Source organism: Carassius auratus, chromosome 42 (assembly GCF_003368295.1).
Source record: "Carassius auratus strain Wakin chromosome 42, ASM336829v1, whole genome shotgun sequence".
NCBI classification, from domain to species: domain Eukaryota; kingdom Metazoa; phylum Chordata; class Actinopteri; order Cypriniformes; family Cyprinidae; genus Carassius; species Carassius auratus.
The window spans coordinates 13,920,906-14,061,243 of NC_039284.1; the positions used below are offsets into that span (position 1 = coordinate 13,920,906).

The 140,338-nt window shown below is 37.2% G+C and overlaps 6 protein-coding genes, 1 long non-coding RNA gene and 1 pseudogene across 17 annotated transcripts; 4 read left to right on the forward strand and 4 right to left on the reverse strand.

Annotated features, from left to right (window-relative positions):
• Positions 1 to 1,610: 1,610 nt before the first annotated feature.
• On the reverse strand, positions 1,611 to 7,159 carry LOC113060757 (prostaglandin E2 receptor EP2 subtype-like). The gene is made up of 2 exons (XM_026229920.1): positions 5,941 to 7,159; positions 1,611 to 3,476 (listed from the first exon to the last, which is right to left on the reverse strand). The coding sequence occupies exons 1-2, from the start codon at positions 6,745 to 6,747 to the stop codon at positions 3,135 to 3,137; spliced, it is 1,149 nt and encodes a 382-aa protein (XP_026085705.1). The 5' UTR covers positions 6,748 to 7,159; the 3' UTR covers positions 1,611 to 3,134.
• Positions 7,160 to 10,173: 3,014 nt separating this feature from the next.
• On the forward strand, positions 10,174 to 34,794 carry LOC113060745 (nidogen-2-like). Of its 2 annotated transcripts, none has more exons than XM_026229901.1 (20): positions 10,174 to 10,414; positions 11,112 to 11,414; positions 15,196 to 15,437; positions 16,182 to 16,669; positions 17,664 to 17,813; positions 18,695 to 18,940; positions 19,324 to 19,524; positions 19,907 to 20,134; positions 24,365 to 24,511; positions 26,828 to 26,956; positions 27,607 to 27,732; positions 27,819 to 28,046; positions 28,736 to 28,951; positions 29,109 to 29,278; positions 29,370 to 29,499; positions 29,587 to 29,758; positions 31,758 to 31,915; positions 32,091 to 32,214; positions 32,577 to 32,686; positions 33,973 to 34,794. In XM_026229901.1, exons 1-19 carry the CDS (start codon positions 10,211 to 10,213, stop codon positions 32,683 to 32,685), a joined length of 3,771 nt encoding a protein of 1,256 aa, XP_026085686.1. In that variant the 5' UTR covers positions 10,174 to 10,210; the 3' UTR covers position 32,686; positions 33,973 to 34,794. The 2 variants fall into 2 exon arrangements, with proteins under 2 accessions (XP_026085686.1, XP_026085685.1); XM_026229900.1 differs by having other exon boundaries at positions 10,175 to 10,414; positions 28,727 to 28,951.
• Positions 34,588 to 38,220, reverse strand: LOC113060762 (RNA transcription, translation and transport factor protein). The gene is made up of 8 exons (XM_026229929.1): positions 38,031 to 38,220; positions 37,641 to 37,765; positions 37,417 to 37,516; positions 36,508 to 36,588; positions 35,633 to 35,721; positions 35,476 to 35,544; positions 35,202 to 35,250; positions 34,588 to 35,071 (listed from the first exon to the last, which is right to left on the reverse strand). Exons 1-8 carry the CDS (start codon positions 38,089 to 38,091, stop codon positions 34,917 to 34,919), a joined length of 729 nt encoding a protein of 242 aa, XP_026085714.1. The 5' UTR covers positions 38,092 to 38,220; the 3' UTR covers positions 34,588 to 34,916.
• Positions 38,221 to 38,946: 726 nt separating this feature from the next.
• Positions 38,947 to 65,124, forward strand: LOC113060744 (zinc finger MYM-type protein 4-like). Of its 5 annotated transcripts, none has more exons than XR_003278289.1 (29): positions 38,947 to 39,125; positions 47,189 to 47,228; positions 47,368 to 47,580; positions 48,031 to 48,132; positions 48,296 to 48,351; positions 49,338 to 49,502; positions 49,582 to 49,660; positions 50,136 to 50,553; positions 51,546 to 51,708; positions 53,579 to 53,785; positions 54,030 to 54,192; positions 54,351 to 54,466; positions 54,637 to 54,978; positions 55,185 to 55,335; positions 56,277 to 56,449; positions 56,573 to 56,717; positions 56,940 to 57,056; positions 57,134 to 57,177; positions 58,038 to 58,185; positions 58,291 to 58,421; positions 58,507 to 58,639; positions 58,739 to 58,930; positions 59,232 to 59,326; positions 62,561 to 62,705; positions 62,862 to 63,013; positions 63,185 to 63,299; positions 63,966 to 64,212; positions 64,317 to 64,443; positions 64,889 to 65,046. XR_003278289.1 is itself a non-coding variant. In XM_026229898.1 (29 exons), the coding sequence occupies exons 2-29, from the start codon at positions 47,213 to 47,215 to the stop codon at positions 65,097 to 65,099; spliced, it is 4,362 nt and encodes a 1,453-aa protein (XP_026085683.1). In that variant the 5' UTR covers positions 38,947 to 39,125; positions 47,189 to 47,212; the 3' UTR covers positions 65,100 to 65,124. The 5 variants fall into 5 exon arrangements, 4 of the variants coding, with proteins under 4 accessions (XP_026085683.1, XP_026085681.1, XP_026085684.1 ...); XM_026229898.1 differs by having other exon boundaries at positions 62,865 to 63,013; positions 63,966 to 64,214; positions 64,320 to 64,443; positions 64,889 to 65,124; XM_026229896.1 differs by having other exon boundaries at positions 38,949 to 39,125; positions 63,966 to 64,214; positions 64,320 to 64,443; positions 64,889 to 65,124.
• Positions 65,125 to 73,505: 8,381 nt separating this feature from the next.
• Positions 73,506 to 76,569, reverse strand: LOC113060760 (gap junction beta-4 protein-like). 2 transcript variants are annotated; one of them, XM_026229927.1, is made up of 2 exons: positions 76,484 to 76,569; positions 73,506 to 75,097 (listed from the first exon to the last, which is right to left on the reverse strand). In XM_026229927.1, the coding sequence occupies exon 2, from the start codon at positions 75,075 to 75,077 to the stop codon at positions 74,316 to 74,318; it is 762 nt and encodes a 253-aa protein (XP_026085712.1). In that variant the 5' UTR covers positions 75,078 to 75,097; positions 76,484 to 76,569; the 3' UTR covers positions 73,506 to 74,315. The 2 variants fall into 2 exon arrangements, with proteins under 2 accessions (XP_026085712.1, XP_026085711.1); XM_026229926.1 differs by lacking the exon at positions 76,484 to 76,569 and adding an exon at positions 76,309 to 76,473.
• A 678-nt stretch (positions 76,570 to 77,247) lies between these two features.
• LOC113060765 (protein tyrosine phosphatase type IVA 2-like) lies at positions 77,248 to 81,057 on the forward strand. Of its 5 annotated transcripts, none has more exons than XM_026229938.1 (9): positions 77,248 to 77,399; positions 78,127 to 78,163; positions 78,525 to 78,601; positions 78,880 to 79,145; positions 79,328 to 79,480; positions 79,566 to 79,658; positions 79,789 to 79,919; positions 80,178 to 80,248; positions 80,354 to 81,057. In XM_026229938.1, exons 5-9 carry the CDS (start codon positions 79,385 to 79,387, stop codon positions 80,467 to 80,469), a joined length of 507 nt encoding a protein of 168 aa, XP_026085723.1. In that variant the 5' UTR covers positions 77,248 to 77,399; positions 78,127 to 78,163; positions 78,525 to 78,601; positions 78,880 to 79,145; positions 79,328 to 79,384; the 3' UTR covers positions 80,470 to 81,057. The 5 variants fall into 5 exon arrangements, with proteins under 5 accessions (XP_026085723.1, XP_026085721.1, XP_026085720.1 ...); XM_026229935.1 differs by having other exon boundaries at positions 77,251 to 77,399; positions 79,320 to 79,480; positions 80,178 to 80,252; XM_026229934.1 differs by having other exon boundaries at positions 77,251 to 77,399; positions 80,178 to 80,252.
• A 2,561-nt stretch (positions 81,058 to 83,618) lies between these two features.
• LOC113060768 (uncharacterized) lies at positions 83,619 to 85,709 on the reverse strand. Its single transcript, XR_003278291.1, has 3 exons — positions 85,651 to 85,709; positions 85,451 to 85,551; positions 83,619 to 83,678 (listed from the first exon to the last, which is right to left on the reverse strand). It is a non-coding gene; the product is annotated as an uncharacterized LOC113060768 (long non-coding RNA).
• A 6,066-nt stretch (positions 85,710 to 91,775) lies between these two features.
• Positions 91,776 to 118,798, forward strand: LOC113060767 (apoptosis-stimulating of p53 protein 1-like; annotated as a pseudogene).
• The last annotated feature ends 21,540 nt before the right edge of the window (positions 118,799 to 140,338 follow it).

A 140,338-nucleotide genomic window follows, 5' to 3' on the forward strand; every position in this document is an offset into this window, starting at 1 on the left:
TTGTCAAACCCGAGAAAGCAGGGTAAGTCAAGCCCGTTTCTGAAAGAGAGGTAACTTATTCTCAGAGTTAGTTACCGTATACTTACTCTATGAACCTAACCTGGTCAGGAGCAGGTTTTCTTTGAGAAACCCAGAGTTTCTTTCGGTCTCCTCCCCGTTTTTAAACACTTCATTAATGCAGGCCAGAAAAATGCTCTTCTTACTAAGTTTTTTTTTCTGATTTTTTCACCCCGCCAAGTACAAATATAAAAAAAAGAAATAAAATAAAGATTGATTTTCTATATAAGATACTTTTTCTTGTTTCCTGGGGGGAACTTAATTAAGTGCATTTTACTTGAGTAAAATTATATGCCAGTGTGGTAATAAAAATTATCTTAATGCAAATGGAAACAAAATTATTCTAAGTGTCTATTACTAAGCGCAAATCTACTGTAGCTCCGCCCTCCATTGACTCCATAAGGTTATATATAACACATGTGAATAACGGGTTCAATGGTGTATAGTAATGTTTTGGGCACAAAAAACTAGCTTGTAACGCGATTGATTGGTAGTCCTTTGCCGGCTTTTCCTTTCCCATCACATGTCACATTAGAAATTATTTTCAATAAAAATGAACAAAATGTTCTAAAAGTGGAAGTAATGTGCTTAACGAGTGTTTAATAATGATGCAACTATTTATAATTGTAATAAATATAATCATTTACAATCTGTTACTACTGAATCCTGTTAATGTATAACAATAGTTCCGTGCAAATGTATCTGTCAGTATAAAGTATAACAAGTATAACAATTATTATTTACACTTAGCCTGTTGCAAAGAACTGCTACTTTTACATGGTAAATAGAATATATCACGGTTTTCACTGTAAATTTTTTCTGTAAATAGCATCTAGAGCTACTTGCACTTAGCCTATAAAATACTATAAAAAGATTTTAGCATATGGACATGATTTATGTGGATCACTTGTGGATTATTGTGATGTTTTTATCAGCTCTTTGGACTCTCTTTCTAACAGCACCTATTCACTTCAGAGCATCCATTAGTGAGCAAGTGATGTAACACTGAATTTCTTTAAACTTGTCCAGATGAAGAAACAAACTTGTGTACACTTTGAATAGCCAGAGGATGGCTATTTAGGAGATTAAAAAAAAAAAAACATTTGGGGTGACCTATTCCTTTAATCTTTTTTGCATGTGTTTAATTTTATTTAAAAAAAAAAATTAAGTATTTTAATTTGACATTTTTATGGTTTAATTAATTATTCATTTTTCACTCACTGCAGTTCCTACAGTTCCAGTTTACAAACTCGAGTTAGGGAAAACCCTTCTTATGCACCAAATGTTGAGAAATGTGTTGCAGCAACATATACAGATGTATGTAGGTATCTGTACAAACACGTTAGAAATTCCTGTCCATCAGTGATTACTCCAGCGTGTATAAGGTTAGTTTAGGTCAATTGCTGTCATGGTGGAGCAGCAGTTTGAAGAAAGTCTTGCTAAGCAAAGCAAGTTAGTTAAAGTTTGCTAACTGTCAACATATTTAGGAACTAGTAAACTGAACAAAAACACACGAAAAGGAAACTTCCTATGGTTTATCATAGCACTGTAATGCAAGAATATTAAATATATACAAGTTGTGCAAGCAATGCATTAGACAAGCATTTGAGTGTTTGCATATTTATTTATTTATAGCCTCAGGGAGTGTATGTATTCTTTATTTCTTTCTATATAAAGACACATAAGTCCGGGCAAAATTCAGAATTGCAGATTTGGCTCCCTTTGAGTTCATAAATTGGAATATATATATTTTTCAAACCTGTCAAGTAAATTCTCAGAGTTTTTTTGTTAAAAATATAGCTTTTCTAGTTAAAAATATTCAGTCATGGGAATGCTTTTTTGTATTCATTTTAATTCTACTTCCTTAAATTCAACTCCTAAACGCATTCTGCGTTCTGTTAGCTTTCTTCATTCAAATTCAAGAACTGAATTAGAATTTAAAATCACACACAATCCTACTTCAGATTCTGATCCTTCTCGCAGTGCATCAGGACAGATACGATGTGATTAGAATGTTACATTTAACAGATCATTTCATGACACTTCAACATAAATTACATGCATAGACAGCACAAGTAAAAATGAGTCACATTATTTCACAACTACATTCAAGAACCTCTAAGGCACAGAAAAACAAGTAACTTGACACAAAGAATAGGTCTGTAACTACTAAACGGCACCACGCATGTCGTCATGCTTATATGCTTATACTAATTATGTACAATTATGTACAATCGGAATCTCTCACATGAAAGAAATGACTGATTACCACTGAATCATGTTAGTCGGCATACATATGAAGACACATATATGGCATTGACTTACTGTTGTATCAACATAAATTAAAGCACAATAAATATGTTGATAATATAAATACAAGCAGACAGCTTTCATTTGTAACATTTGAAGAACTGTTTGACTAGAAATGCAGGAAACCAACAAAGTGTCCAAAGTGACATACTGTGTGGACACGCCATTTGACCTGTTTGAAAGCACAACCGCCTTAAAAAAGAAACCTGGATGAGCAATGACTGTGGAACAGTAGCTTCAGGACGGTTCCTCTGTCTTCAGACACTCCAAACACAGAATATCATCTTCCGAACTGGACTATGCTCCTTGACTGAACGCCCACTCAACATGCCTTGAACATTTTTCAAGTTCTTGGCAATCGCAGTTGACAGGGCCCTCGGTCTCAAAACAATTAATGTTGTAGTTTAGGGAACAGAACTTATCCCTTTGACCTCGCAGTTGGCTTTATCTAACTCAGTTAAACGACCTAAGGGGGTTTCTAAATCCATCTTTAGATCAACAAACAAATATGACGGATTACTTATGGCAGACAAATCACTTCAGATGTTTTAAGACAGACAGACAGACAGACAGACAGACAGACAGACAGACAGACAGACAGACAGACAGACAGACAGACAGACAGACAGATAGATAGATAGATAGATAGATAGATAGATAGATAGATAGATAGATAGATAGATAGATAGATAGATAGATAGATAGATAGATAGATAGATAGATAGATAGGGAATGCTATCAAAGAACCTTCCAAAGCATATTGATTTTTAGATGTATCTGTCTAGTCCATAAATACTGTCCACATCAGGTCTTAACATCTGAACGGTTGACTTGTTGAGGTGTGTGGTCTCCACAGAGGTGGAAGTGGGTTGGTACAGCTCGATTTGGCCGGCTGGGTTTTTGGAAATGGATGTTTTGAACAGGGAGTTTCTGGTGGGCATGAAGCCGGTCTTGCACAGCGCCCCCCACATGAAGCGCAGAACCGAGGGGCTGAGGATGATGAACACCCAGGGGTCGATGATGGAGTTGACCGAGAGGAACCGCAGCGCTATGAGATCAGTGTTATTGCTGCCTTGTGGCTTTCCCATGGAGTTGATGTACACACGGATCTAGAGAGAAGAAGAAGGTATTCAGAAGAGTCATCCATCCTTAACCACAAATGGCACTTTCTTTAAAGATGTTGTCATAGGCAATGATTATTCCGAGCACAACACTGTGAGATTTGCCAAAGAAACCAGAGAATTATGAAGAAACTTATCTGGTTTCAATAAATCATATCAAATGTCAAGCAGGAAAAAATTGATAGATAGATAGATAGATAGATAGAAGCAGCATGTAAAATGATAATTTAAACGTTGTGTAGAGCTGCTAGCACTAACTGTAATGAAAGCATTGTGGTGAGATATGTGCAGCATCTGTACACTCTCTGGACCAAAGTATAGTTTTGCATTTATGAATTTAATAATTCATGTCATTTTCCACATCCCACAAATCATATGTAATCTGTTAAGTGAGAAACCATTATAATAGTTGGCATGCTTATAAGCTCATTTATCAATATTAATGACAGCATCGTGGCTGTGCAAGAGACTTATCAGTCATTTTTCGCATTGATTCCAATTTAAGGAGATTTTGCTTATACTAAGATTTCAGATATAACTGAATGAGACAATCATGTGGGCACATATGATTTTGGGGGTGTAGAGCAACTCAAAAACATAAATAAGAGTAACCACAGCACAGTCTGACAAAACCTGGGTTCTCTCTTTCTGTCACCCATGCAAGCGGTAATATATAACCCACTCTCTGTCTTCATCTTGGACTTCCCATCAATGAGTCATAAGGTCATTTTAAAAACTTTGGATCATTTCAGTTTATTCTCATAAAAATAACAGATGAATAACAGAGCAGGAATGATTCATATTATTCCGATTTTCCTAAGTGTGTTTACTTCTGCGCATAGTCTTTTATCACAAAAGCCTTTTGTTTTATTTCTCTACCACACACAAAAATGCAATTTTACTCATTTTGACATTAAAACAAAAAAATTATAGTGTTGTTTGGTCAGGAGAACTGTTTTGCAGACTGTCAAGTATGATCAATATATTACAAAATTCTCATGCACTGCATTTCATCAAACTGGAAAGCTAATGTGTGTTTATCTGTAGACCACAATCAAACACTTGTAATTTGATTTGTGTAAGCGAAGTAATTGAAACAAACAAACATATATATATATTTTAAGTTTAGTCAAGTTTATCAATGCCAATATACATAATAAATAAAAATATTAATATTTTCTCACATAACCTTTCACCAGACTGGAGCCATCCATCATTGCATTTACCTACTAACCCGTACCACAAATTTAGTCAATGGGCTTCTGGGATGTGAAATTATGTCACTTTATTATTGTCCTTAATAAACTCAATTCAAACCAGTGAATCAGCTATACGTTTGCAAAGGGCTCTGAGTCACAGGGAGCCGCAAATAATAAACTGTAATACTTTAATATCTTTTCACCTATTGTTAATTGTCGTTTGTAAATAATTAATGTAGGTAGCATTGTTCCAGATCACTGAAGGGTGAGTGAGGGGTGTCTGAGTCTGGTTTCAGCGAGACTATATAAAACAAGATCAGTCTGTGACTCAGCACCTAGAGTGTTTGTGTGTGACATCCACAGCCTTGCTTTACACAAGAACTGAATAAAACACTCAAAGAAAAACACACTCCAGCTATCTAAATCTCACACTGAAACATATTGTTCCAGAAACTGGGAGATGAAATGATTATGGAAAAATGTCATGTGTCACCAAGATCTTGGCTTTGTTCCATAGAAACACTAGATCTAAGTGAGCTGTAGTGTCATTTTCAAAATGCTAAATGCTTTCATGCACTGATAATGTTTTTTTTTATTATTATACCAGCCTCTCTAAGATGGGTCTAATCCTTTAAATTTTTGTAACCGTTCCACTCGGTCAGTGAACATGCAACTAAATATGTGGTTACTTAGAAACCATAACATCCCCATGCCCAGTGACACGAACTGTAATATAGAAGCACCGTGATGTTGTTTTGATTTACTTTTCTAGATAGATATCATGATCGTGCAATTTATCACAGTTATTATAAATTATATATTAACTGGTTTTAGTCAAGTCAACCTAAATACGTTAATTTATACCAACAAAACAACTTTTTATGGGTTAAATAAAGTAGAAGTAGCTCTAGATAAGCAAGGTTTACAGTTTAAACAATATGTTATATTAATATAATTTATGGTTATGATTGTAATAAAGATATTATATTAAAGTTAAGAAGTGAAATATTAAGTAGTTTAGTGAAAATCTGGTTTAAAATGTTTACCTTTACTTTTTTATATTTAGTATATTTTAACTATACATACTGTATATATATATATATATATATATATATATATATATATATATATATATATATATATATATATATATATATATATATATATATATACACTTATCTTTCTACATGCAACTTATCCAATTTACTGCAGATCACTTTCATTCATCCTAAATAAGATGCTTTAAGTCTTACCATTAATGGCAGGGAACAAATGACAAATATGACTGTCATGAAGACCAGGAGAATGAGATGTTCCACCTCCTCTGTCCATGAGAAGTACCTCCTGTCCCTTTTACTCCGGGTCTGCACTGACCCTCTGTTCACTTTGCGCCTCCGGTACATTAACACCAGATGGTAAACTACAAAACAGTTGCATGCCACTGTAACTGTAACAATGAACAGCATCACAGTGGCATAAACGTTGGCATAAACCCGATCCTCCATCCCCTCTGGATTCATGGCAATAAAGCACCATGTCCCGGGACAGTATTGCACATATCTCCCAAAGCCTGCAAATGGCATTAAGCAAAATAAAAAGCAGACTAGATAAATGCAAGGGATGGTGATGTATCCGCAGCGTTTGGTGACGTGCCTCCCGTAGTGGTATGGGTAACCGATGGAGAGGCACCGCTCCAGTGCCATTGCGAGGAGTATGGAGAGCGTCGCCAGACTGAAGAAAGTCATGGCAAATCCGAAATATTCACACACCGCACGTGTCTCACTCATCCCAACTAGTGTGGTGTTGGTTAAGTATGCAGTCTGCACCAGGGGACTGATCAAGCAGGTTCCTATTAGATCTGTAATGACCAAAGTTGTCACCAGCAAGTGGAACAGAGACTGTCGCTGCCGGTTCTTCTCTTTCCTCCTGCGGAACTCCAGGAGAACCAATGCAACCAGATTCCCGAGAACTCCAGCTGCAAACATCATCGCGCTGATGGCCGGGCCACCGTTCTGCTCCACGCTCAGACTTTCAGTACAGGTTTGGTTTTCTGTGCCCATTACTGCCAGAGATATACCCAAACTCCTCTTGTAGATCTTCTTGGAAATTCTCCAGGCTTCCTTGAATTAGCTTAGGTTGGCATGTTTAAAAGCAAACTCTATATTAGAAAGACTGCATTCAGTTAGTCTGTTCTTCTTGCTGGGAGTAGAATCTACAACACTGAAAGGTGGTTCACCAAGGTAAAGGAATGGAGCTCATCAGTGTAACCATGGTGTGTTCCAAAATACAGATCCGTACAAGTATTTCAACGCCTCCAGAGTCAGACAGACTTGCCTCTTAGCCTGCCCCATGCTCTTGAAGGCAAAGAGGCAGTGGGAGAACGTAGTGTGAGCCATGAGTTCCTCTGTTGAATGAGCTGTTGGCTGGTGAAACAACGTCATTGTCTTGACCCCACCCTCCACACACACACACACACACACACTGATCCAGACACAGCAATGAGAAATTCGAGCTTCCTTTAAACCTCATGTGCCGTTGAGACTTTACTTCCTGACTGTTTGGGGTCCTGCACTGTATAAAAATAATAATCATCAAATAGCTTTTATAATGCTAAAACTTACTAAATAGTAAGCTTGAATGAGTCTCTTAAGGGTCACATGTGCTATAACCAGTTGAATGTGCCTTTAAAAAAGACTGATCTTTAAAATGACCACTATTTTAAAATGACCATCATGCAACCAAAGACTATATGGATCCCAAATAATCGGTGACTTAAAATTATTGTTTTTAAATGTTATAATTAAATTGCATATTATTTTTTATAGAATTATTAGACCTTATAATTAGATTTAATTAAATCAATAGATTTAACGAATAGTTCTAATAAGAGCTTATGAATAAATAAATAAATTTGTTTGACAAAATTTTGTTCACTAATTGCTTTTGAGCAACTTTTTTTTTTTTAAGAAACTCGTACTTGTATTAAGCGATGGTTTGATCAAAATTGGCAGTAAAGACATTTATAAGGATAAAATCAAATGATTAATGCTTTTCTCTTTAACTTTCTGTACAAAACTGTATTCAACATGGTTAATCATAAGAAATATTTCTTAAGCACCAAATCAGCATATAAGAATTATTTATATTTCGGAACCTTATGAAAGTTTATCTTAGTTGGCATATATTTTCCAAAAGTTATCATTTCTGTGGTCCTCTTTTTTTATATTCACATATTTAAGCCTACTTCCTCTAGCTGTCACAGACGTTTATGAATGCTGAAAAATGTTAGAGTTTTCCATGGTTTATAAAGTTGGGCATGTACAGATCTGAGATCCCAACATGCTGCTACGCGTTAAAGTCTGGCCAGAAAGGGATTTTTGTGCTCTTTTGGTCTATTCTGTGCAATCCAGTTGTGTTAGGCTTACTATGATGGCTGTATTGTGAGGAATAAATGAACCAGACAAGTCACTTAAAATAATAATAGATCATATCATAAAAAACTTTAACTTGCAGCCCATTACTGGCATCTATGGTGGTCAAGTTAGGTTTGGTGTTATTTGTTTACATCTTGCACCCTCTACATGCCGAATAAGGTACTGATCTATTTCTATATTTACTTTTATTCAACAATAATGCATGGAACTGGTCACAAATGGCAGCAAATAAATTTATAATGTTACAAATGATTTCATTTTATAAGTACATGCTGTTCTTCTGACCTTTCTGATTCATGAAAACAAAAATATTAAACAGCACAAATGTTTTCTGAAAATAATAAGAAATTATTTCTGAAGGATCATGTGACACTGATGACTGGAGGAATAATGCTGAGATTTCACAGGAATCATTAAATGGCTTTAAATGGCTTATTAAAATAGAAAACAGTTGTTTGAAATTGTTATGATATGTTACAATGTTACAGTTTTTACTGTTTTTTTTTTTTATTAAATAAAACTCACCAACCCAATTTTTTTAACATTAGTGGGTATAAAATCAAATGTCTTTAAATTGAATATTTTCTCATAATTGCATTGTGTGTGTGTGTGTGTGTTAATTAATTACTTATAAAAGAAAAACATACAATTTTATATTTATTTATTTTTACTCTTCGTAAGACTGATTTACAAAAATAAAATAATTAACTGATAAAAATAAATAGTTAAAAGTTTTTTAAATGTTCCAATATTTCAAAGGTTTCATTAACATTGTTCTGAGTCTGACTTACAAAACTTTGCCCTGTGCTCTACAGTCCATGTTTCCAACGAGTGATCATTTCTCTTAGCAGCAAATGCTTTAACTCACTCAAGATCAGATTATATTCCAACCAGAGATTGATTGCTTCGTTTTTCTTGTAAAACACATTTTGTTTTCAGAAGAATTTATTAGAAGAGAAGTTTAAGCAAGGCCACAACTCGGAAAATCCTCTTAGTCTATCTTACTTTATGGTTTATGCCTTATTCCTGCATACGTTATTTTATTGTTGTTTTATTTTTTATTTAATTTTATTTAATTTCCAGCTTCGTTATGATCCTATTCCAAACAGTGTCCAATATTCATATAGGAATGGCCACTAGATGGCATCACAAACACGACCGACATGTGATCGGTTCTCAAGATGAATGCACAACGACGAAATAAAAGAAAACATGAAATATATGAATATTTGTGTATAGGCCTACTTGTCAAAAATAATAAATAATTTATACAATATAACAATCATACACAAAGGAAAGAAAGTATGTATTGTGCAGTATTCACAATGCAAATGTAATAGTAATTTAACTAAAAAACGAGCACTGTGTAGCCATAATGAGACTTTGATGAGCTTCAGCAGTGATTTGTGACAATAATCCATTTGTCATCTAGTATTTACACTCCTAAAATGAATTAAAGTGGATCTAAAATAGCCTGGTTCTCTTTCAGATTGAATAATTCGATTAATAATTGAATTAAATCTATCCTAAAGCAATTATCCCTAAACTGCAAGGTAAAACAGGAAAACAACAGCGATTATCCAGAAAAGCTGAATATTTACCAGATTAAAATATATTATTGTATAATTCTAATAATTTTGTAAAATAATGTATTAATAATTTAATAAAATAAAACTTAAAAGAATAATATATTTCCCTTAATAGCTATATTTTATTATATTATTATTATTATTACATAATATTTAATTATATTTATATATATTTATATTATATTTTCAAATTATATGAGACATAGCCTACACAGAAATGTATTAATATAAATATTATAAAAAGTATTAGATATTCATTTAACATTATAAATTATTACAAAAACAAATAAATTATTAAAACATGTTTTGGTGTCCCGTGTGTCACCCGTCAGCCAATCGTCGTCCGCGTGACGTCCCACAGTTCCTCCCGTTTAGTGCCTGGATCACAAACTTCCAGCTTCATGTCCATCATCACCAACATCACCGCGCGCTCCAACTCATTCAAAGTTACGGAGTGTGCCGCGTGAATAAGAGCTGCGTGTGTACAGCTGTTCATTACAATGGCGTGGGACAAAATAGCGCTCTTCTTTTTACAACTTTCATGGACAGTTCAGCATATCACAGCCATTCACAGACATGACATCTATCCACATGGGATGTTATACGGCGATGTAACTCTGCAAGAAGGGGACGATGAGACTTCTGAAGTGACCATGCTCACCAAACCCATGTTCTTCTATGATACGTCCTTCACTAACTTATACGTGAGTACATAAACGTCTGATAATGTTTTATCTATCTATCTGTCTGTCTGTCTGTCTGTCTGTCTGTCTGTCTGTCTGTCTATCTATCTAACATGTGTGTATGTATATATATATATTTTTTTTATATTTATATAATTAAATTAAAAGACACTTTGTGTGTGTGTGTGTGTGTGTGTGTGTGTGTGTGTGTATATATATATATATATATATATATATATATATATATATATATATATATATATATATATAAACACAGTATATTACAACCGATCAGACTTTATTTTAAAATTGATTTCTGAAAATTCATTGTTTTGTTAATTACCAAGTTTTGTTTTGTTTAATTAAAAGCCAAATCTAAGTTTTCCAAAAATTTAAAAACATTTATATTGTAAATTAAAAAGCATTTCTTGTTTGTTTTGTGATAAGCATGTCCCTATGGGAATATGAATAAACTAAAAATGTTTGCCTTATTATGTTATGTAAAATTTGTATTAAATGCCTGTATAACTTGTGTCAATAATCTCTGTAATTCCTTTATTTATTTTTATTTAGTTATTTTTTTTGTTATTAATTAAATTCAGAGTGGTCAATGCAATGAGCTTATTGCTGTAAATTGTAAATCTGATTTTATTCTAAAATAAAATATTAGAATATGATCATTATAAATGTCTCTCTTCTATTTTGTGTCTCGTTCCAGGTGGCCACCAATGGAATCATCTCAACTCAGGATCTTCCCATGGAGAAGCAGTATGTAGATGACGGCTTCCCCACTGACTTCCCCGTCATCGCCCCCTTCCTGGCTGACATTGACACCAGTAACGGAAAAGGATCCATCTTCTATCGGCAGACAGAGTCTCCTACTGTGCTGAAGCGGGTGGAAGCGGATGTCAAGAGAGGCTTTCCAGATGCCACGTTCACCCCAACTCATGCCTTTATCGCCACCTGGGAGAATGTGTCCGCTTACGAGGAGGTCACCCGCAGATCTAGCCCATCCAATCGGGTAAGAGAACTGCTAATAGTGCCACTAAATCTGACCCTGATGGTCTGACTTTACCCAAGCTCCTTTTAGGCCAGGGTTATCAAAGCTGGTCTACTGTTTTCTATCTTAATCTCAGACCCAGAGGGTGTCTGAACATACAGTGGCATCTCCCACTTACCTGCTAATCTATCCCCGAGTTTATCATTTAACCTACAATTCACAGGAACAATTGGTGTGTCTGAATTGCTACTAACTGTCCCTGTCACCACCGCGATTAGATCTTCTTCTTAACACCTCACATACCACAGAAATGCTTGGGAAGGTTTTAGGTGATTGTTTCTCAGTGGTCTGATGGGCTTCTTAAATCCAATATAGCCTAGTATTTTCATTCAGTGTTGTCAAGTCAATCTTTATTACTATCAAATATTACACTGGACATTAAGCACATTACCTGAATGGTTAATTGAACAAAGTCAATCAAAATGCCCTAAAATCAAACATTTATTTCTAATTATATTATCTTTTAATATAATACAATATTGTAATATAATAAAGACTATATTTTATAATTCAATAACATATAATAATTTTTTTGGTGCTATGGTTTATAATTATACACAATTGGAGGTTGCATTTTATATGCATTTAGCATTGATTGGTTGGAGTGCATAAAAGTGCACTAGTGCATGTAAGAGTTTTCTTTTCTTCAAGCGTTTTTGTCTAAAAAAAGAGATGAAAACATTCTTTTATATATCGTTATTGATATAAAATACAGTGCGTCCATCAAACCAAGACATTTTGACCCAAATGAATTTGTTACTTAGAAGCTAAACAAATGGTAGATCAGTTGAGACTTATTAAAGAGATACTCTACCCCAAAATGAAAATTTAGTCATTAATCACTTACTGCCATGTCGTTCCAAACCCATAAAAGCTTTGTTCGTCTTCAGAACACAATTTAAGATATTTTGGATGAAAACCGGGAGGCTTGAGACTGTCAAGTATCTTACACTGTCAAGGTCCAGAAAGGTATGAAAGATGTCGTCAGAGTAGTTTATCTGTATATTCTGACGACATCTTTCATACTTTTCGGTAACACTTTAGAATAAGGTTCCATTAGTTAATGTTAGTTAATGTATTAATTAACATGAACAAACAATGAACAATACATTTATTACTGTATTTATTCATCTTCGTTAATGTTAGTTAATGAAAATACAGTTATTCATTGTTAGTTCATGGTAATTCACAGTGCATTAAATAATGTTAACAAGCACAACTTTTGATTTAAATAATGCATTAGTAAATGTTGAAACTAACATGAACAAAGATTTATAAATGCTGTAGAAGGATTGTTGTTGCTTAGTTCATGTTAACGAAAGTAGTTAACTAACATTAACTAATGGAACCTTATTCTAAAGTGTTTACCTACTTTTCTGTACCTTGACAGTGTAAGTTACTTGGCAGTCTATGAGACAGTCTCAAGCCTCTCAGTTTTCATCCAGAATATTTTCAGTTGTGTTCCGAAGATGAACGCAGCTTTTAAGGGTTGGGAATGACATGAGGGTAAGCGATTAATGAAGCCACTGTTATGAGGTATATCATCACAGTCAAAGCTAAAATTGGCACAAAGCAAATACTAAATACTAGTATGGTATTTAGGCTGTTAAAAAATAGATATCATATTCCACATTTAGATGCCTAATACTTGTTTGAAGAAAGCATATCCTTGAGTTGATATTCTATGTTTACACTTAGTCTCTCTGCTGAGAGTTTGCTGAAGCTCGGTCAGGGGGTCAAAATGATGGAAATCTCTGGATGATATCTTATGTTAGCCTTTGGGATGTAAACCGCTTTATCTAATCTTGTGTCCCCTTCAGTCCCCAGATGTCTGTTTGTCTGCAGGCTTTGAAGGTGATAATCCATGAATGGAAGACACATAGTACCAATTCAGTTTTCAGTATTCAGTAGCTTTCTAAGTATTCAGAAAAACAAAATAATTTGTCTGTTAGGCATGGATGCATTAAATTGATTTTTTTAAAAAGTTACAGTAAAGATATGTAAAGATATGTAAATTATTTATATTTAAACATAACAATTCGGTTCTTTCTGAAGAATCCTGAAAGAAAATTATATAACCGTTTTCACAAAATATTAAGTAGCAAAAAGCAGTTTTCAACACTGATAGTAATATGAACTATTTTTAATAATTGAGCACCTTTTTACAATGATTTCTGAAGGATTATGTGACACTGAAGACTGAAGTAAAGGCTGCAGAAAATGAAGCTTTTACTACATTTTTTATCTAATAAATGCAGGCTTGGTGAGCATATGACAATTCTTTCAAAAGCATAAAAAAATATTTATTGTTCTAAACTTTCAACCGGTAGTTTACATAAAATATACATTTATCAAACGTTATGAAGAAAGAAAATACTGTAATATTGTTGTGATGATGATGATGCTTACTTTAATAGCACTGATGTAGTACCATCTCCAGTACATAAACCTCTTCATTGTGGGTTCCTAATTTTTCTTTTGGCACTATAACATCTTTAAACAATCTTGTTTATGGGTGTATTTCTGTACTGCTTCGAGGCAGTGTGGTCCTTCAATTAGGAGTTTGAAGCTGAAGGCAGCAGGGTTGGGTGGGGGGATCCGGGAGAGATGCATGCTGGGGAATGAGGCAGCCCGAGGCTCTCTGAAAGCCAGATGCAGCATTGTCTCTCTTGTATTGGGGGGTTGTTTTGTGGAGGTGATGGCTCCAGTCGGGGACAGCTTGGATTACTAAACAGAGGAGAGGAATTTCACACACATTCTCTGCATGTGTACATGAGAGACTGGAAAGGGGGAAGGCATCTTAATATCCGTGTTGAAATGTCATTCAGATATCTTGCTAGAAAAGTTTACTTAAAGGAATAGTCCACCCAAAAATTTAAATTATGTCGTCATTTATTCACCCTCATGTCATGTCCGAACCTGTAAGCACTTCAGTCTTCTGCGGAACACGAGAAGATGTTTTGAAGAACGTGAGAAACAAACGGTTTCGGTTCCCATTGACTTCCATTCTATTTTGTCCATGCAATGGTCAATCGAAAGTCAAATTTGGTTCCCAACATACTTTAAAATATCTTATTTTGTGTTCATTTTTGGGTGGTCTATCCCTTTAAGTCAACATGAAATCAAAATAGACCAAATTTGTTAATAATAATAGACATTTATTGTCTTATTGGGAACAGTTCATCATTACTCTGAAAATAATTTTTGTAGAATCATTTCCAATCAAAATGTAATGTAACTTTCCCCATTCTTACAGCAACTGGATCAAGCCTCCTTATTTATATATTAAATATTTTTCAAGTTTTGCAGTTGCAAAAAGGATAGTAGGGCAGTGAACTTTAGCTAGAATCAGTGTTGTAATCGTTTATTAAAACTATGAAATTTTTTTTTATTGAAACAAAGCAGAAATAAAAAAAACAGAGATGGTACTGATGTGGGGAACTCCTTGTAGGAGCACATTCTTTGCACTTTTGCACAAGTTGTTAGAAACATCATATTTGGATTTCTCCGATGTTGTAGTTGGTCCAGGTTTCCAGTACTGATTGATGCACACAAAGGAAACAAATCTCTTGGAAACCACTTTGTCCAAAACTAAGGAGAAGGAAGTTCTTAAGTAAGCTTTTTTAGATAGATTTACAGTATATGATGGAATATTTACAGGTGATATGTCTTGAAAGTTTTATTACCTTCTAAAGTGCTGCACAGATTCGGGAGCCCTGAGTAATGCTCTTCTTTCTTCTAGGTAAACACATTCCAAGTGGTGCTTGCATACAACGAGAGGGATACTTATGCGCTCTTCCTATATCCTGAGGATGGCCTGCAGTTTTTTGGGACACGACCCAAAGAATCTTACAATGTCGAAATTGAGCTTCCAGCTCGTGTTGGCTTCACCAGAGGAGAACTGTCCTTCCTCTTCTTTTCTCGGACAGAGGGGCCATACTACAGCGTCACCAGCAATGAGCAGTCCGTCAAAAACCTTTACCAGTAAGCATCAGAGGAATTACCTTTTTTTAATTTAAAAAAGTTATAATAAAATAGCCTTTTCTTTCATAAATATTAGAGAACAAATAATCAGAAACAAATTTGTTTTATTATATTATCATTAGATTGTTACTGATTTGTGTTTTGATTTTGAAACAATTTTACAATGTGAAATAACTTTTCTCAACTTTTATATATTTTAAGATGTAATTTATTCCTGTGGTAGCAAAGCTGAATTTTCAGCAGTCATTACTTTTACCTTCAGAAATCATTCTAATATGCTGATTTGATGCTGAAATATACTATGAATATTACAAACAGTTGTGCTGCTTTATATTTTTGTGGAGACCATGTTACATTTATTGTTCAGGATTTTTGAATGAATAGAAAGTTGGAAAAAAATGCATTTATTTAAAAATACAAAATCTTTTGTAACAATGTACATGTCTTTACTGTCACATTCGATCAATTTAATGCATCTTTGCTGAAAAATTTAATTTCTTTAAAAAAAAGAGAAAATCTTGTTTCCCCAAACACTGAAAACAGAACATTTAATTATTATTTGAGATACATTTATTAATTTATATTAAAATATTTTTTATGTTTTATATTCAATTATAATTTTATATATTATATTATATTATAAAAATATTAATGTAAAACATTTCTTTGATCAATTTTAAAATATTTAAATTTTGAATGATTAAAATTTTTATGTTTATAATGTAATATTTTAATTCTCCTCAGAAAAGGAAACATTGGAGAGCCTGGAGTTTGGCTCTTCCACATTGGAAACAGATATTCCTTCCAGAATGTTATTCCTGCACAGCACGAGGCTGTCTTAACCAAAGCTCCCCCAGTCCTGGTTGCTGTGTTCCCTGATGAAGACTACACAGAAACAGATGAGGAGGAGTATGATCCCATTGATCCAGACTTCCAAGATCCCACCACAATGGACTTTCTTGAGCCAGAGAAGGACTCCTCCCTACTGGAGCGTCTCAACCAGAAGGTGCCTCTTGGTCAGTCTCCGGCTCAGCCCTCAGTGTCTGGTCCAGGCGAGTTTCCTCCACCGGATCCCCATAAACTCCCCTCGGAGGACGTGACCCAGCCTCAGCGGCCATTACCAAAGCACGCAATTCTGCAGGTGTACCCGAACCCAGTACAGGATGTCCCACCTCACGCTTCTGGTGGTCAAGTGTTCAGCATTGAGGAGAAAGTGGATTTTGACTCTGGAGGTGAGAGTTAAATGATTGTGATCCGTAACCAACCTTTGCTAAGCACCGCCCTAAAAATTTTACTGACCAATCGTACTTTAACAACTGTTGCCATACGCCATCTCAGTAATATTGTAACTTTTGCTTGTTTCTAATGTTTGTTTGTGTACAGTATGTTTTATGTGTTTAGTGTTGTAATTGTTAATTAATTTAGACAAATTTTTATAAAAAAATATTTTCTAAAATTAAGATAAACCTGAAGTAAAACAAAATATAAATATTACATGAAAAATGTTGAAAAAAAAATAAATAAATAAATATATATATATATATAAATAAAAGCGAAAAATGATAAATGAAAAAATAAAAATAAACAATTACAACATGAACATGAATTAACAATTAAAATAAAATAAATAAAAAATGCAAAAATGCTCATTCAAAATATTAACATAGCAATTATCCAGTAATATATCTGACTAATATTAAAACCACTTTTGTCACATTTTAATAAAACATTATGCTATTTATGTTAATGGAAATTTCCAGTTTTTATCCAGTGAGATTCATTTAGTAAAAATAACTGAGGCAGTGGAGCTTAATATTTTAGTTTCACAAATTTAAATATACTTTAATGTTAGCAAATTGGCTCATAAATTACACCAGCACAGTTTAAATTACACAGTATTGTACAAAATTAATTTCAAAATTCACCAAAAATGGCCAAAAAAGAAGCTTATCATTTCAAAACAAAAATCGTAAAATGTCCATATATGGGCACGCAAGTATCATTTAAGTAGGTCTTTCATTTTTTTAAAGCACGATTACTTTGATTTATATATTATTTGATTCGGTGTTGTGACTTGGACTTCCTATTATTCAGAATAATGATCCATCTAAACAATCCAGAGAGAACTCAAGATTGTGTAGGAGTTTAACCTATGACTTATGACTGGGTTTGACTTTACTAGCCTATTTAAGAGCAATTTGTGTCTCTTTTCGCTCTCTCCTGTAGTGATTCAGTACTCAACCGATAATAAAGAGACATGTGAGCGCTTCCAGCAGCAGTGCAGTCAGAACGCACACTGCACAGACTATTCCACCGGCTTCTGCTGTCACTGCAACTCCGGATTCTACGGAAACGGCCGTCAATGCCTGCCAAACGGTAAGACTGCGGCGGCAATGTTGTAAAAATAATAACACATAACATGACCTTGTTCTGAAACATTTACAGTACATCTCTGGGGATATATTACAAGTGTTTCTCTTTCCAACACAGTATTTTTCAGAGTAAAGATGTATATTTTTGTAATGCAAAGGATAAAATTTGGATTTTTGCACACACTTTTAAGTATGCAAATTCTATACAGTTGGTCTTTTACTGACTGCTCCACTTGCGTGCTGCTGAGTGGCCGCTAGTTGTCTGTAATTGGTGAAAACTTGTGTTGTGTTAATACCCAAGACTTATGCCACAGTCTTTTTATTAAGAGTTGTGGCTGCCACACTAATTTTGTGGGAGGTTTTATGTTGGAAACACTTGATCTTTTGCAAAGCCTGAGCGGATTTCCCTAGTGAATCATCCGCCGGCCCTCATGGGGCAAGGGGAACAGGATCTTTCCAAGACAGTGACATCACATTGGCCTTGTCTGACTGTAATTTACCTGTGAACATCGACTCCATGACTAAGTGTGAACGAAATCTTGAGCCCTGTTTCAAAGTGTCACGTCTGGCTTGTGCTGAATGACAGATGTTTGTGTCTGGGAGAAAATATTCAGTGGACAAGCTTCCTCGGCTGTTGGATATGCATGTGTACACAGTAGGAGCTTTGTGTGGCCTTTGAGGGAGGTGATGGAGAGGAAAAACTATCCAAAACCACTCTGAAACAGCTGAGTAACTAGAGAAATTGTTGCTTCTGAGAGCACATTGTAAATGAAAAAAATAGTTCACCCTAAAATGAATGCTTATTGTAACCTCTTAGATTTAGTTCTCGACTCTAGATACTTGCAGAAAAATCACTGTGATTTGGTTTTTCGATCTTGTTCTCAGGTGCACCTCTTCGGGTGAATGGAAAGGTCAGAGGGACTGTACTGGTGGGGGGCACAGCAGTGCAGCTGGACAGCATCGACCTGCATGCTTACATCGTGGTGGGTGACGGACGAGCGTACACTGCCATCAGTGAGGTCCCAGAGCCGGTGGGTTGGGCCCTCATGCCCGTGGCCCCTGTTGGAGGCCTGTTTGGTTGGCTCTTTGCCCTTGAGTTGCCAAACAGCCGTAATGGCTTCAGTATCACCGGTGAGGCCATCATGTTCTCCTTTTCTACTTCTTTAATAGTGTAGAATGTTTGTTAAACATGGCCTCCTGCTGAGAGATTATAGGCTTAGATGCTTTGTTTTCACTAATAGAGTCCCACAAGGGCTTTGCTAGTCTGATATTCATCGCATCTACTCAACCCCTTCCCATAATTTGAGTCAGGTGCTCCATCATATAATAACATGTTTTCACTTTGCATAAAAAAGCCTGGTTTTTCTTTTTGAAAAACACCTAAATATTCATCAAGCACTATTATAAGGATCACAGCCCCCATCTGGATCTTGTTTTGTGGTATTTGTTTGCAGTAAAACACACCTCTTGAGCGACCTTTAAACATATTGAAAATGAACGTTTCTGTTTTTCAGGTGCCGAATTCACTCGCCGTGCCAATGTGACTTTCTATCCCGGTAACCAGCGTCTCAGCATCGTCCAGACAGCTACGGGTTTGGATAACCAGAACCACCTCAATGTGGTCACTCATTTACAGGGCAGCGTTCCCTTCATCCCTCCTGGTGCAACAGTGCAGATAGAGCCGTTTAAGGACACCTACCATTATTACCCTTCATGTAAGTTCTGGAGGAAGAAATTGGGGAATAAAAATATCTGTCCATCTTTGTTTGTTGGTGTGCATAAGAGACTTCTTTCAAAAACATATCCACCCCAAACTTCTAAATTGTATAAGAGGTTGTGTTTGAGAATGGCTTAGCTATTAAAAAAAAGAAAAAGGAAAATTCAATGTGAGCTAAAAAAAATCTCCCGTCTCCCCTATTTCCTTTCAGAGGAAGCTGTGTCTGATCTTGATGCACTCTAAATAAAAGTCATTTCTCATTTTGTTCAACATGAGGTTGCTCAACAATCAAATCCTGTGGGATTTTGGGTTTGGAATTAAAGCCCAAAGTTTGTTGTGAATTGCTTTCCTCTAAATTCATGCCTTTTTCCTGTTCTCAGTGATTACCTCCACATCCGTGCGTGAGTTCACAGTCGTCTCCGCTGAAAACGGAGCGGAGACCCATACTTACCAGGTCAAACAGAACATCACGTTCAGGGACTGCAATCATGGGCCCCGCAGTGGACTGGAGACGCAGGAGCTGAGAATGGAACGTATATTTGTTATGTATGTCAAAGAGGAGCGCATCCTTCGATACGCCATCACCAACAAGATCGGCCCTCTCGGAGGTAGGCTGCCAGCACAGTTACAGGGAATGAATACCCTGCTGAAAACACCTCGATTACCAGCCACTGTTTTGACGTGAATATGCTGATGTCCCAGTCAGGTTTAAAATGGAAGTAGCAACAGCGTATTGTGTTTTTTCAGAACCTGACTTCAGAACTAAATATTAAACCTAACTATCAACAACTAATTACTATTCCAGGGTGAACTATGTGAAGCAATTAACATGATAACCCAGGATTATGTAAACTCAGGTTTGGAGTTACACTGGCTTAACAGTTTCAAGTGTGGGGAAAGCTTTTCTATTGTTTATTTTGTCCTCTTCTCAGTTTTTGTGGAAAATCTGCATAAAACCTTCCATACTTAAGTCTCCCTGTATATGGCCCCCTGCTCATCCTTCATTTAGACTGACCCTCATTTTTGGCATACTTTTTCTATTAACATGCTGAGTGATGTGGCAATGAGATGTCTGGCTCTCACAAAAGGCCTTACATTGCCGTCCCATCATGCGAAATAGGAGGTCTAAGATACCCAATACCCCCCCAAACCACCTGCTGCATTCTACCATGGCCCGGCATTAGATTGTAGACCCAGTGGCTGGAGAGAGAGGAGGACTGCACTTAAAATGAGCTATGTCTGTGAAGTGAGCCTGTAGCATTTTATGGGGCTTTGTGTGTGCCGTTTGTAACAAATCCCTTTATCCAGCGACTTCCCTTGAGGAATAAATCAAACGTTTCTTTTTTAACCCCTCGGTTTGTGACCTTGTAAGGCTGTGTATATCCCAAAAATGGTTCTGTAGATGTTGACTTTAGGATGATAAGTGTGGTAGGGATGAGCATATCACCAGCTGTGTTGTGTCTAGTTTGTGGGCCGAATAAGATCCTAGAGTTGCGCAATCATCAACCTAAGGATCTATATTTATATATATGCAAGAGTATATTTTCAGAGGTAGGGATGTGCATTTGGGGCAGATCGTGCACTCTGAGAGTGTTTACTGTTTGCTGAGCACAATCTACTCCAGATGTTGATATATAACACCTATGAGTGTGATGAAATTCATACTGCTGTTATTATTGTGTTCACTTAGACAAAGTATCCATAATGGGGTGGTGGGTAGAGGAATAGTTGCGGAGTGATGTTGTGGAAACAGAGGGACATCCCTGAATCCCTGTACCCAAGAGAGCCATGCATGGTCTCTGGCTGAGGCTGGAAAACACAGCTGCCACCGTCTGTCCAGTGTGTTCGGCACAACTGACATATGGTAATTAGACTCAGTGCTGACACATCTAAGATATTAGATTAGACTTAGGTGGATTCACACGCTTATATGTGACCATATATCATGTCATTATGGTCTTGCTGACTGTGAATATGAAGAGTATGTAGCTGGATCTCAGTTCTCAGTCATTTCAGACCATCTGTTAGAGTTTCATATGGTTAATGATGTTCCTTTAAGGTAAGGCAGTTCACTTGGTGGCCATCTTGGCAACACCTTAGAAGCAAACACAGCTCTTATCTATTTTTTAAAGTTCTACATTTTATCAGTTCATGCATTTCCAGGGAGTCAAACCTATGACCTTGGCATTGTGCACAGCATGATCTAATGTGTGAGCTACAGGAATGCTTGAAACAATGTATTCACGTATGCTTCTTCAGCTGCAAATCAAACTGTATTTGCCATGCTGGTCAAACTAATTTCTAGCATGAAAAAGCAATATCTCTATTTGACCAGAAAGTTAAGACTTTAATTATGGAAACATTTTATTTTATTATTTTATTTGTATTTTATTTTATTTTATTGAAGAATGATGAGAAATTGCTCAACAACAAGAGCCTGATTTTATAGCTATCAAAATTTTTATTAAGCACAGTGCAGGTTAAGATAAAATATCTTTTACATTCATAAATTATCTCTTAAATTAAATTAAACATTATATACAAGACTGAAGGAAAATATTGAACTTTTCTTAACCATAGGGAACATTTTTAACTTAACTAAAGCATAGGTTTATGCTTTAGCCTACAGGGTTTTTGGTAGCATGGATGGATGTTGGTCTAGAAACATGTCCTACTTGTGTAAATCAAATTATGATGTCTTGGGTTTGTTCAATGTTTCAAACAATGATGGTCAGTGTGTTAGGACTTTCAATTGCTTTTCTGTTTCTTCTGGAGCTTTAATGGGTCTGAGCTCTAAAAGCCCCCATCTCACTCTTTGACATTGTTGTGTGAACTACAGAAGGAGTGTTTCTCTCTCGTTCGTGACAGCAGTTTCCCACCTGGTCCATCCACCCCTTCGTTTTCCTCAAAGTCTGATGTTAACCAGCACTCTGCCCCGCTGGTCTGCCGCTGTCCCTTTAATTAGCACAAAGTTGAAAAGAATCTCTGACCCATTTTGGCAACATTTGTCCTGTAGCTTCTCTCCACTTCTCCCCTCCCCTGTGGAGTCACCTTAAAGGGGACCGTCTTTCTCGTTCTCTCTTACTTCAAACAAAAGTCTTCCTGTCTGCCTTTGATAATTGGCCAAATTGGTCCCTGGGCTGGGATGAGGAAATGAAGCTGTTTTTAATGTGTGATGAGAAGGCATTGGGTGGGGGTGAAGGAAGTCTGCATGGCCCAAGGGTCCCAACAATGGGTCCCTCATGGTAGGCCGAATGGGTGAGAGTGAACACAGTGAAGTCCTGTTGTCTTGGTCTAAGAGTTTTGGTAATGTCACCTGTAGTTTTAGTAATAGTGTGTGAACCCCCCGAGTCTTAAGACCCATTTAAAGGTGTTGTGTTTTTCAGGTCAAGTACTTTGACCTCAAAGGTCAAATTTAAAGACCATTTGAAATCGTAAAGGTTTGTTGGGAAGCAACACCTGTGAATGCACGTTTATCACAAAGACTCTCATTATTCAAGGTTTGTAGTTTTATAAGACTCAGAATAGTCATGTTCGCTCTGGCTGTGATGGTGGTAGTAGTAAAGTTGCAAAGGTAAACAATGAGTCCGCACACCAGAAAATGCTCCTTAGCAATTTTAATGATTGCTCACCACGTGTAACGTTTCGGGTCCAAGCCCTTCATCAGACATGGACCCGAAACGTTACACGTGGTGAGCAATCATTAAAATTGCTAAGGAGCATTTTCTGGTGTGCGGACTCATTGTTTACCTTTGCAACTACTTGTCTGCCCAGCACCCAGTTTTAAGGTTTAGGATGTGCGTGCTGTACCTTTGAATTCTAGTGGTAGTAGTAAAGTTCCCTCAATTTTTATTTAATATTTTTTTTTTGTACGAAGCCTTCCCTCAGGATGCTGATTTTGGCTGGAGGTTTTAAAACATCTCCAGTGACTCATTCATCTGTGAGTCACATTTCCAGTGCGTGTTCCCCATTGGTGAGCTGGTGTAGAATCTTGAAAAAACAGCAATACAGTCAGTCAGTATTATAAACGGGCACTAATCACTATACACAGAGTTTCACAAAGTGGATTTTTGCAACGATGCCTTAGAAGAACCATGAGATTTCCTCAATAAGGAATAGTAAAGGAATTAAGGAATAGTTCACCCTCAGGCCATGCGAGATGGAGATGAGTTTGTTTTGCTTTGCATCTGCTAAATGATTAAATGTAAATGTAAATGTTCCTTTATAAAATCTAATTTGGAAAATATTTGCATTAAATCAGTAAATGGTGCCATCAGAATGAGTGTCCAAACAGCTGATAAAAAACATCCAAGTAATCCACCTGACTCCGGTCCATCAATCAACATCTGGTGAAGCAAAAAGCTGCTTATTTGTAATAAACTAATCCATCATTAAGACATTTTAACTTCAAGTCTTCTATCTGTAATATTGCTAAGTTTATTTGTATATCTGGTTATGGTCTTTTCCCATTTTAAATGCTCAACTTCTTTAAAGTTTGGTGGTTCCTTACTGGATGAAGTGTCTGTCTGGATTAAATTTGTTCAGAAAGTGATTCAAACAGTGTCGTTGTCACTATAGCGGTGCTGTGGACTGTCTTATTCTCACAGGATTAGAACAATAAACACAATTGTAATTGTTAATGTTATAGTCCTTGGTGTGAATGAGCTTTAACTATTAAGCTCTGTTGACCCCCTTTTATGAAAGTGTTTCACTCTGCTTTCTATGGGACTGGTCCAGTTGAGATCCATGGAGATTACATAAGAAGTTATTTGTAGTGACATAAGCTCAGTTTGTTGCATTCCTATTTCTAATTTGGTTGCCTTCACATATTTTCACAGCTGGAGACCCAGAGCCCGAAGATGTGAATCCATGTTACTCTGGTAATCATGACTGTGACACAACCGCACAGTGTGTGCCAGCCGAGGGACAGCTGTTTTTGTGCCAGTGCGCCACAGGTTACAGAGGAGATGGCCGCTACTGTTATGGTAAGTTATATATATATAAGTTATATGGAAAGCTTTAAATTCAATTCCAGGTTCTTGACACTCTGTTTAATCAGTCCAGGGTCTGGAATACTTCAGAAATAACCCCAAACGTTTGTCTTCCTTCATTAGGGCCATGCATCTGCGTAACATCAACAGTGCAGGTCACTCAGAGGTGGGGTCATCACCACTGTAGTACATTAGGGTAGCCAGATGTTTCCTATCCAATGAGTCAAACGAAAAGTAGAGGAAACCCTCCTTGAATCATTAGCGTGCCCAGTGGCTCCCCCCCCATCTGCAGTCTTTCATCTTCTTCTTCCCACTGTTACCAAGCCAAACAACAGAAAGACTAAACACTCTTTCGGTGCAATGTGGGAGATCTGTGGGGTTGTGGTGAGTCTGGGGAAGATTTGTAAGCAAAGATTTAAGCTTGTTGGGGAGGCTCAGACCACCTGATATTTCCTCATTTGAAGAACCCTTCCCCTCCGGAAAACTCACTATGTACTCATACAGATGTTCTTTTTTTCTTGAGACCTGGATTCCACATGATATTTAGCATAGAGACATAAAGGTGTCTGCTTTGAGATCAGTTTTTTTTTTTGTCGATTCCAGACCTATCAAACTGTATGCATTTTGCTTAGCAGCTAGGCATTTTGACCTCAATATTCTGGTATGATTTGTCACTCTAAACTACACAAAAGTCTAGTGATGCCTCTCTTCACGTGCAGTATTCAAAACAAGCAACGGAAAAAGATGTGAAGTGTTCAACCAATCAGAGCATTTTTTTTGGAGGTGGGGGTTGCATTTAAATTTAGTTTAATTTTCAGCATTTTATTTCTCTCCTAGTAACCTACAGTTTATAGTTTCAGTACAAAGCAACTCGCGCTTGCCACATTAGGCTGCGTGTGAGGCTGACAGAGACACGCTGTTTAATGTGTTTGTGATCGGTGAACTCTATTGTAAAATGTCGGAACTTGCGACCATAGTTGCTTTTGGGAAAAACACCCCTGGATGGGAAATTGACTGTTATGGAGTATATCAGCTGCAGCAGTGCATGTTTGCATAATATCAGGAACAAGATGAATGTTTCAAAGTCATGTCAACAATTTCTAAAATAGTTTTATAATGCTTATTTGCATTAAGTTAACTTTTCTTAGCTGTTGATTACTTGCAAGCTGGAAAGAATATTGAGGAATAATTAACACTAATACGATCAATATTAATTACTATTAATTTTGGTAGTAATTTTGTTTTTATTTTGATTTTACAAATTATCTGCTGCAACCTAATCGGAAACAGTGCTGAACACAAACAGCAAGTTTATCAGAAAAATAAAATTTTTAGATAAAATAATATTTAATAATATTTATTTTAAATAAAAAAATATTTCTAAAAAAACCTTTATGATTCATTTTATTTGATTCAATGAATGGTGTATTTTATAATAGGTTGTTTGGAACAAATTGAAACCAATAAAAAAATTTGCACATAAAAAATTACATTCTGGAGGAGAAAGCATTATGTGCTCCATATTGCATATTAATATCACAAATAAGATGAATGATTTAAAATAATGCTGACAGTTTCTAAAGAAGAAATTTTCTGTGGATAATATTTCATCATGTCAATAAGCTCATTTGCATAAAGCTAACATCAGGTGTTAAAAAAATATATATATAATATTTTCCCCTTGAAATTGAATAACTTGTTGCTTAGCTGTTTTTTTTTCCCATTTTTTCACAAATCTGTGAGAACCGCATAAGGGATGGGTTTTTTATGAGTAAAAGTTGTAAAGAATATTGCAAAACAATTCATATTTGAGAAGTGATTCTTTTGAATCATCCGAACAAAGCAATCCAGCAGAATGAATCGGATTTCCCTGTGTGACTCTGAAGGCACTGTCTACGCTTGATTATGTGTGTGTTTTAAGGCATCATGTTCCTATTAGAGGATCATTTTATCGTCACTTTAGAATAGATAATAAGGGGAAAAAGAGCAGAGAAAATTCGAGAGAGAGAGAGAGAGGGATCGTGGGTTCCTTACCCTCTCTGTAATTAACAGTGATCAAAACCAGGTCTCCTGCTGACCATCTTTTAACCCACCCAGAGCCTCAGGCCTGTTCCCACGCACTCCAACAGGGACGAAATCCCTTGCTATATTTCCATCTTATCACAAATGGCAGGATCTCAAGGCATGCCTTTTCTCTGCAGCACCTGACTGACATGTTTGACACACACCAAAATAATGAATCTTGTAGTGTTATTGGTATGAGAGTAGAGGGTTACAGGTTGTAATTGAGCAGATATTCTCTCTCTTTAGATGTGGATGAGTGTGCAGAAGGTCTGAGCTCCTGTGGTGCTCATTCTTACTGTGTGAACCTGCCTGGAAGCCATCGCTGCCAGTGCGAGAGCGGATTCCAGTTTGGATTTGATGGCCGGACATGTCAGGGTAAGAAACATCTTCATTTCCTGTGACTCTACCAAACTTGTGTTTTCCACATTGGACATTCTTATTAATCATTCAAAAACAAATGCATATTTAATGCTTTCCAGGAATTATGTTATATTAATGTTACAAATGTTTTCAAATAAATTCAGTTCTTTTGAACTTTCTATTAATCAATGCATCACGATGCCCATAAAAAAATTAATGCGGCTCAACTGTGTTCAACATTGAAAATAATAAGAAATGTTTCTCGAGAACCAAAAAGACTGGAGTAATAGCTGCAGTAATTTATTCACAGAAATTACATTTTTAAATATATATATATATAAAAAAGAATGCAGCCTTGGATGAGCAAACTGAACCAAAAACTGGATGCTGCTAGGCATCTTACGGGAAGGGAGGGTGTTTTGAAACACTGACCCAATGTCCCGCTCAGAGAATGTGCGTAGGAGACATGCAGCTGAAGAACACACAGGGGTCAGAGGACAGTTAACTCTTCTCCTTCCTGTTCAGTGCACTCTGGTCTTTGAGGAGATAGAGGGAGTTTGGAGCCATTTGGGCAACAGCTAGTATGACTCTAACATCCTGAGAAAGCGGTTAATGCGGTGCTTGTTGAGTTACAGAGTAAGCGTTGTGTTCTGTGGTATGTACAGATGTGGACGAGTGTCGTGACCAGCCGTGCCACACCCAGGCCTCGTGCTCAAACAGTCCGGGATCTTTCCAGTGCCAGTGCCAACTGGGACACCATGGAGATGGTTTTCTGTGCCACCCTCAAAATGGTAGTTGCTTGCAGATTTGGATTTGAACATTCTTTTATTCAAATAAAGTCCCAAATTCTATAATATCTGGTTCATTTGCATACAAGGTCATCCCAAGACTCAGTGTGAGCAGCACAGAGACAGTCTTCAGAGTGGAAATGGTGGTGTTCCTCTGGTAGGAGCCTTCATCCCTCAGTGTGATGAGGAGGGTCAGTACCGGCCGCAGCAGTGCCACGGCTCCACAGGTCACTGCTGGTGTGTGGACAGCAGGGGACAGGAGAGACCGGGGACCCGAACTCCACCTGGAACCCCAGGAATAAATTGTGACGAGCTTGGTAAGACAGCTGCACATGTAGTGTTGCCAGTTTCATACTAAGTTTCCAGTATGAAACCATTTTTTACTCCTAAATAAAACCAAAACCCTAACCCTAACCCAAAATACAGCTAATCCAATATATACATCTATGTGGAGTGGGATTTTGGTCTAATGTGGATGGTGCAAACTTACAAATTGGTATTGGCGAACAATGAAACTGCTAATAAAATCCCATAGACTTACCTTACAGCCATATATACAGTCCGGAAAACCACAGTAGAACACCATTTTAGCACCAACTTTCGCATAGGCTACAAGTCTAAACATGTTTGACATATTCACCATGCTGTTGTTTATCAATTATAGGCTTTCTAATTCGCTTAGTAGTTTCACATCACGTGTAAGTAATCACTCTAATTTGTAGCAGAGCTTAGAGTCCAGTCTGCCCTGTGTTTATCCAGATTACAGAGCAGGAGGAAAATATGAGCAGCAAGTTTAGTCCATTTCAACAACGCCAATGAATGTGTCCTCTTCTCACCATAGTTAGAAATGCCTCCCATTTCATCTCACTGTTTTGTAGCCAAAAATGACATGCCGGATTAGGCATTGGCAATTTTTATTGTTCACTAGATTTATCTCTTATTTGTTATGGATAAATATCCCCATATTGTGCCGTAATATGATCCTGGTGACACCCAGTTCCTCCAGCCCAGCGTCCAGAGACGGTCTGTGAGCGCTGGAGAGCCAGTCTGCTGCAGCAATATGGAGGTCAGCCGGAATCCCACCATTATCTACCTAAGTGTGACTCTTCTGGGGAGTTCAACCCAGTTCAGTGCTACGGAGACAGCAGCTACTGTTGGTGTGTGGACCAAAACGGGCGGGAAGTACCAGGAACCCGCTCACACGATGCTGTGAAACCTGCCTGTGAGTGTCGCTCACTGTGAAACCCAGAGCTTCCTCATGAAAAAACCCTGTTTACATGGTTTAACGCTTGCACATCTACATTCTCATGTTCATATTTAAAATAAGGGCCAACAAAATCATTTGTATTGCCAAGCTAAAATGATCTGCCAACTTTTAGGTATACCTACTGTGGCCCCTCCCACCATGCACCCTCTGCCACGCCCAGACGTGACCCCACCTCCATCAGGCACGTCCTTGCTCTATGCCCAGGGCCAACAGATTGGGGTTTTGCCTCTCAATGGCACACAGATGGACAAGCAGAGATCTTCAGTGCTGCTTGCTCTACATGTGAGACTTGCACACTATTGATTGAAATACTGATCGAAAAGTCTGTGGCTTTGAGAAAAGTATACTAATTCTCTCCTGTTAACTCTTTCAGGGCTCTATAGTGGTTGGCATTGATTATGACTGCAGAGAAAGGAAAGTTTATTGGACGGATCTGGCTGCACGGACAATCAATCGAGCCAGTCTGGAGCCAGGATCAGAACCTGAGATTATCATCAACACAGGTATGTTTATTTTGAATTATTATTCAAATCTGTTTAATATTTTATATAATACAATATAATATAGTATAATGTAATATTCTTTTACAGCTCTGATGAGTCCAGAAGGTCTTGCTTTAGATGCCGCCCACAGGAGACTGTTTTGGGTGGACAGCACATCCGATAAGATCGAAACAGCGAACTTTGATGGAAGTGGCAGGCGTGTTCTGTTTGACACAGACTTAGTAAATCCCAGAGCCATCATTGTGGACTCTCGTACAGGGTATGTGCTTCAGATTGCTTAAAGATATCAAATATATATATGCTATCTTGCATATTATTTTTGTACCTTATCATATTTATTTAGGTTTTAAAAAGACATTCTTAATAAATATTAATATATGTAAATATAAAATAAAAACAATGTAATAATACACTCACACACACATAACCCAAGCTGTTTTAATTATATGTATTTTGCCAAGAGGTCAATTTGTGATGTTTATAACCTGTACATATACTGTATAGTTCTATTTTATTATTTATTTTAATCAAAACATTAAATGAAATATTTTTATTTAATAAACAGAAACTCTAGAGCATAATATCATACCCTGTTGCCCATATTCATCGCAAGGTCTGAAGTAATGTTGCATGCTTAAATCTAATGCATCTTAATTTCTCAAAGAGATGCCACCAATTCTTCATTCAATGCATTTAATATTATAAAAAAAATTATATATATATATATATATATATATATATATATATATATATATATATATATATATATATATATTTATTTATTTATTTATTTTTTACATTCTGTATTTTTATTTTGAGCATATTGGATCACTCATCATTAAAACCATTAAAAAGGGCATCACTGCTTAGTTGATCCTATAAGTGGCTGCTTTAATGAACCCTCATTTCCCCTCCATCATCAGCTTCCCATGCTTCCTTTACATGAGTGTTTCAAAACAAAGCTGTTATCTGCTTTGTGAAGAGTGTGATTGAGAGGTAGCGAGAGAACAGTGTAAAGCATGCAGACCAGCGAGAGAGTGAGAAGGTCAGAATGTGTATGGGAGGCAGAGAAAATAAGAGGGCAAGGCTACAGATTTGCCAAACTCCTCAAACACAGCATCTGCAACATCTGGAGTCACTGAACTAGGGTGGAGGACAGGAGATATAACGTGAACCACACAGGCCATGAGAATAGCTGCTAAATGTTTGTTGGTGCTGTGATTTGGGCTATGTTGCTAGTTTGTTCTTACGGTCGGTCACGCATTAATCCATGCATGAGGTGATGGTTCTGATTAACAGGCCATATGGGTTGAAATCTGATGCATTTGTCAAGAATTTTATGAAACAAATGTTTAATTACACAAGGAGTTGTGTAAAACTGCATTGTCAGCTGATTTTCTGCTCAACTGAGTTGGTCTTATAAATTTATTTAACTTCAAATAGCCTGAAATTGTGATTTTGTGCTTCTAAATCCTCAGGGAGAGACCAAAGTAACATACTTTGTGGTTATATCTCTCTTTTTTTGTCTAATGAGTGATTCAGCTTAGCCATCGTGCAGGCTTGTTATATTTACCATTTCCTGAGGGACTGAGATTCTCTCATAGGCCTTTCTTTAAAACATTTTGTTTAAATGAATGCTAAATAGAGCAGAGCGGTTTTGTATGTTTCTAGATTCAGGAAAACATGTATTTCAACACTTGCATTAAATTAAACTGTGTGCCATCTTTCCACCCATCTCAAAAGCCTTTTATTTCAATGTAATGCATCAAATGCAAACTTGGATGGTCAGAAAATTTGAAAGAAGCTGCTTATTCTCATTAAGGCTGCATTTATGTGATGATTACTACAGTAAAAACAATATTGTAAAATATTATTACAATTTAACTTTTCTCTGAATATATTTATTTGAATATTCTTATAATGGCAAAGCTAAATTTTCATTTTGCATAATCTATAATTACTTTTTTATAATTATATTTGAAATGTATCAAATTCTTTATTATAATTGTAAAATTAAAATATAATTACACTCATAAAATTATATTTATATATTTTATGTATTTTGTTTTACAGTTTTATAAAAATTATTACATTTATAAAATTATATTTTTGAATTATATTTATATATTTTATAATATTTATATGAAAAAAAAATACATTCGGAATAAAGAATAATAATAATAAAGTCTATTTTATATAATTTTGAAATTGTTTATATAATAAAAATTCCTTTTTTTTTCCCTCTGATCTTTACACAGAACACTCTACTGGACTGATTGGAACCGAGAAGCTCCTAAAATCGAACGCTCCTCTGTGGATGGACAAAACCGAAGAATCCTGGTACAGGATGGCATCGGACTGCCCAATGCTTTGACCTACGACTCCAGCACACGCCAGATCTGCTGGGCCGATGCAGGTGTGCTTCGCTCAAAACTCAGACTATAAACTACCAGTTTACAAACTTACCATTTACAATATAGGCTAGTTGTTGCAACTTATTCTGACCATGTATATCTGAATTAGATAATACCAAAATATCAGACAGGCACTGAAAAAGCTTATTAATAACCTCTTTTTTTGGTATTTGACAGGAACCAAGCGCCTTGAGTGTATATCCCCTAATGGGACAGGGAGACGTGTGGTCCACAGTGACCTAAGCTACCCCTTCAGCATGGTCGCCTTCGCCAATCACTACTACTACACAGACTGGAGGAGGTAAAGCAGCACAGCACAAGCATGTGCAAGACAGAATCCGAATTAGAAATAGTGCTATTCGTGAATGCCCCTTTTTTACAAGTCCTTCACACTTGTTTCACTCCAATTTCTGTGTCACACTGCACTCTATTCACTTCCATTCATACTAAGAATACAGAACATGAAGCAGAGTAGATCATGTCATATTTTATATTTATAAAAGTTACTGTTATTGCTATGAACAACTTTATTAAGAAACAAAAGCTCTGGAGCTTACTCTTATTTCTTGTGCGGTCCAGTTAAAGTTGAATATGACTGTAACTTATCAATTAAATTGTTATCAAAATGAATGACTAATCTCATTTTCTTCTGTGGTGTTTCAGAGATGGGGTCATCTCCCTCAGTCGAGATAACCTGTCAACAGATGAGCACTTACCGGATCAGAGGTCTCATTTGTATGGTATTACAGTCGCCCCTCCACACTGTTTATAAGGTACTTATACACTGTTTATACTGTACTATAATGTACTGGTAATGTATGCAATTTTAGTCTAATACATTTTAAATGCATATATGTGACCCTGGACCACAAAACCCAGAAATTTAGATTTTTACATCATGTATAATAAGCTAATATTAATAAGCTTTCCATTGATGTATGCATGGATTATTAGGATCTGACAATATTTGGTAGAGATACAACTATTTAAAAATCTGGAATCTGAGAGTGCAAAAAAAATACGGAGAAAATCGCCTTTAAAGATATCCAAATGAAGTTCTTAGCAATGCATATTACTAATAAAAATTATATATATATAAAATTAAGTTTATATATATTTATGGTAAGAAAATTAGAAAATATCTTCATGAAACATGATCTTTACTTAATATCTTAATGATTTTTGGTATAAAAGAAAAATTTATAATTTTTACCCATACAATGTATTTTTGGTTATTGCTTTAAATATACCCCAGTGACTTAACACTGGTATTGTGGTCCAGGGTCACACACACACACACACACACACACACACACACACACACACACACACACACACACACACACATATATTGATTTATTAATCAAAAGTTTGGGGTGAGTAAGATTTTTTTAATTATTTTATTCAAATAAATTAAAATTTTAAAATATATTAAAATAGGTTTATTTGAAGTAGAAGTATTTGAAATTGTAATAATATTTTCTAGTATTACAGTTTTTACTGTATTTTTGGTCAGTTATATGCAGCCTTGGTGAGCATAAGAGATTTCTTTCAAAAACATACAAATCTTACCAACCCAAAACTTTTGAATGGTATGTGACCAATGAACTTCTCCTAATGTAGTTTAGTGAAATATATAATTATTTATGATTTAAAGATATAGCCTGAAACAGATTTTTCTAAAGTCTCTGTATTTGTCCACATACTCCTAAAAGCACATCACGTTTACAATGTAGCAAACTGTGGATGATCTCTTCTTCAGCAAATAACAGGATGATAACATTTCAGACCTGAGCTGTCAGCTTCAGGCACTTAAGAGAAAAGTACAAGGCACCTGCTGCCAAATCACTGTAGTTTAAACAGCGGCGATGAAACACTGGAGTCACGCTGGTACTTCAAAGCATGTCGGTTCTTTAGAAAACAGTCAAACACGATCGAAGTAGGTGTTTGTATATCTGTACCAGCATATGAAGCAGGCAATTTCCCCAGTTGAAAATGAAATGTTGTCGTGTTTGCCACAACATTGCTTTCTAAGGATTTCCGACGAATTGTATTATAGGGAGATGATAATGACAGAGCCAGCATTATATGGTGCTATTTTGGGCAAGAGTTTGAAAAGCTTGTGCTGTGGGAATCACGACGGACACGTGGACTCCAAAGAGAGCTGATCGCAGGAACCCGCAAAGTCTCGCCGAACGTCACTGTCAATGCTAAAGTGCAAATTTACAAACATGAAAGCGTGAATATTTTCTCAAAATAGTTTTGTAAATTTGTTTTATACCTCATTTCTTTCTACTGTAATTTTGTATGTGACTTTTTGTTAAAAAACCCCCAACAAATAAAATAAAAAATAAAATAAAAATACCCTTTTTGTCATTTCAATGTTTTTAAATACACTAAAATAAGTACTTTGGGGGGGGGGGGGGGGGGAGTACTACCCAGAGTGGTCTTTTACCAACTTTTTTTTATCTTTTGTAAGATGTTTAGATATTTATAACAATAAAAAGTGATTAACAAATGTATGCCTGCTTGCATTGTTTCATATTTTCAAATATTTTTGGTTCTGCAGTGATTATTTTCTTAAGAATACAGAATGCGCAGTTGGAGGTATAAAGTAGAACAGGTTGACTTTCTCCCTCCAGGATAAAACAAACTTAAAGTCTGGCTACAGAACTTTTCTGTGTTGCATTAAGGTTTATTATACAACAAAAACAAATAGTCCAACCTTTGATGGAAACCCATGTGGCATTTCATAAGTGCCTCCACATAAGGCTACAATGAAATTACATTTTGTAATAAATCTTTGCATTTTTTTTTATTTTTATTACAGGGCAAAGAAAATAAATGAATGATAAAGAAAAAAAAAAAAGACTCCAGTTTGGCATTCCCACAAAAATGTTTCAAATTCAAACAGAACACCTGTAGTGTGTGTGGTTAATGAAAACTGGCAGACTTCACGGAGCATGTCTTGTGGTCTCTGCGGCACGCTCCAGGCAGATGGTTTTATCTGCCCACCTTTCCGAGGCGGTGATCTGTCTTGGGGTCGGCGATGATGGCCTGAACTGCCACGATGGCCTCGTTGATTTTGGTTTGCAGCTCTCTGAGCTCCTCGATGTGAAGCAGGCGAAGAATCCTGGCAGCTTCGTTCAGAGACGCATCTGGAATGGGCAAACAATAAATTCTTTGGGTTTGCAATCCGAAAGTTAACAACAAATTAAATGCAGAATGTGAATGTGATGGTGCACTAATTGTGTCTTAAAGAAACATGAAAAACAAGTGCAAACCTACCTCCGGTATCAAATCCTAAAATATGCTTGTCAAGAGCCACTGGTAAACCCTATGAAAGAACAACCAATTTTTATTGATAATTTAATCATAATGAGTTAATAATTGAGAACTAACAATAACTGAGCACCAAATCAGAATATTATAATTTGATTTCTGAAGACAGGAGTAATTTTTTTTTCTCCAAACTTTTATATGTTTCTGTAGCTGTATATAAATCCAGTTTTAAAAAGTCTAGCAGATTGATTTCATTTCATTTTCGCCATTAAATGCTTACCTCTTTTGCTTGACTGGCCTTTGCAATAGCATCAGGAGTCAGACGTTCCTGTATCAGGATCCTAATGGCCTGTGATGAGAAATAACAATCATTTCAGTTTAAAATGCACTGGATATAGACTAATGTTTCATACTATTGGCACAAATAAGATACTTACTTTAAGCATTATCAAATAGTCTTCATGCCGCTGGATTTTGAGTAGATTAGCAAGAGCCAATACACCAGCCTTAAAATCTGGATTGTTGCCTAAAGAGAGAAATCAATGAATTTCAGTCCAACACATTATTTGAAACATTTTTTTCTAGTGCAAAACTGTTGTTGAACCAACCGATGAACTCTATACTACGCATCAACAAAAGTAACTTTTAAGGGGACGTGCCAGATATGGATGTGTGTGTTGCTTGTATCTGCCCCTACAGCACCATGGATTTAAAGAAATAAATAAAATATTTTTTTCTTGCAATTCTGAGCTTACGTCTCACAATTTAAACTTTTTTACCCCCTCACAATTCTGAGAAAACTCTGAGATATAAAGTTGCAATTCCGAGATGAAAAGTCCAAACTGTGAGGAAAAAAAGTCTGAACTGAGATGTAAAAAGTTGCAAATATCTTCTTTTTTTTTTATTCTGTGGCGGAAACAAAAATGATGCAAACACAGAATTCAGAGGGAAAAAAGTTAAAATTGCAAGCTATAAACATAATTGTGAGTGCTGAAATCCAGATTCAAATTTTCCACAGAAACCAAACACTTAGACCAAGACAGTAATCAAGAAAAACAACAACAGCAGAGCCCAATATTTCGGTTCAGTGAACCCTTCATTCAGATGACATCTGTAGTGTTCCTCCAGCTGTGGGTCACTGGCTCGATTTGGTCCACTCATTGTGAGTGAGAGAGGTGGATGTGTAATCAGTTCATTCAGACATGCTTGGAAAGCCACTTTAGTGCTCAAGGTGGTTATTTTAACTGGCCTCCTCCGTCTCATAACAACAAGCCTGGAGACTGGAAAGATGGTCAGAGGAGGGAATACTCACTGTCCAGATTAATTAATGGGTCCACAGACTTTTGAGCATCACTGGCCTCTGTTGCAGGTTTGCAGTTTTTATATTTCTCCACTGTGAAGAAGAAAAAAACATAAGTGTCAGTGAAATGCAAACAAGGGGTCTCAAGTTGTCAAAATTATTTGGTAGAAAATCTAGCTAGATCTTGCAATGCATTAAATATTTCTGAGCATAAATGGAATCAAGATTGTGCAATCAAATGTGTGGGACAGCTGCAAGTTACATGCAAATCCTGCCATCTAGTGGTGTGGGATTGATCATTATTTATTTATTTCAAATGAAAGTCTCAGCAATAAAAAGGACAGAATAAGCATGTTATAATAATAATTGGCCATTTTGTTTTAACTTAGCTAATTAATTTTTTTTCTTTCTTTTTGTCAGCAAATAGTGTGTAAGTGTTCATTAAATTTTCTTATTCATACAATACCGTTCAAAAGTTTAGGGTTAGTAAGATTTTTTCAATGTTTTTGTAATAAGTTTCTTATGCTCACCAAGATTTCAAAAACAGTTAGTTAAATGAATGAATGTTTTCCATTTGAATATATTTTAAAATGCATTTTATTCCTGTGATGAAGATGAAAGCTGAATTTTCATTTAATGTCTAATGTCTTTCTAATATGCTTATTTGATGAACAAGAAATGTCTTAATATGATCAGTGATGTTTAATATTTTGTGGAAACCATGATATAATTTTTCAGGATTTTCAGGAGTTCAAAAGATCAGTCTTTTTTAGAAACAGAAATCTTCAGTAACATTATAAATGTCACTATTATATCATGTAATTAATATGTGCTGACCTACTCTCTGAATGCTGTATCAGCCAATAAAAGAACTACAGTAGTCAACCACCAGTTATACTCTCAAATAAATAATAATCATACCATTGTCCCCGTATTCAAAACGAATAGCAAGACCCAGCAGCCAGTCGACGGTCTCCTGTCTTTCCTGAACACTGAATGGACAGTTCACATCTTGAAGGTACTGCGAACATACATGAATTTATATATAATAACAAAGTACATGATGAACTTAAAGGTATGAATTCCTTTAAGCATTCAAACAGACATCAGACATTTACAAATATATAAACATAAATCAGTCTCACCTTTTCAAAATGTTTAGGCCAGTCCGAGCTTGGAATATTCCTGAGATTTCCCCGCTCCTCGATTTTGTAGTGTCTGATTTTTTGATCTTCCAGCCAAACTATGACATTTCTGAATTCAGTTTCATCTGGGTAAGCAGCACATACGATATTAATCACACATTTTTCATATGGACGTAGCCCTCATTTCCATTATCACGATAGCAATACAGCACTAAAGCAACATGACAGACTAACTGATAAAAAGGGACTAGTTCAGACAGTCAATTTCAAACCTACAATAGTGGGATGCTTACTTATTATTATTGTTAATGCACATTAGTGGCAGCTGCCCCTGCCACGCAAAGATTTTACTCCTACTGATGAGGTGGCAACGCGTCATTCACTTCCTACCTTTACAGTCAAATCCGGTTGGGTTGTGATACTCTAAGGCTGTAAGCTTTCTACGAAACATCCCTTTCAACTGGAAAACCTATTTAAAGAAGCTAACAGATGTATGATTGATTTTGCTTGGAAAAAGCCACAAACTGCTAGAGCCTTCAAATGGCAGGGGGGACACCGGAAGTAGAATAATCTTCTTCTTGTTCTCTAGTTTTTGGCACATGACAATCTAAATTCATAGCGCCACCTTCCATGTAACGTTACTGTTGTGCAGTCATGTTAGCTATTATCCTCAAAATGACTTATGCACGTGTAAAAATAAACAAATAAAGCAATAAAAAAATAAAAACAACATAATTATATTTCTTCATAAATGTGAAACTCTTCCCTTAGTTCCCTATACCCGATTCCCAGGTGTCTCCAGCTCCTCCAGAATGCTTCCCTGTTTTCCTAAAGTCCAGATCAGGCTGCAGCATCCCTGTTTGATTTTAAATCCTTTCGCTCAACCCTGGACTATAAATCTATTTTATTAGCAGCCTATATAAGAAGTACCCCAAATCCATATTTACCTTTCCCTTTTTTTATTTCAGAATTGTAATTCCTTTCTTTCTTTGTCATATTTTTCACAGGGAGATATTACATGCTCTGTTGTTTCTTTTTCCCCACAATACTCATTTAAACCATTCTCATGTAATCCAGTAATAAACATTGATGCATTCAGTCCTGTGTGTTCAAGTCTCATCCTTGTTATAATGACTTGTGCCCTCCTGTTCATATGTTTTGTTTATTATACATATATATATATATTACCTCTTCAATCCACATCAATCCCATTATTATAGCGAGTTAATATCATACAGATAAAGTTTAAGACATCATCCATCTATGTGTTTAGTATTTTTTATCAGGTGTCTAAGTCCCTGCACTCTTCCTCCTGGACACCTGGGTGCAGCAGAACATTTGTCTGGAAGCAGCAGGAGCTTGATTCGAGTTGTTGCTTTGGCAAAAGGCTTTGTACGTCCAAAAGAACAGTGAAGATTGAAAGACTTTTAAAACATCACGAGAACGCATGAAACCCCCTGTTTGACAGCTGATATTTATCTCTTCGTAAGTATACATTTACAACCCTCACGCATATCTGTTTCAAGGGAAAGCATCATTTCCTCTCTGTTCCCTCTCATATGTAGCCCGCTAGCGTTAATGCTAATGCACAACGCGGGTCTGGGAGTACGATGCTGATGATCAGTAGTTTAGTCCTCAGTTCTCTTGGTAAAACCATAAATACGCGATCACGAGCGCACGAGATCGGCTTTAAAAAAAATATTGGATTGTATTATTAGCATGATGGAATAAAGCAATGCATGCAGGGAGTTTGCAGCAGGCAGCTCTCAATGCAGATTCATGCAGCAACTGTTGAACAACGTGTGCACGCGTGGGTTGGTTTTCGTAGCAATACTGGTGACACTGATATTGAAATAAATGTGTATATACACCAATGCGGTTCATTTTAGTTTATTTTGAGGTGTGTATGTGTTCTAGCTGCAGACCTGCACTCTCAGTCCTCTGTGACGTCACACCCGTACTTTCAAGCAGGGAACCGGAAATACGTCATTTGGTGCGTTAGGCTTGTCACTGAAGAATTTTACGTCATCATATTATTTTTGTTGACTCTTACCTTTCTTTTACTGTCTATGACTCTTACCTGGGCGATTCGGCTGATGAGACTAAACCCTGGCGCTTGTTTAGTAGTTAGAAGTGAGTCTATTCGTTTCAGCAATGTCAAGTATTGTATGTTTTTAAAAGGTGCCATAATAATTGGAAGAAAAGACGAGGGTTTTTACAGCACGAATGTTTGCACATAGTCCTCTACCACGAGCTGAATGTACCTGTGGATCCCTGTACTACCTGCATCCTCCTCCAAAGGAGAGTCAAGCTCTGAGACTCTGGTTGAACACTTTGAACCAGAAAAAAAATACCCAGTCGTCCTTTTTTTATCTTCCAACAAAAGAACCAACAAAAGAGCATCTGGTAAGATGCTAAGAGCATGTGGCTTGGTATGAGGCTCTCTTGAAGAATCGGGTACGTCAAATGATCTCTTATTAGGCTCCTCTGTTTACACTGGTTTGTTATAAAGTATGTGTAAAATTTGTAGCGATATTAACAATATTAATGGCTAAGAGCAAATCCTGTTCACCTGTTCTTACCAAGGATTCGATGCAATAAATGTTTCCATCATAATTGATAAAATCTTTACAATATTCAGAGTGTCACAATGAAACGGTTGTAGCGATATATTGTTACGTACTTCAGAGTGTAACAGATTATTGAAAAATAATAATGTCTGTCCCATTTTTTCAGCACCCTTGGTTCCGGAAGTGTTTTCTCTTGAAAGGACTTTTAAAAAGTTTTCTTTAAAGGTGCCATATGCAAAAATTGAGGTAAAAATATCCATAACATGACCTACACGCATCAAAAGAATGAGAAGAAATAAGGGTGATGATGTCATTAAAAAAATTTCAAGTTATATTGCTGCAGAGATATCAACCTTAATTAGCATTAGCATTACTAGCCCCTGCCCGAAAGGTGTCGTAATACCAGTTTCGGCCATGCGAGGCGGTATGCGGGCAACATAACCACCAGCCAACCTGCAATACACGAATAATAGGGGTGCTCCGATCACGATCGGGCCGATCGTTAATGCGCATCTGGTCAGTAAAGCCAGTTCTCTAATCAGCGGTTAATTCCATCAGGTGCGTGATTTCACATAGAGCACCTGTTACTACACAGAGCCGTTGTTAACTGAGAAGATGCGGCAATAAATGCTGAAAATTAACGTGATTTGCGCATCTTCTCTATTAACAACGGCTCTGTGTAGTAACAGGTGCTCTATGTGAAATCTCGCACCTGATGGAATTAACCACTGATTAGGCTTTACTGACGGCTTTACTGACGAGATGCACATAAGGATTGGCAAATCGTGATCGGAGCACCCCTAACGAATAACTCGCACGGCTTGTGGGCGTGCCTTAACCTGATGTCAATCATGTGGAAAGTACAGCACAGTACTTCATTTCAGTTCAGGGAAGAGAGAGAAAGGATGTCTCAAGCCCTTGGCAAGAGACCACCCGCTACAGGGAAACAACCGCGCTCGGAATCACAAATCAAATCCGATAAGAAAAGGAGCCGAACCAACATCGGCACTGCTTTTAATCGCTGGAGACAACTGATGGACCTGAAAGAAATGAGGTTTGACTCCAAACATGCAACATTTCTTTTGGATTGGTAAGTTAGATGCTGTTAGTATTTCGCTAGAAGTTTGTTTTATTTGTTTGTGTATTTGTTTTCGGGAAGTTATAACATAAAAAAATGTATCGAAGGCTGTTCGATAAACGTGCTAATGTTAGCGATGGCTAACCGTAGCTCCGTTTGATAATTAGCTAGCTATTGAGATTGAGGAGTCACGTGCCGATTTGGGTTGATTTAGGAGGGGTCTGAGCCGGTCGGCCCTGATGGCAGGATACGCTATCTGTTGCCAGGGGCAGTACCTTCAGAACTTCACAGAGGCGCGACTAAACATTTCAGAGCGCTTTCATTTTTGCGCATTTATTTTGTCGGCAGAACAGATCGAGACGTATCTATGAATACGCGAAAGAAAAGGAAGAAAGTAAAGCAATTCAAAAACATAAGGCGAAAGAAAGGGGACCTTACAGGAACAAGCTCACACCAAGCGCAAAACAGCGGTGTTTGGAGAAGTTCTCAGGCAGCTCCCTGCAGCGACACAGAGACCTGAACAATTTACCTCAGTGCACACATATGGACATTGGGAATTATATTGTTTACAATGTAAGTCACTTTGCATTCACGCTGTTAATGGCTTTAACCTAACCCGGACATTTACATCTCGCAATCACATATTTAACTACCCTAGCTAACACAGAACTGGTTTGTCCACTTTGCAGCCCCCAACAAAAAAAAAACCTGGTGCAGTATGTGTCATTGGGTTAACATCAAATTATAACTAAACATACACCGCTTTACCCTAGATCAAAACATGTTGAAAACGTTCGTATACAATGAACATCTCGTTACAATCTAGTGTTCAGTCGCAGTTAATTACTTTGTCATTTTAGTCAAGAAGTGCATTCTAAATGCAATGTAATTACAATACGCTAAAACGCATGTGAATAAACTTACTTTGGCCAGTACAACACTGTTTTCTTCACCTGCTGTAGATGTCTACCGTCAACTAACACAAAATCGCTTTCAAAATTGACAAAGAATCGCCTGCGATTTTAACATCGATTTTGTGTAGATTGTCAGTGAATTACGGCTCTGTGTAGTAAATGCCAACCAGTGTTGCCAAGTCTGTGGTGGTTGTTTTTCATGTCCGCAGGTCACAGCGACCCCAATACAAATGCCCAATGTCCATATGTGTGCATGGAGGTAAATGGTCCAGGTCTCTGTGCCGCTTGAGAGCTTCTCCAAATACCGCTGTTTTGCGCTTGGTGTAACCTAAAAAAAACTGTACTCCATTGTTCCTATGTTTTCCATATGTATTGTGTGAGGTACTGCAGCAGTTTATAACGCAGCAGTAACTTCCAGGCATGGTAAAACAGTGCAGAATTGCGAGAACCTCCTCTTAACAACACATGTAAACAATCCTGTTTCACCGCCGGTATCCTTCCAACATGACGGAGACTGTGATATCGAGGGAGGGGATTTGTGCTATGACGACAACTTCTCATTCTCAATAACTTAACGTTACCGGTTACCCATTTTATTATATAGGGCCGTGCATGTCTTTACTCATCTCATCAGTAAAGACGCTCCTGTATTTAGAAGTATATCTCCAGCACGTGTGTTCAGATCAGGGTTGCCAGGTTTTCACAACAAATCCTGCCCAGTTGCTTCTCAAAATTAGCCCAATCCCGCTTCCAGAAGGTTCCCCGATAAAACATTGCTTCTCGGGGATAAAATATACGTTTTTAGCAGGGTTGCCTTTGTATAATTCGCATTTTAGGGGCTAAATATCACGTTATTTGTATTGGGGTCGCTGTGACCTGCGGACATGAAAAACAACCACCACAGACTTGGCAACACTGGTTGGCATTTACTACACAGAGCCGTAATTCACTGACAATCTACACAAAATCGATGTTAAAATCGCAGGCGATTTTATTTTTTTTTGTCGATTTTGAAAGAGATTTTGTGTTAGTTGACGGTAGACTACGGCTCTGTGCAGTAACTGCCGCTCCACCTGAACCAGTGTTGCCAAGTCTGCGGTTGTTTTTCATGTCCGCGGTTTGAAGCAATCCCAATACCAATAATGTGATATTTAGCCCCTAGAATACTAATTTTACCAGGGAAACCCTTCCCAAAAATTTTTATTTTAACCCCGGGAAGCAATTTTATCGGGCAGCCTCCCGGAAACGCGATTGGGCTAGTTTTGGACTAGTTTTAAGAAGCAACTGGGCAGGATTTGTTGTGAAAACCTGGCAACCCTGATCTGAACGCACACTGATGAGAGGTGCATGAAAATCACATTCGATTTTTTGCACAGCCCTATTATTATATCGTAACTAACCTGCTCTGTCTAGTCTGTTGGTCTCCGTGTCTTCTTTGCTTCGTGGTTTTTCTGTGCGTGAAAAAATTGATGTGTGGCGTGAAAGCGTGTGAAAAGAGTCAATTGCGTGTGTCTCACGGTGAATGCTTGAGAGTTGGCACATTAGTTCTCAAGCAGAATAAAGGACAGGTTGATTATTGCTGTTTAGCGTTTGTATTAATCTATGATGTGTCCCTGTTTGCGTACAAGGACATAAAAAATAAATTAAAAGTGATACGTGGACCAAGGTGTCTGATATTGTTCATTTTAAGTAAAAGATTCTAATATTTCGTCCACAACAATATTAAATGAGGTTAACTTATAACTCATTGTGGTTAGTCTGCACGAGATCAACAAGCTTGTTTGCTTTGCGGCCGCTTTAAATACAAAATAAGCATTCGATCTACGTTAGAGCGTCTGAGTGCTCACAAATCTTTCTGCAGCGTCGTGAGCAGAGCGGCAAGAGCGATGTTTGACGCTCTAGACGCCGGCGGTGTGAACCATAGACAGTAAAAGAAACGCACAGTTAGGCTTCGGCTATGGCTGTAGTGTTGTTGTGAAGGTAGGGGCGGAGCATAGATGGCATAGAGACTATGCCGTTTCTTGTTTGTTACTCTAGAGTAGACGAATTCACTTTATTGAGGCATACTGCCCCCATCTGGTATGGAATGTGGAGTATGACTTGATTTTTTTTTTTTTTGCCAAACATTACAGATGGCACCTTTAAAGAGTTACGAGCCATTTAACCAAACTAACTAGGTAAATCGCAACATTACAAACTTTGGTTTGAAGCGAAAAATATTTGAAAATCAGACAAAAAGACTAAGGAATAAGAAGTTCACTTAATGGCTTCAGTGAAGAAAAGGACTACAATCCCATGAAGCATTGCAAACAACAATCAGAATAAAAATAGTGTAGTAATATATGTATAACTAATATATATATATTTCACATATTATGCAAATGGTTTGAGAAAGTAGGGAGACTGACAATGACACATTATTCACAATGCTTCATTGCAGGCGCTAAAGAGTTATTTTTTTGGCATGATTTGCTGGTTTTGATTCTCAGATTGGTAGAGATTTCTTGGCAGAATCATGGGTAATGTATTGTCTTACCAGGATTTGTGCTGTTAAGCACAATTTAAGAAAAATGTTGAAATAATGTGGCCTGATGGGTTCAACAAAAGCAACAAGCTTGCAAGAGTGGGGTTTAAGCGATCTAAATGTGTGGAGAATTGGAGAAGTCCAGAGAAAAGTCACCAGAGAAAAGTCATTTTACTGGAAGATTAAAAATTCTTAAAAATTTTTTTTAAACGAGCATGGAACCATTAATGTAATAAACCAGCCATAAATAAGGCCCGATTCCTGCAGTAACCTTTTCAATTGACCTAAATTTGTTTCCTCCTCAAAAAGCATCCTGGAACAAATTTTTGAATATAAATTCAAAACTATTACCTGTTGACTACTGTCATCAACTGCCTATTTTATTTATATTAGCAATACTTTTCCTGTTTTTTTTTTATCCTGCTGTGTATAACTTTTTTAAAGATATACAGCTATGTCGGTGTAATTTACCATGTAGAAACACTGCACATTTTCATTATCTTAAATGTAATAAAACTGGACTCATCTGCAATTGCATAAACCCTTGCATCTTCTTTCTTCTTAACTAGAAAAATAAAATTTACTTTAATTTTGCATCATTAAAAAAAAAAATCTATTATCAGTAGTGTGTTCCAGCAGTGAACCCACGTATGTCACCGAGATCGAAGTGTGAACACGAGGCTGAGAGGGCATGTTTGCTGTCAGATTCATTTGGATCTCTCTGGGATTCATATGGCATGGGAATGAATTAGCTAGGCTTCAGTATAAAACTAAATATAAATCACTGAATGGATGGGATAGATGCCTGGTAGTGTAAGTGCCAGTGATGCGCGGGTTGATCCAAAATGAGCGGGTGCCTGCGGTCACCCGTGGTTACCCTCGGTTACGAGTCATCCAAAAATATTTTTAATGATATTCGGGTCGCGGTCGGTCTGGTCGTTTGAAATAACGATGCAAATTAAACCTTTGTAATCTATATAGTACTAAACATAAATTTGAAATACATAGGCTTACACTTTGTTGGCTGAATAACTTTTATGCGATTATAGAGTGACCACCTGTCCCGCTTTACGTTGTATTGAACAGCAATTTTACCCTTTTTCCCGCCTCACTCAAATTGAGCATCTGTCCCGGTTTTTCATTCGACCCTGCCTAATAAATACATGGATACATCCATAGGCGTACTGTTAACTTATATCCAATAGTTCAGAGGAGAGCATAAAAGCGTTAGTCGATAAGCTCAGTCGTACGTCAATCAAAATGTTGACTGTTGCACGAGCCTCAACATTCAACCATCTCAAATTGGAGAGTGCGCTCACTGTTCGGTCAGGTTAAGCAGCCATGGCCAGTGTGGCGCAAAAAATATAAGATGCACTTTTAATAGCGAATGGACCGCAACATACTCTTTGTTAAAGTAAAAATCTAAATTATGTCATTAATAACTCACCCTCATGTCGTTCTAAACCCGTGAGACCTCCATTTATCTTCGGAACACAGTTTAAGATATTTTAGATTTAGTCCGAGAGCTTTCTTTCCCTCAATTGAAACTATGTGTATGGTAAACTGTCCATGTCCAGAAAGGTAAGAAAAATATCATCAAAGTAGTCCATGAGACATCAGAGGGTCAGTTAGAATTTTTTGAAGCATCAAAAATAAATTTTTGTCCAAAAATAGCACAAACTATGATTTTGTTTAGCATTGTCATCTCTTCAAGGTCTGTTGTGAGAATGAGTTCAAAACAAAGCAGTTTTCGATGTAACCGGATCTTTTTGAACCAGTTCACCTAATCGAACTGAATCGTTTGAAACAGTTCGCATCTCCAATAAGCATTAATCCACAAATGACTTTTTTTCTTTAACTGTTAACTTTTTTAATGTGGCTGACACTCCCTCTGAGTTCAAACAAACCAATATCCCGGAGTAATCCATTTACTCAAACAGTACATTGACTGAACTGCTGTGAAGAGAGAACTGAAGATGAACGCTGAGCCGAGCTAGATAATGACTCGTTCACGAGCTGCATTGGTTTTCGGATCACCAGTAGTTCTTTCAGACGGTTCGATTCAATAAACCGGTTGAAGAAAATGGTTCACCGGTTTTACTCTAATTTTGTTTAGCTATTTATTTGAAATATGAAGTTTACCATAAATGCAGCTGATATGTTACACAGCTATATATATAAAACAGCTTTTAACATTTAATTTTAACGTTTATTTTATTTCAATTTCTTGACATTAATGTTTTTTTTCCTCTTGTGAATGTAAAATTTCTATTCTGTATGAAATGTGTGGGGATTAGTCTGCAAAAGTCTGCATTTTTTTGCATGAAAAAAAAAAAAAGTCATGCTGCATTCAAAACAAAAGTGTGTGTTTTGTCAACTGACTTTTTTTTTTATTCCTTAAATTTTATTTGCTATGTTGATACCAAAACTAAAAATTTCACTCCTTCCATGTCTCCTTCCAGCACTCTGTTAGCGGATCTGGCCAGATGGACCAGTCATCGGGTAAGACACTAAATACCTCAATTTCACTTCAGTTCCCTCCACTTGGAACTCCATTTTGTGTTTCTTTTAGTCCGTTTTTATTAGTTTCTTCTCACATGTTGGTGTATTAAACCATCTTTGTTTTTTCTTTATCCTTTAGAGCTTGAAATCAAAACATCTGCTGATCAGGGTGAGAGCAGCAGTGGTCAGCCAGTGGATGATGAGCTCGATGGACTTCCAGTCTTTGGAACAGATGAAGATGATTGGGAAATAGACAGTAGCTTTGCTCAGAAAGCTTTGGAACGGATGGAAAGGGACAGCGATGATAAAAACGAAAGTCAAGATGGAGTGCCAACTAGCGGTGCAGATGCAGGTGAGTTTGAAAATGAATTTACTGAGCAAATTGTCATATGCTGGAAGGTTTCTGCAATTATATTAGGTCTGATTGACTAAGTGTGTGTAGACACAAATTTGTGCCTGAAATCTGCGTACAGATTTTCACAAACAAGTCATAATTCACCAATAACTTTCATAGATTTCAAAAGTCCAAATTCTGAGAGGATGGAACATTGGAATGGGGTTAAGAATAAATTAATGTTCATATACGCAAGTTGTTTTTTGTGACAATTTCATCTCTGAGTAGACATAAAAAGTAATCGGTGCCATTATAAGTGAATGAGATCCATTGTTTTCAATATAACTATGCAGTAAATCATTATTCGTTTTTTAAAGGAAATAGTTCTTTAATGAGAGTTAACTATAAATCAGAATGTAGTTTAACTTATCTGGACTCTTTTTAAATTGGGATCCTTTTGGACTACGGAAGAGAACAGCTCATCTATCAATGGCTCTTCAGAAATGGATGAGGAAAGAGCGAAGGTTTCTGAGGACACCCCCGTGACCCCTTTATCAGACACTATTATAGGTAAAACAAAATAAAATTATTTTAAATATCTTTTTTCTTTTTTTTTTCTGCTGTTTGTTTTTTCCTGAATAATTTAGTCTGGAGTTATGATGAGCTGGACAACATGTTAAGATAATTATGGAAATGCATGTGTAAAAATGCTACTTTTGTCCTCCTCTGTCAGATATCCAAGACGTACAGTCTGAACTTAGAATTGAGTCATCGCGAAGTGATGCTAATGTAAGTATAGGTGAAAATTTTGACCTCTTTTTATCCGAAAACATCTTAAAGGAATAGTTCAACCAAAAATGAACATTTGCTGAAAATTTATTCACCATCATGCTGTTCAAGATTAAAATTTAGTTTTTCATCTTAGGAACAGATATGGAGAAATTCAGCATTACATCAATTGCTCCCCAATGAATCCCCTGCAGTGAATGGGTGCCGTTAGAAATGAGAGTCCAAAACAGCTGATAAAAACATCATAATAATCAAACAAACAAAACATTAGTTGATCAGTTAACGTCTTGTGAAGTGAAAAGCAGTGGGTATGTAAGAAACAAATACACCATTAAGGCATTTTTCATTTTAACCCATTGTTTCTGACTAAAATATCTATCCATAATGAAAAAGTTTTCTCGTATGAGTGAGGAGAGAAATATTCAAAGATCGAACACCAAGTGAAAACAGTTCTGTCGGTGGATTTTCAGAGTAGTTTAGAGGCTAGAAGTGACCGTTTTAAAAATAAAATGTCTTAATGATTGATTCATCTGGATTTAGCCTCACAAGACATTAATTGATGCACTGCAGTCATGTTTATTATTGTGATGTTTTTATTAGCTGGTTTGGACCCTCATTACGGCCCCCATTCACCACAGAAGATCCATTGGTGAGCAAATTATGTAATTCTAAATGTCTCCAAATCTGTTTCAATGAAGAAACAAATTCTACATCTTGAATGGCCAGAGAGATGAGTAAATTAAGCGAATTAAAAATTTTGGGTGAAATATTTATTTAAATTCTACACGGCAGGGTGCTGAACGATATTTGCATTAGCGAGCATATGCACTGGTGGGCCTAATGAAATAGCTGCTGAATGTATGTGGTCAAAAGTGAAGGATAGTTTTATTCCTATTTCCCAGTTTTGGCTGCCGGTTAGTGGTGTTGTTCCAGTGTTAAATAGGACTGTGATGTTTGATTAAAGTGCTTTTTCTTCCTGGTTACAGCCGGAGCTCCCTTCTGAATGCGCAGGCAGAGAAACAAGTTACTCACCTGTAATAAGTATTAAGGATGAGCCTATTGATGATGAATATGACAAAGCTTTAATGCCCCAGTCCGACATGAGCAGTGTTAAACAGGAGCTTGACAGTTCTGAAAGTAATGAGAATGAGGTAAGATTTGGTTCTGTGCTGTTCAATTTGTTGTAAAAACATATGTCATGTGTAATAAATTCCTTTTGAATCATTTCAGGCCTCCTCTGCATCAGATGAATTGAGGATTAGCTCTGTTTTCTCTGTCAGCGGAAACAGCAGTGATACAGTTTCTTCTGGTGAGTGCATAAAGATTTTGCTTCCATCACATCACTGTTTATCAACAGCTTTACTGTTGCCATCAGTGATAACTCTGTCTGGGTGATATATCAGTAATTTTCAGCTTTTTAATGATGGTTGATAAAGATCTCAATATTTATGTATTTGCTTAAAAAAAAATCCATTTTAAGAAAACAAAATTTCTCCAACCAGCCATTAAAGCAAAATAGATTCATATCTAAAGGAAATGTTTAATGAAACAACTTTCAAGACACAAGTTAAATGTTCTAATGTCTTATGTTTAATGTTCAGCAAGGGAACATTAAATTCCTCAAGTGACAGTGAAGGGATTTCTAATGTTATATTATAATGTTTGATTTCTATTACATTTCTGTGCATAGAAATTAGTTTTGAATCCGCTCTTTGAAACTGACACTTTGAACCGATTCACAGAAATTAATTTAACTTAACAACAACTTTTGTTATTTCATACAGCATCTATGGCCCCCTCCCATGCATCTTCATTCTCAGTAATGTCCCAGAATGCTGCTCCACTCAGAGGAACTACTATACTTCTGCCAGCCCAATCCCAAACTCCGCTTCAGCTCCGGCTGCAACCCAAGACCCAGATGTATCCTCAGATCCCCACTCGCTCCCGAATGCAGCCGCCCATGATGCCCCAAACTCACCTACAGCCTCCTCCACAGCCACCCCAGATCCATGCTCCTCCACCCACAGTGAGGATCTGCTGCTCAGGCTGTTCCAAAGTCCTCCAGAAAGGTCAAACTGCATTCCAGCGAAAAGGCTCCAACCAGCTGTTTTGCTCCACTGTGTGTCTAACTAGTTTCAGTTTACCATCAGTTCAGTTTACCCCCATCGTTGCCCCTAAGAAAACCTGCCACCTCTGCCTTAAGTGAGTTCTAATGATTTATATATATATATATATATATATATATATATATATATATATATATATATATATATATACTTTGTTGTTTACTATATAGTGAATCCATCTTCTGTCACTTTATTAATTGTATAGATAACTGAAAAAATGTGTTAAATTAATAGTTTACCCTTAAATGGTTATTGTTGTTCCAAACCTATTGTCATTCTTCTGTGGAACACAAATTAAGTTAATAAAAAAATCTAAGTAGTTATTTTTCATACAATAAAAACATATAGGGCCAGATTTACTAAACCGCAAATGCATCTCCCAATTCAATAAAAGGGCCATTGGGAGTGGAAAGTTCTGCAGATGACCTTCTGACAATGTCCAAAATAATAAAGACCGCCAGCTCACTTCCATAATGACCATCGCAAACGCCCAAGGACAGGGCTTTAACCTTAAGTCAATCACCCTAGTAAACACATTGCATGATTTATTTAAATACTCTCCTCCCAATAATTAAAAGGGACTCTACTACAAATGCACATGCAATAAGGTCAGCTAAAAAAGAAAAAAGAAAAAAAGAAGTGTCTTTCATTGCAGATTTTTCATTACATGTTATTAGCAAATCCTGACAGTAGAGTACTCCAAAAGAGAGCTTGCAATAATGCAAGCTTTTAATAAAATCTGACCCATAATGATCCATAGTCATTTTTGGAGATAATTTTGTGTGGAGTACAACAGCTGAGAAAATTTTAAAAAATTACCATTATGTTCCAAGGAAGAAATATTTGAATTTGGTATGATGAAGTGAATAAATAGTTAAAGAAATTTTATTATTATTATTATTATTATTTTGCGTGAACTATCACTTTAAGACAGAACAGCAACCTATACATTTTTTGGAAATTGATTATGATTGATAATGGTTCAAAAATTTGGTTATGCATAATTTAATGCATTTATACAAATGGTATGTGATCATTTTTTAAAATAATATCTTTATTGTTTCAAAGGGTCATTGTCAATTTAAAGGACTTGATAACAATCCCCGTGGGCTCTATGAACACACTAAAGGAGTTCTGCAGCCAAGCTTGTCTTAGTATTTATAAAAACAGATATGAAGATGCAACTCCAGATCTATATACACAATGCGGCGTGTGTAAGTTGGTGAAAGAGGTAAGGCTTAAATTATTCACAATGTAATTTTAGATGAAACAAACATTGTTTTGTTTTGATTTTTGCATAATTTGTTTCTCCCTTATGGGTTGAATAGTTTTTGATAAATGCAGATTGTGAAGTAGGTTTTTGTTAGTGCACTTTGATGAAATGCATTCAGTTTTTGGAATAAAGAGTACAAGATGTTATTTTCAAAACCAATTAAAAAAAGACATGGGTGAATTATGGCCCTCAACATGGTATAATCCTACCTGAGGGGGCAATTATCTTGTAGATGATTTTTTGCGTCATTATCTTGCATTATGAGCTAATGAGCCTCTTGCACAATTTGATAAGCTTTTGAGGGTTTTTTTATAGTTTAGATTTTAACAATCATAAATGTACTGAGTATGTTCATTTAAAAAAAATAGTCTCACCAGAGAAGTGTAAATAAACCATTGAAGGTAAAATAAGCCATGTTGCCTGCCGACCAGAGGGCAACAGTTGAAATAGAGAGTGGGCTGGGTTTGTCGGGTTCAAAGTGATTTTCTTAGTCCTTTTCCTAATTTTGGAGGTGTAAAGATCTTGTAGATTGGACAAACAGGGAACCAATCTTCTCAGCAGTACTGACTGTCAGTGTAGTCTCTTGATGTCTGATTTGGTAGCTGAACCTAACCAGACAGTTACGGATTCAGTGATGGCTGAGTAGACCTGTTTCAGCAGCTCCTGTGCCAGGTTGAATTTCCTTAGTTGGCAAAGGAAGTACTTTTTAGCAATGGAGTTCCCACTTCAGGTCCTGACAGATACTTGAATAACTCTTCTGTTGCTACAGTGCTGTTCATGATGGTTAGTGGGGGGAGTGCAGGCAAATTTCTCCAGAAGTCCACAATCATCTCCACTGTTTTGAGCATGTTCAGCTCAAGGTTGTTGTGACTGCACCAGGCAGCCAGCTCTTTAATCTGTCTGTAAGCAGACTCATCTCCGTTGTGTACGAGGCTGTTGATGGTAGTATCATCTATCAAATTTCAGGAACTCGACAGGGGTCTTTTGCAGTGCATACATTCGTATACAAGGAGAAGAGCAGTGGGGAGAGCACACATCCCTGAGGTGTGCCAGTGCTGATTGTGAGTCCTAGATGTGAGTTTACCCAGCCTCAATAGCTGCTGCCTGTCAGGAAGCTGCTGATCCACTGACAGATGGAGGTGGGCATGGAGAGCTTGGGTCAGTTTGTCTGAGAGAAGGTCAGACATGATGGTATCAAAGGCCAAACTGAAGTCTACGAGAAAGTCCCAGGTCTATCAAGATGTTGCAGGATATAATGCAGTCCGATGTTGACTGCATTATCCACAGACTAGTTTGCTATGTATGCAAACTGAAGAGGATCCAGCAAGAGTCCAGTGGTGTCTTTCAGATAGGTCATCACCAGTCTCTCAAAAGACTTCATGTCCACAGACATTAGAGTGTCTGTAATCGTTAAGTCCATTGATTTATAAATTTAAAAAAAAATTGGGGGGGGGGGATGATAGTGGAGCATTTGAAGCAAGAGAGGAATACAGCTCCAGTGATCTATTAAAGATCTGGGTACATTTGCTCCATTTCAGTTTATTTGATCAGCCAGCTGTTGCAGCACTGTGCTCACATGTGTCTAGAGGAACATTCGCGAGCATGAAAGAGGAAATAGAGTATAAAGAAATAATTGTCCTCTGACTTTAACATGACATTCTGTCTTAAAAACGTAAGACTTACGATGCGAGATGCTGAAAACTGTCACACAGTTCTTGTGTAAACATCTCTTTAGTCCACTGCAAAGTCATAGAATGTCAATGCAACTTGGAATCCATTCAGTTAAATGCTGTGATTAAGACATGCATTGTTTTTCTTTGCATTACAGATTCAGCATGAAGTGACTCATCTGGGTGCTGTGCACAAGCTGTGCAGCGATGAATGCTTTGCACGCTTCAGATCCTCCAGAAACCTCTACATGAGCTACTGCGAGAACTGTGGCAACTGTACGGCCTCAGGAAACTATCACCTGGTTCAGATAGAAGATAGTATTAAAAAGTTCTGCTGCACCGAATGCATCTCTAATTACAAACAGGTACCTCAACATAACCCGAATGAAATTGCAGTTCTTTGCTCAAGCTGTGTTTGTTATTCATGGTCTGATTCATTCATTTTTACGTCCCGTGGGATATGCAGGCTTGAATTTGACTTGTCGCCCAATCCCATAACTTTGCAGTCAATAGAAGTGAAAAGCCCAAAAATATGTTTTAAAACAAAATAATTTTGCGGATTTATAGCTGTTGTTTTTTTGTTGTTGTTTTTTTTTTACTGTGTTGCAGAAAAGTGGCAAGAGGCTTCACTGTCCCTACTGCCAAGATATCAAAGATATTGAACAAATGATGGAAGGGACAAACATACAGGGTGTCACAGAATTCTTCTGCTCTCAAAGATGTGTGGCCCTGAGTCAAGCATCTCCCAGTTTGACAGGTAAATATTTGAAATGTAAGTTATCTCATAACTTTTTTTTCAATTATAAAAATTGTCAATCAGTTGAGTCTTTTTAAATAAAAATGGCACTGTCAATGTATTCTTTATTAGGCTTTATGAGATTCACCTAAAAAGTGTTTTCTTCTGCTAATCTTTCTTGCTCTACTCCTTAGGCACCTCTTTCCCATGCACAACTTGCAAGAAGTTAGCCGTTCCACAGTATCACCTTGCCATTTCTGATGGGTCCATCAGGAACTTCTGCTCATTAGACTGTGTGGGCAAATTCCAGGTGTTGAATTGTTTGTCTCTATTTCCAGTATTATTTGAGTACATATGTGTTTAGTCTATACACCTGCTTGATTACAGGTGTAAAGCTTCATTTGCTTTCTTTCCACCACTCAATTATATCGGTCATAGTGAATCAGATGTGAATTTTCCTTTTTTTCTCTCTCTCTATAGGAGAAACTGAATGCATCTGTACCTCATAACCAGATGAATGGAAACTCACAAGGACCTCCGCCTCAGAGCGCTGCACCACCTCGACCCACCACCGACCATCTCCAGCCCACTCAAACCTCATCCAGTGTTCCTGGCCCAAACCACAACCCTCCCCCACCTTTCGTACCACCATCCATTCAAAATCCAGTTCCAACTTATGTGCCAGCTCCTGCTGTGGTTAACTCACAAGACGCCCAGCAGCAATGGCCAATCAAGCCTCCCTCATCATCTGACACAGTACGGCTGACGTGCAAACAGTGCCAGAATCAGTTCAGCTCAAAGCCTGAGGTTTTCCAGTTCAAGGTACGTCTACCAAAACAGTCACATGACTGAATCGGTGTCCAAATCACAGCCATACCGATACTTAGAACAAAAGCGCAATTGCAAGTGTGATGTTACATTTATACAACACCTCCTTAATAAATGTCAGACAATATTGGCCAGATAGTTCATTATTATTTTTTTTTAATTCTTTTTGTAGTTTTTCAAAAACTTTTTCCTTCTCTTAGGGTCACGCAGGGTTGTTCTGTTCTCGAGCGTGTTGCGACACATACAAGAGGGAAAGCAGCGTGAAAGCTTTGTGCGAGTACTGCAAAATAGAAAAAGTGGTCAAAGATATCATCACATACGAAAAGCAGCCGAGATCTTTCTGTTGTGAAGGTTTGTGAAACATCTTTACTTGATTCGTAATGGAGCCTTCATTCGACATTTGGCGGAAATTTTGATATCATGGCCATAAATTAAGAACTGGTTCCTACTACAGTGGCCATGATTTGCTAATTTGTTCCCTTGTTGTAGTAAATTGTGGCGACAATTTAAATTTTTTTCCCTCATTTTAGTAGTTTAATCAAACTGAGGGTAACGAATTGGAAAACTATTTACCACAACGTTGGAAAGAATTAGTAAATTGCCCAACTTTACAGCAGAATTTTTAATCCTGGTTCAATAAGTGGTTATGGTCTATATAGCTAATTTTGCTCTTCATGATAAGTGACAACTGTGAATATGTTTTTATTTTTATAAGTCATCCGTTTAAATTAAGCCTTAAGCATAATTAAGGGTGTGGCCACTTGAGTGACAGGTGGATCGGCGTTGCTGTCTCCGCTGTCGAGCTAGGTTGGTGTGGTTTCAGCAACCAGCTCCCGCCTCTTTCCCCATTTTTGATTATCAGGGTGTGACGCACGGTTATGTGTTACCAAGATGGCGATGATCTGCCCTGCCCACTTTAAGCTTCAAAAACGCTATTCAGAAATCTACGGGTGACGTCATGGACACCACGTCCATGTTTTTTTCCTACGTCGTGCTTTGTTTTAACATTGGGTCACAAAAACAAAATGGCATTTGTTCTGTTCTGCTAGTGATCTTTATTGTTTTGCTTATTATTGGGCTTATGCGTTTCACATTAATATTTTTACATTTCTTGAAACATTTTCATTTACTTGCTTACAATAAACAATGAAGTCTTGTCTGGCCACTTTATACACAATGTAAAATCGTGAACAAAATCAAATTGAGAACTTTTCTAAATAATGGTTGGTGTTTATGCCTCACTTTTCCACATACATTTACTTGTCTTTCATTCATTCTTTCTTCTTTTATAGGCTGTAAACTGCTTTTCAAGCATGACCTTGCCAAACGACATGGAGGTCAATGCAGGGTCTGTGCCTACTGTCAAAACATGACCCACAAAACCATTCAGAACTTCTTTGGGGGCAAACTTGAGGAGTTTTGCACAGAGGAGTGCATGTCTCTTTACACCGTGCTCTTTTATGAGGTTAGAGAACATTAATTATGGATTTTAGCTGTAGCTGGCATTTTATTTCCTTAAGAAAGCCTTACAATTATCTTTTTTTAATTGTTTCATATTTTTGCTTCATTCCTGCATGCATTTTGTCAGATGGCCAAGTGTCATGGCTGTAAGAATCAGGGCTCACTAAAGGAAAGCCTTGTCTGGGATGGAACAACAAGACACTTCTGTAACCTGTCCTGTTTGCTGCAGTTCTGTTCAAAGTGCATTACCCCTCATCAGCCAGCAAGCAATGGTAGTCACCATGTAGCTCTATATGTAAAACTGATCTAAAAATATAGTAGTGCTACCAGTTGACATTGTGTTTAACACATTTATTTATTTAGCGGAGTGAAACCTGTTGATTAAAGACTCTTAACAGATTCAAGAGCTTAATATTATATGTACTGTAAAAACTGAATGGTCAAAACTGTTTTTATTATGAGATGGACTCACTCTTGTTGCATCATCATTTAAGGTGCTGTGTCTAACACCACTACAGTTCAAGCTCCATTATCTCTGTCGAAAGAAATGCCTGTAATTGGTGGTGTGGTGTCACTGGCCTCCACATTACCGGGAAATACTGCTCTTACAGGTATTTTTTCGATGTCTCTTTAAATCAAAATCTAAATCTTTTCATTAATGTTTTCATTATTAACATTTTCTTTGCAGGAGCTCTGCCTACCTCCAATGCCAGCTCAAAAAACATTGGGGAAGTAAGTACTGATGCACACATACTTTGTGTTGAAAAGGGTTGCATAACATACATACTACTGGTCAAAAGTAGTTTTTTGGGTTTTTTTTTTCCTTTTCTGCAAGAACCATTCAGTAAGGATGCATTTAATTGTATAAAGTAAATGTATTTATAATGTTGCAAAAGATTTCTATTTTAAATTAATCTAACTTTGTATTTCTCATAGGATCCTTCAAAAATGTAACACAATATAAACAATATTAAGCAGCACAACTGTTTTAATTAATGTGTAAAATTTATATGCCATTTTTCTCTATACTCCATGTACTTTCATATATTTTTGAAGAAGGAAATCTGCATGAAGTTTTATAACTTTCATAATAAGAAATGTTACCTGAGCATTAAATCAGCATATTAGAATGATTTCTGACGGATCATGTGGCACTGAAGACTGGAGTAATTAAGTAATTTACATTTTTGAATATTTTATAATAATAATAATAATAATAATAATAATAATCATAATAATAATTATAATAATAATAATAAATTAATTGTGATATCACTCTTTTTACTGTATTTTTATTAAATATTAGAGACTAGAAATTCCCCAAAACTTTTGAATGGTAGTGAATGTAAAGATGCATTTATCAAAAGTGACTGAAATAAAAGTTATACAGACTTTTTACAATTATAGAGTACATAAATAAAACGCATAATTACAAATAAAGGTGTTTGATGTATTAGTTTTTGATTCAGTTTTGGTATTGCTATTGGCAATGAAATTGTAGTTTTTATAAAAACTTTGCATTATGTGCTTCTTTTTGTCAAATATGTGATGTTTTTGTTTTTAGCCCTTATATTTCATGCTATTTCTAATAGGCCAGCACACAAACCGATGCTGCAGTGTCTGCTATTCCATATCGAAGAACGTTGAAGAACAAAGCTCTCATGTGCAGACCGATTACTGAAGAGCAGGGCGTCCAGTGTCAGCCAGAGCCTCCACTACCTCCAAATCTGTGCCAAACAGGTCGGTCTGCCTCACTCTTACTGTCACGCCTGCCAGAAGACCTTATTCCGTACAGTCATAAGCAATGTAAAATATGTTGAAATGAAATATTTTCTCTGTCCTCAGTGATTGATGAAAATGGAGAGAGAGTGAAGCTGGTCCCAGTGCCGGTGCCCATTCCGATGCCAGTTTACATCCCAGTACCAATGCATCTATACACCCAGTACACACCCTTTCCACTGGGCCTACCTCTACCGGTATGTCATCTTTGTAATTACCTACAATGATTCTGTCCTATAGTTTAAAGCTCATCTTGAATCTTTTTGTGCTGTTACCTCCCAGGTGCCTGTTCCCATGGTCATCCCTGGATCTCAAGACTCCCCCGAACAGAAAGACACTAAATGTAGCCTGCCTGCTCAGAGCTCAGTGGAAGACGACGATGTGGAGAAGGGAAAAGACAAGCCTGCGTCACACGGTGCATAAACATTTTATTACTATTGGACCATTTGCTTATCCCAATAAACTCCTCCAGTTCTTCAGTATTTGACTGGATGAGGATTATTGTCTTGCTCAGACCAGGGCAGCACTTACAGTGGTGATTTGGAGTCAGAGGCCAGATCAACACCCTTCAGCTTGGCAGATACTGAGGATCCTGGAGTCAACGTGAAGCCACCGGTGCCATCGACCGAACTAGAGGAGCCGGTAGCCGCTCGGACCCCGTCTTTGTCGTCAGAGCAGCCAGATCTGGAAAATGATTTTCCTCGCTGTAAGTTACGATTTAAGAAACGGGTTACTTGATTAGTTGCAATTAATCTGTAATCTTTTTCTTTAGTTAAACATGCCAACATCTTAAAGATATGTGCTATTTGTCTATATTTCTCAAAACACACATACTCCACTAAGTACTAACTTAAAATAATAACTTTTTCATTTTTCCAGCACTTTAAGAATGTAACATTAATTTTATAGCATGTTCTGATGAGCTTTTCATTCATGTTTGAACAAATGTGGGTAATATTTCAAAATTCCAATTCCAAAATTATGACACCCATTATATCATTTCACAGCATCAGCTGACCCTGGATCAGCTAAAGAGAACAGACTGGTATTGACGCTGAAGAGACGTAAGAGGGGCAGAGACAGCCACCCTCCCAGGAAAAGGGTATGTAATCTGACAGAATCAGATTCCCGGCTTGTTGAAAAGACATTTGTCTTGAGCGACAGAACGACAGAACATCGGCCAGAGTCTGAAGTGTGAAGTCCGTTGAAGTGGGTTGTGTCCCGTCTTTTAGATGAACGATAAAGACTGAAGTGTTTCCAAAGTCTCTTGTCCAGACTTGTTGATCAGTATATACCGTAATTAGGAACCGTAACTGCAGAGAGACTATTCCTCTTAGATATAGCTTAGATTTTAATTTTTTTACATTTAGGATCATTTGGCTGTATCTGTTGTCAAGATTAAGGACTGTTAATTGTGACCCTGGAGCACCAGTCTTAAGTCGCTGGCAACAGCCAAAAAATATTGTATGGGTCAAAATTATAAATTTTTCTTCTATGCCAAAAATCATTAGGATATTAAGTAATGATCATGTTCCAGGAAGATATTTTGTAAATTTCCTACCATAAATGTATCAAATCTTAATTTTATGATTTGTAATATGTATTGCTAAGAATTCATTTGGACAACTTCAAAAGCGATTTTCTCAGTATTTATATTCTTTTGCACCCTCAGATTGCAGATTTTTTTAAATAGTTGTATCTCAGCCAAATATTGTCCAAAACTAATAAACCATACATCTTATTTCAGATGATGTATGAATCTCATTTTCGAAAAAATTGACACACGAGTAATTTTGTGGTCCAGGGTCACAAATGTTCCAAAACATTTGTATCATTTCTTGCATTGTCATGTATTGCTAGTTTATATTTTTGACTGGTCATTTTAAAAATGATTTACGCTTGGTAGATCGATTGATGTTTTTCATTTGTCAATGGCAAATCACAAGGCTATTTTGTTGTTCTTCTATCAAGTTTGTTTTGTTGTACATGGAAAGTTCTATAGAGACTTTTGGGTAGCACTTTATTTTACAGTCCTGTTCCTCATGTACATACTATGTACTTATTATAGTAATTACAATAACTATGTAATAATTAGGTACTAACCCTGAACCTACCCCTAAACCTAACCCTACCCCATGTAGTTACCTTGTGTTACCAGAACTTTCTTAGATAAATACACTAAGTACACTATAAATACATGTTAGTACACGTACTGTAAAATAATGTGCAACCGACTTTTGAGTATATGAGACGTTGTGCAGTAACCATTCAAGTTCACATGGAGATGAGCAAGTGTAATAGCTGTTGTGGAAAAAAATTGGGATCATTTGTGGACTGTGGACATGAACAAAAAAATTGGTTTCCTATTTAATTTTGGATGTTATGGACCATTTAATAAACCAGAATGGCATGGAATCGGTCAGAGGAATCTGTGTACATCTGGCTAAATGAATTCAATAAAATATTTCATTGAATATATAATGTCACTGTTATCCCTGGAAATAAGCAGTATCATTCATGCCATATTGGCTAATAAATGAATCAAAAAGCTCCAAGAAAAATATGAATCCAGTCCTGGTTTTGGATATGCTATGAAACAAAATGAAGGTAAAATAAAGTCTTCATTAAACTGATAGGTCTCCAAAATAAAAAACATTTACTCACCTTCATGTTCAGCTTCTAAAGCTGTAATCTTTCTTCTGTGAAACAGATAGAGTCTAATAATATTTCATTTGTGGGTGATCCATTCCTTTTAACACTTTTTATTTAGGTGTGTCATGTGCTGAAATTACACATGTAGATGTCATAGTCCCTTCATCCCCTGCAGACCGTCGCTCATTACAGAGCTTTACTGGGTTACTGACAGAAATAAAACTCCTCCTTTTTCAGATCTTAAAATACCGGCTCCAACTTCTATGTGAGCCTAGCTTAATCTAGGAAGAATTGGTCATTATTTTGATTTTAATTTCTTTAACTTGTTACACTGCAAGTAAAAATGATTTTTTTTTTTTTAATTTTAAAAAAAAATTAATGATAAAATCCATGCCAGATTCAAAGATTTGTACATTTGACGTGTCAGTGACGCTAGAGAAGAATTGATAGAGACCTCAAAACTGGCACCAGAAATCTTCAGGAACATTCGCTTTCTGCCAGAAAACAAAAGGGTGCTGTGAGAAGTGTGATGCCGTCAGATGGCATTTGGAAGGTTTGTATCCCTCCGGAGGGAACCTGGCAAATAGGACGGTCTAGCTTGTTTAAAGTGTGAAGCAAAGGCTCTTTAGAAACCAAGAACTTCGTACATAACACCATGCAGCCAATTACAATGAGACTGAATGCAGGCCAGATGGGGACAGAAGAGGCTGGAAGTGAAGGAGAGGATGATGGAGGAGTGGTTGCCATGGAGGCTGCTACAAGTCACCATAAAAGGAGATGAATGTGTCGGCATCTGTCAGTGACACGTTCTGAAGAGTCTGCGCATGCTTCACTAGAATCGAATGTTATCGTTTAGGTTTTACTTTGTGTCAGGAATACTCCGGCTTTCTTTGGCTTCATTCATTCCTATTCACTTGATGTGTTTGTTTATTTATGTGTTTATGATTTCTGTTGAGAATTTAGTGTAAGCCTTTGTTTATAATATCATAATTAGAATTGTATTATTTATTTTGTCAATGTAGCATTCACATTTTTTTGCCAGTAAATTATTATTATTAAATAAATAATTAAAATAAAATAAATAATGAAATGATAAATAAAGATAAATAAAATATTTTATTTATTAAAATAAATAGACATGAAATATTGGTTTGAGTTGATTTGAGTTTTTGTTCTCTTGCTTGTATATTAGCTTCGAGCGTCATTTAAAACTGAAAACAATCATCCTAATAACAAGATAAACACTAAATGTTAATTTATAATATTAATATAATAGTTAGAATTTTTATATATAATAAAATATAAGAAGTTACATTATCTATGGACTAGTTATTTTTATCTAAAAAATTTAATTTATTTACCTCTATTTTAAAAGGATAGTATTTATATAGTAATATAGTATTTGTTCATATTTTGAATTGGCTTTTCTTTTTATATTTTCAGTTTTCATTTTAGTTTGCATTTTATTAATGTTTTTAAATGATTCTATTTGGCTTATTTGGATTTTTTGTTGTTGTCATTTAGCGACATTTGTTTACTATTCGAAAGAGTCATGAAACAGCATATTTTCAGATATTGCATCTACTCCGGATTTTTATGTGGTTTAATCTTTCAATTGCACTTTAATAAGGGAACTTCTAAAGGTTGTCTAGTAATAAAAATTGTGTTTTTATGTCTCATTCAGGGTCGTAAGCGATCTGGCACAGATACACCGGGAGGTGTTTGGCTTAGTTCCTCCAGCTCAAAGCTCAACCAAATGTACGGAGTCGAAGCCTGGGCCAGCTGGGTGCGAATGAACGCGGGACAGAGCGAACAGGAGCAGCAGTCCCGTAAGTTCACACATATGGGTCAGAACATGGAGTCTGCTTCATGACTCGCGCAGCGTGCGTCGTTAGTAAAGGTCACTGTCACAGTTAGTGTGTGACATTACTCTGACCTTCCATGTGTCTAAACAACTTTTTCTTCTCCCACTGTGTCTTATTCAGAAGGCTCCATGACTATGAAGGAAGATTTGTTGCAGTGCACTTCTGCGGATCTCAGTTATGGTCTTTGCCGTTTCATCAAGGAAGTCCGCAGGCCGAACGGCGAGCCTTATGAACCTGATAGCATCTATTACCTGTGTCTAGGCATTCAGCAGGTTTGACCTTAAAAATAAAGCATTTGCTCCTAAATCCAGCTTGATCTGTTATTACACCCTTGCTTCAGATAAATTTTATTATATTACAATATTTGATTATTTAATTTTTTGATAGATGTTCTAATAAGCATTTTCAGTGACACATTCCCTCTCGACTCTTTTTTTTTTTAGCGTCTGCTTGAAAATGAGCGTCTTGAAAATATCTTCACGGACTCACTCTATAGTCAGTTCATCAGTGACATCACCACACTGCTGAAGGACTGGGGAAATATGTTGCCTCCTGGAGGTAACAGTCCTTTTCACTTTTTGTCATTGATTGTCAGATATATAGCCTATTAAGAAAGCCAAAGTCCAACAAAAATTTTGACTATCCTTTCAACCCATTTTAAAGGAAAACACCACAGTTTTTCCATATTCCACTATGTTATTCCCTCAACTTAGACGAGTGGATACTTACCTCTCCTGTCTCAGTGCATGCACTCAATCGCTGTAGCGCGCGGCGCCACTATGTTTGCATTTAGCTTAGCACCATTCATTCCTTAGGATCCAAAAAGGGATGAATTTAGAAGCCACCAAACACTTCCATGTTTTCCCTATTTAAAGACTGCAACATGAGTAGTTACATGAGTAAGTATGGTGACACAAAATAAACAGTAGCGATTTTTCTAAGCAGATAAAAATGATGACTATAATGCATAGCGGAAGAGCACTTCACAGCACTTTGACCTCGGCGCAGTAATTTCATTACTCCTGAAACAATTTTTTTTTTTTTTATTGTAAACAAATTTTCACAATATTTCTGTTTCTACTGGATTTTGTTTAATTTAAATGTAGCCTTGATGAAAAACATTTTTTTTTTAAATCTACCCAACCCCAAACTTGGTACAAAATTGAAAAATTCACTCTTGTTGTAAATAGGTTTTTAAAACCGTCTGTTTTTCTGTTTCTTCAGGATATGTACACTCCCGGGTCGAGGAGGAGTACCTTTGGGAATGTAAGCAGCTGGGCGCTCTGTCTCCTATTGTTCTGCTCAACACGCTGCTGTTTTTTGGAGCCAAGCTGCTCAAACTCAAAACGGTTGAAGAGCATCGACGCCTTGCATTCTCCAATGTCTCCCACTGCTCAAAGACCACCAAAAATGGCATGACCGCTTATCTTCGCTTCAGACTACCTGGCAAGGAAGAAGAAAAGGACAAAAAAGGTGAGGGCTGCAGTGGTCACAGTGTTTAAATTACAGAGCTTCTAGTCACATGAGCGTGCATCTATGCTCATAATATTTCTCGATTTGTGTTAATCGAACATCAAGCACCAGCTGGTAAAAGGAGGAGAGAGGAAGAGAAGGTGGAAGAGGAGATTTTGGAGATGCCTGAAAATGTGGAGAACCCCTTACGCTGTCCTGTCAGACTCTACGAGTTCTATCTCTCAAAATGGTGAGCGTTATTTTATTTTAAGGGATAGTTCACTCAGAAATGAAAGTTGTCATGATTTACTCACCATTATATACTTCCAAACTTGTATGTTTTTCAATGGGAACATTTTCAGTGAAAGTGGATTATATTTTTACTGTAAAGTCATCATTCCTCTGCCAAACAGTTAAACTTCCATCTCATTTTGTGTTTTACAAAAGATTGCAAATAACACTCACTTGATATTTTGGCGTGAACTATTCATTTAGTGTAGTTTATTACTCCCTTCCTACTTGTATCACATTTTTGTGACTTTATTTGAATTATGCGGATCCTTGAATGATGCAGCTTGAGTTTTGCACACAAAATGAGCATCTTTCAAATTGCTTTTGCTTGGAGGAAAAGAGCACTTTATCTGGTGCTTTCAGTTGCACGGCTTCATAATGTTCATTCTCTTGTATATCCACAGCTCAGACTCTGTGAAGCAGCGTCCAGATCTTTTCTACCTGCAGCCCGAGGCCTCCTGCCACCCCAGCAGCCCTGTGTGGTACTCAGCCCAGCCACTGGATCGCATCATGATGGAGAGCATGCTCACACGGATCCTAGCTTTACGGGACATTCACCTGGACTCTAAACATCAGCAAAAGGACCTGGACTCATCAGATGAAGAAAGCTCTTAATGAAAACCTACAAACTCTGAGACCTTGCTTTAAAAAACAGCTAAAAAAAAAAACCCATCATGAGACATTTAATGACATCAATGTATTACTTTTATTCTGACGGGAATGGAATACAAACAGACATGAATGAAACTGAAACTGTGCACAAGCTCAACAGACATTCCCGAAGTCGTTTATTCTATCATGAATGTTACCGAAAATGAAATTTGGACGGAATAGTTTGGTTTTTTTAGTCACAAGTAGATATTGTTTTTCAGTATTTAGTATTATTTAGTGAAAGCTTTTTAAGTTTAAACATTCATCATGTCATTGTTGGTAACCTTTGAAAATATATATGAATTCTCATATGTATGACTGGTTTGCTTCTGGTACAATTTATAAGGGTTGCCCCTGATTTAACTTGCTTTCTACACAATCGCTACTTTTTCACTTATTGACATGAAAACAATTCACAGCCACAAATTTTTGAGCAACTGCTGGCGATGCTACTAACAAATTTATACTAACACTCCGCTATGAGAGAACAGACAAAATCAAATTGCATTTTAATGGACAAGAATGTGTATATTCCCATGTGTATAAGATGCACGGAAGAAAAAGACAATTTTCAATGTTAGAAATATTTTTTTTCCTAGGCCACAGACATACAGGTACAGTTGGCCTCAAAACTCTTTCTGGCAGTCAAGACCTTGCTTGGTTTCTGTAATTAGATGTTTAGCTTCTAGAAAAGATGTTTATACAATATTTATGATCGTGATGCGTTCATGGAGTCAAAGTGTCCTGTCTCAGTCAATAGAGGGCAGTCCTGCTTTGTTAGTTCAAGTGACAGGACCTTGACAGGGCAACAATAGGGAATCAAATAAGCAATGTTTAGCCACATGATTATGCTGATATTTGCACAGATAGATGCAATGCCAGCCTACGATGTAAAGCCAATTGTCATTCGCTACCATGGTAACAGAGACAAGAGCTGTTGCTTGTACTTCACACTGGATTCTGAATGTGCTGCTGCTGTTGAGAATCATGCAATTCAGATATGAAAACCACTTCATATATATATAAAATATGCATCAGCCTTTAGTGATGCAATTATTGTCTAATTTAACCTAAACGTCCCACATCAGGACCTTTAATTTAGCCTCCACTGACTTTCAGCAATGCCTGGCTAACATAAGGGGAGCAGTGTATATATAAGTGAGGCAGCTGAACTATTTATATCTACGGTTGTTAAAGGGCAAATGCTGTTTGCCTGATCACTACATCTTATACCAGTTGTTCGTAAATGTACAATTGGTCATGGCACATCTCGGGGATAGATCACGTTTATATTGCCTGTTCAAAAAGAGTGTGTGGGCGTGCTCCGGGCAGATGAGGTGGGTTTCGAGAGGGTTAGAGAATGAGAGGAGAGTGTGTGGGAGAGAGAAGTACAACAAAGACAGACAATCTGGCAGTGCATGATTGAGTCATTGTTTGAAAAACGTACAATGTCAAACTATGCATTTTTTAAAAGCCATGCTGTTGGCATAATTTGTGTGAACCATTTAATTTTGATGAGATTTTTATTTACACTGATAAGGCAAGGATATTGGCAAATGCAGATAACATCTGATGGAAATCTAAGCCATCTTATTAGAGGTCAAACCAAATTGAGATAAAAGTGACTGAAAGGAAATGAAATGAGCGAGGCAAAAAAAGTCCTAAGCTCCTGATAAGTGCTGAAGCCCTGAAGCATCCTCAAAACTCAGGGGAGGGAGCTGAGAGAGCGAAAATGAGGCAGTAAGAGAGAGGAGGGAGAGAAAGAGCTGCCGTTGGTGTTGAAAAAGAGGCTATTTATCAAACCAACTGTGTTTCTGTGTGACGAAGGACAAGAATCTAAGAGCAGAAAGATAACGCTGGAATACAGACTGGATTCCTGTACACTTTTCACACCTGGACCACCAGCGCATAAGGGACTTGGACTGACCATCTGTCATTCAGCGAGGCTATGAATGCAAGAGTTACATCAGTGATTCACAAGATGAAGACAAGCAGTGCAAAGAGACCATGCCGAAGTGTTATGGCACATTTGAATGATGAAGGGAAGTGAGTTTTTGCTCTAATACTGTGCATTTTTTAAGTGTAAAGATGTTGCCTCAGGAGAATGGGAGCTCTAAATTTGGAACAGAACTGCTTATATCTGGCTAAACGGAGCGGATAGACAGACATACAGTTTCTTTATGTCAGTTTATGAATGAAAAGCTACTCTGTTTACATGGAAATGTAATACTAAAAGACTCACGAAGTTGCTTCCCACTTAATGTTGCTGTCAAACTATTTATTTAAGGGAAGCATGTTTTATTTTTTGATTTTTCATTTCCATTTTCGGTGGAAATACTGAAGCCATTTCTTGGCATCACCAGAAGACCAGTAAGTTTCATCAAGTATTTTCAGTTTTTGATTAAATGAAAAACTTTCTGTCTCCAACAATTGCTAAGAAGACCTGGTACACATGCTCTGGCAAAATCATGCTGTAGACTTCTGGTGGATTATATTGGAGGTTGTGTAGGAGGCCATCCTCAAGAAGTGACTATGGGAAAGCCATTAAGTCGTCCCGGCTGCTTACGGCAGAGTCCTTGTTGTTCAAAAAAAGTGGATGACAGAGAGGGTTACAATGAAGATGGGTATATCCCTCAACGCTCCATTTATGACACAATGTGCATCAATGAACATATCGACCACAGTTCGGCACACAGCACACTGGGTTCAAGAAGGGGTCGAGAAACCGACTTCTCCAGTAATGGTTCCATGGGAGCAGGTGGAGACATGTTTGACACAAGGTCTTCTGTGCTAGGCAGCAATGGCAGAAAACTGGATGAGAGGTTCATTTTTGATTCTCTGAAATTAGCAAATGATGAACTGAGCAAGTCACCAAGAGGGTTTGTGAGGTCGGCGTCCCCCAGTGTATCCTGCAGCTCAGCTCCAAGCGGATCCATGAACAAGCGGCATCACCAGGACAATGGCAAGAAGGACAACCTCTGCCGCCACTCCTGGAAGGTTTTGTCTCCACCAAAGTTCCCAGAAACATTTGAACTCTCCCCAGTAGAAAAGACCTACTTAAACCCAGGAGTTGCCTTCTTTCCAAACAGCTTCAACTCCCCACAGATTTCACCCTTCTCTGGATCCCCTTTTTCCACTGGTACACATACACCTTCTGTGTTCTTCTCTCCCTCTCCATTGCCCTTCCATCAGCAGTTCAACAGGCAGTCTTTACCCACCCAACCGTCTTCACCAAGACCACCTCTGTCAGAGTTATCTGTAAGTGCCCTGATGTGTGGTCAAGAAAATCAAGACAAACTAGAGCTTGGCCAAGGTATGAGGGACAATGGGGGCATGGCAAAAGATAATCTGTTTCTGACTTTTAAACCCCAGAACACTGAGCCTGAGAAAGAACCGCCAACAACTACCCCAGAACCTGAAACAGGCACTACACCCCTTCTGCGCTCCCAAACATCAAAAAGACCTGCTGTCTCCCTTACACCAATGGAGTCCACCTGGCCCCGGCGACTGATTGGAAGGAGGAGGACGGTACGACAAGGTGGTGTGGTACATAACCTTCCAGTTCTTCCCCCACTACCCTATCTGCTAATCCGGAGTGTCTCAGACAAAAAGACCATTCCTCGTCTTTCACCGTTCCCCGAGCACCAAGGAAATGTGGATAGGCAGCTCGACAAGTCTACATTAACAAGAGATTTGAAGGATTGCTCTCTACAGGAATGGAAGCTTTTGCGGGATCAAGAAGAATGTAAAGCTGAAGCATCCAAAATTGAGAATGTGCTTCAGGAAGAAGAGAGCAAAATCATGTTCATACAGGAGAGCGCTGAGCCAGGCATTGCTGAAAATACCACTCTTGACTGTGAGGAAGAGAACTGGGAAGCTGTGTTAGAGATGGTTAATTCACTTTGGGATGAGACACGGAAAGAAGATTTGCAAAGTATTGGCTCTCTAAGGCGCTGGCCTCTTTTACATCCTCCAACCGGTTTTGGTGGCTCACAAGCTCCATCAAGTACAAGCTCAGAACTGGGTGCTGAAGATATGTTGGAGATTGAGAGAATTAACCAAGAAGTTGTGGAAAGCCAAGATGACGACGACCCACAATTTCAGTATAATTTACAAACGTGTGAAGGTGAAAGTAATTTTATTGTGACTCAGCCTGGGAGCCTTAAACTTGCTCATGAAAAGATCCCAACCAGTTTAGATCTTGCCACCATAGACGCCCAAATGGGAAACAAATATGGCCATAGCGAGTCACCAGATTCCAACCTGACGCTGGACTCAGATTCGAGTGGTGTCTACATGTCAAATCCCAGCCAAACCAGTAGAGAGGACATCACTTCTGATAATGACAGAGCTATTTCAGATCTTGGAAGCATTGCATCTCTTAGTCACGGGAAAGAGGGAAAAGTTGATGTCAGAAAGATTGGGACATACTCTTCCATTCCAAAATCAAATAAATTGGCAACTTCTGAGAAAAAAGATCCCTCTGGGCTGAGATCTAATAGCATAGAGCTAGGAAAGCAACCATTTTGTAAAGAGATTACAACCAAAGCTACAGAAATACAAGCCCGCTTGAAACCTGTGGACATAGGATCTCAAATCCAAGAGATTCATGACACTGTGAACACATCAACGAATGATGTGCCTTTACCACTGTCCCCCTCCAAACATGAAGGTAAAGAAACGTTATTAGTAAAAAGCGATGCAGATTCATTTGTTGCCACTGACAGTTTTGTCTACCTGGCAGTGTCAGTGCTGCCCCCAACCACACAGGAAAACGTGACAAAACCTGCACTGGAAGAGCCATTGCTTCCAACTTCTTTTGCTAAACCTTGCCGTTACCCTGATGAATGTGATTTCCTCTCTACAGATAGTTTTGTCTACCTGGCTGCTCCTGACTGCCACCTGCTTGTGACAGAGGGACATTCGGTATATGACTCCAAAGATTCTGAATCAGAGGACAGCGGTTCTAAGGCTGACTTTGTTATGGCCTCGGCTGTAGGAGGAGATAGCGACTGGGACTCAGACCTGACTGATTCTGAACCTGAGCCAAACACTTCCAAGCCTGTGTGGGACTATTGGGAGGAGCTAGAGCAGGGGGTGCTGCAGGAGCTATTCGGCGAGGACCAATCGGATGCAGACAAACTCCTCCATGGCAACCAAGCTCGGCAGATTTCCTGCCAGCCTGGGGAGTTGGCTGCTATTGTTGTACAGGAGAGAGCTGAGTTGGAAGAGTTGTCCTCACAGTACATACAGGGGGCAGAGACACACACTGAGGTGAAGTCTGTATCCTAACTCTTATTAATGCACTGGCAAACCTATTGTATTAGAGCCCATTTAATAATTCTAAACATCATAAACCGGTATTTTAGTTTTTGTTTTCCTTTCTTTCTCATGGTTTAATAATGTACATATTATTTCCATGTCATGACTCCAGCATCTACCAGTATTCACAATACAGTTTGGATGTGTTCTTGATAGCAGTTTTGTTGAAGCACAGTTTAAGTCTCTCTTTAAAGCTACATTTGTTTTAAAGTTTATGTCATGGTATACAGCTTTATGGATTTATTGAGTTGTTATTGATTTCAATGTTATGTTGACCAGTACGTATTTAGGTTAACTGATAAATCTGACTATTAGTAGGTGATGCAATATTACTATCAGAGATCAAATATAAAAGCTTAAAATCTATTGCACACTAACGTTATGTCAATAATAGATACTCTATATGCTATATGCTGTGTGCTCTGTATAACAATAATTAATGTTATATGTTACTGGGGTAATTTTTAAAGAACTGAGTGTGACAATGTGCCGAATGATAAGCAAAATAGGCTGTTGTAGAAAATTTGACCTGATCAATAAAGGAGCACAGTTTATAGCACAAATAATGCTTAATATGCAGTAAAATATGTGTGCTTAGCTCAGTTTATAAAGTTTAAATTAAGCAGGGAGAGTTGTTTCACCTGTTAACACATTGCAAAGGAAATGTGTTCTGCCTGAGTTGTCAATAAATGAGATGTGGAGGATCAAAGTCTTCATTTTGTCACTTAATTTATTTTTATTCTTAGCTGTTTACTTAGCATGCTTTTGGATAGCCTTCTCAGGCTCCACCCACCTTCAGCCTCCTTTCCATTGCTCCATCTGTCTCATGGCCTATATGTATATATATATTCTCATGTGAATTATTTGAGATCAGAGTGAAGGGTCCTGAAATTCTGGTGGTGTTGTAAGGGCCAAATGGGCTATTTTTAGTTAAATTAATTAGTTCAGTGTAAATGAGGCCAAACCAAATGCATTGTGTGCCAAGATAAAGCATAAGTGGGTCGAGTGCCAGCAACACACTATATGTCTATGGTGCTGGGGTGCATGGGATTTTGCTGCCACCCACCGTTGTTCCTCAGTAACCTACATTTTGCTTGTTTTGTTCCATTTGTAATGCATAATATGCATCAACTACGTCATTGTTGTTCGTGGGTCCAACCTGAATCTTTTGGCCTTGATTGAATATTCTACAGCAACACATAACATGAATTCCCAGCACTATGATGTCTCTATGTGTTTCAAAACAGTTTCAAAATGGATTTGAGAAGTCTTAACAAGGTTGGGCAAAATCATTATTTAAGAACTCTCCCTTTCAATACATGAGTATGGATGTTATATGTGTGTGTGTGTGTGTGTGTGTGTGTGTGTGTGTGTGGCAGAAAAAGCATGCTAACAGTATGCTAAAGTTCTGTAAAGCCAAATTATTTGAAATAAATTGGTCTCACTCATTGGAAAAGATGGTAAGAGAAAACCAAAATGGGCAAGAACTGAAAGATGGTCAAAGCTGCTTGAAACCTTTAAGCTGCTTCATGTTGTTTGGTTCCATTTTGAAGATTTGGGGGTGAACTTAAGCATTCTTGGAAATGACATGTTCCTTCACCATGGTTAAAGGACCAAATTATATATTGTTTATGTAATGTATGTTGTATAATTTTAGTTTTTGGAAACTACCATTCAAATGTTTGGGGTTGGTAAGATTTTTTTATATTTTAGAAAAATGCTTTCCAAATCAGCACATATTTGATCAATATTACAGTAAAATAAATACAAAATAATAAGTAAAATTGCAATTTAAAATAACTATTTACTATTTACAGCCATTATTCCAGTCTTCAGTGTCACATGATCCTTCAGAATTATTTTTATATGCTGATCTGGTAGCTAAGCAGAATTTCTTATTACTATTAATGTTGAAAACAATTGTGCTGCTTAATATTTCTTTTAAGCATGATATATATTTTTCAGAATAATTTGTTATGAATATAAATAATATCAAAATAATGCATTGTTTATTTTTAGCAATAACACAAAAGTCATCAATTTAATGTATGGCATCTTTGTTGTAAAAAATAAATAAATAATAATTTATTTTCCTAAAAAAATAGATAAAAAGTGATCTGAGAAATATTGGATAAATTATGACATATATTAATAATTATTAATATCTAATGTTTCTGGAAATATCCCATATTTACTGTTAAAAAATCCAACGTGATGCTATTTCTTTAAACTTAAATTACACTTACAGTTCTGTTTCTGTTTGTTACTTTAATCCAAATTCAGTTCAAATTTGAGAAGTAAATATGAAATGTTCTCAATAGAATTCTGAATGGCGCACAACTCTAAAACATAATTTAGCAGTAGAGAAGCAATACTGAGTGTGTGTGGTGGTATTTCTAAGTGTGTGTGAGCTGATTTGTGTTCGTGAGTGGGATTGATTGTTTGCTGTGTGCATTCGAGCCGAAGCCAGGGCACATGTGTAGGAGGAGCAGCACCGAGTCAGTGAATCATACATTAGGACATGTGCTGTATTATTTCTGGACAGTGTGCTGAAGGCTGAAAGATTATCTGCAGGTTAGAGACGTACCAGTGCTTGGAAATTGTTCAGGTCAGATAAAATGCTTACGATGAAAGAATCACGTTTTGTTTTCACATTATCATTGAAATGCATTCAAAGAAATACACACTAAATCATTTTTTTTTTGCTGCCCTCGGTGTGTAGTGTGATAAATTTGTGTGTGGTGTGTGAGTGAAATAGAAAAGGTAGGAGGGATGTAATCACTGGATGCTGAAGGCAATAGATCAAGAGGTGCTCCTTATGTAACATGTAAATGAACGTGCACTGGTACAGTGTGCTAAACCATTTTATTTTTAAATGCATTCTAGGTAAAAGCAGAGTAGGCTGACACAAATGAGGACTGAAAAGATCCAGAGAATGTCCGATGAATTATGCTGAGAGTTTGAAATGCTGTTAAGGGATTTGATTTGGCAGATTTTACCTTAAGTAATTTTAAAGGAATAGTTACCCAGAAATTAAATTCAGCCGGCATTTACTCAAAGACATTCTTTATTCATCAGAGCTGCATTTACCACATAAATTAACAAAAAGCATCATAAAAGTGGTCAAGTCTTCTGAAGCCATATGATAGAGTTCTGTGATCAAAAGAAAGGCACCATTTAAATTCTGACAAAGACAAAGAGAAGCTTGTACATTATTGATATCTCCTTGAAAAACATTAGGATAAGTAAATAATGATAGATTTCTTATTTATAGGTGACTGATGCTTTTATCAAAATCATATCCTTTCACATCCTCTGTCGATTTCATAAAACCAATAAAGCTAAGGCCTCGTTTACACCTAGATTAATTTTTAATTGTTGTTCTATGTATACTGAATACAAACACAAAAAGACATCCTAAAAAATCAAAACTTTAAAATGCATGGCCCTGTTGGAGACATGTAAATTTTGAGGTCGATACCATATTTGCATGAAAGCTGGTTGACACTGATTGCAAAGCAGTCACAGTCAACCTTTCCTTTTAAAGCTCATTCTAAAGTGCATTTCAATTCTAAAAAACATATAATATACCTGGCTACCATCCCTTAGGCATGATAATAAAAACAAATATATTTTATAAAAAATATATATATATATTTATTACTGTTTAAAGTAACACTAAGTCTGTAGTAAATGCATAGTTATTATAGTAAAATAAAAACTCATTTATTTTTATTTATTTATTTGCATTTGTTTCCATTATTTGTATTTGCTATTTTGGATGAAGCAGAAAGAGCTTTTTATCCCGTATCCCGAACTCACTGAGGTTGTTAAAGGTCTGGTGACACACTGCTGTCCCTAAAGAGCAGTTTTGTCCATTGAGGGGTCTTTTAATTTGTGTAAACTCAAGTTTTGGCTGCTGGTAAGAGTCGGGTCTGGTCTTTTAGATCGTCGCGGTGGTGCTTCCTGCATCATGAAGTATTTTATTAGGCGCTTTCCGATGAGATAAACCATTTCGCAGATACACATGAAGATGCAGAGCGCAGAGGAGGTCACCATGAAGAGTGTGAAGATTTTCTTCTCCGTGGGACGGGCGATGAAACAATCCACTGTATTCGGACAAGGCTCCAGCGAACACTTGGTAAGGCGAGGGAGGTCATATCCTTTATACATGTGATGAAGAATATAGAGAAAGGCAGCATCAGCTGTGGCTTTAAAGATCAAGCTTAACAGGTAGGTCCACCAGAGACCCCCACGCTTTTTCCCAGGGTTGGCGTATAAATGTGTGCCCTCGTGGACGGCCGTGTACTTCTTGTCTTTTTCCTCTCTGTATTTGACGTGGGCTACGACCAAAAGGGACGGACATGTGACAAAGATGAGCTGCAAGGCCCACAGACGGATGTGAGAGATGGGGAACGTGCTGTCGTAGCAGACGTTGGTGCAGCCGGGCTGCCTGGTGTTGCAAACAAAGTCTTTGCTCTCGTCGCCCCAAACGCGTTGAGCTGCCACCACAAACACCAGAACACGAAACACAAACACCACGGACAGCCAGACTCGACCAAACACTGTCGAATATTTATTGACCCCGCTAAGAAGGGCCTCCAGTCCTGACCAGTTCATCCCTGCTCACAAACGAAGTCCTGAAATGAACACAATAACATGAAACTCCAAACTTTTGCACAATGACAAGGAGAAAATAACAGAAACAGGCCATTCTGGTTTGGATCAGTGAAACTCTTGAGAAACTGGTGTCATGAAAGTATGCTCTAAATTTAACCAAAAACCTAATGGGTTTTCATCATGTCATTTTTTTTGTGTTGCTGATTATCTTTTTAATTAGCCAGTGGAGGTTTTGTCTTTGATTAATGTTTAAACTCCGGCGGCGTTCTGCCATGCATCACAGGTACTCCAGATTGTTTCTAAAACTCTAATCCAAAAAGTTAGCAAAATCTGATACTGTTCTACGTGCTTTAAATGGACGTTATGACAGGTGACCTTATAATAAGGGTTTTTGCAAACACAAGGGTGACACATTTAAATATAACAAACAGGTGTTCCCAAACAGGTTTTCACCTGCTCAATAGAAATCCTTGCTGTTTTCATTTTGCAGGCAAAAATGTGGATTTTTCATACTGGATCACACCAGGGTTTGTCACAGCTAAGATGTCTCATAGTTTCTCCTACATGTTTTTGACATTTTTGTAATAATATGTAGTAACATAAATAGTGTGTATATGTACTATTAAAATAAGTCTAATATGCTCACTAAGGCTTTACTTAGATTACTAAAAAATATATAATACACACACACACACACACACACACACACACATATATATATATACACACACACACACACACATATATATATATATATATATATATATATATATATATATATACACACACACACACATATACGTACATACTTATATATATACATACATACATATATATATATACATATACATACATATACATATACATATATTATATATATATATATATTAAAGTTAAAATTATTTCTGTGATGCAAAGCAGCCATTACTCCAGTCTTCAGTGTCACATGATTCTTCAGAAATCATTATGCAGTGGCATTGCTTAATATTTTTATGGATAATACATTGTTGTCAGGATTCTTTGAAGAAAATAAAAATAGTATACTGATATAAATAAAATGATACAACAAAATACTCTAATTTTTTATGAGTCCTCAACGCGTACTAACTAAAATGTAGTATTTTCATGTAGTTTCCTTGAAATTCCAACGATGATAAGACCTATCTTTGTTTGGTAGCTACTCGGTAGTAACTAATAAGTATTTAGTTATGCATGAAGATAAATGTCTTACCGTGTTTTGCCGCAAGACTGATCGACATTTAAACAGGAAGCACAAAAATAGAACAAAAAAAAAGCACAAAGAGAGAGAAAGATTGAAACTATAGTAAAAGCCCTTAAGAAATCCTGTCCAACCTGATCTATGGCCTAGCCACCATCATACCTGAGTGTGTGTGTGGTTTACTCACATGAGATACCTCATACCTGTGATGAGGGAGCTGCATTGGGAGGGTGTGGTGCTGGAGTGTGGGTGGTGCGTGGTATTCATTAGATATTATCTTACAGAGGGACTGTAACGTGAGTTGGCCCTGCGTGAGTTGGATACATTTTGAAGCCTTGCAGCCTTGTCACGTGTCATCGCCACACCCAGCAATCTGCAAATATTGTAGAGTACATAAAAAAAACACAACATTTTTCATTAAGATAATTTTCGAAGCAGATTGCAGGCATAGAGCGCTGTCGGAATGTTGTCGGTGTCGGGGGGTGGGGGGGGATTTGGGGGGGGGGGGGTGGGCAAATTATAGATACATGCTATAACTCTTTCTTACCAGGAGATGGCGACAACTTCATTTTTAAAATCTATGCTGTGAGATCCTTAAATGTTTTAAGAAATATTTTAATGATATGTGTGGCCATTTGATAGGCTATATGGTAAATTTCTACGTTATAAAGACATTTGCACTACCTAATTTAATTAATATACACATTATTTTATATTAATTCATGCTTAATTAATTTAAATTAAAATGTTTCATTATACACACACACACACACACACACACACACACACACACACACACAAACACAGTAATAAGCACAAACAACTATTAAAATGTATAGATGTTAGAAGGATCAACGCGATTGGTCCAGACCGATTAGCGGATAAAAATGGAACGTATCCCCTGTGTTCGTTCGAACGTGAATGGAGCTGTTTTATTGGCCAGGTGACTTCGGCCAGCCAATCAGCAATCAGCGGTCATCTGCGCGGACCGGAATTGTCGCCTGGTTACGGGAGCTCTATGGTCGGGGAGAGCTAGCCGGCTAGCAGCTACTCTCAACCCTTTCTCTCTTTGTCACGGTATTCATATCTACCGTCAGCTCTTTGTAAGTATCTATATTATATTATATCTAATTTTGTTCTGTCATTAATGAACATCTAGGTGATCAATGGATTGTGAATTTGTGCGTGTCTTTAAATATATACGCATTTAGCAGCTCTAATCTACGCTAGTCGGACAATAGCGAACTAATCGGGTACAAACATGGGGCTTTTTACCAATGCTTTACTATTGTAGCGTAATTATACCATATTATATATATATTGTAAATGTGTATTAATGACTTGAACTGTCATATAACAACCATAATCTTTGTAAATAACATCTATTTTTATAAACCGCCTTAACATTCACAGAATAAGGCAGTGGGTCCTGTGAGCATGATGATTTGCAAGCGTATAGTAACAAAGTTAATATTGTTTTTTAAATTGTTATTTAATCCGTCCTCTACAAATATAGATTAATGCGTGGTCAGCAAATGTACCCCATTGTTTTCCATGCAATTTTTTTCTGATTTAAAAGAATAGTTGCAAAATCTTTTTTTTTTTTGTTGTTGTTGCTTTTTTTGCTTCTGCCGTTTACTCTCTCTCTCATGTCGTTCCAATCCAAAAATATGATTTTCTGTCTTCTGTGGAGCACAATACAAAGAGACGTGGTAGACAGAATGACATTCACAGTCACCATTCACTTTAATTGTTTGGGGAAATATGTATTAAAAGTGAATGATGACAGATGCCGTCATTCTGCTTAACATCTCTCTTTGTTTCCCACAGCAGAAGTACATTTACCTGGATTTGGAGGAACATGAAGGTGAGTGAATGACAGATTCTTCATTTTTGTGAACTGTCCCTTTAATGAATGAGATTATGGTCGAAAATAGACAATATGGGCAGTGGTGACTGATATATGTGTCATATAGACATAAGAACATGTGTATGGGCTTTAGGATTCATCTGATGGTGTATAAGTCTAATATTTGAATGCAGTTTCAAATGTTTAAATATAATTTAAGATGAGCTTTTATAACATAAGTCTGTACTAACACAAACAGACATACATAAGCACTTTTTGTTTTCCATTCTTGACTGGTTTCTTTAAAAATAAATATTAACAGTTTGGAATGAAGAAAAGCCTTGTTTATGTCTTGTTTTATGTCGATTATCTTCTCTAGGTGCAAAGAAGAGACAGTCACGAATGGTGAAGATAGAATGCAGAGTTCTCAACTTGTTTTCTGTTCACTTATTGAAAGTAAGTGTGTGGACTGACTGGTAAATATTTTCCATGTATACCATCGTGTTATAATGTTGTGCAAGGCCTGTATGCTTTTATGATGAGAGTTCATAATCCATCCAACGGCCGAAGTCAATATCTGCGGTGGAATGAGGTCCCTCTTCAGCCGTAGGGTATATCCAGTAATCATTTGCTGTTAATGGTGACATGTTTGGTTCACTGCACTTGCTGGTTGTGATGTGCCTGAGGATCCACTGCCCTGGTTATTGATTGGTCCCTGTCCTTTTCTATTTCAGGCTGCACATTTATGGCGTTTGTCAGTGTGAGTGGAGACTTCTGCCAGGCACAGCACCTGGTCATTGTAGACAAGTGAACAGAGGGCCTGCCATATGAAGATTACACTACCTGACTGCCCGTCTTAAATTCTGCACTATCGGGGAGCATCTTTTTTTTCTTGTCCAGAGTTAAAGTTTATGAATCGGTTTGAGCCAATCCAGGTACTAGAGAGCGAAGCGTTTTTTCTCTTTAGTGCCAACTGATCATCTCTCCTCTCCTGAATGGGGTAATTATAAATTGCGAATCAGAAGGATAGTCCCCTTCTTTTAGTTTTTATTTTAAAGCTGTTGGAGCGTGAAAGTGGTCTCCTTCTCCTGTATCCCCTTTTTTTTTTTTAGAACAATTAGAGATTTGCCTCAAAGTTAAATTGCTGTGATATTTTAAATTATTATTTCTATAACCCTGTAGACCATTCAGAAGTTTTCTTATCATCAAGTCCAATTAAAACTTCATTTGAGTGTCAAAATGAATCGCCCAGCCCCTGTTGAGATCACCTACGAATGCATGAGGTTTCTCATCACCCACAATCCCACCAATTCACAGCTGGCCAAGTTTACAGAGGTAAGGCTCAAGATGGGAGCAGTTGATATGGATAGTAATATTAACATGTGGGTCAGAGCTGAATTTTTTTATCAATGTATTTTAGGAACTGAAGAGTTTTGGAGTGCAGACGCTTGTCCGGGTTTGTGATGCAACTTATGAAAAAACACCAGTGGAAAAAGAAGGCATTGAAGTGTTGGTGAGATTTGAAATGAACCTCTTTAAATATCCCAAAGATTCAGACAGAATTTGTTGTCGTTTTTCTAATATTATTGCGGAGGATTGTTTTTTTTATGTTTTATTGAATGCAAAAATTTGTTTTCTTTTAGGATTGGCCTTTTGATGATGGTTGTTCGCCCCCTGATCAAATTGTTGATGACTGGTTGAACCTTCTCAAATGTAAATTTAAAGATGAACCAGGCTGTTGCATTGCAGTACATTGCGTTGCTGGATTAGGACGGTAAGTATCATCAGGACAAATCTGATTCAGTAAGGTTCCCAAACAGATATTAAATCTTGGTTTGTGGTTGTCTGTCTGTAGCTCACTGAGATATTACGCGGTGTCATTTTTGAGTTTCCTTGGACCTGATCTGCAGAACATTTTGTGCTGTAATGGTTTGAACCTCGGCATTTGTCAGGCCGTGTAATTCCTGGTCAATAACCAAGTGTTATCAATCATAACTTGTTTTAAATGAGAATTGTGTGTGTGTGTGTTCAGAGCTCCTGTCTTGGTGGCCATAGCCTTAATTGAATGCGGGATGATGTACGAAGATGCTGTCGAGTATATTCGTGAGTGAGTGACACAGATTTATATGGAATATGATTCTTATTTTTGTATTCTTTGTCATTTTGTGATGTGATAGTGTGATGTGATCCGATCATTTTTCTTTTTAGGAAAAGGCGTGGGGCATTTAACGCCAAACAGCTTATGTACCTTGAAAAATACAAACCCAAGATGCGCCTGCGCTTCAAGGATGCCAACGGTCAAAACTGCTGCATTCAGTAAATAAACATTCATCCAAAGGATCTTTAGAAACGATTGACATTATTATTGTTAGTGTTATGATCCATTTTTGTTTGATTACTATATTGGACCAGGATTTTGCTGTACTACGGTGCCAAGCACACAAACAGGTTACACAGTAGTGGTTTTTTTGACCAAACAGTCTAGCCAATCTTGTAAACTCACAAGCAGGCCTCGCTAGCGATGTTTTTCATTGTGATAAACACACTGATATAATGATTGACAGCAGTTGTTAGTGTTTTATGCCCTATCTAAAACTTGGTGTCCCCAGTTTTCTGGATTGTGTAACAACCTGTGATGATCTGCATCCTGAAGGAAGTGAACTCATTTTGTTGGTGCTTCTCTTGAAGTCTGTCAGCTTCTCCAAAGTTACATGGGCACCACTCCAGTATCTAATGTTATAGATATCAAACATTCCAAGAGATTCATAGCACTGATGGATACTAGATTATTGTCAGTAAAATGGACAGATGAATGAAATCCTAGATAATTCAATCAACAAAACTTCCTCTCCAAACTGATTGTGAAATGAGTCAAATTCAAAGAATAATAATAAAAAAGAAGAAAAAAAAAAACAATATTTTGGTTGTAATGTTCTTTTTCTCTTCACTTAATGTTGGTGGAAAACAGAAATTTTGGTATAAACCGACATCTGATACACTGTAGTATGTGCAAGAAACATTGTATTAGATGTCTGATTGTAATACAATAGAAACGCAATGTATTTTATGTTAGTGAATATTTTTCCAATACTCATGTATGGTGTAAAGTAACAAAAATTTCATTAATCCGATTCCTGAAACCAAATTCCTAAAATCAGATATAAGATTCTTAATTATTTATATTATTAAACATGAATGAGTAAAGCAGTACATTCAATTATGAGTAATAATACAACATGCATCACATATTTACAAATCAGAAACGTACCATGGATGGTATTGCTATTTCAATCTAATACAAAAACAAATTTATTCATTTATTTATTTTACTTATTTAATTTTTCATTTATTGTATTTTTTTTTCGCCAAACGAAGAGAATGTTCGTGCAATTTCGGTGGTTTTCTTTTCTTGACCACTACTCGGTGCAATGCAGATTGACTGGACAGTCAAATGGTTGTTGCCTGAACGCGAATGCTACTATGGTAAAGGTTAGGCTCATGATTATTAATCACGTTGCGTGAGTGGATACTTTTAAAATTTTGCGTCAGTATGATCTATTTAATATTCATGGACTAAGCCATTGCAGTAGTAGAACTCCATAGTACGGATCGTTTACGCGTATGGCAAGCTATATTAACATTTATGCCTACAATTACACTATATGATGTTTTTAATACACGTTTTAAACCGCTTTTAAGCACGGTTGTGACTATTATCTTGTACTTCTTCTTCAAGCGCTATTACTATCCCAATTTAAAGCTACCCATTTTTATTTTTAGTGCCAAATAATTTTCTCAGTTGAATTCAATGGTGATCTTTGGTTCAGATATCTATTAGGCTGTTCACTTCTGACTTATATGTATTCCAGATGTTGCAGGTACCTGTTTCAGTCATTAGTACTTATTCTTTAATTGCTAGTAACTATTCAGATATTTACCAGCATCTATTCCTGTTTCCATGCTGCAAATTGGATGGAAGTGTTTTTAGACACTTCATGTATTAAAGTATTCTCATATAGCAGTATACACTGTAAAAAAGAATTTGTTGAGTCAACTAAAAATATTTTGTTACCCCGCTGCCTAAAAATTTTTTGTTATCTTGACAAAAAATTTCTTGTTGAAACAACTTCAAATTAGAGTGGAGTTAGTCCAGGTAACAAATTTCTTTAAGTTGACTTGACTATTATTTTCTAGTCCAGTCAACTAAATCATGTTGTGTCAACAGGGATTTTTTTTTTTTTTTACTTCGATCAATAATCATAAACAAATGTTACTCCACTGCCTTAAATGTTTAAATAAAGATGACAAAACACTTTTTTTATGTAATTTATTTAATGATAGAGACAACACTTTCATTCACATTTAAATTGAACAAGCAATTTGCTGTCAACACATCAACTGATAATTGATAAACAAAACAAAAAATGCAAAATACAAACACATGTCTAAAGATCTGAACCGACACTTGAAAGTGTGATGTATAATAAATAACATTGGCATGGGATTGAGAAACAAATAGTTGCAATTCAATTCATCAGATCAAAACCACAGGGATTGTTTTTAATTTCATAACTCAATATGAAAATCAGAAGGTTGAACTCTGCATATTAACCCTGCACAAGTTCACATGCACTCCCCCCACCATAATGCAAGTCATGGTCAAAATGAGAAACCAAGATATATGTATATAATATCACACTTAGTTAAAAAAAAATGAGTGTACTGTACTTCTGTATAATAAGATATAAATGGAATGAATGCATATGGAAGCACAAAGATCTAAACAGTCAGATTCTAAATTTCATAGCACATGACCAGACAGAGGTGTTAACATCAGAAGGATCTTGAAAGTTTCCAAACTCGTCCCCCATCATAATGCTACATACTGAAAATGTGTACATACTGTTTAAGAAAATGAGAGGGGAAACAACATTTGTTTACATGAGAACATGCATATTCCAAGTCATGACATGATAAACTTTAATCTACATTCTAAAAAGAGTGCTGATGGACACATCATGAACACTGAAAAGTGAAAGTGACATGACATACATTTGTGCTCTTCATTTAACCCATCCAAAGTGCACACACACAGCAGTGAACACACACCGTGAACACACACCCAGAGCAGTGGGCAGCCATTTATGCTGCAGCGCCCGGAGAGAAGTTGTGCCTTGCTCAAGGACACCTTATTTGTGGTGTTGAGGGTGGAGAGGGCGCTGGACATTCACTCCTCCACACCTACAGTTCCTGCCGCTGTAGCGAGCACATGGTGGGAGCAGCTGGTCTTCACAAGTTTTTGCAGAGCCTCAATGGTGTATTTAATGCGCTGGAGGTAGAGGATGTTCAATGCATACAGACCCATTAGGAGTCCAAATGCCTTGGGGACATGGGAGATGTCAGTGATGACAGGATGTCCAAATGAGAGCAATGTTGGTTATTCCTTGGGAAGCACATCACATTGCTGCTCCTCAGTTACAATCAGAATGCCCTCTTCAATTTCTTTCTCAACATCCTTAATGTCACTGGATGGCTGGGATAAGAAAAAAATATTACATTACTTAATACATTTATAACAAATGAACACACATATGTACATACACTATTAAAGTTGTGTGTTTTATTAAAAGCACAGCTACCAATAAATGCAAATTGTAATTCAACTTCAAGTGGAAGATGTTTTGAAAAATTTAACCAAAAATGAAAGTCAACTGTTAATGGTCCTCCTCAACGGTTTGGTTTACAAACATTCAAAATAACTTCCTGTATTAAACTGTTAAAAGCCTGTACTAAATTCTTTGTTCTGCCGAACACAAAGAGTTTAAAATCCCATGGGAAGATAAGTGTAAAATACACCCCCAGAACCAACTATGCTAAAAATGGGGGGAAATTATTTTCTTCACTGGTATTCTACATGATTTCTGAATGACATAAAATGTGACAAACCAATACAACATATTCAGTTTTTTTTTTCTTAATCCAATTCTAAGTGTCTAATCTGTCACACCATTTATACAATGATCAGAAAATATAGTATTCCTTTTAAATAATAGTCTGTTGGACTGCATGTTCAGAGTAAAGCATGACCCTTAAAGGGTTGGTTAACCCATCTATGTTTTACTCACCCTCATGGCATCGTAAGTGTGTATGACTTTCTTCTTTCAGACAAATCCAGTCGGATTATATAAAAAAATATTTATGGCAATTGGTGGGTGTTTTTCTCAACAGTCCAAAAGTAGTCAAATAATGTGCATCAATTCATAATAAAAAGTACCTCACATGGCTCTGAGAGGTGAATAAGGGCCTCCTGTAGCGAATCCATGTGTTTTTGTAAAAAAAATATACATATTTAAAATGATATTCAAAGCATATTTAAACCCTTTTCTCTAACTTTCGTGAGAGCCATTCCGGGTGGATGAAAATAGGACATATGGGTCATGCATGCACCGATGATAAGTGACGAACACGGAAGAGTGGAGGAGAGACAACAATACGCCAATCACAAAGTAGAATCACAAAATTAGGCTTGCACGTATGATAGTCAGTGGAAGAGAAAAAAAAGTGTTTACAACTTTTTAAATATGGATATTTTTCTTACAAAAAGCGCATCGATTTGCTACAGGAAGCCTTTATTCACTCCCCAGAGCCATGTGAGACACGTTTTATTGATGGATGGGTGCATTTTATTTGACTATTTTTGGACTGCTGAGAAAAAAACACACCTGTCGACTGCCATTAAATAACCTGGAAGGGCCAGGAAAATTTTTAATTCAACATACGTCTGAAAGAAGAAAATCATATACACATAGGGTGCCTTGAGAATGAGTAAAACATGGCCTAATTTTAATTTCTTGGTGAAATAATCCTTTAAGCAAAGTTGCTAATGGCCAATATGCTAGCACTGAACATTTTTCAGGATTCAAAACAGTATTCAGCAAAATAATAAAGAATGGCTATGTCCAAAAACAGGGTTTCTGGTGGTTTTATGAAAATAAATTCAACACTTTATAAAGACATTTTAAATACCAATTATAGAAAATTCACGGAATAAAACTGAAGGGAAAATAATGTCAAATTATGTTCTCTAAAATTTGAAGCTGTTTTCCAATGCAAATATCTACATTTTCGTAAAGGGTTCACTCAAAAAAGAAAAAGAAAGAAAATTGTCATTTACTAAACCTCAAGTTGTTTTAAACCTGAAATAGTTTATTTCTGTTAGACCCAGTCCCAGATAGTCTAACACAGTACACAACCCCACAACGTGTTACAACCCCAGATCACCCAGATTTCTTCTTCTTCTTTTACCTGGATCACATCACTGCAGACTGATGGTGCTCAGATCGGTCATCCACAAGCGTGATCCCAGCAGTCATGTCCTTGATGAATTCCTGCGCAGAGCCTGTGTGCTTTAATAAAAACAAAGGGATGCATTAAACAGGGCCTTACAATCGTAAAGCATATAGACTCCAATAGATGTGCATTTATAAATAAATAAATTTACTTACAACTTTGTCCAAGCTCTACAATGTAAATACCATTTCCATTATGTCTGCATAGCATTTTGATGGATAACTGCAAAAGGACTCGCTGTGGTCCATTCACAGGATTATTGAATTCTGCGCTGAATCTTCAGTCATCCCAAAATATCATAAACATGAAAAATACAAAAACATGTTAAAACACTGTAAAATAATAAACATACATATAAATAAATCTTTACAGAGAAAGTCAAATGTATTGACAAGTTTGTATTAAATGCATAAGACAAACTATACCATGCTTTAAAATGACACAACACATAATTATAACACAATAAAAGGAAATTTAACACATTTGTGTCGATCGTTATTGTATCTCTATTTATACAAGATATATGCTATTATTAATTTTATTCTAAAATATGTAGATTTGAACGCATGCAATTTACTTATGACCGTATATTCACCATAGACTGTATAAAAACAGATATTCACGCAGCATTACACTGGGTACTAGGTTCTAGTGAGGCACTTGAATGACTAACGTTACTTCAGAAAACTGAAAGAAGAGTTTGTAACGCTACCTTCAGAACTTCATCTGAACTGTAGACTGTAAAATAACCATCAGCACTAGGCTTAAGTTACGCGCTCCGGAAGAACTCTGAGGGAGGTGCTCATCTGTGCTGCTCATTCGTTGCCCTTATAACATACAGAAAAGACACAGTTCGAGTAGTAATCTTCTTTTTATCTCCTAATTTTTCATCGTTGAATATTCTGACGGATGTCTTACGCTGTCAGGTTAAGAGCAGTTCCTTTTTTTAAATTCCCGCCGTTCTTAATCCATACAGTGATCCGATGAGCTCTCGCGCGCTCTGTTTGAACGGTCTCTAACGCAGCTCTGGGCTCAAATAATACATACAGACTGTATTTTTATTGTTCTCCACATAAGTTCAGCTCCGCTGTCCCGCATGGGGGAATATCTGTTTTAATATTTATAAGGAAAATACTGTGGAACCGCCTGTATTTTGAGGCTTCAGAGTGCCGCGAAACGAACATTTACATACAGTAACTTATATACAGAATGTAAGACTCTTTAAACCATACTTACTCTTCTGAGACAACAAATGTAATTTTACACATTAAGCCAATGAATACGAATATTTTACTTACCAAAGTAGTATTCTAGTAAAATGTCCAAACTTTGAGGAGAAACTGACTAGAATGGCTGACGACCTTCTTCTCTCTTCAACAGCCTTCACGAGAATGACGAGATCTCGCGATAAGTGATGTTGTGAACGTGATATTGCTATTGAATTGAGTCAACAAATTTTTTTTAGTTATGAGGACAAATAACCTAGTTCAGTCAACTTTCAAACTAGTTGAGACACTGAAAACTTACAATTTTTAGTTGAATGAACAAATTCAGTAACTGCAAGTTGTGTCAACATAAAAAAATTCATTGAAACAACTAAACTGCTAAATAATTTTTTACAGTGTAGTAAGATAATTCATAGTCTGTAAATAGTACGCAAATATTAGTTAAATTAAAAATACGAGTAAACTATAGACAGATACGAGTAAAACATATAAACGGAAAACGGCTTGCCATAAAAACCTGCTCAAAACGCCGAAGCCACTGGATTGGGAAGCCGCTGTGACGTAAATGACCCAGTTCAGATGGCGCATCCTTTCCCCTCATTCACAGGACCAAACTCATAACGTGCAAAGGGCTTAAATTACAGAATTGACCATTTAACTTTTTGTCCCATCTCCTTTGGAAGTTAAAATACTTGTGTTTTAATTCGGGTCTTTCTGATTGATTTCGCTAGTATTCTGCCATCATGATGCCGGTAAGTTTGTAACTGCTTAATACTTTACAGCCGCTGAGACTGAGAGCTGTCTGTCAGGAACATGATTGACAGCTCTCACTCAACATTCATTCATAACCTGTCTATGCATTACTTTGGACTGCGGGATTCAGTTAGACTATCATGAAGGAATGCGGCTCTTATCGTCAGTCAGTCGTAGTAAGTATCGAGTTAGAGAAGCAGTTATACTTAAGAAATCACTGCATGTTCCAGATCATATAAAATGGGTGTGATATGGATTTTAATATTGTGGGTTGCCTGTTAGAGGGTTAAGTGACTGGTCACAGTATATCATTTTAAGTCAACAAAACAACAGTAGACTGTATGGCTTCTCAGATTTTGGTTGAAGTCTTACTGTAAAATGTCCTAGAATTAATAGTATAGACAACAGGATCTCTTTATATTTACATACACTATGAAACATTTTTTTAAAGAAGTTTTTTTTTATTATATTTGATGAAAAATACTACTAAAATACTTTCAGTTTTTCTAATTCTGTTTTGTTAGTTTTGTTTCTATTGTTTGTGAGTGAATTTATGAGTGGAAATTGTTTTACAGTTTTTTTCCTTCACTAAACTGGCCCCCCAAAAGTATTTTTGCACTTTATCCACTCTTAAAATGTATGAATGTATATATGCTCTATTATATAGATGTTTTGTTTAAAGCTTTTTGTTTATTTCTGAAAAAGGGCATTTTTGGATCAGTTTGTTAATACTAATATTTATTTTAATATGGCTTAGAAAAGTTCTAGCATCACTATTACAATTACAGTAAGATTTCATTTTTGTTTACATTAGTTTAAGGTGAACTAGTAATGAACTTAAATTATTTATTCTCAATATCAGTCAATATTATTTTCAGGATAATACATTTTTAAAATCAAAACACTGTATTTGGTAAAGTAATAGTTCCTCCACAAATGAAGATTCTGTTGTCATTTACTAATCCTCATGTTGTAAAAAAAATATTTCTTCTGTTAAAGATAAAAGAAGCTGTCGGTAGCCATTGACTTCCATTGGTTGAAGAAAATGTTGGTTACCAACATTCTTCTTTTGTGTTTAGTAGAAGAAAGAAATTCATACAGGTTTGTAACTTAAATAACTTTAGAATTTTCATTTTTGGGTGAACTATCCCTTTAAATGTAATTAATGAACTGTGAACTATCATGAACAAACAATGAACAATTATATTTTTAATAAACAGTTTAAAAAAATATATTGTTTATTGTTAGGACATGTTTGCTAATACATTAACTAATGTTAACCAGTGTAACCTTATTGTAAAGTGTTCCTGGATTGTCTTGTTCACCCAGTTATTATTATAAAATGCTATGTCTTTTTAATTTATTCTGCTTTTATTGATATTTATTCTACATTTATGTTTGGGTTTCTCATCCTGTCAGATTACGTGTACTGCCCTTGTTTCTGAGTGAGAGTGCTGCAGTTTTTGGAAGGTTTGAATGAAACATTAGCCTGTGGGGAGTATTTGAAGGCGCTCTGCGGTGAGCTGTGGAAAGGTTGGGTCAAGTTGTCAGAATTCCTGAATTGTGACTAACTCAGTATTGTGTGCTTTTGAATCCCTCACACCCCAAATCCTGGAGCACTGTTTCCAGCAAATGCACAGAATACTGTTAGAATTGATACTGCCATTTTATTTTTCATCTCCATGAGGCAGCAGTGTCCCTCAGTAGGAGGTATTAGAGTACAGATTACTGGGAGAGCCAGATGGGGTCAAGGGTCAAAGGTGAATGAAAGAAGCATCCTCTGTACTGAAGTTAACCTTTCACCTTTGCACAGGCAGTCGCATTTGGAGTTCAGACAGATTGGACTGAGAGTGGATTTAGAGTTAACTGATAGAGTTAATGAGCTGCACACTTCCCTTGTCACTTCCCTTGTAGTGAATTAGTCAGAGATTGGCTGCATGTTTCCGCTTTTGCCTTTAGTAGACCACATGAATAATTCTATAACGTATCAGACTCCAATGCAGACATTTGCGATTAACCTCAAGACTCTAGATTGACATGTAATTATAAAAGTACCAGAGCTTAAGAATTGATCTGCCAAACAACCAACATGCACAAATTAGTGATGGGAAGCTTAGATGAACCATGACTGATTTTCATTTGCCGTCGAAAACATGACTCTGTCTCTTCTTGTCAATGTCCAGCTATAGATTGAACAAATTGTGCCCTAGGTGAACGCACAAACATTTTGACTGTATCATCATATGTTTTTTTCCTGTCCTTTAGACTCTGGCAGGCAGCTTTCTGGCTGAGAGATTACAACTTCATCTGCACTCAGAACAGAGAGTGTTGGCAGCTCAGGATCTTTAATGCATCCCATATCGCTGTAGTATGAAGCTGAGCCAGTGTGTGCTTTAGTTATTGGTCCTCACTAGTGTCATTCACATCTCCCCAGAGTCTCATTATTGAAACTCTTGAATCTCTTGGTAACTTATTTTGTGACCAGTTTTGTTTATTTATCAATTTGAGAAGGCAGTAAATATTGTAATTTATTCCTGTCATGACAAAGCAGAATTTTCAGCAGCCATTGCTCCAGTCTTCAGTGTGACTTGATCCTTTAGAAATTATTCTGGCATTATTTTAATATACTCTTTAAAAATATACTTCTTATGAATGTTGAAAACGGTTATGCCGCTGAATATTTTTTTTAAAGTGTTCTTTAAAAGAGAAAATGTTTGTAACATTAGAAAGTTCTGAATAAAAGTATTAAGTTATTTAAATATATATATATTATAAATTATATTTATATTGTTCTGTATATATAGTTAGCATTTTTCTGTCTAGATCTGTCTTCCTGTATACATGGAAGAAACACTTTGACTTATGATTATTGATTATGAGTAAGAGGCCAGAGAGTCATGATTTTTTTTTTCCTTGGAATTTACGATACTTTATTCTCATTTTCCCTCATTTTTCATTTCAGTTTCTTTTTAGTGCTTTTTCCATGCCATCAAACCCCAAACCTCCATTAAATGTGAAATCCAAACATACTCAGGTGTGTTTTTGAGCTCACTGGGTCCAGGTGGCAGACTCCTCTGTGAGAGCGAGGAGCTGTCAGGGCCATTAAATGCTCAGAGATTGAGTGTGCTGTTTACTGCTGTTAACTGCACTTAACCATGCAAGTCTTTGACCGGCAGTGAAGTGAGGGAAACTGACATGTTTCTGTGGATGCAGTCGTTGCTATGGACACCCTATTGGCAGCTCAGTACAGTAAATCAGGTGAGCATTCACAGTGTCACATATCCCATCTGTATCAAATTAATTAAAACGCTTCAAGTTATATGTTGAGAAATTTGGGTATTTGGCAGTTTGACAGTATTATGTGATGTTCAAAGTGTTTCATTGTCTTTTTTTTTAGGATTTTCCATACAGAAGCTTCTTATTCTGTGACAGTGTTACAAACTAAAGGAAGCAATAACCGTTTTTAAAGTGGAAACTGGGCAGATTTAGCAAGTCAGACATGTCCCAGCCAGAGCTCTATTTGTCAGAACGCCCAAGACCCACAGTGACAAGGCCTGCCTGTGTCCTGAGATTTATTATTGACAAAACATTAAGTGCTACGACTTTAGCTCCTTTTTTGGAATCCGAAAACCTTCTTCTGCAGATACTGTGAAATCACGGTGGGCAGAGATGAACATAATGCCCAGTACAAGTCCATATTGATTATTAGTGGTGTTTGTTTATGCTAAAGCATGCATCACTATTATTATTGTTCATATTTATTATGGTTAGGTATTTTTTTACCCCCCAGGGCTTACTTTTTAAAGCTGCCAAATATTGAACTCTTTGACAATATTCATATGGCAGACAATAAAATTGAACAAAAAAATCTTATAGACTTAAATGAGGCATTATCTAGATGGCAGAATATCTTGGCGGTATAGGGGCACTATTGACATGAGCAAGTAAGCAGCCACCTAGCAACTACCCAGAAAATCCTAGCAACTGCTTAGCAATGCCAGCAACCACCCAAAGCTTCATAACAAGGGCTTAGCAGTGTTTTGGAAACCATCCACAACACCTTAGGAACTACTTAGCAACTAAAATAACATAGCAACTGCTTGGAAACCATCCCCACACACTTTAGCAACCAATTGGAAATGCTCTGGAAACATCTACAGTAGAGAAAATGCTAGAAGATCCTAACAGCCACTGCAACTGTCCAGAAAAAAAATTAGCAACCACTTAGCAATGAAATGGCAACACACTTCTTAGTTTGATAATGTAAGTGTTATGAACCTGGCTTCACTTCACAGAAGTGTGTGTGTTGTGTTTTAGTATGAGTGAGCGTGACGTGGAGTTTGGTCCATTCTATCAGTGACATGTCACAGGACCGTCTGTGTATTGTCATCAGATACTTCTTATCTTCCCCCAGCACCTCCACTTGCTCCTTGAGGGAATGCAGTTTGGGAAAGAGAGCTTGCCCACCCTCATTGGCCCCCCTCCTCTACCCAAAATGCCCCCCCCCCCTCCCCTTCCTTGACCACTTAATGGTATCTACACTCACACTCTTAGTCAGACAGAGAGAGAGGCAAACAGACACACTCCAGTGGCTGCACACAGCTCCCCAGTGCCTGGACTGCCCGGGTCCTCCAATTCATCAAACCCAGCCTCAGAGCTCCATGAGGAGGTTCATCAGTATGGTGCTACGCAGCCTGGTCAGCACCTCCAAGGCCAGGCCCTGGCTGCAGAAGAGAGCACAGGCGCAGGGGAAGGAAGACCAGAAACACAAGGTGCCACACAGGGCGACTAAGGTGAAAGTCCAGAGGGCTTAGGACAAGCAATATAAGGGCAGATGAGGGGACAATGAGGATAGAAGTTTAGGCACTTGTCTACAGCTTAAAATAGCGGGACATGTCTGGGGCATGGCAGATTCCAGAAGATTGACATTTGTTTTTACGTGCATTTGTAAGTGAGGAGTGTTAAATGGAGTCTTGCTATAGTTGGAATGGATCGCGGATATGTCAAATCAAAGATTGCTATTTCAAGCACATGCCTGTGGAGGGCTGGGATACATTTGTTGTTTATTTCTTGCATGCAAGCTTTTCTAGTTTGTGGTAGTGCTGTTGATTGGGAGAAAATTATTATCTTAAAAATATATATATATGTTGACAGAATTCCACTTGAAATTGAAGTCTAAGATGAGTATGGGGTATATTTCCTCTTTCAATTATAAGTATATAATTTCTATGTTTTTATTTGTTTATTTATTAAGTTTATTTAGTTATTTTCTGTGTTTATTTAAATAGAATCTGGAACTTTCATTTAGTAAAAGATGACATTACATTGTAGTGTTTCCCAGGAATCACAGACTATCATTAGATAATACACAAGCTAACATGAACTAACAATGACCATTATGCTTTTTACTACATGTATTAATCTTTGGTATTGTTAGCTGTTAAAAATGTATTAACTAATATTAACAGATACACCTTTTGATTTTCAAAATTGATTGGTTAATGTTAATATAAAGGCTGTAGAAGTATTGTTCATTGTTAACTGACATTAACTAACCAGTTAACTTATGAGGGCACAGTTCACCTTGCTGGTCCCCAGTGATTTGCATAGTGTTGTTTTTTTTTTTCTTTTTTTTTTCCTCCATACTTTAGGAGTCAATGGGAACCAGCAACTGGAGGTGAACTGTCCCTTTAAAATAAAACGTTACTTGTTTTTTTTTTATTATTTGAAGGGATAGTTCAAATAGAAGGGATAGGGATAATGAAAAATCTTTCATCATTTAAGCACAGTCATCTAATTCCAAACCTGTTTTTCCTAACCGTATACAATCAATGTATATGTATATGTAGTTTTAGACACCAAACTTTCATTGCATGGACTAAAACTTAATAATATCTCCTTTTGTGTTCTTAAAACTAAAGTCATGGTTTAAATGTCATAAGGGGTGATGATGGCAGAATTAATTTTTTTTGATGAACTATTCCTTTCATTCTAATTGATATACACTGTTTTTCTTCGGTTATGGCTTTGGTCCAATAAGTGAATTGTTCAGATGGTGTGTGAGCATGATTTGACTTTTTTTTTTTTTTTTTTTTGGCCCTGTGCTATTTTAATATGAAACCCCGTGACAATAAAATTCCAGGCAGCTGCCCAGGTCTGGATTATCCTCTGGTCTTCACAGATCACGGAAGCATTTCCCTTTCTGGATTAGTTTGGCTTCAGCCAGCGAAACAGTTTCCTTAGCTCTCTGTAGCCACACACTCTCATGTTTGCACCCCCTCATAATCAGATTATTATAGCTCTGCCCTGTAATCAAACCCTCACAGAATTTCTCTTTCAATCTGCTGCTTGCTTGTTTGGAGGGATTGTGTTACACTTTAGGAGTAAAGCCTGCCCTGGGTTGGAATTTAATTCAGATGGATTTATAAGATATACAATGTTTACATTTTTAAGTGAAGTGAAGGATATATCAATATGTTTACATTTTATTGGTGACTGATGTAATAAAACACACGCGTTGCCCAAATGCCTGGTATACCTTAAAAGAGATTTATTTATTACAGTCATTCTTACTGTCCTCCAAAGTAAATCCAAAATGACACATTTATGTTTTTCAAAATATATGTTTTAAATATATTTATAAATGCCATTTAACCAAGAACCTAAAGTTTGTATTTTTCTTTTGTCTTGATCAAAGTTTTGGGCAATTCTTAATTCAGTTTTCCTGATTTTATGATGATATTTCACTTGATTAAATATAGATTTAATAATTTGTAGATTGATATGTGTGTATGACGTAGACTTTGGTGCCCTTCTTGAAGGTTTCTTTCCTAAATCTCCTTAGATATTTTCCATTTTGAGTGTGGTTAAAGTCCTTGCCAATATGTTTTGGAACGTGGGAGATAATAGGTCAGGCATCATGATTACTTTTTCTTGGCAGCATGTAGAATAAACATGCAATTCCCTTGATTTCGGCTCAACTTTTGAATGTCTTTTATTTCGCTCTCATCTGTCTTTGCAATTGGCACTCATTTGATGAGATGGCTGTGGTGCAGACCACTGGGAAAATTAACGTAAACAGTTCAACGATTATGACAAGGCAAGAGAGATTAAAGAGAAGCCCACACAGTCAAAAATGTGAGGCTGGAAGTTCACTCAAAGAAAGATGTTGTTCTTTCCTCTTTACAGATGATTCTGACTGTATTCCTGAGTGATAATCAACAGTTGCTGACCGAGGTGCCCATTACCCCAGAGACGCTCTGTAAGGATGTGGTGGAGTTCTGTAAGGAGGCTGGGGAGAGCGGCTGCCACCTCGCTGAGGTCTGGAGAGGAAAAGGTACGAGTCTGTTGGCACATACACTACCGCTCAAACGTTTGGGGTCATTAAGATGTTTTTTAAAGGAAAATAAAGTGTTTTATTCAGCAAGGATGCGCATCTTAACATTTATAATGTAACAAAAGATTTATATTTCAAATAAATGCAGTTCTTTTGAACTTTCTATTGATCAAAGAATCCTGAAATAAATAATGCATTACAGTAAAAAATGTGAAGCATTGATACTACTAATAATAAATGTTTCTTGAGCAGCAAATTAGCATATTAAAAGGATTTCTGAAGGCTCATGTGACAGCTTTACCATCACAGGAATAAATTATACTTTATAATGTTTTAAAGTGTAATAATATTTCAATATATATATATAATTTTGTTATTTTTTTTTTTTACCCTATTTTTGTTGATTTTGGATTGGTGAGCATGAGAAACTTCTTTAAAAACATTGAAAAATCTAACCCAACCCAAACTTTTGAATGGTAGTATATTTGAACTTGAAGTTGTAATATAAATAGTCTATGTGGCTTTGATTGAATTTAGACAATATAAACTCTATTATTTAGCTTGTATGGTTGACCTATTCTTGCAGAGCAACATTTCTAATTTATACGTTTTTTTCTAGGTTAGGTTAAGTTTTTCATCTTATATTTATATTTTATTTAATTTTAGCTTTCTTCCAATAAGTTTAGTTTTACAGAACAGTAACAACTTTAAGCGATCCATCTGTTGAGTAGTGTTGATTCAACAAATGACTCATGCAAAATCATATAGTGCTTTCTAGTCTAGTCTCATGAGTCAGCATTGTTTTCAACTCTTTTGAACATCAAGGACTGTTCTCTCATCCGTGGATACAGACACATGGTACATGCACAGAGCAGCTGGATTTCTACATCCTCTGCTCAATATGGCTGACAGATACATATGTATTGCTTAGCTCTTTTACATCACTAAATAGCACTGGATAGAAACGTTCATGGACCAGATCCCACAGGGAAAGCAAAACTGTCCATCACATAACAATGACGTCCTTGTCAGAGTTTGTCCTAGACAGTGGGTGGTTGAATGTGTGTCAGAACGTCTCAGGGCCTCTAGGTTTGTTTACATGGCTCCTGCGGGCCTGTTATTCTAGTGTCCCACACATGGCACACGGCCCGCACTGTCAAAGACAGTAAAGATAGCCTTCAGCAAGGATAGCCAGACCTTATTCATCTGGACGTACCACCAGGGCTATTATGAAATAGAAAGGACATTTTCCTTTTTAAGTTTCCATACTATGTGGATTAGATTAAAATAGATAAGTATTATAACAGTTTTGACATTGACATCCTCTGTGATATGCATAGGTTTTAACAAAGGGTGTGTGTTTTTATTCTCAGAGAGAGCGATCCCTTTTGATCAGCTGATGTTTGAGCACCTACAGAAATGGGGTCAGAGGAGACATGAAGTGAAGTTTTACCTTCGGCACGTGGAGTCTCCCATCACAAACGTTTCTCAAGGTGGGTTAAAGTAATGAAAGTCTGGTCACGACAGGACATTTTGTCTGTTACTTGGTTTCTTTTTTTGTGCCGTTGTGTTTAACTACTGTTCAAAATGTTGTGGTTGTTTAGATTTTTTCATGTTTTTGAAAGAAGTCTCTTATGCTCTCTCACATGATCTTTTGGAAATTATGTAATGTAATATGTAATATGCTAGTTCATTGTTTTAGTGCGTTCAAAATGAGTCTGTGAGAGCAGAGGGCGGTCAGTGGGATTGTGTACAGGCCTATCAGAGCGGCGCGGTCCATGAAGGTCTAGGTATTTCCAGAGCCTCTGACAGGATTACACATAATAACACAGCCCTGGATTTAGAGAATTAAGCTCCTGCTTATTTATAGATGGCACATTTGAGAGTGCTGGTGAAACAAAGGCTCACAAAGAGAAATGACTGAAGGTTGGTAAATGTGTTAAACAACCCACTGTCCCGGCACAGAGTAATCGGGGTAAATATGCCAGTCAAAATTCCACTGCTGGATCATATGCTCATTAGATTCAAAGGTACCACTTTTCCTTCCTTTCTTTCCTTCAGCCATATGTGTGACTGGTGTTTTATTAATTAATATTTTGTCAATATAAAAATGCCCCTTTGTCCAGTAGCACTGATTTTGTTTGCCCACAGCGGTGGGTTTTTAAGCTCTGCAACCATCTTGACATTTTTTGGAGTAGAGGGGGGAAGATGTAATCTTGTTTTATTTCCAGCAGGAAGTCAAACTTCAGAGCAGGTCGACAGGAAGAGCAAGGGGAACTTGGACAAGCCCTGCGAGAGTGGGGTACGTTCACATTCATGCTGTTCTCCGTCACACTTTCCTTCTGGACTGTTTAAGACTCGTAATGAAGGCTGCTCACTGAGGCTTGTCGTAATTACGGTGAAACTGTGTAGCCAAAACACAAGTTCAGCACTTAAGTCAGCAGTGCTCTACTTTTCGTGCAGTAAATGTGTGTGGTTTTATTAATGTAGCAAGCCATAAAATCACACTTTTAATGTAAAGCTGCTCTTGTTTTTGGAGTGACAGATTAGAAATGACTTAAAAATCCCTTTTATCAGTCGGCAATTTTTGTGTATTCATCGGCTTCTTGGCCCGCTTTTCCTTAATTTGAGCTTTAATTAAATTATCTTTGGGCCTGTACAATTGACAAAATAATAAATTTTGGATGTATCATCCATGTCATATTGTCCTTGATATTGAAAGTGCAGAAAACCTACAGTTAGGTATTTCTGTACATACCGGAATAGACATAAAACTTCATATAAAATTAGTATGTAATAATAATATACAATACTTGTCTTCTGGTTTGCTCAGAGAAATTTTTCTTGATTCTTGAGTCATCTGTGAGAAAATTGGAGATATCGGTTATTATAAGTGAGTGCCGCCATTTTGCGTATGTAAACGCACTTAAACATGAAGAATGTCATTTGTTTTCACATATCTTATAACTGATTGCAATGGGTAAGAAGGGAGTCTTTTTCTCACACAAAGCTACATATGGCTTCAGAACAGTGTTATTTTTGTATTATTTATGTACTACTATAGTTTTTATTAATATTTTGAATATTTTTATTATCAAATAAGTTATTTATATTTATTGCAGTTTTAGAAAATTTACTTTAAATTTAACTTTTTTTAAGTTATTTTTTTGTCCAATATTTATGTTTTATTAGTATATATTTTAACTATTTAGAAAAAAAAAGAGAGAGTAATAGTTCAGCATTTCTTCAGAAGACTTGAAATATTTCTTTTTTGGTGCTTTTTTATTTTTGGGGGGAGATGGACAGGCCCTAGTTAGACTGTACACTCTTACTGTATGGAAAAACAGTGTTCCACAGAAGGAAGAAAATTGTACAGGTTTGGAACAGTGAATGATGACAGTATTTCAATTTGAACTGTTTCTTTTAAAAATCAGTTCTGACTGTAGTTATGCTCCAGTTGGAAGTTAGAAGTTGGAAGCTTCGCAGCAGGGAGCTTGTGTGCAATGTGCTGATAAGCTCCAGTTCCTCACCGAAGTCATTTTGCAGTGGATTGGTTCATGTGGCGGACACAGGAAGTTTTAGAGAAACAGAATACACCAGGTTCCCTGTTTCCCCAAAATATCACTCAACTACATAGCGCTGCATCATTTCTGTATGCTTTCTGTTCCACTCTGTATGTCTTTGATACTGATCATGCAGAAAAAAATAGCTTTTTCCAAGCTCAAATATGCACATCTACATTCCTCTGTCAGTATCAATGTCAGTATGTTAAGAAAAAGGAAAGGTATATATTCCAGATCTCCAGACTGATTAACATTCCACAAGACTGTAATCATAAAACCCATAAAGCTGCACAGCTATTGAACAGGTGCTCATTGGGCCCTTCCCAGCGTCACCAGTTATGTTATAAATGAGTGACACGCTCACTGATCTGTGGCCCTCCCCACGTCCCATTATGCAGCTGTTATAACAGATAATCCAGGCAGTGGGAGCATCTCTTTCAGGCCGTATCATGTGATGATATTTTAATTACATCCGGCCAGTAAACTGGCCTGATTGTATTACTCTAAAACTGTTAGCATAATATGCAAGTTTGCAAGTGTGTTCCACTTTAAACCAGGTCAAAGGATGATACTTTACATTGTTCATTTGATGGTAATGTATTATCTATATATATTTTTTCTGGGTCTAAATACATCAGATTTATTCAGGATGATTTAAGTCATTATTCAAATCAATTCAATTCAATTTTATTTGTATAGTAGTTTAACAGTGGTGACTGAAATGTACAGAAAAATTAATTAACTATGTTATCAAACGGACGATGAACATTATTAACAGCAATCATTGTATGATGCAATAAAATTTGGTAGTTCTGTATGTTGCTTCAAGGTTGGGATCATCTGAGGTCCTCTGAGGGGTTGGCATCATCTCTTCTCAGGTGTTCTGGATCCAGACTGCAGCTTGTTTAAATCCTAGATTACCACGGGATGTCAATCCAGTGGCAAAACAGAGAAACAAATAGAGGCATAATTAGCATAGCTGCTGCTTCAACCAAGTAGAATTAATTTGTTTAACCCAAGCTATAAAGAATAATAATGTGCATTTAATCAGATATAGCTTCAGTACAAGATTGAGATAGATTATTTGAATGCTTAGCCAAAGAGATGTGTCTTTAATCTAGATTTAAACAGAGAGAGTGAGTTTGAACCCAGAACGATATAAGGAAGGCTATTCCTGAACTTGGGAGCCAAATACGAAAAAGCTGTACCTCCTTTAGTGGACTTTTGTATCCTAGGAACGACCAAAAGTCCAGTGTTTTGTGACCTTAGGGAGCGTGATGGATTGTAGCGTGGTAGAAGACTAATTAGGTCTTCATAGACAACCCCCTTGCAGCGCATTACAATAGTCCAGTCTAGAGGTCATGAATCCATGAACTAGCTTTTCTGCATCAGAAACAGGTAACATGTTTCGTAGCTTGGCAAAGTTGAAAAACTGTCCAATGTAACACCCATATTTTTGACTATACAGAAAGTAACAGTACATCTCTCTAGTAGCAAATTGTAATCTATGAGATTGTGTGTAGTGTTTTTTGGTCCAGTAAGTAATATATCTGTCTTATCCGAATTTAATAGGAAAACATTTTTTGTCATCCAATCTTTTACATTTTTAACACACTCTGTTAGCTTAGATAATTTAGCAGTTTCATCTGGTCTTGTTGAGATATATAGTTGAGTATCATCAGCATAACAATGAAATCGAATTCCACATTTTCTAATAATATTACTAAGGGGCAACATGTATATTGAAAATAGCAGAGGACCTAGGACAGATCCTTGTGGCACTCCATATTTTACTGGTGATAAATGAGATGACTCCCCATATAAATAAACAAAGTTGTACATGTCAACATGTGTTGTTTGCTCATCTGAATGCTTTTTTTTAAGCTCAGATGTATGTTAGATGAATGTACACTACAGTTTTTTTAAAGACATGTTTTATCTTCAAGGCTGCATTTATTTGACCAAAAATAAAGTAATATAGTGATAAATTATTATTTGGCAGCCATTACTCACAACTTCTTATTATTATCAATGTTGAAACAGTTGTTCTGCTTAATATTTTTGTAGAAACTGTGATGCATTTTTTTAGTTTAAAAGAAATGGGGATTATTTGAAATATAATTCTTTGTAAAAATATCAAAGCTTTACTGTCACTTTTTTTTATTAATTTAACGCAAATTTGATAAATAAATACATAAATGTAAATTAAAAAAGTATTACCAACCCCAAACTTTTAAATGGTAGTATATGCTGTTAAGTGTCAAAAATGTCAGATTTTCCTTTAAACTGTGTTTAATTTATGCCTTTATGTGTTTAATATCCCCTGATGCATATTGCACAAAAAGTTGCTTTATGTAACTTTGCATACTTAGTGACATAAAAAACTAAAAGTTTTGAGACCGAGAATTACATATTTTTGGTCAGATATAAATCTATAAACATTTTGTGAAATTGTTTAACCACTTTTGCTGAGATCATTATTTACCACAGCACTATTAAAATTATTTTTTAAAGCTATTTAGTATGCATTCTTAAGTGGCATATAAAAGCAAAGAGACCAGAGACACTCTGGTTGGTGTCTTTACTTTAAGTCAGACTAAGTGGGCGATTCTTGGCCAGAATAAGCTGCAATCTGGACAAAACTATTATGCTGTGACTTAAAAGTCTGGCTATGCAATGATGAATGAATAAAGAGATCTTTCATCAGGCACATTGTGGTTTTCAGGCCTAGCCTGTCTGGCAGCTGAACTTATCCCACTCTGATATCACTATCATTGACCTTCAGTCTGTATCTTTCTGCCTCTAGATGCTCCTGTAACATTCAATGTGATGATGCTTAGAGTTACTATTTGGGTTGTACTGCACCTCCTGCACCTAGCAGATAAATCCTTATTAGATAATCAAAATTCACTGTAAAAATGTTAAGTTTCATCCGTGAATGCTTAGCCCATGAAAGTTCCCAAATATCTGTGCATGTTGTCCCTGAGGGCGCTTTGCATAGTCATGAAAGAGCAATTTGTTTCTGCCTAATTTGTCATTGCATTTGAAGACAGCACTGTGAATTCTTCTAATTATCATTTAGCACTTTGTATGACATTTAGTAATTCTCAACGGTTTTCATCTAGGACCCAGATTTTACATTAGACATTGTGTTGTGAACAAAATCAGAACTGAAATCATCATTTCAAACAAAAAACATCCTCGAAATCAAATATTTAAATTGTTTATTATAGTATCATTGTTACTGATTTGTTCAGTGGTGATTATGCACCTATGGTTTGCTACTTATTTGTCTAGTTGTTCTCTTGCATATGTCTATTTTATCGCAGAACTCAATCTCTAAATGCATATTGTTCAATGTATACACTGAAGTTGAGAGCACAGATTTTGCCCTGTGGCACTGGCTGTTTTTTTTTTTTCAGCATATGGACATATGAAGGTCAGTCATGAGTGACTGGGGTCAGTACGTGGCTCTATTAAAATGCAGAGGCCGCTAAATGGCTGGCTCAGCGTTATTATTGCACTTATTTACTGTGCCCATTTCAGTATAAGAAACCTCTTCCAACTGGCACAAACACAAGCTTGTTCAATTACTCAGGAATATGGATTAGCCCACATGTGCATCACATGATCGCCAAAAGAGATGCATTTTAGAATTTTACATTTTAACCCTGTTGCTTCAGCTACTTATTGAGATCTGATAGAATTTTAATTTGTAATGGCAAAAACTTACAAAAATTATGACATACAAGGCAAGGAATTATATTGTCCATTGAATATTTTTTTTAAACTGGTGTCATGACATAATCAGTGTAGCATGGTACTTTTTTAAGTGCAATTGACGTGTTTCATTGTTAATTTAATCAGCTTACTCTTGTGCATTGGAAAGCATTGTGCATTTAATAGCCCGCGCATGCTGTAAAGTTATGTCGCAGTTATGCAAACATTAAAGGCAGATTCTGTGAGACTGTCACGCATCTGGCAGTAAGTGAGTGCGGGGCAGCTGTGGCGCAGCACAGGCAGTCTGACAGCGGCGCTCCCGGGAGAGGAGGTGTCGTGTGTGCGTGCTGTAGTGATGTCCGATTCGCGAATGAATCATTTCTTTCAACCGGTTGACTCGGATCACTTGAACCGATTCGCTTTGATGTTGTGAATTCTCTGGACCCTGTTTAAGTGAGATATTTGGGGCGTAGAACACTGAAGCGGTTGCAGCGATTACATTAATCGCACCATTAAGCAAAGCGATTCGCTGAAATTAATCGGATTCGATGAATTGTTAAACCGTTTCAGGGGCACAGTCACCCGATCAGAAACATCTGGCCCTATTTACATACTCTTTTAAAAATACTGTTTTGGTTTTAAATTGATATAAATGTAACAGAGTGTCCACAAGCTGCATGTGTAATAAAGAGTGGCTGCAAACGTCGTTTGTCAAACGATAAAATATTTTGTTTAGAAGTTTTGTTTTCGACTAATAAGTAAGTAAATATCCATGATCGGTCCTCTAAATAGCTTTCTGATTTTCTGATTGCTTTCTGTTTTGCAAACCCCTTTGATTGTTTGGATCAGAAGTGCATAATTCGTGAATCTTTCATCGCTAGTTCTGATTCTTAACATCTTAACATCTGTTTGCTTACATTATCAGAGAAGATGATTCTTAGGTGGGTAAATGTCAATCCCAAAGGATTTATCAGTGATATTTTATGAGGGGCGCAGCAGGGATGGATAGTGAACCGAACATCTTCTCCTTTTTTTTTACGATAACGATTTACAACCGGTAACGATTCAGTCTGTGTTTTAAATGCATCTTTTAGACCGGGTTGGTAAAGTTGTTCAACCGATTCTTTGAAAAGATCCGACTCAAACGAACGATTCGTTCAGGAATTGGACATCACTACTGCAGTCTACACTCCAGGCAGGAGAAACACTCACTCACATTAAAAGCGAGAGAAGTGCTTGCACGACAAAATTGAGCATGAGGGGGAAAACAAACTTACGCAGTCCCCATCATCACACATTCATGTTAACATTTATAAGGGTCACGCGTCTCTTTACAACATTTTAGTGTTTAATGTACTGTAATTAAACATCAGAGTCACGAGACTGTTAGTATGCAAAAACACCTAAAGTCAGTCGCGCGGAGTGGGGATAACACTGACAGCCTGACTCATCGCTAATGTGCTGGATGACTTCACTCCTGCTTTTGGGAGAGGGGATTGCGGCTGTGAGTGTGACTCTGGGGTCTCATAACGAGCACAGCACCTCTGATACTACAGCTGCACTGCATTCCTCCACACAGCGCCCATGCTTTTCTCATAAGAGACTCGGAAACGCGCTCCTGACTGTTAGAAATGGAGTGGAATCACGTCGAGACTGTGCAGGAATTCACAGCTGAAGGACAATGCAGCAAAATTAAGGTCCGATCATGCAGAATAACATGGGACTCTCACCAGGTAATTTCAGCTCTCATTTGAGAAGGTCTGTGGTGCATTGATCTGTTAAGCCAGGACTTTGGTTAAGCACAGAATTGGTTTACTCAAAATTTCAGCCTGTGTGTTTGTTGATCAATAGGAAGAAGGATTGACCAGTTGTGAGAAGTGTCAAAGTGCTGGATCAGGTTACTTTGTTGTCTAATTATATGAGCTGGCAGTTGTAGCCTATGTATTGGGAAGGGATGCTGTCAGTTGACATAATATTTGGGTAGTTGACATTTCAATCAGTGAGTGTGGATAATGCTATATTTAATCTGCAATTACTTTAAACTATATCTTACATGTTATTGTGCATGCGGTTTTAGTGATCTCAGTGGAGAGACTACATCGGATATGCTCCTTTTAACCATTAATGTGAGCTCCAGAAAGGTGAAAAAAACTACAATAACAACTACTAGTCTGACTATGCATGCACAATATTTAAAATGATTTAAATATCCATGATGACAAGGCCATCATTTTGCAGTTGTAGCTCATTTATAATATCAGAGCTCATTATCACTATTAGTTGACTAATGGTTACCCTACAACTGACATTCTGAGGAAAATGCTTTTATTTAATAATTCATGGGCCATAGATTACATGTGGTCTTATATTGAAAATGCACCAATATGCTTGATATATATTTGGATAAAATTGAAGTCTTGGATAAATTTGCTTCGACATTAAATCATGTTACTTTGGCCTTCCATAATAAGTTTGTTTCATTAAAATATATATCACCTTCCCGTTTTTCAATCACATAGAGTTAATGGGCTTTTTTGAATATATGGTTATATGATAGAAATTGTGCTCAGTTTACAATCTGAAACATATTACTTCTCTCTCCCACATGTTATTTTCCAGCTACCCATTTACAGGTGTGCCAGAATCAAGCAGGTTCTCTTTTCTATAAAACTGTGATACAATAAGTGTGATGAATTGATTTTTGGTGGGAACTGACATTTTTTTTTCAGTAGCCTCCATGTCAGACCTCAAAAAGTGCATTTGTGAGAATTGTTGTTGTGACAGGAGGGACTAAAAGTACTCTAATTACAGCTTATTTGTCAGACAAGATAAGAATAGCAGTGGCTCTGGGCAGGCGATGACCTAATAGACTGTCTTATGTGAAAAAGGGTGAAAAGGAGTGATGTAAAGAAAGAATTATGTCTCCTGTAGATAACACTCTATGAGGTACTAATATCTAATATCACTCATTAGATATTTCAAAACGTTCCTCACATACTTCAGTTTATGCAGCACTGGGTCGTAATCTTATGGGTGAGTGTGTTTATTACATTATGAATGATCTCATCCTGAGTAGGGCCTGTTCCCTCAGAGCCAGCAGGTGTTCACCAACACCAGAACGGCCCCAGGGGTGACCTCATTTTCTGTGGATAGTACCACACTTCAGGCATAACCATTCACAGAGTGAACATCTAATGTTACTAAGAACAGCCTTCCCTGAAAGAACTGAGATTTTTCCCTGAAATAATGTGTATTCTGTATGGCAGAGCAAACCTTTGTTTTCTGATGGTTTTCTGATGGGAAACAAATTATGGATAACGCATTGTTGCCTGACACATGTTGTCTGACGCTTGGCTAAGTGTTTCCTTCCCATTAGTGCTTTCCCAAGATTGACTTATGGTGTGTTTAACTCATTTCAGAAAGATTGTATTAGGAGTTGAACACACATGTACGCCATCACAAGGTTGGAATCATGAGCAGGAAATTCTGAACTTTCTTTAAAGCCCAGAGTTTCCGAGTTGGGTAAATGTCGGAAAGAAAACATGTCGGATGTAACGGATGCAGTGTCTGTATTGACAGTAAATTTGTTTTGATTAATGATATGAAATATGTGATGATATAATTTTTTGTATTTACAAAAAAATGAAAGGTAGCTTAACGCAACAACAATGTAGTTGGCGATGTCACTTTGTAAAGAAAAAACAATACATGCCTGTGCACAACCTATAGACTTAACATGAAATACGCATGTGCATGACGTCACATTTTTGTAGTTTACACGGATTATGTTTTCAAAAGTAAGTATTTTCAGGACAAAACACAGTTGTTGTGTAACTGACAGGCCAAAAATGGTAACTGACAGGCCATTTTTTTTTAAAGATGTTGTGTTAACGCCCCAAAAAAAAAACATCGAAAAGCAAAAAACACTCTTGATTGCCATTTTTTATTCATTATAGAAATGGTACATCGCCATCTTACTTCGACCAAATGACTTGAACACATCTGCCATCGTAATTACGACTTCTAAAAAAAAAAACGAACTTCCCAGGAGAACTTTAATGCACCAGCATTCAATTAATCGTGATTCATTTAAGTAATTGGATGATCCAAAAATGGATGATTTCAAATACTGATTCTAAGGGGTCCTGCATTAGTCAATCAGTCAGTCAACAGCCATTAAGATAGCTTTTTTTCCAGTTTTAATAGACCTGACTGCAGTTATATCGACTAGAAAAATTATTTCAGAGTTGAGCATTTCTATGTTATCTGAAAGCACAGAGATCTCTCACAGGATATCTAGTGCCAATTCCATCTTAACTGGCCAGCCCCAATTTTAACAAGGACTTGCAACATTGAGTTTTCTAATAAAATCTCAGTGATGACTCATTGAGATAATTTAGATAAATGTACCCTCCACTCGAAAAATGAGGTTTTCTGACTCACTAGGGCCTGTCAGATAGGTTTTAATAATTGTAAGTATAACACTTGTACAGTGAGCCAGTTATGGGAATTGATAGAAGCCAATGACTCAATTATTTTGAATGTCTGCTATGGCCTACTGATGTTTCAATCAGACTATCTTGGATTTGTTTTATGAAATTTCAGAACATTTGGATACATAAACTCTTGTTACCTGTGTAATTGAGTGTGTATGTATTTGCTTACATCAATAAGTATGAGTTATTGTTATACAGTAGAGTGTGTAGGTGAGTTCACACAATTGCAGGACATAGCGTAACTGTAAGCATCCTGGTCACTCTCTCTAGGCATTTCCTCTATGGTGATTTCTAGCTGAGTTTTTGGTTTGTCTGTACCTGTTGAATTGTTGTTAACTGCAAATATTTATTTGCACCCAGGGCCACAAAGCTGAAATTAACAGCTTGGAGCAATTTAAATTCTAACCTGGTTTTTATGTTCAATGGCGGTGTGTTTGCTGGCTTAAATTAGTATGAAAATGTACAAAACATATAATGATCTTTTAAGAAGTAAACCACTGGCTGATGTGTTTAAAAATAATCAATTAAATTAACCAGAACTCTATGAATTTATTTTGAGTATGGTCTGCTTGAAAATATGTTGAATTTGATATGATCCAAAGCCTATTTAGTTATTATTTTAATAATTTTTTAGTTTCATTTTTACAATTTTGTCATCATTAATTTGCATGAAAGGTATTTCCAGCATTTGCTTTATACAGTCTGTTGACTACTTGATTGAAACTACCTTCTTCACTGTTTAATTCAAAAGATGGGGGGGGGGGGGGGTTATTTTCTTGTAGAGATTTCATTGAATAATTGCAAGTTTTATTTGTTTGAACAAATGAAGTCCAGCTTGCTTGTGTGCAAAGCTTAAATCTATGATACTTTGTGTTTGTGTGAAGGTGGGGAATCCGCGTGTGGAGTTAACGCTGTCCGAGCTGCAGGAGATGGCAATGCGACAGCAGCAGCAGATCGAAACTCAGCAGCAGATGCTGATAGCTAAGGTAGGCGCCACCGTAGGAATCCTCACATCTCTTTATTTATTCATGTCTTCAGATACTTTTCCTTTTCTTGTGTCTGAATTGTTTAATTGAGAAGAAACTGTTAATTTCCAAAATGCCTCTTTTATTTATGTTGAGATATGCATCTTTCATTTTCAGATCTGTTAATGGTTCTGCTGACGTTAAATTAAGACCCCTGTGGTCTGGCATAAACGGGTTTACACGCATGCATAAGGGGCAAACTGTACGTGAACATATGGTCATATCATCTGGAGTGCATGAACTGTCATGTATGATTAATTATACTAGCATGGTTCCATGTCAGGAATTTTTAAAAACCCTTTTAAATGATTCGCATTTTAAATGTGCAGCTAGTGCACTCAAGCCTGACACCATTCGGTTATTTGACTCTTTTGATACTGTGTTTTGAGAACCATTTGTCTTTGTGATTGAGATATTGTCTTGAAGTGTGTGATAGTTTCACACTTAGGTCAGCGGTGGAGGGAACTATGCGTGTTGTCTGGATGCAAATTACTTTTCCTTAAACAACAACAGGAAAGAGAGTCCATTCACATAGGAAATGAGATCAAGCATGTAACTGCAGCTGTCAGGAAGAGGGAGGACGTTAAGACCACTGGAGATTGTGGGTCATGTACGTGTGTTCGTGAAGGTGTAGTCAGTTCCTGGGAAAAAGTACCAGAATGCTCTGGAAATTTCAGACAGGCAACACAGGGCCAAGCTATGATCTCGGAAGTATATTCGACTGTGTATTTCATGAACGAGTATCAATCGACTCACCTTTTGTTGTAAGGTACATGTCTGTTTAGAACTTTTCAGGTAGAGGTGTTTGTTGTATTGCTGTTTTATTAATTTTGGTTTTATCAATCAATCAATCAATCACCTTTATTTATATAGCGCTTTAAACAAAATACATTGCGTCAAAGCACTGAACAACATTCATTTGGAAAACAGTGTCTCAATAATGCAAAATGATAGTTAAAGGCAGTTCACCATTGAATTCAGTTATGTCATCTCTGTTCAGTTTAAATAGTGTCTGTGCATTTATTTGCAATCAAGTCAATGATATCGCTGTAGATGAAGTATATATAGTATTTCTGTGGATTGATGACTTTATTCATTATGTAGATGAAAAAAGTGCATGTATATTTCCACAAACATGTTCTATGTAGCTTTAAACATAGCAGCGCTGCAGTTAAAAACATGCTTTGCTTGTTCGTCTGTTCATTTAACACTGCATTGTGTCAAGTCAACACTCTGGGACTGTTAGGCCTGGCTTTGTGTTTGCTTATTCTGAAGCAGAGCTGAAAGTGCTAGTCAGCACAAATGCCTGTGTTTCCCTCCACTTTCTATTTTAGTCTCATTCATCATCCATTCATATAGGGTGTTATGTCACAAAACCCCCAAATAATTTAAACTTTAACACAGTTGGAATAATTACAGTATTATTTGCCTTCATTTTTTGTAGTTAGAAACATGTTGTAGATTCTCTGCTAAAATGTAACCTTTGTCTTTGTATTCTGTAACAACTCTGAAATTAAGTTGATGATCTTTTATTTCCTGTCTCTTTGTTTCCTCTCTCTATTTTACCTTCTTACCTGGTCCTTCCTTATTGTTTACATATGGTTGTCTCGCAGCTTTCCACTGTGCGTAGTGAGGTGCGTGGAAGGGCTTTTGTTGATCGGTGACGTGTTTGTTTTGACAATCTGTGGAGCATGTTCCCTCCCATTTAGAAATTGACTGTCACCCTCTCCTGTCCTCTTCTACCATTTCCTCACCTCTCTGAGTTTAGGAGCAAAGATTGAGGTATCTGAAGCAGCAGGACCCACGTCAGGGCCAGTCCGTGTCTGAGAGTGAGAAGCTCCAGAGGTTGAGGGAAAGAGTGGAAAGTCAAGAAGCTAAACTCAAGAAGGTCCGTGCCATGAGGGGTCAAGTGGACTACAGCAAACTCATCAACAGCAACCTGTGTATGTACAGCCATGTTAACAGAATTCATAGTATTTTATAGAGAACTCACTTTATAAATGGATTTAACTATATGTTCTCTCAAAACTTTAAAATCGGATGTGTGTATATGTGTATATGTTTTTTTATTTGGATGATCCACTATTATACCAAGTACAATATCAATTCTTTACTGAAGTATCTGATATTTGTTTTTAGGGTGCTGTGGCGTAGTAGTAAAAGTCAACATAAAATCAAAAATGAACATCCCCTCACATATCTCTTCTCTGATTATGTATATTTTGGTACGAGGGCTGGCGAAAAAGTTGGAACAACGGCCAAACAATTTGAACCCCTTCCCTCCAAAAACTTGTTAATCAAATGATGATCACAGCAATTTGCAAATTACAGTGATCCTATCAATTAACAACTGACAAAATCAAGTCCAAATCAAGCCTAAATGTTTACTTGTTTTAGAAGCTGTTTCATGTGGTTATACGTCACAATAAGGAACAAAATTGGTCACATGTTCCAATTCCTGAAGTGAAGTGACATGTGGCCAAGTATGGTGACCCATACTCAGAATCTACATTTATCTCGTCCAAAGTGAACACACAGCAGTGAATAACGCACACACACAACGTGAACATATACCCGGAGCAGTGGGCAGCCATTTTTTCCCATAGTCTGCCAAGTAAGTTACACTGTCACGGTCCAGAGAAGTATGAAAGGTATCGTCAGAATAGTCCATCTGCCATCAGTGGTTCAACCGTAATGTTATGAAATGACAAAAATACTTTTTGTATGCAAAAAAAAAAAAAAAATGCCTTTATTCAACAATTCCTTTGTCAACAGTCTCCTCTGTGTCTCTCCACATCACTCAAACTGCCTACGGTCTTCTGTGTCAGTTTCTACCTGTATCTATGCTTTGATTTGAAAGAAAACAGCACATCCTTGTGGTGCGGCTGACACAGAAGAGCATACGCAGCCTACAGTGATGTGGAGAGACACAGAGCAGACTGTTGTCAAGTGAATTGTTAAATAAAGTCGTTCTTTTTGTTTTCTTCACTTACAAACAGTATTCTCGTCACTTCATAACGTTCTTCATAACTACTGATGGCAGATGGATTATTCTGACAACGTTTTTCATACTTTTCTGGACTTTGACAGTTTAACTTACTTGGCAGTCTATGGGACAGTCACAAGCCTCCCGGTTTTCATCCAAAATATCTTAAATTGTGTTCTGAAGATGAACAAAGCTTTTACGGGTTTGGAACGACATAGGAGTAAGTGATTAATGACTAAATTTTCATTTTGGGGTGGAGTATCCCTTTAAGTCTCAGGGTTGGATTCAGGAAAGTTGCTCATTCAGACATCACAAGTATTGAGTCACAAGCCATCACTATTGTGCCCTTGAGCAAGGAACATTCTCCAGGGGGATTGTTCCTGTACCATTTCAAGGAAACCGTGAACAAAAATGATCCTCTAAAGAAATCAAATTCTACTAGGTCTGAAGCTAACAGTTTTTACTATTGTTAGAGCACACAGTGCAATTTCATCCCGTGCTCCAGCTGCTTTTGCCATCCATTCCGTCTGTGTTCCTGATAGTGGACCAGTCTGAACTTTAAAACGGGGAGTTCTGGTTGGGGTGTGGTTTTCACCCCCCATGACATTCATGAGATAAAAACAAAGATGACAATACCATTCCATTCTATTTAAAAATTGTCTTATGACATGTGGACTTGGGGAGTGGACATCTGACCAAGCAGCAATTTGCACTGAACCTCACTCCTACACACTTGCGCGAACACACACCCACTTGAAAACGCCAGATACTAACATGTGTATGAAGCGAATCAACAATTGTACGTCCATTTGCACACCAAGATAGTATTTTTTATTATCGGAATACTTCGTGTGTGTCGTTCAGCTGCAGAAATCGAGCATGTTAGCAGCCTGTTCCAAGAAAAGCAGGCAGAGCTGCAGTCAGCTATGCTAAAGGTGGACCAGCTCACACTGCAGTTAGACGATCTACGACGGGGACGTCTCAATGGACTGCAGCCTCTGGAAGGACTGGTGACCAGCAATGCTACTCTGGAACTACGTAAACTCTACCAGGAACTGCAGGTAGGCATTTTGTGCTTTAGACAGAGCTAAAAAAAAAAAACCTACATATTTAAATGAGTCAGTTTTCTCTTCTTACTGTCCAGAGACTACAGTACAGAATATTTTAAAGAAAGAAAGAAAGAATTAAGACCATTGGTTGGATTTGTTCAGTTTCAGTCAACTCATAACAAATCTAATGACCAAAAACTGGAGTAAAAAAAAAATAAAAATCAATTCAGTTTATCTAAAATATATGGGTCTCACTTGGGAAACAGCAGATAAATAAACTTTATTTTAATCCATTAACGCTGTTTGATCATCAAAAACTATTTCATTCCAAGCAAATTTTTCAAAGACTTTAATTGTAATGTGCTTTCCTGTTTTGCCACACTTGTTTATTCTTTCCTCAATCCTCTCTGAAGTTGTTTGTGGTACATTTTGCACCCCATAGTGATACCGCATACAATATTCAGATTATCAAGCCTGTTTTCAAACTCAAAAGATATAAGTTGCATAAATATGCAACATTTCATGAGATGGTAAAATATTTAAATGCAGTAACAAAATCATCAGTTCTGTATGCATGTGTTTGACACGTGTCTTTATTAACATTTAGATCCGAAACAAGCTAAATCAGGAACAGAACAGCAAGCTACAGCAACACAAGGATATGCTTAACAAGCGTAACATGGAGGTGACCATGATGGACAAGCGTATTGGGGACCTTAGAGAGCGTCTCTACAAGAAAAAAGCAGAGGCAAGTGAAATAGCCTGCAGCTGTATTGCCACGCACAGTTACTGCACCACATCTGTGATATTACATTAAGCAGCATTGTAAATCATTGCTTAATTTCTAAAGAGACCCTAGAATTGGTTAAACCCTGCAGTTTAAGCAAAAAAAAAATTCAAAGCAAAGAGTTTGACCCCTCGGAAGCATACAGAATTGCATTCAAGGTTATTTGTTGATATATATGCCATATATTTTAGGTGTAAAAACTAGAACCATATTGACCAGCCTTGCACACTTATCTGTTTGATTAACCAATTTTCATTTCTCCAGCTTGGCCGAAAGAGTGGTCCTCCCTCCCCTCAGACCACCCCAGGCAGTTCCGGGCGAGTGGCAGCAGTCTGTCCTTACATCCAGGTACCATTGCCCAGGCAACAGGAAGGAGGCTACAGTTTACCGCCTGATCCCCTGAAGCCACAGACTCTGTCCACCTCTGCTACAGTCAACCATGCTCGCTCCAAGTCAGGTCAGTCTTTCCTCCTAATTCTTGACACCATTTTACTTTTGCATTTGCTGCTTCCCAGGACTGTAACAAAATATACTACAGGAGTGCTTGAGATTTGTCCAAAGAATACATCATCGATAACACTCTTGGTACTCTCACACAGAAAACAATCATATTAAAGCTCTCTGTGGTAGAAATGAGTTTACATGGTTCATGACCCCATTCAGGAAGATACTACTACATAAATGATGAAAGATGTATCATACCATCATGTCTGTGTCTTCAACTTCTTGAAGGCTGTGTATATCTATCACTCAGGAGCAGAGAGCTGTCTCTTAAAATTTATGCTGTAAAACCATTCATTCAGCTCAGTTCAGATTTCTTTCTATGGTTCCTCATTTTCCTGATATGTCATGTTATGCAGTATCGCTTTCCATCTACAAGGGGCAGCTGTTAAACACCAAGTTTTGAATCACATCTTTATTCAGATATTCTCATTAACATCACACTAAAACATCTTTTTTTCCCCCAGCCTTTATTGCTAACATGCTTTTCCATTTTCTCATGTCTGTCACCTTTTCCTCTCCTCCCCCTGTTCGTTTGTCATGCTTGTGTGTCACACATGTGGGGTCGGCGGGACAGAGGAAGAGAGAGTGAGGATGCCTACAGGCCCATGGAAGGTCTCAGACTTAGACATCATAGTGGACTCTCTGGTGCCGTCCTCAGAGCCTAGAGAGGGGCCAGAGGCCCCCACAGACTGCGACTGTACTTCTAGTGAGTTTTTGGGCATGATATCAAAAATACATTTTTGATCAGAATGCATAAAACAGGGTTGGACTTCTATTTACAACACAGACATTTTCTTGTGTTTGCCTTAAGACATTTGAAATCAGTTTAAAAAGCATGTTTCATTTTCAGTTGTAGCTAAATAATATATAAAGAAATTGTGAATTGATTTGATCATTAATTTTTAAACACAAACGGATATAATTAATATACACTGGCTTGCACTTAGTCTGTCAGTACCAATGAGGTAAGTACTAATACATAATGACTTACCTCATGGATACTGACAAACCAAGTGCATAAAATTTAAGCCCCACCCATTATTAATCTTAAAAAAGCAGTACACTTACCATATCCTAGTAGTCACTAAAGTTGGATCCACAGGATCATGAAATAAAATCTAGAACTGAACTGGTGGAAAAAAGTAGCACTTACTTAACAAGGTTTATTTTAGTAGTCATGAAGATGTTAGACAGGCCTTACGAATACATAACAAAAGACTTGATTTATCCTTTTGCTTATTTAACCACTACACGACTTATTTTAATACTTCACTTCACTGTATTTTTCCTTTGTGGGACTTGACAGTCGACTTGCTAGTGAGTTTGATGGTGTCTGTCAAACGAATGGGATAAACACTCGCTCAAGCAGAGCAGTGGACTCGTACACATAGGATTAGTAATCCATTTAACCCAAACAGAGCTGGGTCTGTGCAAAGGACAGGACAAAAATATACCCCACTCAAACCCCTGATTAAAAGTGTCCTGTTGTCACAAGGGTCAGAGATGTGAGTGTAGTCCCATTTGAGACTCATCTCCTGCTTTAATGACCCACTGATCGGGTCAGTCTGTGTCATAATGAGGCTGACAGGAGAAAGAGCATATACGTCTTTGTCTCTTTCCTAACTCATACTTCTGCGCTTCCTGCAGCTAATGATGCAGTCTGGCCCTCCTTCAACAATAATAGGGTTCCTCTAAAACCCCCAGACTTGAAGGACACAAGTCAAGATCATACCAGCAAGATGGGAACCTCAGACAAGGTGAGGTTATACAGTCTGCTTATTGCTTAAGCACAGGTGTTTTTGTGAAAGACATTTTTGAGTTGCCTTCATGCTTTTGTCTCTTTTCAGGAAGACCCTAAGCTGTTAGGGACAGTAACAGCATTGTCTAAGCAGCTTCCACCCATCTATGGTACCTATCCCAGTGCAGGCCATCACTCCACAGTCTGCACCACCAGCTCTTTACCTCGCTCTGCTCCTGGCACCTTAGGCTGGCAGAGAACACCCCCTGCCTCTGGTTCCTCTTCACAGCAGATCCAACAGCGGATAACAGTGCCTCCCAGTCCTACACCTCAGTCTGGGTCATCTCTTTTCCATCAAGGTGAAAGAACAGAGCCTCCTCTTGCTGTGGCAGTACGTCCTTTTATTCTGGACAGGGGGTCCCGGCCCCAGTCTCCAAGGAAGGGCCCTGCCACTATGAACTCCAGCTCAATCTACAATATGTATCTGCAGCAGCCTACAGCCAAAAACTACTCCAGCAGCAGCAGAGCTGCAGTTAAAGCAGGTACGAATTTGTTGCCACCAGCTCCAGGTATTGAAATTGGCTTTGATTATTTTATGTTCCCTTCTTTTTGTTTCCTCATTTGCTTTTCTTCATTGGCCTCCAGTATACGGAAAACCAGTCCTACCTGGCTCTACTTCTCCTTCTCCAGTTCCACCTTACCAGCAGTCCTCCACAGATGAGGTCGACAGAGAGACGGCCCAAGAAAGCACTTCCTTACCTCCACCCAGTGTGGAGAACATCCCTCGCCCTCTCAGTCCTACTAAACTGACCCCTGTGGCACACTCCCCTCTCCGTTACCAAAGTGACATTGACCTGGAGGTGCTGAGAAGGAAATTAGCCAATGCTCCCCGACCTTTAAGAAGCGAAGCTCCATCACAGAAACCCTGAAGACCATGACCTATACATTCAGAAGCTCCTATATCAGCGCTTCAACACCCTTGCTTCAACACCCTTCTACCAGCCTGACAGTCCTCTGAAGTACATGACCACAACATGGGCCAATGTGGACACTGCCAATTGGGAACCTAATGGAGTCAAGCATCTTAGCTGAACCTTCGTCAGAGCCAGAGAATCACGAATCCCTTGCTCACCAATTTTCTTCTATGTCTCAAACTGTTGCATAATGAGAACCAGCCGATTGCATTTATCTAGTGACTCAGGGGTCGCCTCAGTCTGCTGATGCCCCAGACCGTTCTCTTAAGGACACCCATGAGGACAATCATAACAATCAACCAAATTACAGACAACCTACCGACCAAATCATTCCCTGGAGCAGACATCCAGGAACCATGGCTCCTGGTTCGTAACCTCCTTATTCTGCAAAAAGTCTTGTGAGGTTTGCAAGCAAAATTCATATAAAGAGTCCTGAGGCAATCCTTAATCTTAATATTGGTATCAGAACTAGTTGATAATGAGAACCAGCCGACGCATTTATCTAGTGACTCAGGGGTCGCCCAGTCTGCTGATGCCTCAGACCGTTCTCTTAAGGACACCCATGAGGACAATCATAACAACAACCACACAAATGTTACAGACACAGGACCTAGCCCGGTACCAGAACATCATTACCCTGCAGAGCAGGACACCACAGCAAACCCATGCACTCCTCCTGGTGTATCTACGGTGAGTTGGCACTAGCTTGTTTGCTAGGGTTATGTCTATATTTAACCCCTTATTCTGCAAAAAGTCTTGTGAGGTTTGCAAGCAAAATTCATATAAAGAGTCCTGAGGCAATCCTTAATCTTAATATTGGTATCAGAACTAGTTTGCCATCTAGACAGTACTGTTTACTCATCTCTGCATAGGAATGTATTCATTGTTTGATCTTTTTTGCTCAAAAGAGATATTCTTCAAAATATAAAAACTAATAGAATTTTTCATATTTCAGCTCAAGCGAACCAACTTGAAGAAGCCAGGCTCTGAGAGGACAGGTCACGGCCTGAGGTCAAGTTCAATCCTCTTGCACTGCTTTTGGATGCATCTTTGGAGGGAGAGTTTGATTTGGTGCAAAGGATTATTTATGAGGTACAATTCAGCTGCCATATGCCATACACTTACTTTGTATGCTTGCACTGGACTCTGTAGGAAGTTGCCAACTGTTTCCACATCAACCTTGTCTGTTTGACCCATCCTCAGGTGGACAATCCTAGCACTCCAAATGATGAAGGTATCACGCCTCTCCATAATGCAGTATGTGCAGGTCACCAACATATTGTGAAATTCCTGCTGGACTTTGGGGTCAATGTCAATGCAGCAGATAGTGATGGATGGTGAGGCCTATCACTTTGGTCTGATATTTTATCTCTTGACATTGTCTGCATTAGGGAACAACCATCATTTATATACGAAACACCAATTCTTACTTACAAGTGGATGTTTGCAGATGTTAATTCTTTCTCACTTGTGATCAGGACGCCCCTGCACTGTGCAGCTTCATGCAATAATGTACATCTTTGCAAGTTGCTGGTGGAGTCTGGAGCTGCCATTTTTGCCACTACTATCAGTGACGTGGAGACAGCAGCAGACAAGTGCGAAGAGATGGAGGAGGGTTATGTCCAGTGCTCTCAGTTTCTATATGGTATTATCTATAGCAACCACTGCTGTTATTTACATTTTTAAGGGTGTGTTTCTAGAATAGTGGCTGTAAATGGTTTTGAAAGCCTACTCTTCTTTGTTTCCCCTCCAGGTGTGCAGGAGAAACTGGTGTAATGAATAAAGGGACGTTATATGCCCTGTGGAACTATGAAGCTCAGAGTTCAGATGAGCTGTCCTTCCATGAGGGCGATGCTCTCACCATCATGAGCCGTAGGGATGACAGCGAGACGGAGTGGTGGTGGGCCAGACATGATGAAAAAGAGGGCTACGTACCACGCAACTTGTTAGGGGTAGGATATCTGTATAGGCACACATTTATTTTTGAATAGCACTGTTGTGCATTAAAATATTTAAAAAATATTTAATATGTTAAAATTGAAGTTGTAAAGTGAGTAAAAAATCTCTCTGTTGTCACTATAGCTGTATCCAAGGATCAAACCCAGGCAACGTTCATTGGCATAGGTGGCCAGAAGAGACAGCGCAAGTTCCTGTAACAGCACTTGGCATGAAGCTGCGGGATGGCACTCTCCCATGTCTTTGCTGTGGCCCGTGACCACAACACAGAGCCCACAGAGTGGCAAGATGATGGCGCACGTCTGGTGTTGGACAAGATTGATTTTCCCAACAGTGGGGAATTCAGTGGTCTTCTATTTGCATCCCAGATTTTATTCGTCACCATGTGTTGTTTTTGCAGTAATCCCTCTTACCCATTTCCCTGTTGAGGAAATGTTAGCTTTTCTATCCTCATCCACGGTGCAAACCTCCTGAGTATATGTGCGTGTGTTTCAGAGTGGGATGTGACTGTTCAGAATGGGGTGTGGAATCTGTGGATGTGAGAAAAAGAGTCGGTGACAGATTATGCAGTCTTGGATTCCAGTGTTTTGTGCTCTGTGGTTTTTATCAAGCAAAAGGAAACCGAAGGGACTGATGTTTCAATTCCCACGGTTAGGAAGTTGCTGATTCAGGGAAAAGGAAGGAAGGTGCTAGAAAGTGTTTAGAAGAGGCCTTGAGGCTGGTCAAGTTACTGATGGATAATAAGGAAATGGACTGGTCTGGTGGAGACACATATGTGTGGAGGATTATGTGGCTTGAGGAGGTGAAACTGTGTAGTTGTCTAAGAGAAACCAAGATTTAAAAGGATTCAGAAAGAAAACTGATGCCATAAAAACTAATGCAGTGGCTGTTTTCCATCAACCTGGGGATATTGACAACATAAAAAACCTTTATCCCTATGCTTAATTTAAGTCCGGCTTTATTTTTATTTTATTATTTTATGATACACCACCCTTTTCCCTCTTTAAGGGTTGTTTATTTAATTGAAACATATATATATTTTTTTTTTTTTTTTTTTTTTAGCTTGATATAGGCTTATATGGCTGTCAAACCGGCAGGATCTGCCTAGTGTTTGTGCTGCCATACAAGAGCCATTTATGCAGCATGTCATGTATTGTGCACAATAAAATTTCCATATTGGGACAAAGTAATTGTTGTATTGTCCTGATTTTTCACATTTTGTGTTCTGTACAGGAGTATGAGTGATGTTTTGAATTGCACAGATTAAAATGCATTAATTTGGTTTCAGTCTCGAAATATGCAATATCGTGTATATTCACAATATTCACAAGGCACCAGTTTTGTGAAGTTCATTACATGATATTACTGAAGTGTTGAATGTGTTTTACTGTATTAATAAACTTTTATTACTTAATTACTTATTTAGCTTGAAAAAAATGCTTATCATAACCTTAAAAATATGAGTTTTATCCTGACTTTTATAATTTATATATATATATATTTATTATTTATCTATCTATCAATTATTGAATCCAGTTTTAACAAGACAAACGTTTACGTTTGATCATGTACAACCTTATTTTCTTTTTTCATGATTTGGACTTCACAAGATTGAAAAGCTGCAAAAAAAATGGTGCGCTTGTCTCAGTGGTTGCTCTGAAAGCCAGAGATCTGGTTACACTGGCTGACATTACAAGGTACAAATAAAGAAATAATGTAAAATAATTTTTGAACATTTAAATGTTTCTGTAAATCACTGCTTGCTAGGAAACCAAGATGTTTGGGAGCAAAAACGGCATGCCAGCAAGCATTGAGTACAACAAACGACCCCAGTGTCATTTCAGAGGTGGTGATAGATCTGCAGGCCCTGGAGGCAGTGGGAACTGTTCCTGGGAAAGCTCATTGATATGATTAAAGGCAATCAAACCGCTCATAACAACAAAGCTTGCTTTTACAGTCGATTACTGTATACTGTATGCAGATGATGAATGAGTGTTGGTGGAGTTGGCCTGCGGAGCATCAATTGGCTGCAGTGTACAGCGGTGTCATCCAGAGGTTACAGAGGGATACCTTCCTAAACCTCTCGACTCGCTGGTAATGATCGTGTGTGGGGGGTGGCAGCCGTGAACCTGGCTCAGTTGCAGTATCTACAGGCAGTCACATGGAAAAGACCCACATCTGTAGATTCTCACATATGAGAAAAATGGTAAAATCTTCTGCTTTTAGTTGCACTGACATTTTGTGTTACATAAATTAAATGAAAATATGGTACTATACTGTATTTCAGACAGCTGAGAGCAAACTATCTATCAGAGGAGTCTGTTTTTGAGGCAAACTTCTAGAACTAAAAAAAATCTTCAGATTTCTGTAAAACCTTTTTTAGTGAATAAAATCCTTGGATGGATTGCCTCAGAATGTTGTCACTTACCACCTGTAACCAGTAAGTGGTGCTAATGTCTGTCGGTTTAATATTTGTGTCTTAAATCAAGTGAACAATAACTGGTGTTTTTTTTAGGGTAGTGTACATTAAACAAAATGTTACTTTAAACTATGCTGTTAATATTATATTGTAACCTTAAAGTTTAATTATTAACTGTAAGGGATAATGTACAGTCGTCATGTAATTATTGCAACAATCAAATCAAATCAAGGTGTTTAAATCAACTTATTTTTTCTCTGCATGCTAATTACACTGCTACTTAATAAAATAAATTAATTTAAAATAAGACATTTTATTTTCTAAGACAGAGACATTAAACTATTGCGTGTGTAGAAGTTAAAGTGACTTGCAGAAAAGATCTTTCTCTTGTTTGCTTGAAAACTTTCTTGTGGACATGCAAAGTCTTCAGAATAAATCAAATGAATTTTGCCCCAAATGAACTAAATAAATAAAATAAAGATAATTGTGACTTTTTATCTCACAATTCATTTTTTTTTTTTTGAATTCTAAGTTTATATCTTACAGTCTTTATATATAAACTCACAAGTCCTTGTAGAAAATTGCAAGATATAAAGATTTTTTTTAATTAGGTTTTGGTGGAAACAAGCTTGTCACAATTCAGCCTTTTTTTCTGGCCATTGTGAGTTCATACATTATAATTCTGGGGTGGGGGGGTGGGGGGGGGGATTGGACTTGAGAGACAAATTTGCAATTCTGAGATTATTTTTTTTATTGTTGAAACAAGAATTGTGAGTTATGAGAAAAAAAAAATCAGAATTGAAAGACAAAACTTTTATATATATATATATATATATATATATATATATGTATATATATATATATATATATATATATACATTGGCTCAAATAAGCTTTTTTTCTGGCAATTGCAAGTTCATGTCTTAATTCTGAGAAAAAGGTCAGAATTTTGAGATGAAAACTCAGAATTAAGATATAGAGTCAGAATTTGTGCCAAAAAGTCAAATTATTGAGAAAAAGGTACAATTACTGTTTTTATTAATTTTTTTTACGATTAATTTCGTAAGCTTCCACATCAGATTTTGGAACTAACGGAAAATTGCTCATGCAACAATATAATGTAAACCATTTGGCTTGTACCTCCAAAAGCTGTTTCCAAAAGCTGTTCCGTGATCAATGTAAATTTTGATGAAATTGCCAAGTACTTTGTCATGTGTTAGAACAAAGTCTTTGATTAGTAGCTACATTACGGGAATGCAGGACAGCATACAAGATACTTTACTGTGATTTAAGATATTGTACTGTTTTTGACATGAGCAATGTTCTTTTTGCACTGATTGATGATTGTTTGAAATGACTGCTATATGAGAATGTTTGTCTAGTTATACATTATTAAATAGCTTGAATAAAAGAACCTTTTAGGGAACCAGGTCTTTGTAAGTAGAACATTTTCTGCCAAGATTAAACATTCATAAACAGCTTTACGATGAGAGTGCATTTAAGCTTCTCACAGTTTTCAGTCCTAAGGGTTAAATGCAAACCAAATGAGATTGATTTTGAGTCCCACAGATGGCCCATAATCAATAGTCTACTTCTGACCCCTTCAGTCTGTACTCCAGAGGTTGATTTTGGTTGAAACAAACACGACAGACAGTAAGAGCAGCTTGTTGTTAAGTACACAAGGCAATGATATACTGCAGGGGAAATCAACGCTTGAAGATGAAGCCTTAGTAATGGATATTTGTGCTCTCTGTGCGGAGTTAAATGAATGAAAGCTGTTGCAAACCCATCTTAATTTATTTGTTCTGTGAACTCCAAAACAGAAAGTCCTGGCTGCTCGTTTCCATACAAAGAAAGTGAAGGATGAGACTGTCACAGCCTAAAAAAATCACAGTGAAATATGATGCATAAAAACCCAGGTTTGATGTCAGATGTCATTTTTTTGAAAGAGCTGTTTGTTTTTGAGCTGCTTATAGAGAGCACAGTCTCATTCCCATTAGTTTCTGTGCAAGTAACGATATGCAGACCTGGGCTGCTTAAATATTTACACACCTCTAATACTCTCTTAGAAGTGCTGCCTGCCCGCTCTATACATTAAACAGACAGTCCTTCCAACAATGACGGCTCTAGTCTGGCGTACTGACTCTGCGCTGAAGTGAAAGGAACAGCTTTGGCTCCTGAAAAGTCTTACTGATTGCCAAGACAATGAGGCATGTTGAAAGCCAAGTTACATGTCCTTAGTGAGATTTTCAGACTAAAGATCTGTTGCCAAAACAGCTGAAGGAGAGATAGCGATTATGTACAGTTGTAGCAGGGAGTGCAGACGGAAAAACTGGGACAGGAATTTTGTTTAGATAAAAATAGAAACAAAAGATGTGGAAAGTTTGCACTGAGAACAGAGAATAGATGATTGCTGTGATCTCAGTCTAGTCATCATAGTCACAACATCATGATAGTTACCTGCATGTCAACGAAGGCTGTGAAAGCTGTTTTTAATGACTTCTTGGTCCACTGACATTTGTTATGACATACACTTCGAATATTGCAATGCTCATGATAAATTTTGTTAACTCTACAAAAAGCAAATCCACTTCACCAGCTAATTACTCTTTAACAGAAGTTCAAAAAGAAAATTCTAAAGATGGCTGCTCACTTGTTTCTCTGTTTACATAAGGTCTGTAGTCTTTAGTTAAAACTTCCACAAGTTAATAATCATTTTTACAGTATTTTTCCACAAACGCTTATATATAAATCTATAGGACTAAACAACAACAATAAGGACATAGTACTAGTAGTAGAAGTACTAACATTGATTCCTGGAAATAAATTAGAGCAGGCAGTAGGCCTATTTCTGCTATTGTAGGCCTACTGTAGATTTGGTAATTACAATTTGATCATGGGTTAGTGTGGCCCCATGGCCCAATCTCCATCACCAGCTGTTGCAATGTCTGTAATTCCACCATACAGCCCACCATGTACAGTCATTCCCATAATCCTCTGTAAGTCTGTCTGTAGCCTGCTTTTGGCTAAATAAATAGGGACCCTCTTCCCTCAATTGCTTTTAAGTGGAATGAGTGCTACAGCTTCACGTGACATATATTTTGGGATAGACTGTTAATGAAACACAAGCGTTCAATTGTAATTTCATGCATAAAAAGTCAAATTAATATTCTTCATTTGTATTGTTTTATGTATTATGAACATTCCATCTTGACTCATTGCACTGCTATGCTTCTTATCATTGCATCACAATTGACATTGTATGAATACTTTTTGGAAAGAAAGAAAGAAAAAGAAAAGAAAGAGAAACTGAGTGATGTATTCATCCAGCCCATGTAATAATGGAAATTTGTCTAAAATGTAAGATTAGATTGCTAATTAGTGTTCATTATGTTAATGGTCACATAATTGTGTGTTGCTGTGAAGCTAATTTCATGTTTATCTACTCTAATCAACCCCTGAGATTCGGCAGGACTTCCAGGTGTTCATATTATAACAGAAATTATGGTAGTAATTCAATGTTACAGAATGGAAAAGAAAACCAAGATTTGAGACCACAACAGGATTTATTTGCTTTTCAAAAAACATTAATGTAAAATGAAAACTTGTCTATTTGTCTATTTTTTTCTGTCTATGAGAAATGCAAATAAAAACAATTAATTGTGGTTTAACGGTCCCAACAGCTTTTGTGTTCACCTACCATCCTCGTTGTCAAACTACATTACCCATGTTAAACAGGCGCCCCGGAGTTTGCGCATGCGCACTGATGTCAAGCCCGAAGGCTAAAAGGGATGACGTCATCTGCTTGTCGGATCGTGCTGTATTGTTGAACGGGAATGAGAGCGCTCGCGGGGAGGATGGGACTGTTTACAAGGTAAGTTCTCAATCTCAGACCTCAAACTGACAGCTACATGACACGTCCAGAAAAACAAATATTATAAATACAGCCGACTTTGGAGTTCTTTTGAAGTGATTTGGCTTTAAAGGGTGGGACATAGAGATCCATGCAAAATCGGCGGAAGACTCTCGTCTGATTTATAAAACAAATGAAACCCATTTGTTTCCATTTTCAGTACGTTTGTTTGTATTTAAACCCTTTCTGTTTGGGTTTATTTCAACACTTTGATGTTGTTCACTTCAGAAACTGCACTTTATAGTGTTTCTCTTAGTCCACTTGCCACCTCATGACAGTTTGATACAATGTTGCCATTTAAAGCTCATATACACGCTAGATTTACTTCAGTTTAATTCAGACAGTAGTTGTCACCGTTTACCAGATGTTTTGCTATAGTTCATAACAGGACAAAGGGAGGGTAATGATTAACCAAATGAAGATCTACTTTTCATGCACTGCAGTAGAAATCTGTATTATTGAAAAAAGAGGTTTCTTTTGATGGGACTTGTGTTTTGATAATGAAATGTTTTACAAAGTTAAACTTGGAGATAAAATATCAGGAGCAAGATGGTGTTCATTCACAACAGAAGTCTGCAGTATGTGTAGTGCAATGGAGCACAGTGATTGTTAGTAACTTGTGGTTTTGATGGAGTATGCATTGTGTTATGGCGCATTTATAGTAGATTATTTTCTCCTGTAATAAGCTTGATACTGCGGTTGTTGGGGATAAAACTGAGGCCATGGCATTCTTTGGAATATGATCCAATCCATGAGGACCCTATGAGTTTGTGGCATTTAGTCTGCTAGATTTGAGGTCATGTAGTAATATGTTTGTGTTCCCCTAAAAATAATCAGGTAACATTTAGTAGATATATGCATCTAAACTTAAGTCTTTCTTTTAAAAAATAAATAAATAAATTAGAGCAAAATATTGATGACAATCAAGTGTTTGTTAATGAAAGGAACAGTTCACCCAAATATGAAAATTCAGACTGAAGATCTAGACCACAAGTAATCCACACCACTCCAGTCCATCACTTAACGTCTTGTAAAGTGAAAAGATGCACTTTGTAATAAATCCATCATTAAGGTGTTTTAACTGTTTAACTGTTGCTTCTGGCTGAAATTCTCTCATTCTGATGGCACCCATTCACTGCAGAAGATCCATTGATGAACAAGTGACTTACTGTAATGTTACATTACTCCATATCTGTTCCAATGAAGAAACAAACTCATCTACATACTGGACTGCCTGAGGGTGTGTAAAATTTAAGCAAAATTAAATTTGGGGTAAACTATCCCATTAAATCTTCACCGTTATTCCAACATCCTTCTTTACTTCAAAAGGAAATGTCAATTTGACAAAAGAAAATTTCGTATTGGGCTTTTCGCATGCATAGCTTTACCACAAAGATCACAGACTGACACTGAAGCTGTGTGGGGTCTGTTTTCTGATGGTTTGGATGATTCAAAATAATCCTCCTGGGTGATAATTTGTGTGATAATAATCTCCTTTGTCATTCATTTAAAAGTAGAACTGTTATGCCATAGGTGATATCTGAACGCAGTCCACCTCAGCATTTAAAATTATTTCTATAACAAGCAATTATAGCATTCTTCTATGATCATGCTCACAAGCACAGACTTGCAGTGACAGTGTAAGTATTAAAGTAAAGAAGAGTCTCTGATCCAACTGAAATTGCTGCTCGCTCATGGATGTAATGCAGGTTTGTTCACATCAAAAATCATTGCCACATTCCTTCATATCCGTGACTGCTCATCCAGAGCTGTTTGACCTTATTAATTTGTTGCACCCTGCAGTGTTCAGCATCTCTCGTTTAGTCACACCTCTTGTGTTTAACATGCTAGGCAATAAGCCAAATCCCTCCAGCATGGCCCATAATTCCTGTGTGGAGTCCCAGCCCTTGGTCTTGTCTTTTTTGGGAGAGTGTTGATATTGTATGTGAAGGGTGTGTGTGCATGTCGTGCACAGCAACGAGAGTTTGTTTTGCCTAATTAGGGAGGCTGGTAGAGATGCTGACATAAGACGTGTGGGAGATGTCTTTAATTACAGAGGTGGGGTCACATTAACACATCTGCAGTATCTCAGTGCTAGAAAATGCCAAAGTATCGCCAAGACATGATACCAAGACTCCTTTCAGAGTGCAACCAATACCCGACGCAAGAGTCCACCCTCTCATGGACTCTGCCTCTGAGCTAATCTGTTTTTTTTTTTCCCCAGTTTTTTTTTTCTTTTTAGGTTTTACATGGTGTTTATGTGTAGTTTCTGTGTCTCCCAAGCACGTAATGTATTATGAAATCTGTTATAAATAGAAAGATGTGTAATATGTCTGCTTTTCTGGGGTGTAGTGCTGGTTTGCTTTTTGTTTGCTTTTACAGATGAAGCAGAGAAGGACAAATCAGTTTGGATGTTCTAGTCTGATTATCACATCCTCATGTTGCTTTGATAAGATAGAGAAACTGTAATCTTGTTTCAGGTTTGAAGAAAACACCCAGGAACCCTCAAGCCCATGGCACCCCTCTGTTGTATCCATGGCAACAGAGATGTCTTTAAGGCTCTGTGAAGGATGTCTCTAGTTTGTCAAAAGTGCTATGCTGTACACCTATTATTTAAACATTTAAACTACTTTTCATGCATCATCACAAATTATTACTTTGTTTTTCTTCCTCCATCTTATTGCCTTGTTTATCTAAAAGTGCTGTTTCCCTTTAAACCTAGCCAAAAATACATATGTGACACAAGACATAAGCGCACAGTCTCCAGGAGATGGCTGTCTAGTTAAACACAGGCAAGAATTTAAAAGTAGTGCAATTTGTTCTGCTGCATATCATGCCAAACCGCTCACTTCAGGCGAGTCATCAGCTTCATTTTTTGAGATGAGCCTTTTTAGAGACCTCCGTTCAATCATCCCAAAGCAATTATCGACCGATTGTGATCGGCAGCCGATTAATCGGAGCACTGGTACTCTGTTTGCTTCTCTTTCAATCAGTGGTGTCTTCTAGTATTGGTGCCAGCCTGTTTTATATCAGATTGTATTTGACTTGTACTGAACTGCACGTGCCTCCAGACTGTTTGTGTGCCTCAGATATAGGAGGTGTTCTAGGAGGCCTATCCCAGCTCTGTCCAGTGTAGAGGAACAAAAGCCCAGTGTAGCTGTTTAAATTTGCCATTCTCTCCTGGATAAAGCTCAGACAATGCTCTGATCTCATGTTATTCATGCTTGGCACCCAAGTGCTCCAACAAGCATAGGGGGCTCTCAGCATGGGCAGGGGACACACATACCATTGAACCGTCCTTTTTAAAGGTTCCTGTGGTATCAAGTATTGCCATGGCCAACTAAATGTCTGCCTTTAACATGTTCATGTTATGTTATTTTATGCGCAAGTTTTGTCCAGTTTTAAAACCCCTGTCCTTTAGCCTCCGTGACATATGGGAAGGCATGTCAGATAGAGATGGTGGCGGCCAACAGCCATTGTTCTTTGAATCTACATCAGAGGCTTGAGTAGTTTACAGAAGCAGCAGAAACCGCGTAGCCTTGAACTCTGCTTGCACCAGGAAGACGACAAGCATGGGGATTAAAACAAAGATGTTTTGAAAGTTGAGACATTTGCAAGTATGGTAACCCATACTCTGAACTGGTGCTCTGCATTTAACCCATCCAAGTGCACAGACACAGAAGTGAGTACAAGGGAACACACACACTTCAGCCATGGGTTTTGAGAGTGGAAGAGAGCGCTGTTCATTCACTCTCCTCACCTACATTGCTGCCAGCAATGAGACTCCAATCTGCAACCTTCGGGATACGAGTCTGACTCTCTAACCATTAGGCCACGGCTGCCCCTGGAGGTCATTTTATTCAAGAACTGAGGACAATAGGTAGCTTTGCAGAAGGGAATGCTTGCAACCTGCCAGCATCAACTAAACATTTCAGTGGGCCATGAAATGTGTGCAAATGTGGGTATAGCTTAAGTGGAAATGCAGGTTCTCAACAAGACCACTGAAGTTAAAATGCAATCAAGTCTAAAGGTTTCTAATTGGCTCTGGGTTGATGCCGGCACATGTGGTACAGGGTGTTTCCAAACAGTAGCCAGTGGCAGTGTAATTTTCGGGGGGAATTTTATTGCTCTTTTTGTTACCAGGGTGAACCAATATGCTTCTTTTTGGTTTGGCAATGCCTAGAACCCCTTTGGGGTGCACATTAGAGCAATAATGGTGGGGAAAACTGACTACATTTGTCCTGCGGCGTGGAAGAAAGGCCACAGAGCTCTCAGCTTCATGCCCTTGAGACTACGGACAAAAGCAAGTCTGTTCCGCCATTATTGCCAGAATTATATATATATATATATATATATATATATATATATAATATATATATATATATATATATATACACAAAAAAAAAACTTTATTCATTTTCTGCTGTATTTAATTAGGCCGAAAATAGTTGGGAAAACTGGGTCATGTCTCTTTGAGTATTTCCATGTTAGCTACCACTAGCTGTCAGACTGAATGGTTAAAAGGCACTTGTCAGCAACGGTTGTCATATACAGTACAGCTATATGTTTAAATAAATCACAGGTTGTCTCCAAAGGGTGAGGACTCTGAGTTGAATTCATCCGCCTGTGTGTGTGACACACCTATAATAAAAAAATAGTTTCCTTCATGGACCCAAAACATTGACTGTATTGTTCATAAAACATTAGACCTTTGAGTTGGATTGTTCTGAATGTCTTTGGATTAGATTTGGATTTGATCAAATAAAGAGGACAGGGCACTTTCACCAGTTTGGACTAGCTGCTGTGATTTCAGGATCATTCTGGTATGGTTTTTCTGTTAGAATTAGAATTTGTCTGTTTGGACAGTGAATTTGTGCTTGTTTCTATTTTGAGGAAACAGGATATGACTTCATTTTTGGCCACAAAATAGTTTTGCTGTGTAATGTGTGGGTGTGTTGATATTACTCATGTAAATGAAATGAGTAATTTTTTTTTTTACTTTTATACTTTTCCATGTAACCAATTCTGATTTATTCAAGCCAAGCTTTTATCCATTCCATTATAAGAGGTTTTTGGCCAAAGGGAACAGTGATATTTCTTTACTTTTGTTACAGTATTTTGAAAGGAGCAGGAAGATTGTTCTGGGATTAATCTGGGTGAAGGTCATTGGTGGGTGGTGGAATAGCCCTCCGTAGATAATGTGTGGTCATGTTATAAACAATTTCCCTTAGGGAAAGCACATCCTGTCATCAGACACACCCACTTCCTCACACCCGTCTCTATACCTGACAGTCTAAGGGTGTGAGAAATCCCTCAGAGAGGATACAGCTGTATGTTTTCTGAATGTTGACTTAAGACACACCTTATGCCTGAAGAATCAAATCAGGTTCTTTATCATATGTGTGTTGAAATCTGATCACATGCTTTGCATTTTGAGCTGCACTGATGGAAGAAAGAAAGTAAAAACAGTGAAATAGTTTCCCATTGTCACAGTCAGGAGGTCAGATTTGGTAATAAGGCTGGTGCTGTGATGATGGTAAGCAACTGTAAGTGCAAAAGGTCAGCAAGAGTTCCCATATTTGTAATATGTAATTTATTTTGCACTAGCATCACCAAACATGCAAAAATATTTTATTTTATTTTATATTGCAATAAATTATAGAATTTGATGCTAATATGGCAGTAAAAAAATGTAGTTTAATTCCAGTGCTTGCAAAGTAAACGCTTTTATAAAACCTGGCAATTTTAAAATATCATCTTAATGTCATTTTCTTGACATTTTAAAATAATAAGTCAATTTGTTTCATCATTGTCAGCTTTTTGTTGTTCATTTAAGTGCACAAAATTTGTATTCAAATAATTTTGTACTACAATTTTTTTTAAATTAATCTTAATTTCTACCACCTAATTTATGAATTACATTTTAAATTTCCCTTGTTAATATATTTTTAATCAAAATGTAACACTGCAGTGATGTCAGTAATATTGAATTCGGAATTGCAATTGATCTTGTTGCATACAGAGTGTCTTCGACACTGCATAGGCACAAAAACCACATTATGTTTTGATGCAGAGCTGATAGAAAACAAGATTTGTCTCTGGTGCATTTCAGCCAATGCATTAATGAGTGTTCTTTTGTTGCTTTGATAACACTGCTGTTTCCTTCAGGAAAGCATTTGTAGTCAGTAAATAGAGATGTTCCAATATATAACCAAGATATTGCAGTTAGATATTCTATTAAAAAATGTTAATGTTAACAAAATTGGTATGGACTCTGACCTCAGATGGAAGATGTTGTTGTGCTAATGCAGTGAAGTGAATGTATTTGTCTGCTCCACTGATGCAAAGAGCAAAGTTCATGATCAATAACTGTTGTCGACAGGAACACATCACCATTAGTGGTACCTACACTTCCTGCCGATGAACCTAACCTGACCTCGCTGACCTGTGCTCAGCATAGAAGGGGAAAGAGCCAGATGCACTCTATTTCATGTCCTTTAAACAGAGGAAATTTGATCTTCTCTTGGAAACCAAGACTTTCATTATTGCTTCCGAGTAGTATTCTGGAAAATAATGGCATTTCGTATCTGAAACAGAGTGCTCTAGGAATGCAACCAGACATTGTGTACGTGTTTTTGTGAGTGTCTTTGTGGAAGAACAAAGCTGATTGGATGATGGAGATCAATTGAGTGACGTTAACTAGTGATTAATCAGTTGCTGGAGTGATATGGGTGATGCTAACTGAATGATCAATCAGTTCTTGTTAAGATAACAGTATGTGACCACTGACCAGACATCATCTGTGGCAATGTCAGTTTAAGTCAACATGAAATGAAAACCGTATTTACTTTCTTAAAACATGTTTCTGGTCTTATTGTGGATTATTTTATTAATGTACATTAATAAGAAAAAAAATATTTAATCAAAATGTAATAACTTGTTTATACTTTGAAACCATCCTTTAAATTTTCAGTTGGTGAATGTTAACCGATAGCTGCTCAATGATGAAGTTCAGTATTTATAACCAATATGGACAGTATTGTTTATTTTTGCTTGTCACAATTTAATTCGTCAAATTTTAACAAAAAAAAGCCATTAAAAAGTCAAAATGCGTTGCAAATAACAAATCATGTAAAAATGGAATGTTTTTTTTTAATCCAGTACTAAAAACTTTGATTTATTTATTTGGAAAGCCAAGGCCTATTTGCATGGAATGCCTGAGAGCTCTGTAATGCTTTGCTACAGAAGGTCAGAAAAACAAATGGCAATAAACATTAACATTTGTTAACATTGTTTGGATTTTTTAAGATACTGGTGCCAAATTGTAACTTTTAAAACTGTACCTGTGCCTGAACCAATACTTATTTTTTAATTCAATTATTTGCCCAAAGCAGGATAGATTGGCCATTAGCCCCATTAATGTCTCATTAATATTTGGAAACTGAGTGAAGCCGAGTGAAAGACGGAGCAGTTCATACTCTGCAGCAGCGGCTTGTTCACACACAGCTTCAGCTAATGGCAGTTTCACATACTTCCTCATTAATGTGTGTCCAACAATATCCAATATTGTCAATATTATATTTTTTTCCATTTTTCCTGTAATGCCATTTGTGAGCAGCGCTTATAACAGCCATTACTGGGCAAACCGCTATATCTCCCATCTCTGCTCCAACAGCACCTCCTGCTGGCAGAGAATTAATTAGCGGTCTGTGGGAAACACTGGTGTCTGTCAGTAAACAGAAACAAAAGCATGCTTCAGAACTGTTTTGAAAAGGTCCTTAAGTTTTGAGCCATGTTTTATTACTTTAAATTGGGCTACTACTAATACTATCTGCAATAACAATTTGCTCAAACTCACTTTTATGAGATGAATGGGGTAAAAAAGAAAATCGGCCAAAAAAATCGACATTATATATTGGCTATTGGCTGCCCTGATATCTAAATATTGGCACCAGCTTTGGCCAGTGAAAAACCGTTCTATTGTTATTAAAATGTTATGCCAGATTGCCCTTCTTTCAAGTCGTCGGTTTACCCGCGCTCATAACATTAATACCACAAAATAAGTTGTCCAAAAAAAACAGTTTGGTTTAGACATGCTGTCAGTCATCGTAGTCAATCATGATCTGTTCGGTAGCTTCACACTGAATCACGTAAATTTTCATCAGTTTATCGGTTCTCATATTGGACATGTCCGAAAGAAACGGTTCTCGGTTCAGTGTTCAGTGAATAATTCAAGTCATTTGTGTGAACTGGTTCAACAGGTTCACTAAGAAGAACCTGTTAATTCAAACGATAAGTTCGCAAACCGGAAATGGATGGAAATGTTTTGATTGAATGATAAAACAAAGACACACTCGACTGCTAGTTTATCTGTGTTATTCAAGCCATCTCTGGGATTTGCATAATAATTAAGTATATTTATAATCCATTGCTAATCGACATAGCCTTTTTTTTTTTTTTTTACAGTATCAAAATTATTTTCTGCCTCAATCTCTGACAAAGAAGCCACATGAGATCTCAAAAGGAAGCAATAGACTGGTGTTCTGGAGTAAAAACTTTATAATGTTCTTTAACAGGTTTAGAAACACTTCTCATCGCAAGTCATTACAAGGGGAGTTTAGCTTAAGCATTTTAATTTAAGCTTTTTTAGCTTAGCTATTTAACGGTAGCATGTTGCATCAGAGCAAGTGTAATTACTGCATTTGCATACTCCTCGGATGGTCTTATTTATCGAGTTGTGCTTTGAAGTCGAAATGTGAAAACAACATGGACACTCACGTTACTACAAAGATATGTTGGATTTGTATTATAAGAGCTTTCCGAATTGCGTTCACAGGTATTTTTTCAGTAGGGAAATAATTTGTTATGTGCGGTTCCGGTGATGATTCGTCTTACGTCTGTTTCAGAGAACCTGAGTACAAATATTTCAATAAATCACTCATGCATTAAAGTGGCAATGAAATCTGCATTCTAATTCTCTTTTAGGACATACCAGTTATATAGGTTTCGGTACCCAACCCTAATCCTAAGTGAGATTGCTTAGAGAAGTAATAGCACACCTCCGTCTCAGTTATTCATGTCTGTAACATTAATAGTTCAGTAACAATGACAGTTTCCTTAGCAATTTTAGTAATGTACTATTATAGTATTTATTAATATTTTGAGTTCGCTTTAGTTTTTTTTATATTTTCAGTTTTGTATTTTTTTTTATTTTAGTTTAGTAATTTTGTAAAGGGTTCTATCATTTTTATTACTTTTTGTTTTAAAATATTTTATTTTACATAATTTTAAGTCCTTTTAAGTACTTTTATTTCTTCAACTTACACACTTTATTTATTCCAGTCAGGGCAAAATTTTCAAGGCAAGTGTTTTTTAGTTTTTTTTTTAATGTTTTTTTTTTTAAATAAATTATTTGTAAAAAAAAATATATATATATATATTTATTCATTTTTGTTTGTTTGTTTGTTAATACTGCTTAGCAAGCACAATACTAGATTAGTGATTTGTTCATAATCCATGTTATTGTTTTCCTCTAACATTTCAAATCTATTTGTCACTGTACACTTATCAGCTCTGTGACTTGAGGGCAGAGTGAAACTTTACTGCTCTCCCATTGGACAGTGCAGAAAGGAGGCGTGGTGTACAGGAAGAGGATGGTCCTACTCAGACCGGGAACATCTGTCTGTCTGTGTGTGAGTGTGGATGGTGCACTTATTCAGACTCTGAGCTCAAGCTTACAGTTGTAGTCAGATATTAAAATATTCCGACTGCTTATACTGTAAATCCAGTGGAGAATTAAACCGGAGACCGAGCTGTTTCGAAGATTCATTTTTGTGTTGATCTTGTGGAGTAGAGGGAGTTTGGCTGGCTATTTCAGGACCAGATTTGATGGTGAGAGATGTATGAGCCGTTGTGGTCTGCGTGCTTCCCACACCGCAGCATTCAGGGCTGAGATCAACAAAGCTCTCACTTTCTGGATTTCACGCGACTATGTGCTCCTGACATGCCTTTCTGAGAGGTGAGCGTGCTGTCTTTGATTTAGAGAAATCAAAAATGTGAAGACATTTTAGGATGTTTGTTTCTGTTTTTCTCAGCTAGTGTAGCTGTGTTAAAGTTTGTTGTGTGGGTTGCCATGTGAAGATACATACTTGCCCTTTAGCCTCAGATGAACTAGTGTGTGTGCCTTTGTCTTTTTCGTCCCAGGCCCTTATCTAAGTGAGTCAGGTGAACAGCCGTAAAGTTCTGATCTCAACTGAGGAAGTGTTATGAATGGAATGAGACTGGTGTGCATTTTTCCTGTGGGTGTGCCATGTGACACAATTACATATTTAATCAGCTATACATAAACAAACTGTGAATGATTTCTTCATCTAATTTGTTACTGTACCTTTTGATTTATGTTTGTCCATTTTTTATGTACTCATCTGTATTAGTTGGATGTGGGTCAGAGGTTAGACATCTATGCATGTGTATGTGTATTTTGTGTGTGTGTAAACCTTTACTTTTAAGAGTGTATCTTTTTTGAGACAGTATCTTTTGTCCTTTTCAGTATAATTTTGCATTGTGATCATCACCATGGGGACATTTGAATGGTGCTTTATTAATACCTGATAACCAATATCAGCATGTGTGATTTAATATTTGCTTGTCCAATCAATGTTGAGCTCAGGGAAACTCATTATATACTACGCTCGACCGCAATCCCCAGTACTGAAACCATGGGATTAGCACATGTAATGCAGGCTGCTGAATCACAAACGTGCCTGACAACTGCAGACAGTGAGCGTCAGCTGGATAACACTGGTTTTCTGGACTCTGGAGGAGTGTGAATCTGGGGATTCTGGCTTTAAAATGAGGCTATGGAATGAAGTGGGTCAGGGGTCTGTGTTTGGAAAACTATTCGACTTGCCTGCCTGATAGACAACATTTTTGCATCTTTCCTCTTTAGTTGCCTTTCTTGTTTTTTTCTAAGTGCTTGAATCCCCAAGAGGTGCGGCATATGACTCCTTTGGGATAACCCTCCTACTGTCTTGATGTTATTGATCAAACATATAGCCCAAGTGAGCTTAAATGTGGCTATACGGCATCTGGTATTAACAACATGCTTACTCTCTATCTAACTTAACAGGAACATAGGCTAGATAATGGTCATATGTGGGTGTTTGACGTGACTTGTTTTTTTGTTGTAGTTTTATGACATTTTTAGGTTATCTTGCATGATTTAATAAATGCATAGATGAGAATCTTAATATTTTCTCTCTTAAATAAAATTATATTTAAACTAAATATACAAAATGTCTACATTTATTATTGTTGTTTTTTTCCAATTAATCTTGTATGTTCATGCAAAATACGACAGTTACATTAGTTTTATGTTCTCTAAATTCCCTTTCACACTGCACGTCGGACCCGGCATATTGCCGGAACATTGCCGGGTCACCTTCTGTGTGAAAGCAACCACGTCCCGGGATTGATTCCGGCATTGAACCCGGGTCAGGGACCTAGTAACATTGCCAGGTTCAACCCGGGACGCTGTGTGAACAAAAGCCAAATCTAATGCTGTGTCGAAGTGATGACACGCGTTATCGCGTGACTCTTTTACTGGCTGTTTTGAAGGAAGATCAATGTTCGCGCCGAAAAAATATGTGCAAACTGTAGTGAAGCAGAGATCAGTTAGTTCCTCACTTTCCGCGCTGACGCCGAGATCCTTTGCTTGCTTCAGTGAAAGTATAACGTGCCTAATGTTTTCGACTCGTACATTACACGTCACGCCCTGATGTCATGTGTCGTTATGGTATCTTTATGAGTTGTGTGTGAAAGCACGCACATATCCCGGGTAATCACTGGCAGTGTGAAAGTGCAAAATCTAGCGACCCGGGAACAATTGCCGGAACACTTTACCCATATATTTGCCGGAATGGCAGTGTGAAAGGGACTTAAGTTGGCTAAGTTTTATGACATTCACACAACAATGAACCCCCGAACTGCTCCCCGGGTGCCACAGCACGTGGCTGCCCGCTGCTCCGGGTGTGTGTTCACTATGTGTGTGTGTTCACTACTGTGTGTGTGCACTTGGATGGGATAAATACAGAGCACAAATTATGAGTATGGGACACCATACTTGGCCACTTGGTCACTTCACTCACTCACATGGTGGATGAATCTCGCACATGCCAATAACAGATTTAGAATCACTTTGATTAGGTCAGCAGGGATCAATACTGTAACTTGCCATTAGGAACATTGGCTTTTGACTGCGGGATGACAGACCAAAGGCCAGGATTTGTTTTGTAGCTGGTCCTAGACTGGCCTGAGAGCTGCACTGAATGACCTCCATTATGTAAACTCTAAAATGGAAACCCATTCACTCTTCTGCCGGCCCAGTGATCAAGGCTTCCAGAGTTATGGATTAGCTTTTAATGAGAGAGAGGCAGAAAAAATTACAGACAATGTCTCAAGCCTATGGAGCTGTTGGTTTAGAGTTAGTTTCATGACTGTGTTTGATATCAGAGCACTGATGAAGATGGATTTTTTTCAGTGCAGATGAGACGGGCACAAGATAAATGGCACAGGGGGAGAAAATGTCACAGAGAAAATAAGGAAAGACAGACTAACAGCCACACACTCATTAGATTATTCACTGAGGTCTGTTGTTAAAGTGCTGTTGTCTTCCCTAGGGTAAGAGCTCTTTAGGTCATATCCTGGAAGAGATATGACTGTTGGCTACATCATGGGACCTCAAAATCCTGCTTCATCTGTCCACACAATTGCAGTGCAATTATGTTATTATGGAGCTCCAGTGCTTGAGAGATGTTTGCTCTGGGATGTATGCATTAGTGCTGGTTTGGTTTAAAGGCGCAGTATCTTAGGACTGTCTTTGAAGGCCTTCAATATACTCTTTGCAATCGAATAGCATTAGAATGCTACTGTTCAAAAGTTTGGGATTTTTGTGAAATATTATAGCAATTTAAAATAGCTTTTCTATTATTACAAATGTACTTTTATTTCTCTGATTGCAAAACTGAATTTTCAGCAACCATTACTCTAGTCACACATTCTATCTGTTGAATATTTCTATGGAATTTTGATATATATATTTTTAGATTCTTTAATAATTAGAAATCATTTTTTAAAAATTATATTATGTAACAATTTATTTTACAGTGAAACAATGACTTTTCTGTCACTTTGATCAATGTAATGCATATTTATTGACATTTCAAATTTAAACAAATGTAAATTATTTTAAGACTACATATTCAAATATCTTGTTCTATTATAACCGTCCGCACCAGCAGAGAAAGAAAATGCAAATTACCCATGAGCAGTACATTTCCCATGACATCACTTGAGTTGTGTGCCTCTTTGAGAACCCTCTCTTTTACTAATTCAGCCGCCCAAAATCTTTAGATGGTGCTTTAAATGCGGTGAGACTGTTAATGAAAGCGATTACAACTCTTTAAAGCAACACAAAGCTGAAACAGGCACACTTGTCTTTCCATGTACTGTATTTAAAAAATGCACATATTTTAATAATCTTTAGAATGCTTTACTTGCAAGCTATGCATGTAAGATTGTTCATTCCATTGGCGATTGACCGATAAACAAATAGTGATCCGGTCTCCTCCCCATTCAGCTGTTTGCAGTGAAAAGCAACAACAAGCTAGACAGACATACTGACGACAACTGAAGACAAAGAGCTCTGTGATCTGAAGTGGTGGAAGTGTTGATGACCACGTTACCAATATTTGTGCGAAACTTGAAATTTCAGTTTCTACTTTTAGTTTATTTATCTTACGATCTGTGTGTAGATTGAGGATAATAAGATTTTTTCATTTCATAGCTCTTTCAAGGCAAACCGAACCCTTCTGTCATAGCGTATAAAAGCAATCAACATCCTGCCATTGTTCAAGTTCTAGTCATCAGATGTCCTGATTTGAATGACTGTTAGTAATATAAGCAGCAAGCTTGATGCCCTAAAATGCCACAATGCTATCAGAGAAGGATCAAATGTACAGTGGCCACAAAATAGGTCACTTTGAACACTGAAGTCACATTTAATATGTCTGAATGTCACTGCAGATATCAAGTGTCAAACCAAGTGGCATCTACAGAAGTAACATCCTTTTCTGAAGTGTTGCATATATTTTTTCCCCATTGTATCATGTTTGCTCTCAACTTTCATTCTTTGAAACCATTCGTTTGAATGTGCTAAAGAAGTGTAAACGTGCTTCCTGATTTTGATGAATTCCCTTAATTCCCTGACTCATGATCCAGCATGGGAATTGTTCTTGGGTCAGGATCAATACAGTCATTCATAAAGATCGAAATTTGCTTACATAAAGAGGCCTGGCCACCAGGGTGGAGCACGGACATATGAGGGCCGGGCTCTCGTGGATTAGCTCCACTGGTGTATGACAGAGAGAGATATTACATAAGACAAGTGGGTTATGTAGTCATTTTCATGCCAGTTGCTGCACGGACATGCACACTGCTTGGAATTTACCTTCCTTCAGATGTTCCCTTCCACTTTTCTTGAATGTGCTTGTTGTCAGGATTCACTTTTATAATCACTATATGCTTTTATAACTGATATATGCATGTTTTTTGTAGTGAAATATTGGTCTTGCGTGGGTAGACCTTGATTTTTGTCTCCTGGGACTGACCTCTAATAGAGACGGTACAAGTTCGCAGAACTTGATACCTTCCCTCCAACAATTTATCTGAATTGCTTTCGAAAAGGATGCTGGGAGTATCTGGACAAGTGCTTAATGCTGTGAGTTAATGTTAACCATTCTAAGTTTTTTTTCTAAGTTTAAGTTTTTTACTTTTATATTTTATTTCAGCTTTATTTCAATTAACAGGGTTAGGGTTAGGGTTAACCCTAACCCTTTTTTAAATAGTTATAGATTTAGGTAACTACTACAACACTCTCAGGGATGCATGTCAAATGAAATTGACTTGAGTTGTAGTTGCCTGATTTGTTAAACAGGCTTTTTTTTTTCAGTTGACAGACATCCATATAGAAAATACAAGCTTATACAACTTATACAAGCTTATACAACAGTTTTATGTCTTTTACAAGCACAGCGAGACTTATTTCAGTTGGGCTTCGGGAAAGATATTGTTTTTTTTTTAGGATAAAATGTTGAGTTCATAAAACATATTTGCTTTCATTTAGGCTAGCTGCTGATTCTATTACTATTTTAGTTGTAATGTTTGAGTCACCTGTCTCGGTACAGACTGTGGTGACCCATAAGCAAATGAGCTGAAAGATGAGGAGCCGACTGTTGTTTTTTTTTAACGTTCACACATTTGTTGGTTTTGTAATAATAACTTTCCTGCACTAGTCTTTTTATTTTTTTATTTTTTATAAAGATGTTTACATTTCAGGGGTTTCCAGGTTGTAAAGATTATTTTGCTCCCAAAATGGGATTTGAATTACCAGTTTTTATTTTGACATTTGTCATATAAGCTCCTGCATTGTATGTGTTTTGAATAAAGGAAGAGAAATATTTGCTTAGCGGTGTTTGTGGATCATAGTTTGGATCAGACCTTGTGAACAAGGACATCTAGCAGCCGCACGATTAAAATCTTCCACTTGTTAATGATATACGGATACTGTGTGCTTGCATTATTCACTTAAAAACAAAACAAACAAAAAAAAAATCACAAATAAATAAGTAAATAAAAAAAATTATGTGACGTGATGTGGGCATGTTTTCATGAGATTCACTAATCTGCTAAATGAATAAATGTTGCTGAGAATATCTTGGTTCTCAAAGCTTGCTGTCATGTAAAAATTTGAAATAAGCAACCTAAAATACCACAAACCAAGACCAGTTTATGTTGTTTTAATTTCAAGGTGATCTAATAATAGACATGGTATCCATTCTATGGTGTGAAGTGTGTGTCCTTGCCCACTGATCGTTGGTCCAACTGTCAGGCCGGAGCTATTCACACCAAAGAAATAAACCCATGGTGAGAAAATTCCCACCTTGAAACAGCTGTGTCTGGTCTGCTGGGTTATCGCTGATAAATAGTTACAGTGTGAGATTGAGATTCTTCCACATTGGGGAAAAAAATCACACAAGGCTGTGTTAGTGAACATCCAGATTGTTGACAGGCCAAGTGATCATTTCATTTCAGCGCTCCGAAAAAAAAAAAAAAAACGCAGAGGAGTTTCCTCCTGTCTTCCTTCCTTCCTTCCTTCCTTTTTTCCTTTCTCATCTGTGAGCCTTGGTTTTACATTTAAATCTTGTCTGAGTTGAATGAGTTTACATTTTAGAATACAGTTGAAGTTCGGCATTCATACTAATTTACTATATTTTTCATTAACATGACCGATGTTTTCTACTGTAGCTTTTCTGCATCAGACTTTTTTCTCTAATCAGACAT

What these genes read in the sequence shown, in the direction of transcription:
- LOC113060757 (XM_026229920.1), bottom strand. Translation starts at nt 6,747, where the DNA reads ATGGGCACAGAAAACCAAACCTGTACTGAAAGTCTGAGCGTGGAGCAG. An exon ending in TTTGTTCCCTGCCATTAATG is followed by an intron (nt 3,477 to 5,940) that starts GTAAGACTTAAA and finishes TCTTCTCTCTAG; the next exon opens with ATCCGTGTGTACATCAACTC.
- LOC113060745 (XM_026229900.1), top strand. Translation starts at nt 10,211, where the DNA reads ATGGCGTGGGACAAAATAGCGCTCTTCTTTTTACAACTTTCATGGACA. An exon ending in CGTCCTTCACTAACTTATAC is followed by an intron (nt 10,415 to 11,111) that starts GTGAGTACATAA and finishes GTCTCGTTCCAG; the next exon opens with GTGGCCACCAATGGAATCAT. An exon ending in TGAGATTATCATCAACACAG is followed by an intron (nt 29,500 to 29,586) that starts GTATGTTTATTT and finishes ATTCTTTTACAG; the next exon opens with CTCTGATGAGTCCAGAAGGT.
- LOC113060762 (XM_026229929.1), bottom strand. Translation starts at nt 38,091, where the DNA reads ATGTTTCGTAGAAAGCTTACAGCCTTAGAGTATCACAACCCAACCGGA. An exon ending in GGCCTAAACATTTTGAAAAG is followed by an intron (nt 37,517 to 37,640) that starts GTGAGACTGATT and finishes GTATGTTCGCAG; the next exon opens with TACCTTCAAGATGTGAACTG. An exon ending in TTTTGAATACGGGGACAATG is followed by an intron (nt 36,589 to 37,416) that starts GTATGATTATTA and finishes TCTTCTTCACAG; the next exon opens with TGGAGAAATATAAAAACTGC.
- LOC113060744 (XM_026229896.1), top strand. An exon ending in GCTCAAAAAACATTGGGGAA is followed by an intron (nt 57,178 to 58,037) that starts GTAAGTACTGAT and finishes TATTTCTAATAG; the next exon opens with GCCAGCACACAAACCGATGC. An exon ending in GAGTTCTATCTCTCAAAATG is followed by an intron (nt 64,444 to 64,888) that starts GTGAGCGTTATT and finishes GTATATCCACAG; the next exon opens with CTCAGACTCTGTGAAGCAGC.
- LOC113060760 (XM_026229927.1), bottom strand. Translation starts at nt 75,077, where the DNA reads ATGAACTGGTCAGGACTGGAGGCCCTTCTTAGCGGGGTCAATAAATAT.
- LOC113060765 (XM_026229938.1), top strand. Translation starts at nt 79,385, where the DNA reads ATGAATCGCCCAGCCCCTGTTGAGATCACCTACGAATGCATGAGGTTT. An exon ending in AAGAAGGCATTGAAGTGTTG is followed by an intron (nt 79,659 to 79,788) that starts GTGAGATTTGAA and finishes GTTTTCTTTTAG; the next exon opens with GATTGGCCTTTTGATGATGG. An exon ending in TGCGTTGCTGGATTAGGACG is followed by an intron (nt 79,920 to 80,177) that starts GTAAGTATCATC and finishes GTGTGTGTTCAG; the next exon opens with AGCTCCTGTCTTGGTGGCCA.